General features: G+C 43.7%; 1 protein-coding gene across 1 annotated transcript; it reads right to left on the bottom strand.

Annotated features, from left to right (window-relative positions):
* Window positions 1-10,697: 10,697 nt before the first annotated feature.
* prrt1 (proline-rich transmembrane protein 1) lies at window positions 10,698-83,561 on the bottom strand. Its single transcript, XM_020531278.2, has 4 exons — window positions 83,400-83,561; window positions 19,501-19,793; window positions 17,252-17,431; window positions 10,698-11,592 (listed from the first exon to the last, which is right to left on the bottom strand). Exons 1-4 carry the CDS (start codon window positions 83,416-83,418, stop codon window positions 11,416-11,418), a joined length of 669 nt encoding a protein of 222 aa, XP_020386867.1. The 5' UTR covers window positions 83,419-83,561; the 3' UTR covers window positions 10,698-11,415.
* Between the last annotated feature and the right edge of the window lie 40,493 nt (window positions 83,562-124,054).

Genomic DNA, 124,054 nt, shown 5'->3' with positions numbered 1-124,054 from the left:
GGAGGGTAGTGAGTGTGTGTAAGGGGAAGGGTAGTGAGGTTGTGTGAAGGGATGGTAGTGAGTGTGTGTGTAAGGGGGGAGGTTTGTGAGTGTGTGTGGGGAGAGGATAGTGAGTTTGTGTGAGGCCGGGAGGGTAGTGAGTGTGTGAGGGGGAGGGGGGTAAGTGTGTGTAAGGGGGAGTGTAGTGAGTGTGTGGGGTGAGGGTAGTGAGTGTATGTGAGGTGGAGTGTAGTGAGTGTGTGTGAGGTGGGAAGGGTAGTGAGTGTATGTGAGGTGGGGAGGGTAGTGAGTGTGTGAGGGCAAAGTTAGTGTGTGTGAGGGGAAGGGTAGTAAGTGTGTGTTAGTGGAGTGTAGTGAGTGTGTGGGGGAGTGTAGTGAGTGTGTGTGAGGCAGGAGGATAGGGAGTGAGTGAGGGGGAGGGTAGTGAGTGTGTGAGCGGGAGATTAGTGAGTGTATGTGAGGGGGAGGGTAGTGAGTTTGTGTGAGGAGTCGGGTAGTGACAATGTGAGGGTGGAGGGTAGTGAGCGTGTGTGAGCCGGAGGATGATAAGTATGTGTGAGGCAGAGTGTAGTGAGTTTATGTGGGGGGAGAGGGTAGTGAGTATGTGTGACGGGGAGGGTAGTGAGTGTGTGTGAGGGGAAGGGTAGTGAGTGTGTGTGAGGGGGAGGGTAGTGAGTGTATATGAGGGGGAGGGTAGTGAGAATGTGAGGGTGGAGAGTGGTGAGTGTGTACGAGGGGGAGGATAATAAGTATGTGTGAGGCAGAGTGTAGTGAGTATATGTGGGGGGGAGGATAGTGAATATGTGTGAGGGGGAGGGTAGTGAATGTGTGTGAGGGGAAGAATAGTGAGTGTGTTTTGGGGGAGGGTAGTGAGTATGTGTGAGGGAGAGGGTAGTGAGAATGTGAGGGTGGAGGGTAGTGAGTGTGTATGATGGGGAGGATAATAAGTATGTGTGAGGGGGAGGGTAGTGAATGTGTGTGAGGAGGCGGGTAATGATTATGTGTGAGGGGGAAGGTAGTGAATGTGTGTGAGGGGACGTTAAGTGAGTGTGTGAGGGGAAGAGTAGTGAATGTGTGTGAGGGGGAGGGTAGTGAGTGTGTGTGAGGGGGAGGGTAGTGAGTGTATGTGAGGGGAAGAGTAGTGAGTGTCTGTGAGGGGGAGGGCAGTGAATATGTGTGAGGGGGAGGGTAGTGAGAGGAAGCGTAGTGAGTGTGTGTGAGGGGAAGGGTAGTGAGAGTGTGTGAGGGGGAGGGTTGTGAATATGTGTGAGGGGGAGGGTAGTGAGTGCGTGTGAGGGGGAGGGCAGTGAATATGTGTGAGGGGGAGGGTAGTGAGAGGAGGCGTAGTGAGTGTGTGTGAGGGGAAGGGTAGGAGAGTGTGTGAGGGGAATAGTGAGTGCATGTGAGGGGAAGAGTAGTTAGTGTATGTGAGCGGGAGGTTAGCGAGTGTGTGCAAGGGGAAAATTAGTGAGTGCAAGTGAGGGGGATGGTAGTGAGTGTGTGTGAGGAAGCGGGTAGTGAGAATGTGAGGGTGGAGGGTGGTGAGTGTGTGTGAGGGGAGGGTAGTGAGTGTGTGTGAGGGAGAGGGTCATGAGTGTGTGTGAAGGGAAGGGTAATGAATGTGTGTGAGGAGGAGCGTAGTGAGTGTGTGTGAGCGGGAGTGTGTAGTGATTGTGTGTGAGGGGAAGAGTAGTGAGTGCACGTAAGGGGAAGAGTAGTTAGTGTGTGTGAGTGGGAGGTTAGCGAATGTGTGTGAGGGGAAAATTAGTGAGTGTATGTGAGGGTGGAGGGTAGTGAGTGTGTGAGAGGGGGAGGATAGTAAGTATGTGTGAGGCAGAGTGTAGTGAGTGTATGTGGGGAGGAGGGTAGTGAGTGTGTGTGAGGAGGTGGGTAGTGAGTCTGTGTAGGGGAGGGTAGTAAATATGTGCGAGGGGAAGAATAGTGAGTGTGTGTGAGGGAGAGGGTAGTGAGTGTGTGGGTGTAAGTGGAGGGCACAGAGGTTGGATAAATCAATGCGGTCTGAATTCAAAACTCTGGTGACAGTTTCTCGTAAGTCCCTCAACTTAGCATCACTGAGCTGGATCTGCAACACATTGATGTGAGGAATGGAGCTGAGATTGGGTTTTGAGTTTCCTGATCTCTGCACATTTCAAATTGGATTCCCAATTCCTCCACTGCTGTGCTCCCGTTCTTCTTCAGCCTCGGATTTTCATTTCGGAAGCTGTTTTTGAGAAGGACCCAAGGTGAGTTATTACAGTGTATTTCTCATCGCATCCCATTCCCAATCACTTGGAGTCAGTCCCTCTCCCACTCCTGGCAGTAGTGAGGAACAGGAATCCTAGCCCGTCTTTGTGTCCCTCTCCAGAACAGGAGCTAGCATTCGAATCTGATTGTAATGTATCCTCCAGCATTAATTCAACAGATTGAGTGGCCCATAGTATGGCTGTGTGAGTATCACTAAGCTTCATGCTCTCATGGTAATCATCTCTTGGTAAAATACTGCTTTATGGTTCTGCTAACCTATTTTTAAAATTTTAAGTGAGTACATTTCTTAAAAAATACGATTAGGAATCATCTAAATGTTCCCATTCCCAAACATGCAGACTTTCCATACTGTTCCTCAAAGCCCGATGTCTGGAACCTGGAAATGAAACTAAAAGACACCTGATTCAGACCAAGAAATGCAACAAGATAGGGCATGGTGGATTTTCAGGTTGACCTGCAAAAGGACATAGGTGTAGAAACATTGGAGGACCAAACAAATAGGACATAGGAAACTGGGTTATTGCAAGGTAGAAACATGGCATTAGGAGTAGGAGGAGGCCATTCAGCCTCTTGAGCCTCTTGCATGATGCAATTGGATTAAAACTGATAACTTGATTCACCCACTGGGATAAGACCCAGCTTATAACTGGTCATAGTGATCTCATATTTGAAATTTCCCATTACCTCCAAGACTTGACAGATTTTTGAGGGAGACATTTCCAGATTTCCAGTACCCTCTCTCTGAAGAATTCCCAATGTAACATTAAACTTAACTAACTCTTTATCTGGACTCCCCTCAGCAAGGGGAATTAGTTTCTCTTGATCTCTCATATTCAACCCTCTAATCATCTTAAACACTTTAATCTTCAAAAGTCAGGGGAATACAAACCTAGTCTATGTAATTCATCGTTTTAACTTAACTTTGTGGCATTTTTAGTCTTCTATGTAACTACTACAGCATTATTGGCATACTCAGAGTGAATCTCCTGACAACAGTCAATTTGACTGCTTTAGGCATTGATAACCAATCAGGAGCGAAAAAGATTTTGAGCTGAATAGACAAAGCAAGTCCTGGTTTCGGACTCTCTGTGCAGGGTTGGTGGTGAGGCCTGTAAACTCCATCGGTTGGTGATAGTGAGATGGGGACAGCATTCCCACTTCTGGTTGTTATCCAGTGGGCCTTCTTGCAAAGTACCTACAGAGTAGTGCTATGCCTGACCATGAGACTCCAGGAGATAGATTGGACACGGTGGGTGGTTAGTGAGGTGATATTCCACTTTGTAAGGGGTAGATAACAAACTGGTGTTCCTTCCAAAGTTATACTTCCTCCTGAGCAGGAAAACAGAGAGGAAAGGAAGCTGGAGAGAAAAGTGATATCTTGTCGTTACTAACAACAATTGCATTTATAGAGCATCTTTGACCTGTAATTACATCACAAGACACTCTATCAGACAGTGCTGCTAATTTCTTTCTTCAAGAGCCAGGCGGTGGCTGATGGAACATTCCCAAATCCCATTTTGCAGAACCACAATATCTGGCATTGGCATAATAAACAGACAGCTGGGAAATCCTGGAAGCAAATCTCACGCAGAGGAGAGAGTATGGTAGGATCATACGCATTACATGTGGAGTCTGAGTCCTGAAAAGCATACATTGGGAAATCAGGCTGGTCTCATCGTGTCAGCACACAAGATTCTACACCAGCTGTACAAATCCACCTTCCAGATGAGATGTTAAACCAAGGCTCTATCTGTCTTCTCTTGGTGAGTGAGGATGATCAGACAGCCACCATTTTGGAAAGGAACAGAGGGATATTCCCTTGCTGTCCTGAGGCAAAGTCTATTCCTTAATAAACATTACCAAGAAAACAAATTGTCTATCCATTTTCATATTGCTGTTTGTGGGAGTTTACTGTGCAGACGTTGGCTGCTGTGTTTCCAACATTGCAACACTTCAAAAGTAAAGCTGCCTTTAAAGTACGTTGGGACAGCTCGAGGTCTCAAGGTGCTATACAAAATGCAAGTCTTCTTTCTAAGTCTTTCTTTTCAAAAAAGGAGGAAAATGAACCCTGGACCCTTTGATCCCCTGCCTAACATTTACAGTAGCACTTCTTTTTAACATATGGGATATGTCAGGTAGATGCATCAATAATATAAAGCTGGAAGGACAGGTAATATTGAGGAGGCAGGGAGACTGCAGAAGGATTCAGACAGGTTAAGAGAGTGGGCAAAGAAGGAATACAATGTGGGAAAGTGTGAGGTCATATGCTTTGGTAGGAGTAATAGAGGCATAGACTATTTTCTAAGTGGGAAAAAAGTTGAGAAATCTGAAGTGCGAAGTGCGAAGTGCAAAGGGACTTGGGAGTTTTAGTCCAGAATTCTCTTAAGGTAAACCTGCAGGTTGAATCGGTGGTTCAGAAGGTAAATGCAATGTTGGCATTTATTTCGAGAGGCTAAAACATAAAAATAGGGATGCACTTCTAGGCTTTATAAGGCTCTGGTCAGACCACGTTTAGAATAATGTGAGTAATTTTAGGCCCCATATCTCAGGAAGGATGTGCTGGCCCTGGAGCGGGTCCAGAGGTGATTCACGAGAATGATCCCGGGAATTAAGGCCTGAAAACATAAGGGACATTTGAGGACTCTGGTTCTATACTCAATGGAGTTTAGAAGGATAAGGGTGGGATCTAATTGAAACTTACAGAATACCGAAAGGCCTGGACAGAGTGGAATTTGGGAAGATATTTCCATTAGCAGGAGAGACTAGGACCCAAGGGCACAGTCTCAGAGAAAGGGAAGACCCTTTAGATCAGAGATAAGGATAAACTTCTTCAGCTGGAGAATGGTGAATTTATGGAATTCATTGCCTCAGAAGGCTGTGGAGGCCAGGTCATTGATTATATTTAAGACAGAGATAGATAGGTTCTTGATTATCATGGGGATTAAGGGTTACGGGGAGAAGGCAGGAGAATGGGGTTGAGAAACTTATCAGCCATGATCGAATGGCAGGGCAGACTCAATGGGCCAGATGGCCTAATTTCTGCTGCTATGTCTTATGAAATACAAGACAGGTGAATGAAGCTCAGACACAGACCAGCGCTGCGCTCTTTGAGTGGTAAAACAAGCTGACAGGGTTGCATGGGTCCTCCCTGTCCACATAACTCTTTCTATATCCCAAATCTTGCTCTTCATAGCTAAGCTAAGAAGTGAACTGAATAGGAGTCACACCAATAACCGCAATTTGAGTGTGAAGTAGAAATAGTATGGTGTTAGTTCTGAAAAAGAGCTACATTAGAGTTAAAAAGCTGACTTTGTTTCTCTCTCCTCAGAGATGTTCATTAATGTCCCTTAGTGGAGAACATTTTCCATCCATACTCTGTCTGGCCTGTATATGACCCAAACCTACAGCAATATGGTTAATGCTGAATTGCAGTTTGGAATGATGCAGTAAATTACTCTCAACTACTGGAGCAATACATGTACCATAGCACCTTCCCTCGAAAACTGGGCAACAAGTGACCAGTGATTCTCACAACAAAGAACAAAGGTGTGCAAAGTACCACAATTTTTTTTATAAAAAAGAAGGTGGAATTTTCAACAGGTCATGTTTATTACACTGAGACAAAAAAAACACTTTGAAAGCAATAATTTATTGCAAAGTTTCAAGAAAAGAATCCCTCACCGGTATTTTAGATGTCGCTGGGTTTTTTTGCCTACCAAGAGGAAGGGAAAGAATATGTTGACTGCAAGCTGACAATCTGTGGTAACCGGTGACTATTAACCCTTTGAGTACCTGGGAATGGATGGAACCTATGTTTATCACAGTAATCGAATGTATGTGTCTCACTGTCGGAGAATTAACCAGGTCAATAATTTGCTTTTTGCTAGGAAAGCAGCCATGTCCTGCTTCGTGTTTCCCATCAGGAGGTACATTCAGCATTCAAAGAGTTAAGGAGGACTTGACACTGACCTCAGCCCTTTAGCTTGTCATGTCAAACCACCCTGCCCCCTCAGCAAATAGCACAAACCCGCTGTGTACCCACTCACAGGATGAGGGCACCTGAAAGGCACTGTGCCAGCTCGACGTGCTTGATCATTTAGAGAAAGATAAAAATAAATATCATCAACAATAACAGAATGCCAAGAAATAAATACAGACAGATACCATCAAAAAAAGCTCAGGTCGAGGGACACAAAAACAGGAGGGATCAATAAAATAATTGATTAGTTCAGCCCTTTCTGCTGTTGATGTATCCTGGAATCATAGAATCCCTATAGTATGGAAGCAGGCCATTCAGCCCATCGAGTCCACTGTGATGCCCCAAAGAGCATCCCACTCAGACCCTGCCCCTTACCCTATCCCAGTGACCCTGGATTTCCCATGGCTAATTCACCTAGCCTGCACATCCCTTCACACTATGGGCAATTTAGCATGACCAATCTGCCTAGCCTGCACATATTTGGACTGTGGGAGAAAACGTGAGCAAACCCAGGCAGATGCGGGGAGAATGTGCAAGTTCTATACAGATAGTCACCTGAGTATTGAACTGAAATTGAACCCAAGTTCCCTGGTGCTGTGAGGTAGCAGTTGTACCACGGAGTCACCACACTGCCCCAATCCTTCTGGACATCACTTTCTGACTGACGGACCCGTTAACACATTCAGAGGCTTATCTGATGTCAAAACTCGCACTTCATATTGCAATATACAATTTCAGTACCACAGGAAGCCTTGACTGAAACCCTAATTTGTCCTAAATGATCTAATTGTATCTGTCAGGAGAAAAGAGGTGGGGGCGCAGTGGTGGTACTGAATACATTGGAACATAGAAACGTAGAACAAAGGAACAGGAGTCGGCCATTCAGCCCTTCGAGCCTGCTCCACGACTCAGTTCGATTATGGCTCATCATCCAACTCAGTCTCCCCACTTTCTCCCCACATCCTTTTGATCCCTTTAGCCCTAAGAATTATAACTTTCTCCTTCTTGAAAACATTCTATGTTTTAGCCTCAACCACTTTCTGTGGCAGAGAATTCCACAGACTCACTTTTGCCTTGGTGAAGAAGTTTCTCCATTTCAGTCCTAAGCGGCCTACCCAATAGCCCTAGAATATAAGTACATTTATAAGAAACGCACAGTAATGTGCAGAAGGACGCTATTTGACCCATTGGCTGTTCACCAGCTTGAAAGAAGAGCAATCCAGTTTGTCCCATTTCCCACTTTTCTCCCCCCTTCAGACCTGTAATGCTTCCAAGTATGGATCGAATTCCCTTATGAAGACTTCCACTGAACTGCCCTTCAGCTATTGGTAACAGTTTCAGAAGAGCAGGCAGAGTCTTTCCCATCATCCAATGGGAATGGGATGTAAATGCTCCCGTCCTCCCTCCTTCACCCCCCACCTCCACTTTCTGACGTGATCAAAGATACCTGTGTCACCGTGTCAGTCAGCAGTTCCCACGAGAAAATGAAATGAACTGGGGAGCAAACAATTATTGCCTTTGGGGGATGAGCAAGTGACCTGTAATTTCAACCCCACATTCCAGGATTGACCGGGAGTTTCCAGGAACTTTTTTTATTCATTCATGGGATGACAGCGTCACTGGCTAGGCTGGCATTTATTGCCCATCCCAGAGGGTAGTTAACAGCCAACCACATTGCTGTGGATCTGGAGTCACATGTAGTCCAGACCAGATAAGGATGGCAGTTTCCTTCCTTTAAAGACATTGTTTTCTGACAGTTGGCAATGGTTTCATGATCATTAGACACTTAATTCCAGATTTTTGAAAGTTAATCTGTGGGACTCTGCTTGAAGCTAAAATTCCTGAGGGAATTGTGATGGTATATCCCAGAGGGAAACAAAGAATGGTTAGAAAAACCCTGTAAAACTTGGAAGTAAACATTCAGTGAATGTCCTTTTTGAAGCATATAAAAAGATTCAGACCAGTGTATGTCACAAACACACTGTACTGGTTTCTCCTTCTGGGTAGCTGACTTCTCCACAAACACTTGCCTTTGTTTATTAGTTTATAAGATATTGCAGATAGCGATGGGGGATGAGGGGGATGTGTCGGGAGGGGATGGGAGCAGGTTGGAGAAAGTGACTGTGTGACTGATTGGAGGAGTTTGGAGGTGAGTGGTGAAACCTTCAGGAATATATCCTGCCAGAGTAGGAGATGGGGCTTTAATAGTGACACAGCACAGTGGTCTAGGACAGGTATTTTCCTATGCAGATACTCCATGTCGAGCTTTCTGGATGAAGGCTGTCTTTCTTCAAAATCCAAGATGCATCTGAGACTTATCAGAGGCCTTGCTCTCTGTTACAGTCAGCTGGTTTATTGCAGCGTCGGGTGGTGTTCCTGCTGGCTCTCCTGGTTGAATCATATCAAGACCAGGTTTGAGGCCTTGTGTAAAAAGAAAGCCTTGTACAAGTCGTACCATCCTAATCCAATTTTCTCAGGTTGATCACGTCTGTGTTCCAGCATCTGCTCTCCTTCCAGCACCCTCAGGATTTACACTCAGTCTATGCTTAACATTAAGCAGAAGGATTGTGAGCACCATGGAGACTGCAACACTGACAAAATGCTGGAACTGTACTGACAGGTAACGAGATACAAACATATAAACAAGGAGTGAAATAGGTTACTTTGTCCTTGGAGCCTGCTCCACCATTCAGTGAGATTGTGGCTGATCTGATTTTAACCTCAACTGTACATTTCTGCATATCCTGATAATCTTCCATTCCCTTGGTCATTAAGAATCTATCGACCTCCACCTTAAAAATATTTAAAGATTCTGCATCCACTGCCTTTTGAAGAAGGGAATTCCACACTCAGAACCTTCTGAGAAAAAAAACCTTTTTCCTTTCTCTATTTTAAATGGGCACCCCCTTGTTTTTAAACTATGACCCCTCGTTGTAGAGTCTCCCACAAGAGGAAGCATCTTTTCCACATCCACCTGGTCAAGTCCCCTCAGGATCTTCTATGTTTCAATCAAGTCAATGCTGACGCTTCTAAATTCCATGTTTAACTCTACAGTTTAAACATGTCATCTTTATTCTCCAAAATAACTGCTTTTCGTTTCACTTTATGTTGCACTGCGCTTTCTAAAGATGTTTAAAAAGCCAACTCTGACACATGACCTGCCCATGATTTGGCAAATTCTCTGGTCCAGCAAAGGCCTAGTACCAAGGCTGCAGGACTAGGAACCAACTGTACTCAGAAATAAACATAGGCCTTGGAAGGTTCAAAACAACTTGTGCCAATGTGTCCTACTGTGATGAAATGCTGTTCTCAGCACAAAGGTTCACAGGAATTTGGGCCTAAATGGCTAACATCTATTTTACATCACACTGAAATTCCCAGGGCCTCAGTTTGTGTGTTATATTCATGCCTGCATTGTCCATGAGAAGATTGGGGGGGCGTGGAGGGTGGTGGGGGGGGGGGGGGGGGGGGGGGGGGGGGGGGCGAGTTTCCTGCATTAACATCTGTTCTGCATGAGAACTAAAGACATACATCTTAAGTTTCTGAAGTGAGTTTGCTATAAGTTGACTTATGTCTTTATTTCTCCCCATCTGAAATCCACACTGTATTCTCAGGAATCCAAAGACATTTGGATGGCATCAGAATGAGAGATGTTCAAAATTGGAAGGTTTCCTTAACTAAGGTTTTTAAATGTTTGCCTAAAATGCATGAAGGGAGGTTTGATAGCTGCAAATTTTAATTTTTCACCCACAAGAGAGGAATTATGTTCAAGTTTCATTGGGGCCCAATTGTTTACACTGATTTCCTCCTACATCACATGCAAATTCTACTAATAATATTGTCTGAGATCTCTTGACGTAAATTGCTGACGGCAGGATTGGAATAAATTTTGACACTGCATGCTGGTTGGCATCAGCTGAGGGTCTGTTTTACCCCAATGATTCTGCTAACACCCGGGCAGCTTTTGTTCTGAAGTATTCATGAATGATTCCAAAGCACAACACTACCACCTGCTGTTGAGAGGAGAAACATTTCTGTACCTACACAGGAATTGTTTTTGTTTTGGATCACTGATTAAAACCATTGATTAATTATTATCTGCCAGCTGGGTATATTTCTGAGACAAATTTGTAACACAGCAGGGACTAGTATCAAAGTAAATTGCAGGGTCAGATTTGGCACACCAGTTTTAATTGTGAGCACTAGCACACAAAGGGCATACAGGGCTCACTAACTTCAATAGAGAGGGAAGTCAGGAAGAAAGATGTATTAACAAGCAACTAATCCAGTATAAAAGTACAAATATCACATTTTAAGCCGAAAGATGCAGAACACAGGTTTATTGGCTGGATGGTTGGTTTACGATGTAGAGTGATGCCAATAGTGTAGGCTCAATTTTCATACCAACAGAGGTTACCATGAAGCTGCCACCTTCTCAAGCTCACCCCCTTGCCCAAGGCATGATGACCCTGAAGTGAAACCGCCGCCAGCCATCTGTCTATAAAGAGAGAGTGGGGCTATGGAGAATTTATGAAGAACATGAGAAACAGGAGCTGGAAGAGGTGATTACAGTCCCTCAAGCTATTCAGGAAGATCATATTTGATTCACCCTCAAATTCTCAGTGCAAGCCCATTTATGAGATCCATTTATCCTTTTTACTCAATTTCAAGTTCATCAAATGAGGCCGAATCCCTGATTCCTTATCCACTGGTCAGTTTCCTTCCCCCTCCATCCACCTCCATTCTGCCCCCAGAAAGTGCCCAGAGGAAGGATCTATACAAGTTACTACCTGAGCCAGTCATTTTAAATGGACAGTATCTGCCTGTATTTAAACAAAACACATTTAACCAATTGCACAAAACATTCTCAGTCCCTTTATCGATGTAGAGAACCAATGGAGGTAAAATACAAGGCTACTATTTGGGCTGAAATGATTAACTGTTCATGGTGTCAAGTGGGTTTGGGTGGAGGCATAATGCCTGCAGACTAGAAGTGTAGTGGGAGCTGAAGACACTGAGAGGTGGGGTTGGAAGCAGGGCTGGGGGGTGGGGGTGTAGTTGGGACAGGATGGGGAGGAGGTGGGTTGTGAGGCTTTGTCGTGGAGTTTCTGTGTGGTGACACCTGAAGTGCGCAGAAGGCCTTGGACCCTGCTGAGCCTGTCCGTGGCTAGTTAAGGATCCCACTCATCATCATGGTGCTGGGCAGCAATGACGATGACCACTGTCAGGATGGCACAGAGGACCATAGAGGCAATGCCCACAGCGAGGCTGATGAAGGAGAAATTCCGGGCTTCGCGGGAGGCGATCTCCGCCGACACCATGTCCCCCCGTGCGATGGCAGCCCGTACCTGTTCACGGAGAGAGGCGTGGATGTTAGCCATTACTGAAATACGCCGCATAATAAAAAAAAGTACCTCTGTCATGATTGGAGCCAGAGGAATGCACTCACTCGGTTTGCCAACTCTGGTTAGAAATATTCCTGGAGGATTCACTACAGACTTTCCGTCAAGTCGTAGGGGTCCCCAGCCCAGAAGAAGGCCCTTCAGCCCATGCAGTGTATGCAGGTCAAAAGTAAGCACCTATCTATTCCAATCCCATTTTCCTGCGCTTGGCTTTGGCATTACAAGTGCCTACCTGAATACCTTTCATAATATTATGAGGCATTCCTCCTCTCTCACTCTTATAGACAGTAAGTTCCAGAATCCCACCAGTTTCTGGATGAAAATAATCTTCCTCACATCCTCTCGAAACTTCCTGCCCCTTACCTTAAATCTATGCACCTGGTCATTGATCCCTCCACCAAGAGGTAAAGCTCCTTCCTGTCTACCCTCATAATGTTAGGCATCTCAAAGTTGCCCCCTCTCAGCCTCTTCCTCTGACTCCCGCTGGCTCTTGTCTCTGGTCTTGTCTTCCCAATTGGAAAGGAAACAAACTTTTTTTCTAATGGCTTAACTGGATCATTTGTGACCAATGTGGAGTCTGATATTTTTGTAACTAAGAGGGAAAACTTTCAAAGAAATTGAAGATCAAGACCCAACAATTCCCTTTTAATTTCCCCACAGTGATTTTTCTCCCTCGGATTCTTTCCATGACTTGGAAATTAGCCTGCAATTCTTGGAGAGTCCAGATCAATCCTGGAGGCCAATTAACATCCTGGCACTCACTCGTGTCAGGAGCATTTCTCCCGAATTTATTTGCCTCCTGGTTTGGGCTGACCAATTCCACACACCCAAGTTTCTCAATGGGCTTTCCCAGAGCACGTCAGGATAAGTGAAGTGAAATGTACCAACCTGAGTAGGGTCAGGGAACTGATGGGTTCCAAAACTCGGGGTTGTCAAGCCAAAAAGTGGACATGAATACATCCAAGAGGGAATTCAGCAGAAATATCTTCATTAGTGAATTGTAAAAATTTGCTACCACACGGAATAGTTGAGGTGAATAACATGGATGCAATTAAGGCGAAGCTCAGTAAACAAATAAAGGACGAGGAAAGAGAAGGCTGAGATGCAATACTGTGGGATGCTTATGGACAGTACAGGTGTGTGGGCCAAATGGCCTGGTTTTGCTGCTAATTCTATTTCTATGTGAAAAATAGCCAATATTCCTCAGCCTATGCCACTCACTCATCTCTTATGGGCCTTTATTAATCTTCATTTTTTACTTGGGGTGTGGTAACTGTCTGGGAAATTTAATACTTTCCTCTCTTTCCATCCAATGAAAGGACAAAGTAGACTTGACGGCAAACTTCCCATTTGGGATCGACTTTGGATTCGGACCACGTAGATTTGAGGGCAAGTTGCCAATTTGGGATTGATTTTTGGAATTGAAAGCAGGGAAGTTAATGAAACTGGAAAACAAACTCTATTAGGGAGCTAGGGTTTGATAAAATAGCAGCCTTGCAATAAGCCTAAACTGATAGAGATCGATGAGTTAAGCCTCAATTAAAATATTAAATCCAGTCCTGCTTACTGTGGCTCAAAATCGAAAGATTTGGGTATGTGGAATTGCTCAGTCCAAACCTGCAGTAATCGCAAAAGAGGAAACAGAATGATGAGAACGTGGAAGGATTGGATTGTGAGGTCTGTGGGCAGGCTCATACTGGGAAAGAAATGGTTGCTAGGTGACTCGACTGCTGTTTTTAGGAGATTGGTTGACGATAAACCATGGGAAGCTCTGTCACCTTCTCTGTAACAATTGAACCAGAGGACATGACCTGCACTTGAAGGAGATAAAATCAAATCAAATCTGCAGAAACAATATTTGAGAAAGAGTCTGAGTGATCAATCTGTGGAATAGATCCTTCGGGAGATGATGGAAGCTGTCAAGCTTTGATTAGTTCATTCTCAAATTAAATAGGGGCTTTTCAAGAAATAACATTTGGCATTGCCATAATATAACCATTTGAAGCTATAAATATTGTTTAAATAAAAGGAGACAGGCACAAAAGTGGCTGTTAATTTTGAATATAAAAGTGCATTTTTATAACTGCGATTTCGGTGGCTGTTAAAATAACTCCAGAGAGGGCGGTATCCCATTACCAAGTCACCCTTTATTTACACATGGAAAGTCCTTGACACTGACCCAGCTCCCTCAGAGCCAGCTCTCGGAGTCACAGGATGTCTGACATTCCTGTTTTTATCTGTCAGCCAGGACAACCTGATGGGGGCTTTTGATCTGGTCCAATCAGGGAACTCTTATCCTATGAGGTCCACCTAGCTGACCTCATTACAATCACTACATCCCTCCCCCTCTGAGTCCGAGGACATAGGCTGGTTCTTTTTTCTTGAGCTTCTCCTGGGAAGTTTGAGGACCAGGTCTGCCTTGGATACGGGCGGTATGTAATGCACAGTAGCTCGCTTCTTGTGCCTGAAGTATCTTGGAAGAAAACTGTAGGCTGTTTCTTTAAGCCTGCCTTCAAAGTTTAGACTGCTCTTTCTGCTAGGCCATTGGACAGTGAATGGTATGGAGCTGTCCTTATATGTTGAATACCATTCGACTTTAGGAGGTACTCAAATTCCCAAACGATGGGCTGTTTTCTGTGATCAACATTTCCGGGAGTCTGTGTATGGCAAACGATGTGCTCAGTTTTTCTATTGTCATCCCCATGTTTGACAAATGAACTCTATGCATGTCCAACCAGTGGGCATCGACAACGACTAAGAACATTGAGCCCATGAAAAGACCTACATAGTTTACATGTAACCGAGTCAGGGTTTACCTGGCCATTCGCATGAAAATGGGTGAGCAGCTGGTGGTAATTTTGCCATTGTTGTCACTCTGGGCATTGCCCCAACAATGCAGCTTTGCCTGCATCTAATTCTGACCACCAGACACAAGTTCTCACCAACATCTTCATTTTGCAAACCCCTGGATGACTCTGATGGCGTTCAACCAGGTATCTGGTTGCGACCTTTGTTCAGGACAGTCACACTTGCTTCCCATAATAATACGCTGTCCTCCACAGTGATTTGATCTCTCCAGGTCCAAAAAGGTTTCAATTCTGATTGCGATCATCCTTTGATCTTCTCCATCACCACCAGATGTTGCAGTTTTGCCATGACTGGATCTTTCTAAGTCCAAGGTCTAATATTGTCAGCTGTGCCTGGAAGCATGTCCAGAAAATGTAAAACCTTTACAGACTCTTCCAGTGGTGGTACCACCAGTGGCTTATCTGCCAGCAGGAGGCAGCTCAATGCATTTACTTTTGCTACTTGGACTCCTGGACGGTGTTCCAACTTGTAATTATATGCACTTAATATTAGGGCCCACCACTGAATTGGACTGAAGCTATGGGCAGCACTGTCTTGTCTTCCTAATGTAGACCTAGCAGGAGTTTGTGGTCTGTTATTGTTACAAATTTACATCCATAAAAATATTGGTGGAACTTCCTGACTCCAAATATGACACCTGAACCTTCCTTCTCTATCTGGGCACATTTACGCTCTGCATTAGCCAAAGTCCTGGATGGATATGCTATTGGGCGTTCCTCTCCATTGGGCAACCTATGAGCTAATACTACCCAGACACCCATATGGGGAGGCATCGCATGTCAATATCAGATCTTGCTTGGGATCACATTGTGTCAACATTTGAGGATGATAGCTATTTCTTCACTTTCCTGAAAGCTGTGGCTTGGCTACACAACCATTTCCAAGGCTGACCCTTTTTTAAAGAGTTGATACAAAGGTGCCAGGATGGAGGGCAGGTTATGTATGAACTTTCTGTAATAATTCATCAGCCCAACAAAAGACCTAAGCTCTGGTACAGTCTTGGGAGCCAGGGCACCTTTGATCGCCCACACTTTATCTTCCAATAGGTGTAAACCGGTCTTGTCGACTCTGTAGCCCATACCAAATGGTCGCTCAGCATCTCATCAAGGATTAAACCAAAGTCACATGCCTCTGCCAGTCGCGTTAACCAAATCAAAAATCTCAATATGTATTCCCCTGGTTCTCAAATTGCCAAGTAAAACCAATAGTTTCTCAGTATTAGAGAAGGCTTGGAGTTGTAATATTCCTTAACTAAATCTGTCAACTCTTGAAAGGTTTTAGTACCTGGTGCCTAAGGGAAGGTACCTAATAGCAAAATAAGCTGCAGGTCCACAAGCTGTCAGGAGAATTATTCTTTGCTTTTCTTCTGCCCCAATGTCATATGCTTGGAAATAATAATGCATTCTTTCCACATACTGCGCCCAGTTATCGACAGCAGGATTGAACAAGTCAAGCTTCCCAAATAACAGCATGATGCCAGAAAAGCTTACCCCCAACTCCAAGACAACTGTTGCCAGCAAATTTCTTCAGGACGTGATTTTTTCTCTCATAGCCACTGAAATAACTCCACAGAGGCTGGTATCCTGTCACTAAGTCACCTTTTACTTACACGTGGAGAGTCCTTAACACTAATCGATCTCCCTCAGAGCCAGCTGTCAGAGTGAACAGGGTGTCTGACACTCCTGTTTATTATCTGCCAGCCAAGGCTCCCTAATTTAACCAGATTAAAAACCCCAATCAGGGAACTCATATTCTATGAGGTCCACTTCGCTGACCTCGTTACAATCACTATGGCTGTGATTATGCTGGTTCCAGCTCTACTAAGGCCTCGGCCCAGCTTTGGTTAAATCTGTGAATGTCTGTCCAGAGATCAGTTTGCCTTTCCAGCCATGTAACCCATGCCCATTGCTCGGACGGTGTGATTAAGCAAAGACTCTGGAACATGGAGCTAACCATCTGATTTTGGAGCTTTGAGTTAGATGATGACCTAACAGATCTGCTTGGATCATTTCAGTCCCTCTGGTAGTTTAGACTTTTCTGTCACAGTTTGATACAACTGAGTTGCTTGTCTGGCCATTTCAGAGGGAAGAGTCACATTGCTATGGGTCTGGAGTCACATGTAGACCAGACCAAGTTAAAACAGCAAGTATTCTTCTCACCCATTTCATGAACCAGATGGCCTTTCACTACAATTCAGTAGTTTCATGGTTGCCATTACTCATACTTGTTTTAGGGTCTAGTTTTTTTTTTAGTTACATTTACATTCCAACAGCTGCCAAAATGTGATTTGAATCTGTGTACTGAGAACATTAGCCTGAACCTCTGGGTTACTGGTACAGTAACATTAATACCAGAGCATTGCTCCCTCTATCAAGTTTTGCAGTGGCATTTTCAAGATGGTTATAATGCCTCGGCAAGGGGGAAACAGCTTGTTGTAAAGGCAAAGGATGTCTGAGGCAGCATTTACCACAAACCTGACAAATAACCTGAAGCAATGATTCATCCAGGGGTTATACTGCATGGTGATGTCTATGTGATGTTCCCATGAAATGAGATGCTGATGGTGAGATTCCCTACTTGAACAACACTCTAATGGGGAACCTGGCTCCTCACATTGGGACAATAAAGGCTAAAACCTTCAATCTAAAAAGCAGACCAGATTCTGCATTGCATGTTACATTTACAGATCACCAGCTGATGCTTACACATGGTCAGAGAGAAGTCAGAATGAACTCACCTGTACAGCTTTAAATATGGCAAAAATCCCAGTTGGCCAGAAACAGCACACTGTAGTCAACACTGCAATGGGTAAGTAATCGTGAGGGGGTCGTGGAGGGTTCACTATGGTGACGTTTGCTGGCATCTGCTGGCCACCTGACACGACTCCGTTGTTTCCTGGGAGATACAACCCCACATTCTGAGGAGAGGAGAAGCACGTTATCTAATTGTTCACATCACTCAGTCTGCTCCTGCAGGTAGAGGAAGAGTGAAGGCAGCCCTGAAATTCCTGGCCTCTCTCCCAGTGAGGAATCAGTGATCTGGATCAGGCCACAGAGACTGGAGATTGTCCAGGCCCCAATACTGAGATTACAGCCATTGGTCCCCTCCAGTACTGGCCCTACCAGAGCTATCAAGGTGATGATATCCAGTTTGCATGGGCAATCGCAAACAAAAGACACTATGGCAATATTTCTGGTGTCCATTCTAACCCCATGTTTGGAAAATTCACAATCAGTGGTCGCGCATTCCTAGTTTTCCCTTTCCCCCCACTTACACAAACCACCTCCACCCAAAGCCCAACTTTAGCTCTCCTTAATCCCAGCCTTTGGCAATAAATGCTGGCCCCGCAGTGAAGCCATATCCCCACAATGAGCAAACAGGGAAGATGTGAGCTAAGTGCTGTTGCTCTCTCCTGCTCTTCCCCCTCTGCCTTGTTAATCTCTCCTGTGAATATATCACCACAATATTCTAGTGGAACTTATAAAATCTAAATGGTAAGCATATCCAATTTCAGTGATATATTCTAACATTCCATCAGGTTCTTTGAACTGTTATTCCACATTGTCTATTTCCCCTACTCCCATTTGCTAAATTAAACACATATTTGGGATATATATTTTCTTAACCTGTGGAAATGCCACACATTAACCAGTGTTAAGTAGCATCCTCCTGTGCCATCAAAGATCAGTGTACAGACTGGTAAATCATCTGCTGTCTTACTGTATTATAAGATAGCGTTCAACTTGCTAATGACTTCTTAATGGTCACTTGTTAGGGGTAATAATCATGAATGGAAATTCAGACATGCATGTCTCCCAGTTTATCATGAGTGAAAGGGTGAACAAATCTCCAGCAGTTATATCCGCTGCTCTCAGTTTAAAGTGAAGAAGAGAGGTGTAGGAGGGAGAAATGGAGGAAGGAAGAAATAGATGAAGACATGGATGATATAAGGGATGGATGGAAGAAGGAAAGAAGGATGTGAAGATGGAATGGATGGAAGCATGGAGGAAGAAATCGATATAGTAATGGAGGAATAAAGGAATGGACAAACAGAGGGAAGAAGGAAGGAATGGATGAAAGAAGGGATGGATTAAAGAAGGAAGGAACGGATGAAGGAAGAAAGAAAGATTTTTGTTGCATCTTTCACAACCTCAGGATTTCAGGAGCAGATGATCTGTTTTTAAAAAAAATGATGGTTGAAGGATAATTATTGGCCAGGTCATCATAGCAAGTTTGCTCCTGCTCTTCTTCAATATAGTGACCATGCTATCTTTTCTGTTCACAGGAAAGGACATTCCATGCAAAACAGAGGTTAGGCAAATCTGTTCAATTAATCCTCACCTGTCAATCCAGCTAGGAGGGGAAAGGGAGGAGGTTGTCGCTGCAGGGGAGGTGCACGGGGTAGATCACCATGTAGCAACCTGATGCAAGAAGCCTGTCTGATACTCCTCTCCTTAAGCTTTTACAGTGCTTAATGCTGCAGCCAGCCTTACTGAAGTCAACATAGACCACAGGATGTAAGCTGGTGCACACTGGTCTCTATGATTTGCTATAATGCTGGGTTACTGGAAGAAATAAAGAAATACCCCCCAACTTGCAATTGATGGAATTCCAAGGGACTAGAAGTTTCCAATCCTCTGAATCTGCACCATAAACGCTCAATTTGACAGGAGAAACTGTATGCATCGAGGTGACACTGAAAGTTCATGCAACACAATGATTAATATCCACTTGGTGCTGGATTAAACCTTTATTAGTAGCAATCTCAACTTTGAGTTAAACTCAAACCTAGCTCTGTGTATTGCAAATCAGTCTCTGATTGCTTTCACTGTTGGCACTGTTTTCCAGCTGTAAGATATGAAGTCCATTCTAACCACATTGGTCCTACACAGGCAATATGTGGTGTCATTGCCACACACCAATGCCCTATCCCCAGGCCATTCCTCTTCGTTCCTGTGATAAGCTTTGTGCGAGCGTCTTACTCACATTTGTCATTGGATAAACCGGTACGTAGGCAGCACAGGGCTGGTACTGCATGGGGTAGCCTTGGTGACCGTACCCTGCTGACCCCATCGATCCTGCTGGATGGTTCGCGGGTACGGGGTATCCTTGCGATGTGCCATTGAACTGTGTCTCCTGGATGAAGCCTTCTGTGCCCAGTGTCATTGTGGAAGTGTGCATTGGCATGGAATAAGCTGGCGATGTGCTGTTTGTTGGGGCCTCCTGCACTGGGTAAGGCGGAGGTGACATGGGAGTTTGGTGTCCTCCATCCTGTAAGGCTTTAGGAGAGAACAAGGTTAGAGTTGAACAGCCTGGCTCTGGTGAAACTCTGCTGCTCAATGACATCACTCTTGCTTCAACTCCCTATTATCATTGGACAATGACACAGCAAAACAATTGCTCTTCTTGTTCACAATTCTTTCCTTTCCTCCCTTTGTCATGCCCCTGATTAGCTGGACCAGTGCTCCTCTCTCACCTTATCCATCTTGTGTGTTTGTTTAAACCTGTGGTGTTATTATCAGCCAGCAACAGAAGTTGCTGACTGAGGTATTCCCTACTCTGATACATGAGCAGCCAGTCTCACAGGCGTATAAAGACATTCAAGAACAAGGGGCAATATCAAGGAGGAGTCATATTTTAAAACAAAAAGTTATGATCTATAATCTCATGGTGTCCCAAAGTGTTTCACAGCCAATTAACAGCTTGTGTAATAAAGTGGCTCTCTTAACATTGGAAACAGCCAATGTGCACACAGCAAAAGGGGCACTCATCCATCCACTCACAAACAACATGTGACTCCTCATCCAGGAGACACAGTTGTTACAGTTCATAACCATCTTGCTGTTGTATTCTACGCCCTTACTAATAAAACCCAGGATACTGAATGTCCTCATGAACTCTCTCTCTAAACCTTACTGTCAATGACTTCTGCACAGATCACCCTCAGATCATCTCTACTTCTGTTCCCACTTTGGAATTGTACCCTTATGTCTCTCGGTGTTCTTCTGATCAGAATGAATCACTTCATATTTTTCTGCACTGAATTTCATCCACCAATTGTCTGTCTATTTCACCAGCCTGTCAATGTCCTTCGAGGCTGTCCTCCTCACAGTTAATGTTACCAAGCTTCGTGGGGTCAGGAGAAATTTCAGAGCTTTACAATAATCAAGTGCATCTGAGTGTAATCATACTTCCAACACAGCAGTTAAACTGCATTCCAACAGACATCAATATGAAATATGTGGTTCTGGGTGGGATGCTCTGAGGGTCGGTGTGGACTTGTTGGTCCGAAGGGCCTGTTTCCACACTGTAGGGATTCTATGATTCTATGACTCTATGAAATTGACCAATGCTTCTATTGATGCTGACTGAGGAACAAATGTTGATGAGGATACCAGGAAGAGCTCCAATATTCCTCTTTAAGTACAGGTTGTGGGAATTTAACAAGGGCACACAGGGTTTAGTGTCTCATCTAAAAGCAGCACCTTTAGCAACCCAGCTGTCCCTCACTACTGCACTAAGAACATCAAACCTGCAATCTCCTTCATTGGGAACTGAACCAACAACCTCAGGCACAGGATCTGCAGTTAGTAGCTGCAAATCCGAAATGTAGGAAAGGTCAACAGTGTTTTACCCTGGTAAAGCATTTCCCTGGCACAACAAATTAGTTCGTCTTTGATATTTGGTCTTCTCATTAGCTGGTGAAAGCTCTTCTTAAATAAAGCTTTGTTCCTGCCTTCAAAATAGATGGCTGGAGCTGAGAGAGAAAGGAAAGAATGTGTGCTTGTGCTATAATTCTCCTTCACTACCAAAAGTCCCAAAGGATTTGCATCCCGTAAAATACCCTCTGAAGGACACTCACTGCTACTACATGGGGAAAGATGGCAACCAATTTGTGTGCAGAATTACACATGGTAATATATTAAATGCTCAGTAGCCATGATAATTCCCGAGTTCAACATAAGCCAAACCTTTAAAGAGACAATAATGACCTTTACTTTGTTAAAATCCATTCTCGGAATGGAGCATGGCTGGTAAATTTACTGTCCCTCCCCAGTTACCCAGATAATATGAAACTGGACTGCCCTGAATCAATGTAGTCCATATGATGGAGGTCTTTTGTATTCTTTGTCACAATTTAATACAACAAGTAGGAGTTAGATACAAGCTAGGCCAGGTAAAGACTATAGATTTCTTCCCTGATAAATGACAAACCAATTATCTTCATGGGCTCTTTTGTTTGACCATTTTTTTTAAAAGATTGTGTCCAAATTGTTGCAATGTCTATGGTAGGGAGTTGGTTCTGGTGAGGGTCTTGGAATTATAGCTTACTGCCGGCCGGCCGACAGTGCCATGTACTGAACCAGACCAATACTTGAGAGGGGAAGTGTGGAAAATGGCTACTTACCAGTCGATGAGGTCTTAGATAGACCTGATGTGTTATGATGGAGAGAAAAAGAAAATTAAATGGAATTGGAATACTGAAAAAGCAACAAAATATGACTGGAAACAGGAATTGAAGAGAGATAGAGATAATCAGAAATGCCACTCTTGATTGTAACTCAAACTTGTAACTTGGGAATAGGGTGAGTTCAGGTCTTTGTTTTTTTTACTCTCTACACACTGCCTGGGTTTTATCCACTGAGCCTACAATGCAAGCACAAGAAAGATGTGTGATGGAAAGTTGCCTCTTTCCTTCCAAGCCAGTTAGGTGCAAATCGAGGCCAGCTCTGCATGTTTTTCTTTAACTGGGCAGCAACACTGTCTGTTAACTTGTGCCTTTATTCCTATGACACTAATGTCGTTTTCAGACTGGTAGTGCAGAAACTAAAGTCAAATAACATTGCTGAGCCCAGGGGAATAGGATTTTGTAGGATGCATTGGCTAAAATCTAAGGGTTAGAAATATATTCTGATTGAGGTCAGTTGAAAAGCAGCGAGGCTTAAAATACCACAGACGTCCTGAAAACCAATTCTGCATACTTGGAGCTGCACTGTCCTGTATTCACACAATGCTTTGACTGCTATTATTTTAAATATTATCTAGCTAGGCAAGTTTCATAAAACCACATGACTTCATTCAGGCAAGGAAGCTGATCTCCTGAATACCCCCCAAGTTGGCTTAGATTGGATGTTACAAGCCATGATGAAACAGTTTCTCTTCCTCACGCTGTCCTATTTAGCACTGAAACTGATCCAGGACTGTTGAAGTGAAAGAAAACTGTTGAAAGGAAACGTAAGATTACAATCTGTGCATTGGAAACTGTTGTTTCAGAGCCAGGAAGTAACAACACCAATGACAACTTGCATTTTACACAAGGCTCTGAACTTAATATAATGTCCAAAGCAGTTACACTGTGGCAATGATCAAAATTTGACACAAAGCTAATTAAAGAGAATTTTTATTCATTCACAGGATGTGGCCTCACTGGCTGGGCCCATCACTTGAGGAGGTGATAGTGAGCTGCTTTCTTGAACTGCTACAGTCCATTTGGTGTAGGTAGACCCACAATGCATTTAGGGAAGCATTGCCAGGATAGGTAAGTAAAAAACTGGTCAACAAGGTAGGTTTTAATGAGGTCTTGAAAGAATACAGTGAGATTAGATTAGCAGAGAGGTTTAGGGAGAGAATCCTGACGTACAGGGCTCAGGCAGCAGACAGAACCGCACCTAATGGTGGTCGTAGTGGAAAATCAGGAATGAGCGAGAGGCTAGAATCGGAGGAGACTGCTACCTTTGGTTGGGGGGAGGGATTCAGGGTTTTGAGGAGATTACAACGATAGGAGGGTCAGGGCTAGGGAGGAATTTGAACTTAAGAATGAGAATTTTAAAATGCAGGCAGCAATTAGCTCATCAGTGAATCATTACCTTTATTCCTATGACACTAATGTCCTTTGGGTTGGGTTGAATCTCTGGAGATATGAACATGAGACTTGGCATAGCCCTGACTCCACAACTACCATCATTGGCCAGCTGACATGTTTACTATTGTCGTTCCCCCAGCTTTCTATGTCCCATTGGAAAGCAAATAGACTGTTGATACCTATCTGGCAAATGGTTTTTATTCTTTTTATCCTCAAACTGTAATACTTTTTGCAACTAAATAAGTAAAATGATCAAAGGAAATGGAGGAAAACCCATCTATTTTTAATGATCCTGTGGTTCGTTTCTCAGGTTTGCACACAAGGAGTGTCCAGGAGATGAATTTTACTGGACTCCTGAACCCCAACACATGCATCCTAACTTAAGGGAAAGTCACCACAGCCCTACTGGACCATAGTGCTGCTCTCTCAGAGAGAGACAACTGGTGGTAGTTTAACCTGAGGGTCAGCATACATCAGGTGAGGGGAGAGGTTGAGAGCGTCCTTCAGGGTAACCTCTGCTGGTGATAGGAAATGAACCCACGCTGCTGGCATCACTCACCAGCCATCCATCCAACTGAGTTAGCCAACTGAAGTATAGAAGGCACACATATATATGCGTACACACAGGGCACACTAGTTACGAAATACCAATCATGTATAGTCACATAACAATCCTCAGCTCCACTTGTCAGGAAATAGTCAAACAGCATAACCAATGTGCAAAAGCTTATAGTTGACTGGTAACATTGCCAGAGAAACCTCCACGCTGTCCTATTGCCGGAGGAATGGTGGCCTAGGATGTTTTGTGAATGCCAGGCATCCATATACTCTAGCAGCAACAGAGTATTGGATGACACACACAGACACCTCGTGCAGTCACATTAGAAATGGGCATGCAACAGGCTTGGCTGGAATGGGACAGCAAGTACCAGCTCTACCAAGCTGTGGTTACACTCTTACCTACACAGTGCTGACAAAAACTCCACTGTGACTGATCCCACCCCTAGACGACCTCCAGGCCTCATTAAGAGCAGTAGCTCATCAAGAGTCGGACAGGGGTCAAGGGGGGAGGTTAAACCTCACTGAACCTTCAGATCAACTTAGCTTGCCTCTCAGGACCACTTAAAGTGTGTTCCTTGGAGGATAGACAAAACAACCGTTAGACAGATGTTATATCACAGAATTATTTCATTTCTTGAGGAGATCATTCAGGCCATCATGTCTGCACTGGCTCTCTGACTGAGCAATATGACTCAATGCCAATCTCTTGCTTTATCCCCATTACTCTTGATGTTGTTTCTATTTAAAAAATAATTTCATGCTGTTGTGAATGCCTCAGTTGAACCTGCCTCCACCATGTTTCCAGGCAGTGCATTCCATACCCTGACATTCTCACATCACACTTGCTTCTTTCGCAAAGTTACCTTATATCTGAGCCCACTCATTCCCGATCCTTGAATGAGAGGGCACAGTTTCTCCCGATCTGCTTTGTCCAGATCCCTTATGATGAAAACTTTTATTAAATCTTTGCCTCTTTTAGCCTTCTCCTTCCCAAGTTTAACAGTTCCAGCTTCTTCAATGTATCTTCGGAACTGAAATTTCTCAACCTTGGAGACATTTCTTGGAAAGATTTTCTGTACTCTCTCCAATGAATTCACATCCTTCCTGAAGGATGGTGCCCAGACCTACACACAATACTCTGGGTTTAACGAGTGCCTTATACATTTTCTAATCAGTCTGTTCAGCAATATTACTACCCAGCTCTGGAGCAGGTGGGACTTGAAACTAGGCCTCCTGGCTATGAGGTGAAGATGCTACTAATGTGCCAGAAGAGCCCTCTAACTTGTGTCTTATTCAGATTCAGCATAAACCTCTTGCATCGAGAGTCACAGTCAGAGAGTTTGAGTCATGGATTCATATAGCATTGATACAGGCCCTTTAACCCACCATGTCTATGCTGACCAACAAACTTCTCTAAACCCATTTACTTGCACTTAGTCCATAGCCTACAATGGCCTGGCATTTTAAATGCTCATTCAGATGCTTCCTAAATGTTACAAGAGTGCCTGCCTCCACCACCCTCTCAAGCAGTGCATTTCTTATTTTGAACGCCCCCGGATGAAGATCTCCTCTAAACCACTGACTCCACACCTTCAACTTATGCCTCATAGTTTTAGATACATCTGTCACAGGGAAAATGATCTCACAGTCAACCTATGTATGCCTCTCATAATTTTGTATACCTCAATCAGATCCCCCTCAGCCTTCTCCACTCTAGGGAAAACAAACACAGCCCAGTTTGTCTCTCCTCATAAATGAGAGTTTTCATCCCAAACAACATCCTGGTGAATGTCCTCTGCATACTCTCCAGTGCAATCACATCCTTCCAATAGACTGGCGACCAGAACAGTACATAGTATTCTATCTGCAGCCTAAACAGTGTTTTATAAAGTAAGACTTCCTTCCTCCTATATTCTATGCCTTGGCTAATGAAGGCAAGCGTCCTATATGCCTTCTTCACCACCATATTCACCTGTGCTGACACCTTCAGGGATCTATGGACTTGTGCACCAAGGTCCCTTTATTCCTCAATTCTCCCCAGGGACCTACCATTCATTGTGTAAATCCTTCCCTTATTGGACCTCTCCCAACGCATTACCTCGCGCTTATCATGATTAGTTTCTATCTGTCATTGCTCTGCCCAATTTACCAGCTGAACAATATCTGACTGTAGCCTGAGACCATTCTCCTTACTATCAACAACACCGCTAATTTACGTATTATTTGCAAACTTACTAATTATACCTTCTACCTTTCCATCCAAGTTTTTAATGTACATAACGAACAGTACCAATCCCTGTGATACACAGCTAGTCACAAGCTTCCAATTACAAAAACAACCATGCACTATCACCCTTTGTGTCATACTTGCAAGGAATTTTGGATCCACTTTGCTGACTTGCTTTAGACGCCATGTGATCTTACCTTTTGGACCAACCTTCCATGTACTCTGTGCCCTGATTAATGAGTTCTAAGATACTGTATGCTTTATTAACTGCCTGCTCCACCTGTCCTGCTACCTCTAGTGATTTATGCACTCAGGTGTCTGCTTTTGCACAGCCTCTGGGTTGCATGATTTATGTTGTATTTCTGGATATTTCTACCAAAGTGTATTATCTCACATTTCTCTGCATGGAACTTCATCTGCCAATTCTCTGCCCACTCCACAAACTTGTCAATGTTCCTTTGTAGTTTACTCTGTCTTCCTCACAGTTTATAATACTTCAAAATTACCCCTGCACAACAAGATCTAGATAATTAATATACATCAGGAAAAATGGATCCCAAAACTGGCCCCTCAGGACCTTCACTACAAATCTATGTCCAGAAAATTATCCATTCACCACTACACTGTTTCCTAGCCTTAAGCTAATTTTGTGTCCATGTTGCTGCTGTCCCATTCATTCCATGAGTTATAATATTCCTCACAAGTCTATTATGTGGCAGTGTATTGAATTTTCTTTTTGGAAGTTCAACTATTCAACTATAGAAGCCATCACAGTTCTGAAATTGACTTCAAGTTTTCAACTCCTTTGCTTCACAAAGAGAATTGCCAAGCAAGTCAGGCATGCAGCAATGGTACAGACTAACCTCATTTTTGACTTCATGCGTAACTTCTGTCCTTACTCACCTTAAATCTTTGCATCTGTATTTTCGTGAATGACTTTTTATATCAATACCTTTCAGTCACTGTTGGACATTAAACTAACTTTTTGTCTCATTTAAGCCATAACGCTGTGCTGTTGCTTATTTCTGAATTGAAGCTCTTGAGCTTGAAACACACCTAAGATCACCTTCCCAAAGGAAATTAAGAAGGCAAATGGAATAATGTCCTTCATTGCTAGAGGGATAGAGTTTAAAAACAGGGAGGTTATGCTGCAGCTGTATCGGCTGCTGGTGAGGCCACACCTGGAGTACTGCATTGCAGTTTTGGTCCCCTTACTTGAGAAAGGATGTACTGGCCCTGGAGGCGGAGCAGAGGAGGCTCAATAAGTTGATTCTGGAGTTGAGAGGGTGGCTTATGAGGAGAGATTGAGTAGACTGGCACTGTACTCATTCGAATTTAGAAGAATGAGGGAGAATCTTATAGAAACATATAAAATTACGAAGGGAATAGATAAGATAGAAGCAGAGAGATTGTTTCCACTGGAGGTGAAACCAGAACAAGGAGGCATAGAACTAGAACTAGGAGGCAGAGCCTCAAAACAGGGGGGACCAGATTTCGGACTGAGTTGAGGAGGGACTTCTTCACCCAAAGGGTTGTGAGTCTGTGGAATTCCCTGCCCAGTGAAGCAATTGAGGCTTCGTCATTGAATGTTTTTAAGGCAAAGATAGATAGATTTTTGAACAGTAAAGGAATTAAGAATTATGGTGAGTGGGTGGGTAAGTGGAGCTGAGTCCATGAAAAGATCAGTCATGGCCGAGCAGGCTTGATGGGCCAGATGGCTTACTCCTGCTCCTATTCCTTACGTTCTAATGTTCTTAAATGGGATGACCAACAAATGCTATCAGTGACAATCATTTTCCATGCAAGAATTATAATAAAGGACAGCAAAAGAGAAACATACAGACAACGACAGACAGTCAGACAGTGATGCCCAAAAATGTAAAGGAGATAGGTGGTACATATTGACTTGCAAATTCAAGTGGAGATACAAATGGAGCAGGATGGCTAGAGACATGTTTGTACAAATGTACTTCGGAGTTAAACAGAAATACACCCACATGGGCATGTTTGAATGCATAGTGAGATGATTAAATGTATCATTAAGAGAAAGGGAATCTGCAAGCTAATAAATTATTATTACAAATCATGGTCTTTATTTGCACACAGAAAGTTTTCAAAAAGATAAATAGGAAAAAAGCATAAAATGCTGGAAATATTCAACAGGTCTGGTGACATGTGAGGAGAAAGAAACAGAGTTAATATTTCTGATCAATGGCCCCATCATCAGAAGAATAGAGGAAAAGACCAGAGAAAATAGCCAAACCAGAAATGGAAATAAAATAAAACAGGGAATAAAATTGTTGAAGTCAAGGTTGGGTCCAGAAATTTGCAGAATGCCACTTTGGGAGATGAAGTGCTGTTCCTTCAGGGAACGCTGCAGGAGGGTGAGGACAGAAAGGTCAGAGATGGAGCAAGGTGGAAAATTAAAACTATAAGTGACAGGGAGCTCAGGATCATTTTTTAGACTGAATGGAGGTGTTTAAAAGCTAGTCTGGGTATAACATCCAGTTCTGGGACCGCACATTCAAAAAGAGAATGCATGAAAGATACACGGGAGTGGTTGAGAGAATGAAGAATTTCTTTTATATGAAGATAGATCGGAGAAGAGCGCTTTTGTTGGAAGTGAGCAGGTTGGGAGAGGATCTGATCGAGGTATTCAAAATTATGAAGGCTTTGGACAGAGTAAACAGGGAGAAACTGTCCCCATTCATGAAAGGATCCAGAATGAGAGGGCGCAGATTTAAAGCGATTTGGAGATAAAGGAAGCAAAAGTGACATGAAGGAAATCCTTTCTATACAAAGAGTGGCTAAGATCTGGAATGCGCTGCCTAACAGTACGATGGAGGCAGGTTCAATTGAAACAATCAAAAAGGATTTTGACTGTTATCAAAAAAGGTGCAACGTTCAGGGAGAAGGTGGGAGAACGATATTTAGGGAACTGTTTGAATATCAACAGCCATGCTCGGCTGACTAGCCTTCTTCTGCGATGTAACAATTTTGCGGCCCTGCTGGCTGCGTGGTGGCTCAGTGGTTAACACTGCTGCTTCACAGCGCTAGGAACAGCGGTTCGATTCCAATTTCAGTGTGAAGTTTACACATCTTCCCCGTGTCTGCGCGGGTTTCCTCCGTGTGCAGCGCTTTCCTCCCACAGTCCAAAGATGTCCAAAGTTAGATGGATTGGCAATGCTAAATTGCCCCGTGCTGTAAAGGCTAGGTGGATTAGCCATGGGAAATGGAAAGTTACAGGGTAGGCGGTGGGTCTGGGTGGGATGTTCTTCAGAGGGTCGGTGTAGACTCGATGGGCCGAATGGTCTGCTTCCGCATTGTAGGGATTCCATGAAACCCTCCCAATGTCGAGGACATATTATGATCAGCAAATTCAGTCCATTAAATTAAACAAAAGCACAACAGTTCATTCGTTTCTGGTTGAGGGATGAATCTTAGTAAAGCAGGAAAACACGCTACTCTTTCTGCATGGGGCTTATCATCTTACCCTTTACACACTTTCTCTCGAGGCACTGACATGCCGATTTCGCTTATTGCAAGCCCACGCTAATAAAGTACCTCGAATATACCACATTCTGGCTTCGAGCTCAAAGCACAACAAACAGAGCCAGCTGATTCCTCATCCACGCTGGGTTGGGGTATGGCTGGACCAGATACTCCTTCACCACCAACCATGCTCACCTTTGTGATGGTTTAAACAAAAAAAAAATGACATGATCCAGCCCCTCGAAGTTTAGTACGACAACCCTCTTTCCACCGAAATTCTGCACTCCAAATCTTACATGTTAATTTTCGGCACTCTACGCCTCATCGTATTCCAGACCCAACTCCCTCGTTTTCCCATTACTGACATCATTTCCAGATCTAACATCCTAATTTTTCCACTCTACATGTCAGCATATTTCAAACTTCACTCCCCAACATTCCCACTCCACACTTCCTAATATTCCTGCTGTGCACCTCAAAATATTCCAAATCTAACTTCCCACATTCCACTCTGCATTTCCTTCCGGCTGTCTTCCACAATATGACAAAACGCACAGCCCCATTGAGCAGATCACCGCGGGACGTCTTGATGTTGTCACTTTAAATTTGTCACACGTTGAAAAGGCCTGACAATAATTGGAAAGCCGTACTGGAAGAGGATTTTGCTTCAATGTGACATACTTCTCCTTGGAGAGGCTTTCAGGCCAGGATGAACCACTTCAGAGTAAGTGGGTGTGAAATCAGTCTGTCTGCCTCTTGGCCCTGATTGCTGGTGTGATTTTAATTACACCACCCTTCCAGACGGAGCTACAGTCATTTGAATCTGACGGGCGTGAGCAAAATATGATTTCAAGCTGCACAAGTCAAGCAGAAAGGAAACTCATGCTAAATAATAATTACTGGCGAAAATTAACCTGGCACCTTTGGAAGTGAACAACTCCGCGCAACTCGGACCTATTAAAATGTTGGTTCCCATTCTATCTTTAATTCGTTTTTTTTTCTTCAAAAATCTTTTCATGGGATGTACGCGTCACCTGCTAGAACAGTATTTGTTGTTTGAATTGTCTTTGAGAAAGGGGTGATAAGCTAGTTTCTTAAGTATGCTCTCTGTTATTGGGGAAGTCCAGGATTATGATCCAGTGACGTTGAGGAATAATGATAAAGTTCCAAGTCAGGCTGGTTTGTGCCTTAGTTAACTCCAAAGAATCTGCTGCCCTTGACCTTTTAGATGGTCATGGTTTTGGGTTTGGAAGGTGTTGTTGAAGGAGTTTTGGTGAGTCATTGCAGTACACATTGTGAATAATATGCACTGCCACTACAGTATGTAGCTGGTGAATATTTTAAGTGGTTAAGGGCCTGTCAGTCATGTGACCTGTCTTGTTCTGGAGGCTGCCAAGCATCTTAAGTCACACTGGGCTGCATTTATCCAGAGAAGTGTATTCCATCACACTCCTCGCAGATGGTTTTGAAGAGTCAAGAGGTGAGCTACTGACCCTGTATTTGTGTGGCTCATCTATTTTTGTTTCTGCTAATTTTTGCCCTCAGGGTGTTGATGGTTGGGGATTCAACCATGGCAAATGCTATTAAATGTCAAAGGGAGATGGTTGAATTCTGTCTTGGAGATGGTCACGGTCAGGCATTTGTGCGGCATGAATGACACTTGTCACTTATGAACCCATGCCTGTATGTTGTCCAGAAAATGTGGAGTTTGCACATTCTCCCAGTGTCTGCGTGGGTTTCCTCTGGGTGCTCTGGTTTCCTCCCACAGTCCAAAGATGTGATGCTAGGTGGATTGGCCATGCTAAATTGCCCATAGTGTTCAGGGATGTGTAGATTAGGTGAGTTATAGCAGGGTGGGTCTGGGTGGGATGCTTTGGAGTTCGGTGTGGACTTGTTGGGCCGAAGGACCTGTTTCCACACTGTACGGATTCTATATTTTTAAAAAAATTGTACAATATACAGAAATAGACTGTTTCAGTACCTGAGAGTTTGTGAATGCTACAGAGCACTGTCAACCATCAGTGAACATCACCACTTCTGCCTTTATGGCGGAAGGACAGGCATTGATGTAATAGTTGAAGAAGGTGGGGCCTGAGATATTTCAGCAAGACATTGTACCCCAAGCAATCCTCACTATAGCACGAACTTCACACAATGAGGTGTTGACAGAGTTTGTTGTAATGATTAATGCTTTGCAGTGTAACAGGAAATATATCGAAGGTTCCAGCTATCGATACGAAGTTCCCCTGGATAACAAAAACAAAGTTGCTGGAAAAGCTCAGCAGGTCTGGCAGCATCTGTGAAGGAGAAGACAGAGTTAACGTTTCGGGTCCGGTGACCCTTCATCAGAACTGCTAACAGCGGATAACAGGGGCTTGGATTTTCCAATGGTCATGTAGTCACTTCTGACATGTAGATGGGAGTTGTGGATCCCTACAGAATCCCCAGTGTAGCAGCTTCTGAAGGAATTCTCCAGGAAATTGAAGATTCCACTGGGCAATTCCCCTCTGCCTGGAACCTTCTGACAGTATCCATGCGGAGGGCAAAGTGGGTGGCACCATGGCTCGGTGGGTAGCACTGTTGTCTCACCATGCCAGGGATCCGGCTTCGATTCCAGCCTCGGGCAACTGTCTACGTGGAGTGTGCACGACCCCCGCCCCCATGTCTGCGTGGGTTTCCTCCCACAGTCCAAAAAATGGTCAGGTTAGATGGATTGGTCATGGTAAATGCAGGTTACGGGGATAGAACGGGTGGGTGAGTCTGGGTGGGATGCTGTTTGGAGGGTCGGTGCAGACTCAATGGGCCGAATGGCCTCTTTCTGCTCCGTAGGGAGTCCATGATTTAAATTGGCGAATTCAGATGGGTCCACAACAAAGTAATTAGCTACTCAAGTAAACTTAGACTGTTAAATGGCTAGTCTAACGCCCGAGTAACTATTCAATTGACCCCAACCAATCAAACGTACTCCAACTATACTTTGTCCAGACCCCGACCCACACCTCCTCTTTACCTGGACTCTACACCGGGACCTGAAAGCCTCTGACAGTCTCCCCTTACCATGGGACCTGTGACCTCTGACACCCTACCCCACATGCCCCCTTTCAGAACCCGACACTCCCACTGTCGTGTGGTCTAACATCCTACCCCTGCAACATGACCTGTCAACACCCCTGCACCTCTGGGATCTGACTTTCCTCCCACTGTCTCTGAAGCCGGATCAAGTGGCACCCCTCCCTAATTCCGGTACCCAAATTTCCCTTCCGCTAGAGTTGACAAGCTCCACTACAGCCTCAAAGGGTTGCACAAAACTTGGATGAATTGTAAACTGTGAGGAGGACAGTTCAAAAGGACATTGACAGATGGAGTGGGCAGATGAAGCTCAATGAGGAGAAGTGTGTGATGCATTTTGGTTCAAAGTTATGAAGAGATAGTGCAAAATAAAGTGTATTATTGCAAAGGGTGTCCAGGAGCAGAGCAACATAGGTGTACATGTGCATTAGTCATTAAAGGTTGCAGGCCAGATAGAGAGATCTGTTAATAAAACGCAGCAATCTCAGCTTTATTATTAGAGGCATATAGTACATGAGCTGAGAGGTTATGCTGAACATATGTAAGACACTTGTTAGTTCTCACCTGAAGTATTGTGTGCAGTTCTGGGCACCACACTTTAGGATGAATGTGAATGCATTGGAGACAGTGCAGAAGAGGTTTACAAAAATGGTTTCAAGGAAAGATTGGTGAAGTTAGGATTGTTTTCCTTGGTGAGAAGGAGCTGAGGATGGATTTGATAGAAGTTTTCAAAGTCACGAGAGATCTGGACAGAATAGATAGAGTGAAACTGTTTCTGCTCGTAAAAGGATTGTGAACCAGAGATCACAGATGTAGTGTTTCACAGGAGTAAGTACAAGGCAGGAAGGAACTTCTTCACACAGTGTAAGTGTGGTGGAGGCAGGTTCAATTGAAGCATTCAAGAGGGCATTAGACGATTCTTTCAATAGAAACAATGAGATAAGAGTTTGGCATTAAATTAAAATGCTTAGAGAGGCAGTGGAAGCATAATGGGCCAAACAGCCTCCTCAGCACAGTAACAATTCTGTGATTCTTAAGTGCAGGAAAACAACTTTGATTCATTGTAGTTGAGTATATCTGCAGAACACTTCATACCGAAAGCAATCCGGAAGAAAAGAAGCATCCAAGTTATCTCTAGGCTCTCTTTCAGCATCAGTGGAGACAGTTACTGAGGAATATACCAGAGAAAAGTGTTGCAGCTCGAATAGAAACTCCCCAAAATGGAAACATTGTACTGACAGCAACGTGAGAAATAGATTCAATTAGGAAAATAGTCGAGAAAAGAGGGCATCTGATCCAGAAACTAATTGAACAATTAAGCAGGTTTCTGAGGTTTCATTTCCATTTATTGCTATTTATTGCACTCAATTTGTGATCTTAAAGATTATGCACACTTCAGTTGATGGTGGCAGAAATCATTTGAAAGATGTTTATTTTATTATGCTATTTTAATAAGAAAGAAACCATTTGCATTGTATACTGCGTAGCTTAATAACATGAATTTCTAACCTTTCTTGTTACATGTTCAAAGGGTCTCAGACACTGAATTACACATCTGCCCCCACCTGCCATTTCCTAATATCATGGATAATCCAGTCACAGAAGAAGATCAAAGTCAGCATGAGGTAACAAATGCAGAGGTGACAGTGATTTTTTTACTTGCTAGCCATTATAGATATTGACCAATTTTCATCTCCTCTTAACCTGCTCACCAACCTATTTGAAAGGTTTATTCTGGAAGCAGTTTCCCACTCTTCTGAAGGACTGAAACCAAAGCATTCAATCGGGTTGAATAAATTAAGCTCTTCACAGTAGTGAAAGACATTGTACTGGACTGCAGAGAGAGTCATTCCATAAAAAAAACTACGCATGCGAGTCAATCTGCCACAGTGAGAGCACCCACTGGGTTATCTGAACCATGTGTAATGGGAACAGGAGATTGACAAGACTGAAGGCCTGTGACCAGCTGCTTCCACTGCTTTTTGTCATTTATATGAATCATTTGGATGTGAACATGAGAGGTATGGTTAGTAAGTGTGCAGATGACACCAAAATTGGTGATGTAGTGCACAGCCAAGAAGGTTACCTCAGAGTACAACAGGACCTTGGTCAGATGGGCTGGTGGGTTGAAGAGTGGCAGATGGTGTTTAATTTGGATAAATGTGAGGTGCTGCATTTTGGAAAGGCAAATGAGGGCAGGACTTATACTCTTATTGGCAAGGTCCTGGGGAGTGTTGCTGAACAAAGAGACCTTGAAGTGCAGATTCATAGATCCTTGAAAGTAGAGTCACAGGTGGACAGGATAATGAAGAAGGCGTTTGGTATGCTTGCATTGAGTACAAGAGTTGGGAGATCATGTTGTGGCCGTACAGGACATTGATTAGGCCACTTTTGGAATACGGTATTCAGTTCTGGTCTCCGTTATAGGAAGGATGCTGTGAAACTTGAAAGGGTTCAGAAAAGATTTACGAGGTTGTAGGCAGGGTTGGAGGGTTTGAGCTACAGGGAGAGGCTGAATAGACTGGGCGGCTTTTTCCCTGGAGCATCAGAGGCTGAGACGTGACCTTATAGACGTTTAGAAAATCATAAAAGACATAGATAGGGTGAATAACCAAGGTCTTTTCTCCCGGGTAGCAGAGTCCAAAACTAGAGTGTATAGGTTTAAGGTGAGAGGAAAAAGATTTGAAAGACACCTAAGGGGCAACATTTTCACACAGAGGGTGGTGCATGTGTGGAATGAGCTGTCAGAGGGAATGGTGGAGGCTGGTACAATTACACAATTAATGGGTACATGAATAGGAAGGGTTTAGAGGGATATGGGCCGAATGCTGACAAATGGGACTAGATTAATTTAGGATCTCTGATTGGCATGGATGAGTTGGACCAAATGGTCTATTTCCATGCTCTATGACTCTATATGTGTTGTTTTTCACCGGTTCTCTTCAATGTCAATGCAGAAATAATGATCAAAGATGATTTTGAAGCCTCAGCATCTTGCATTAAGACTGCGCTGGAAGTAAGGAACTAAAGCAATGCTTCGAATTGCAAGTGACAACGCATAAGAGGGAGGATTATAAGTGCTATTCAATAGACGAGTAACAGAAGGCATCAACATTGACAAAACCAAAGTCTTGCATGTCTCAAAATCGCCAAAAAATATTCATATATTCATAGAAGGATAAGAACTAGAATAAATGCAAGAATTCAAGTATTTAAGGACAATATCTGCAGATGGAAGATGTAACAAAGAAAAAGAACAAGGATAACAGTGGGAAGGGCCATATCTAGTAAGAAGAGACAGTTCGTAACTCGAAAACTGAATGTAAACCACAAGAGGAGTCTTGTAAATATTTTGATTTGGAGTGTCATTTTGTATGGATGTGAAGCTTGGACTTTATAGAAAGACGAGAACAACTTGCTGACTGGCCTTGAAGTTGTGGGTTTGGAAGAGAATGGCAAGGATCATCTGGACAGGAATAGTAACAAGTATTGAGGGGAGAGAGTAAATAAAGAAATTTGCTGAATGCCATAATTAGGACTAGACAGTGAGTCTGGGTAGGGCACATGTTCAGAGGAAACAGACTAGTAACTGACATATGGAGGAAGGATTTCAAGAAAAAATGGGAAAGAACAGGGAAGAGAATGTCAATCTGGTTAGCTTGGAAATTGAAAGAAGTTACTGGCAAATGAAAAGATAATGGTAAAAGATAATGAGACTTGGAAAGATAATTTTCAACCAAGGACTTGACTTTGTTCAGATCACACATGGTGATAATGATGATTCAGGACCATTTAGAAGCTCTGTTCCCGTGATGTGTCTTTCCTGAATAGAAAGCCCACAACTCCATGGATCTTCTCTCATTGAAGCCAGAGGCTAACTTTGTTCAATTCCCCCATTATGCCTTTTTGTAAGGCCACTGGGTATGGAACTAGAATAATACTAGAGATTTCAGCGAGGTCTAAGTCAGAACACTGTCCAATTTCTACATGACCCAGCAATTTTGAACTCAACTTATAAAAAATAACTTTCATTAATCTTTTCCATGACCTCATGACTTTCTAAAGTCCTTTACATTCAATTGAGCACTTTTAGAGTTTAGTCACTACTGTAATGGTGACGGACCATTTTGCACTACAAGCTCCCACCATTAGCAATGTGTATGGCAGTACATTTGGATAAGGGTAATGCTTGCTCATGCCAAAGACCTGCACATGGGTCTTTTAACGTGGAAAGGCAATTGTGCTGCAGCTGTCAAATAGTCCCAGCTGACAAGAAAACTCTCCCACACTTAACTTCTGAATGATTGATTATCAACCTGTTTAAGCATGTAAAGATACATCTTCCAAGGCCATCAACTTGAACTCTGTAAGGACATTAACATTGCACTGAAAGAACTCCTTGCAATGTCACAGTTAGCAGATAATCTATTTTGAGGTTAACTTGTGTTAAATATTAGACAGGGCATCAAAGAGAATTCCTATCACTTCTCTGAATTAGTATCACAGAATCATATGCATTTACCTGAGTGGGCAGACAGGGCCACAGTTTAAAGTCTCATTCAAGAGATCTTGCATCCTCAGTACTAAGAGTATTAGTCCAGATAGTATGCTCGAGTCTCTGCAGAGAGATTTGCACTAAAGACCTTCTGATTCTGAGTTGACAGTACTACTGACTGAGCACCTAGCCTGCCATATAATGCAGTATCCTGTTTGCTTTATTGCTTAATGCCTCACAAGCTCTCCAAATGGCAAGCTATGGTGTAGCCTTAAAGTGCACATATCTTCAATGTCACCACTGCCAGTTTATGACGAGTGGATCAGAGTGACATGTTTCATGACACAACAAATATTTTTGATGGTTCTGTCATTTAAATTTGGCAGTGGTCTTTCAGCAGAGCAGTACATGGTGGCCATTAAGTCTGAAAACTCCCCAAAGGATATGACAAACAAATTGACCATTTTTCAAAGGCAATAATTTCTGCAGGTGGCAGAAAAAGCATTTGTATCTGTGATATCCCATGCAGATTTCTGTTTGTAGTTTTTTTTCTAAAGATAAATCAATTTCCTTATATAGTGCTTTTTTTTAACATTCACCACCCACTAAAACATTTGGGAAAATCACCCATTATAGAACCTATTTAACTTTCACCCTGAAAACCAGGCAGTTTGATATTGGGTATGAGATCTTGCCTTTCAAGGTTACATTGTGAGTGGGGAAAACCAGGAATCCATCCCTTGTGAATGTGCCTCTAGGCAAAGCCCTTGAGCCAGCAATACAAATCACAAACTCAAACACCAAGGGCTCATTTTAATGATCAAACGGTCATATCTATAATTCAGTAGGCCCTGCTGCTTTGGAAAAACTCCCCTAAAGATTCTGAACACTATTCTGTTTTATGAGGGGAGATGGTGGTGTAGTCAGTCTGTCTTTAGACTCACAATCCAACCCAATTGAAGCCCTTGGGTAGATGGGCTCAAATCCCAGCACAGTGTTCAAATCTGAACAAAAAACTTCTCTCTGTAATAGTGACCATGAAGTTATTGTCAATGGTTGTAAAAACCCATCCCATACTGTCCTTACCAATGTTAGTCTGACTCCAAAACCATGCCAACATGGTTGACTTCTAACTGCCCTCTAAAGGACCCAGCAAGCCACTCTGTTCAAGGGTATTTAGGGATGGTCTACAAATGCTGTCCTTGTCTCATCCCAATTCAGAATAAAGGGAATTTTTTTTTAAAAAAGCGTAGCCTTTGAATGACATTAGAATCTTGCTCCTCTGTCCTACTCCTGCATATTATCTACAATATAATACATAAAAAAAACACACCCACACACACTTCCTGTCAATGTACCTCTATTGTAAATTGCTGTTTATTATAAATGGGAACGGCCTTTGTAAACTTGTCCCTCTGGTGGGAGTGTGAATTAAGCACAATACCTTTACATAATCTCTTATTACAGATGGGAGCATATAATAACATAAGAAGACAGAACGCATCAGTGAATTATGCCTGTACACTGTGGTCCAATTATCGCACACTTTCTAATAACATAGGAACAGGATGAGGCCATTCAGTCCCTTGAGTCTGCACCAACATTGAACGAGATCATGGCTGATGTGTGGTCTAACTTCACATCACTTCCTTTGCTTGATATCCCTCAGTATGTGGTGGGTGACCATTCTGCTGCAATCTCAAAGCAATGGAAAGGTACCACCAGTGCTGCCTTCATAAGATCCAAATCCATTCACATGAAAGGCAAGTCAATGGCAGCATCCTCTCCCAGAGCAACATCAAGGTACTTATCACAAAAAAAACAGGGTTTCTGGAATAAGAGGTATGTGGTTCACATGTCCGACCCCAGGCTCCTGAAGCAACTGCACCAACTTGGAACTTTGTGATAGCAGGAGACTCACAGGAGGACAGGGGCAATGCTTGAGATCCCTGAAGTGGAACCAAATCTCGAGGGACTGCCTTTGGTGAATGAAAGTCTATCAGTCTCAGATTTAAAATTAACAATTGGTCAAACATCGACTGACGGTTGCTGAAGAGAATCCTTCACTTCTACCACCTTCACAATGTGGACGTGTTTCCCTAATTTCACTCCTGGAAGATTCAGTTCTGGTTTCGGGCTACCTCCCTCGTCCTGGATTTATTAACTGTTCCTAACTGAACTCATAATTGAGGGGTTCTGGGTTAATGCTAGTGGAATTTAACTTCAATTGACTAATTTAAGAATCTGCATCATGACCAAAGAAAGATACAGCCTGAGTGTGAGTTATGTTGGGCATTTTTTGGAGGGATTTTCCCCTAGTGAGTTTTCTCACCTTACCAAACCTGCCTTATTGATTAAGTACCTTAACCCTATTGCATCTCTCACATCCAATTTCTGACCATCTTACCACGCACCATTCTTGGAACAACTCGCCATCTAATGGCTATCTCAGATTTCACTGGCATCTCTTGTGCCCGTGTTACCTTTATCTTTCATCATGCGCCCAGACAAACCTGTCAGTCTGCGGCTGCCCTAGACAGTTACTGACATTTGCCCCAGGCATGGCAGACTGGGAGAAATCAGTAGCACATAGTCTGGGCAGGGGCGTGGAGGTCCTGCTGGATGGGGTGGAGTATAGATGGGATATCGTCCTCCCCAGGGCCAGCATTGGGAGGCTCCAACACCAACCCATGCCCAGCCTGGTCTGAGATTGCTACCCAGATTAAAGCAGCCTCAGCCATTTGGAGGAATGTCCAGCACTGTAAGAAGGTCAATTACCTTCTCCACTCCATCAGTCTAAGTGGCACTATCTTCCTGGTCAGGGAATGAGTGTAGGGGCAGCATGGTGGCTCAATGGTTAGCACTGCCACCTCACAGCACCAGGGACCTGGGCTTGATTCCATCTTCGGGTGACTGTCTGTGTGGAGTTTGCACGTTCTCCCGTTGTCTGCATGGGTTTCTGCCGGGTGCTCCAGTTTCCTCCCACAGTCCAAAGATGTGCAGGTTAGGTGGATTGTCATGATAAATTGTCCCATAGTGTCCAGGGATGTGTAAGTTAGGTGGATTAGCCATGGGAATTGCCGGTTTACAGAGAGAGGGTAGGGAGATGGGTGTGGGTGGGATGGTCTTCAGAGGGGTGGCATGGACTTGTTGGGCCGAATGGCCTGTTTCCACACTGTAAGGATCCTATGAAGATATGATTCTCTCCAATACCTCACACTCACTCAATCTCTGTAGCTGTGCTCACCTCCCACCAAGTCTCATGCTCTACCACTCTCACTATTGCCTGCAACATCTACCTTCACTCACTGTCACCTGTCCTGAACTCCAATGCCGCTAATAGTACATGCCCTTTGTGCTGTATCATGGCTCACTCCAGAGTACCTCACCACCTGCACCAACAGTAACAGCTGTGCCACCCATTTTAATCTTCCTAATACCTGCCTCTCTCTCAAACCAATAGGAAAACAGTTAACAGTAGGTCAGAAGAAGTCAAGGAAAGTGATGTGCTGCTCATCATTTGGTTCTCACCCTCTGTGACCACCCTGAACAGGGCCTGGCTTGGTTTCCAAGGCTGACTTTGACCCACTGTTACCTGGGGGCCCCTTAGTAAAGGCTATTTCCCTTGGCCTGACTCAGTCTTGCTTACAACTGTCACAAGTTTCCTGGCTCTGCATTAAGCATGCAGTAGTACAAGCCTCTTAACTTTGACTGGGACCAGAGGGAAGCAAAACACTAAGAGGCAAGTCTAGACAAGGCAGGGATGCTGTGAGTTTTGCGGGAGGCTCAGACTGAGTCAGTGTTGTAACAGTGAATGAAGAGCCCAGAGATACAGCCTGCTCCAGTCCCTTAGCTGGGTTTGTGCCCCTGAGCACAAAGTGTGCATTACAATGAGAGTTATTGGGGCAGCCTGAGGTGCAGAAACATCCTGTAAGTGGATAGGAGATGTGCCAGGAGGGTTCTTAGAGGTTGGCAAATGTCAGATGCCAATATCTGTGGATGTGACATACGTGTAGCCGGTGCCCATGAAGCATGCCCTGAGATGTTGGTGCCCGGTTTCCAACAGAGAGGTCAATTGGAGCAAGTGGTGAACTGAATCTGCCAGGTTTGATTTCGTTGCTGAGTTTTTCCAGCTTCAAGCTTGTTTGGCAAATTTGGAGAGATGGGAGACCACATATTAATAACGTGAGTCATACCATTAACAAGACATTTAGCAAGTGCTAATTACCACCAATTGACAACGCTGCCTAGCGAGAATCTCACCAGGCCACTTGTGAAAAACATAAATAACAGTGTAAGATATAACACAGTGTGGAGTTGGAGGAACACAGTAGGCCAGGCAGCATCAGAGGAGCAGGAAAGTTGCTGTTTCGGATCGGGACCCTTCTTCAGAAATTGGGGTTTGGGGAAGGGAGCTCAGAAATAAAGAGAGAGAAGAGGGCTGGGGCCGGTGAAGGTAGGTGGGATGGTGATAGGTGAGTGCAGGTAGGCAGTGATGGGGATTGGTCAGTGAGGTGGGAGGAGTGGATAGGTGAGAGAGAAGATGGACAGGTTGTGTCAGGTCAACGAGGCAGCGATGAGGGGGAGGGTTGATCATGGGATGATGCCGGAGGGTGGGAAGATTTTGAAACTGGTAAAATCCACATTTAGGCCATTGGGCTATGGGCTCCTGAGGCGGAATATAAGGTGCTGCTCCTTTAGTTTCCGAATGGTGTCATTGTGACACTGGAGGAGACCCAGGATGGACATGTCACCCGGGGACTGGGAGTGGTAGTTGAAATGGTTCGCAGCCGGAAGTTGTCGTTCGTTGCGAACAGAGCGCAGGTGCTCTACAAAGTGGTCTCCGAGCCTCTGTTGGGTCTCACCGATGTAGAGGTGGCCACATCGGGAGCAGCGGATGCAATAGACCAACTTGACGGAAGTGCAGGTGAACGTCTGTCTGATGTGGAAGGTTTGTTTTGAGCCTTGAATGGAGGTGAGGGGGGAGGTGTAGGGGCAGGTGTAGCAGTTCCTGAGGTTGCAGGGAAAGGTGCTGAGGTTGGTGGGGTTAGCAGGGAGTGTAGAGTGGATGAGGGAGTCGCGGAGGGAATGGTCCCTACGAAAGGCATGTAGGGGTGGGGAGCGAAATATATCTTTGGTCGTGGGGTCGGATTGTAGGTGGCAGAAGTGGTGGAGAATGATATGTTGGCTACGGAGGTTAGTGGAGTGAAATGTGAGGACAAGGGGGATTCTGTCTTTGTTTTTGTTGGGGGGAGGGGATGTGACGGCAGAGGTGCAGGAAACACAAGAGATGCGGTTGAGAGTATTGTTGACCACTGAAGAGGGGAGCTTGTGGTCCTTGAAATAAAAGGGCATCTGGAACGCCCCATCTTGGGAGCAGAAGCGGTGGAGGCAGAGGAACTGGGAGTAGGGGATTGCATTCTTGCAGGAAGGTGGGTGAGAGGAAGTGTAGTCTAGATAGCGGTGGGAGTCAGTGGGCTTGAAATATATGTTGGTTTCAAGGCGATCACCAGAGATGGAGACAGAGAGGTACAGGAAGTAGAGGTAAGTATCAGAGATGGTTCAGGTTGAGTTTGGGGTGAAAGGTGTTAGCAAAGTTGATGACTTGTTCAAACTTCTCGTGGGAGCACAAGGCAGCACCCATACAGTCATCAATGTAGTGGAGGAAGAGGTGGGGGATAGTGCCAGTGTAGCAGTGAAAGAGGGACTGTTCCACATATTCTACAAAGAGGCAGGCATAGCTTGGGCCCTTGTGGGTTCCCATGGCCACACCCTTAATCTGTAGGTAGTGGGTAACAATGTAAGGTTGCTCCTCATGCTGCACTTGTTACCCAAGGCTGTCACACATCCTTCCATAGCCCACCTCTTTCAGATCTTGTTAAGCTTGTCTCAGTGATGGTGGCCTTGAAACTCTTATAGATTATCGTAAAAATCCATCCGGTTCTCTAACGTCCTTTAGGGAAAGAAGTTTGCCATCCTCACCCACTGTACCAGCAACAAAAACAAAAACAGAAGTGGCTGGAAAAACTCAGCAGGTCTGGCAGCATCTGTGACAACAGCACTATGGCAGCCTCTCAAATGCCCTCTGATGGTAATTAGTGATGGCCAGGAATACTCACCCACAACTCATGAAAGAAGAAAAATAAAACTGCTGAGCAGGACATCAGGAAGAACACTCTGCTCATCTTTGAACCCTCTATGTCCACCTAAAATGTCAGATAGGATCCTAGTTTAAAATTACATGTAAAAAATTGGCATCCCTGATACTCCCTCAGTACTGAAGTGTCAGCTTAGCTCTGAGTTAATATTCTAGTGGTATTCTGCATTGCATTTTGAAAGGGGTAAATTATTGGGGTAACCCAGACATCTTTTATCCTTTTGGGCTTAGAGCACGTGGGCATTGCTAGCTAATTGAGAATTTACTGCCCTCGAGAAGGTGATGGTGAGTCGCCTCTGAAAGGCACTGCAGCTGAAAGGCAAATAATTTGGAGAATGTAAATGGCCTGATTAGTAAGTTTATGAATGACACAAGGATTCTGGAAACTGTGGATAGTGAGGAGGATTGCCAAAGGATACAGAAGGATTTAGATAGGCTGGAGACTTGATCGGAGAAATGGCAGATGGAGTTTGAGCTGGAAAAATGCAAGGTGATGCATTTTGGATCATGTAATGCAGGAGGAAAGTATACAGTAAATATCAGAACTCTTAGCAGCATCAATATACAGAGGGATCTAGGCATACAGGTCCATAGTTCCCTGAAAGTGGTACCATAAGGTGGTTAAGAAGGCATATGGCATGTTTGCCTTCATTCGTCAGGGCATACAGTATAAAAATTGGCAAGTCATGTTGCAGCTGTTTACGAAATTTAGTTAGGCCACATTTGGAATATTGCGTACAGTTCTCATCATCACACCACCTGAATGATGTGGAGGATTTAGAGAAGGTACAGAAATGGTTTACCAGGATATTGCCTGGTTTGGAGGGTGTTAGCTATGAGGAGAGATTGGACAAACTTCGTTTGTTTTCACCTGGACGTCGAAGGATGAGGGGCGACCTGAAAGAAGTTTACAAAATTATGAGAGGCAATGGATAGCATGGACAGTCAGAGTCTGTCTTCCAGGGTAGAAATATAAATTACTGGGTGACATAGGTTGAAGGGGGAAAGTTTAAAGGAGATGTGAGAAGCAGTTTTTCACAAGAGGGTGGTAAGTGCCTGGGATGCACTGTGTGGTGGAGGTGGATACAATAGCAATATTTAAGAGGCATCTTGACAGTTATATGAAAAGGCAGGGAATGGACAGATACTGACCGCATAGAGGCAAAAGGTTTTCAGTTTAGACAGGGATAATGTGTCAGCACAGTCTTAGTGGCCAAAGGGCCTGTTCCTGTTCTGTACTGTCCTTTGCTCAATTGTTGAACTGGAATGTAGCTGCTCAAAGACTAATTTTCAGTAAGCTTTCTGATGTTTATGTAGTTTAATCAAGAGCACAAACTAATTATGTTTAGAGTTGTAAATGTCAACATGTCCCACTGTGGCAACAGTTTGAGAGCACTCTAAAGCTGATCCCACTGTCCAGCTATCTTGACATAATCCTGCATCAATCTCAAATTCAAATATTTATCCAACTCTCCATCAGCAGATATAATGGCCTGTCCCTCAATTATTCCCAATAGCAAACTGCTTCAATAATCCTCTGATTAAAGAAATATATCTGAGCTGCTCTCCTCATAACCTTAAAAATAATGCCAAATTGATTGATATTTCATTACAGAAATGCAGAATTGTTATAGTACAAAAAGAGGCCATTTGGCCTATCCTGCCCATACTGCCTCTCCAATCACCATTCTGACTTAACACCATTCTCCTGCCTTTTTCCCATACCCTTTCGCATTGTTCCTGTTCAAATAACCATCCATTTGCCCTCTTGAATGCCTCAAATAAATCTGCTGTCACCATACTTGCAGGCAATGTATTCCAGTCCAAAATGGCTCATGTGAAAAAGCTTTTCACCTCAAAAAATTAAAGGATCTTGCTTCATTCAGTTGAGCAACGCACTTTATAACTAAACTAGAAACTTCATTGTAATGCTTCCAATCCTTATCTACTCTAAATCAGTCTAGTCCAAATATCTCACAAAAGTGTGGTCCAAAAACTGAATTGGAGCAAGCAGGAGGTTAATTATGTCAACAAGCCTCAACATACAGAATTCTGAAGTGTCATTCACTATCAACGAAGCAGCTCTCCAGCATCAAAGACAAAGGTCTTTCCGTCTCGTTCCAGTGATCTGTAACTAATTCAGTGTCTTGTTGCCATGGTTTTTTCCAGGTTATCTGTAAAGAGTATTCCTGTATGTACAAACAGTTAGCTTCACAATAAGAGACAGCACATAATCTTCTATTCATCTGTCTATTGTCGCCCCAACAAGGCGGCAGTAGATCACACTCCCACCTCAGCAATCAGAACCTCACGATACTAATCAGATTAGACAGAAAGATGGAGTCTGAGAACAACATTGAAACTCCAGGCAATTCCACGTTCACTCATAAACTCACACTGGGTGCATTCCTTCCTCCAATAACTTCCATTATACCCCCCATCCCTCACTCCATTACTCCCCATTCCTCATTCCATCACCCCCTTCCTCACTCCATTACCCCCTTCCTCACTTTATTATTCCCCCATTTCTCACTCCATTACGACCCCATTCCTCACTCCATTACCCCTCCAATCCTCACTCCATTACCACCCATTCCTCACTCCATTACCCCTCCAATCTTCACTCCATTACCCCCATTCCTCACTCCATTACGCACATTCCTCACGCCATTATCACCCATTCCTCACTCCATTACCCCCATTCCTCACTTCATTACCCCTCCAATCCTCACTTCATTACCCCCATCTCTCACTCCATTACCCCTCCAATCCTTACTCCATTACCCCCATTCCTCACTCCATTACCACCCATTCCTAACTTCATTACCCCTCCAATCGTCACTCCATTAGCCCTCCAATCCTCACTCTATTATTCCCATTCCTCACTCCATTACCCCTACTCCTCACTCCATTAGCTCCATTCCTCACTCCAATAACACACCATTCCTCACACCATTACCTCATTCTTCCCTCTATTACCCCATTCCTAACTTCATTACCCCCATTCCTAACTCCATTACAACCCAAACCTCACTCTAATATGCTCACCCCCACCCCCATTCCTCATGCTAATGCCCCGATCCTCACTCCGATGTCACTTATTCCCAGCCTGCTGCCAAAATCTGGTATCAATGCGCACCACCCTAGCTCTCTGTTTTGGAGAAAGCAGAAGAAAGAAGAGCACTCTCTTTAACCCAAGCTTGGGAAAGCTCAGTCTTGCGAATTAATGAAAGACATTTTTTCCCCAGCTCCTGCACTGACTCTGATGCAAATAAGCTGAATTATACAGCAAAAAAAACCCATTGAAAATCTTCACAATAGACTGCGTAGTAAGATGTGTTTTAAGCCAGCCTTAATCAATCTGAATGGGGGAAAGAAATCGACTTCTGAACACAGATGATGAGAAGGGAGGGAGCATTGGGGTTAGGGTTGGCATAAGGGGCTAGTTTGTGGATAATTGTACAACTGTCGAATCTAATGTGGAAGGAAGTATTAATATGTTGGTGATGTTGTTTGTCACCGTACACAGGAGGCTCACTCTGTTAATCCTCACTTTATTCTATTGTCAAACAGCTTCAATTGCATATTCCAGAACCACTATTTACTTTGGAGACAAATCCTTTGATTTATTTTGTAATGACACTGATATATTCAGCCTATACCAGTTAAACAGAGGGCAAGGCCTTGTCTATCAACCAGGTATCTGTGGCGAGGCAGTACACAATAAGGACACTTGAGCGCATGAGACAGATGTCTCTGACAGGGTCTTTGTTTAGTAACTGTAGATGTGAATGTGTTGAAAGCCATTGTCTGTGAGGCTGGGTAAGATTGTTTGTCTTTTCCTCTTGGACCCAGTTTCAAATCTGGGTAGATGGTGTGAAAAACTCCTAATGTGTAGCCCATCCTGCAAACACGATGATTACGGAGAATAAAGGGAACTCAGGGTCAGTGTGAGCCTGGTATTCTGGGCAATCCAAGATGGAGGATGGGAAAAAATTGTGGCTGTAAGAGCTGCTCCTTTTTTCAGGTATTTTCCGTGTTGGAGCTCATTTCCTCGAATTCTAAGAGCAGTAATTACTGTTTCATAACCTGTTGCATTGTTTTGGATCTTTGGAAAAAAAAAGATCAAAATAATGGCACTTTAAAAAGGTGGAAGGGAGACAAAGGTTGTGACCGCCTGGGAAGTGAGTCAAATGGAGGAAGACACCTACACTGCTGTCTGACCCAGCAGCAAATCTTCACAGCTGCTGCCTTTGCTGTTTAGTTTCAAGTTTCTCTGGACATTGGATGAAATGAGGTGCCAGAGGTAGTGGTGGAAGCTGCTACAATTACAGCATTTAAAAGGCGCCTGTATGGGTGCATGAATAGTAAGGGTTTAGAGAGATACAGGCCAAATGCTGGTAAATGGGGTCTAGATTTATTTAGGATATCTGGTCAACATGGATGAGTTGTACTAAAGGGTCTGTTTCCGTGTTGTATATCTCCATAACTCTCTGACTTGTCTGCAATTCTACTGCTGCAAGTCCCAATATTGTCCGAATTAAACCCCACCTCCTCAAGCCCAGTCCATACAGTCCGTGCACACGATCAAACATTTCTGCAGTGTTAATGTGTGGCTCGATGAGCAGCATTCCTCTCTAAGACTCAAGCTCAATTGTCTCATGTTCTGTGGCTTGGGCCCAAAACCAAGGCTGGCTTTTTCAAATCGGTAACAAGGAAGCTCTGCATTGCCTGAGGTGCTGCCTATCGAATTAGACATTAAACAAAGATAAAACAAAGAACTGCAGATGCTGAAGATCTGAATCAAGAACAGAAATTGCTGGAGGAACTCAGCAGGTCTGGCAGCATCTGTGGACAGAAAGAAGAGTCAACGTTTCAGTCACCCTTCCTCAAGAACCCTATGCGTGTTGAACAAGGGCCACTGGACTTGAAACGTTAACTCTGCTTTCTTTCCACAGATGCGGCCAGACCTGCTGAGTTTCTCCAGCCGTTTCTGTTGTTGCATTAAACCAAGACCGATCTGCCTTCAGCTGGATGAAAAGGTTCTACAGTAGGTGCAGGAAAGGCCTGTCCAGCCATTTAATAACATTGAGGCTGATTGGATTATGGCCTTAACTCCGGCTTTCCCCTGAAAGGTTTGAAGAAGAATAGGCAGTTTCCACCTGCCGTCCCGATAAACAGCTCTCTGCCAAGCAATGTTATTGAAATCAATGTCTTGTGTCACATCGCTACTTTGTACAAATCGGCTGCCTCATTTCAGCCAGTACCATAGAGACATCACTTCAAAAGTCTCATTCTGAGGAAGGGTCACTGGACCCAAAACGTTAACTCTGATTTCTCTCCACTGATGCTGCCAGACCTGCTGAGCTTTTGCAGCAATTTCTGTTTTCGTTTCTGATTTCCAGCATCCACAGTTCTTTGGTTTTTCACGTCAAAAGGACTTCAATGATTGGAAATACCTTTGTGGCCTCCAGAGCCCTTGAAAGCTACTCTATAAATCTAAGATCTATCTCTGTCTCTCGGACAATTGGCACCTGTCTGAGATTGACAATTTTAGTCCCAATTAGTGCCAAATTCAGGTCAGATTTATGCTGGGAATCTGCACTGATCAGGAACTGGGTCAAGGCTGCTCAAATACATTTTGCACAGGGCTTCTACAGAGATTAAAAGAAAAATACTCTGGATGCTAGGAATGTGGAATAAAAAGACAGAATGCTGGAGAAACGTAGAAGCTCTGGCAACAATCTGTGAACAGAGAGCAAGAGTCCAAACAGGCTCTTCTTCAGAAATGCACAGATGTAGAAACATAACGGCTTTTTATACCAGTACAAGGGGATGGGGAAGAGCAAAGGTGAAAATTCGGAATCGGGTAGAGGGAGAAGAGGTTAAACAGTAAAGATGTCATAGAACAAAAGGCAACGATAATGGCATTGTTAGTAGCAAAGGAACAAAGCATTTGTTCAGGTTGAGGATGAATGGCAGACTAATGAACAGCTGTGCCTGGAAGCAGAACCATGAAAAACATGATTAAGACCAACACATGGCAAAATAACGGAATCAAACCGTGGGGAGAGCACACGGTGTGAAATTATTCAATGAAATGTTGTGACTAAAATCTCCTTCCTGGGAGAAGACCAGGAGTTCGAGGAAAAAGCAAAGAATGTTACCAGCAAAGACTGTGAAAAGTCAGGGATGAGCAGCCCGCTAATCCCAAACCACAGGGGTCCACTGCTTCTGTTTCTCTGTTCTACAGAACAGCTTCAGAATCTGTAAAGCATTCTCATCCATCACAGTTTGCATATTTCCTTTTGTCTGAGTAAATAATGCATCCAATCTAAACTGCCACTTCATAATAAATTTAATACATATCATAAGGTCAGAAGTGGGGATGTTCACTAATGATTGCACAATGTTTGGTACCATTCACAAATCCTTAAATACTGAAGCAGTCCATGTGTAAATGCCATTAGACCAGGACAATATCCAGGCTTAGGCTGACAAATGGCACGTAAAATTCATGCCACACAAATGCCAGGCAATGACTATCTCCAATAAGAGACAATGTAAACACTGTCCCTTGACTTTCAATGAATATCCCACTTTCAACATCTTGGTGATCAGAAACTTAACTGGACTTAGCACATAAATACATTGGCTACAAGAGCAGGTCAGAGGCAAGGAAAACTGCAGCTTAACTCACCTTCAGACTCACCAAAGCCTGTCCACCATCTACAAGGCACAAATCAGGAGTGTGATGGAATACTCCCCACTTGCCTGGATGGGTACAGCTCCAACAACACTCAAGAAGCGTGACACCATTCAGGACAAAGCAGCCCGCTTGATTGGCACTACATCCACAAACATCCACTCCCTCCACTACCGACGCTTAGTAGCAGCAGTATGTACTGCAGAAATTCGTGAAAGATCCTCAGAAAGAACCTTCCAAACCCACAACCACAGCCATCCACAAGGACAAGGTTAGCAGATACATGGGAACACCACCAACTGCACATTCGCCTCCCAGCCATTCACCATCCTGATCTGGAAATATATCAGCGTTCCTTCACTGTTGACAGTTCAAAAACCTGGAATTCCCTCCCTAAGGACATTGTGTGTCTACCTACAGCTCACCATCACCTTCTCAAGGAAACTAGAGATGGGAGATAAATATCGGCCCAGCCAGTGATGCGTCCATCCCTCTAGAGAATAAAATAAAATCTAAAATTTCCTTCTGCATGGTCGACTGCCAATATTAGATAAGTGTGATCCTGGGTCTCTGAAATCAGACAGCAGTGGGTTTCTGGATTTTCTTTCAGACGGTTGTCCTGTGGCCCAGTGGGACATTGTTTGTCCTGTTTGTCAGATCCTTGATTTTTGTGCAAGTATATTTGTACTGAGTTCTACTCCAAGTTCCCACAACCTTTGCAGACTCTTACTCCACCACTCCGAGCCCCTAACCCATAAGCTCAGCTCCTACCCTACTCCTATCTGAGAGGGCTCTCAGCAGCCCCAGCACTCCCAACCCCAACTCCCACATCTTAACAACATTGCACATGCAACTGAGGCCTGCCCATTACCAATTACCCAATCTCTGATCACATGATGCAACATTTGCTGAAGTATTTTCCCAAGAGTTGATCATCCAGATGAACTGCCCAGCTGAAGATACTGTGCTATTCCCTAAGCTTGTATTGAGCTTCTCAGAAACGCTGCAGCAGGCTGATGAGATAAATATGAACATGAGTGCGGAGTGATAAATTAAAATGGCAAGGTTACTGCCTGAGTCCACTAAGTGGTCACCAAATCTGCTTTTGTACTCCCTAGTGCAGAGAAGACCATAATGTGAATACAGTAGACTAGATTGAACAAATAGTCATTTGGTAGTACGGAATTTGAGGATCATTGAAATAAAAGCACAGTTTGCCACAGCTTTTCGTCAGGATATTTTTCAAGAATACCAATGTAAAAGGTTTAAACTGTTTGAAATGGTATAAAATATCTGTGCTCATTGGTTGGCAAATGGAGTCTAATTGTTGCCATGGAGAATGAACCAGTTATATGATAGCTGACAGTTAACTCCCAAGTTTAAGCTTAAGCCTCACAGGTTAACTGTTATTGGTCCAGACATTACCTTGCGGAATGAACAACAAAATGCCTGTCACCTATTTTGCTGAGTTGAGGTGCAGTGTGTGTGCAACGATTGGGGTCCTGTGTACTAACAAATATGACTTCTTGAACACACAAGTATGCCACCACACGTGACCAACTAACAGGCTTAAATTGGTTGTCAGCATATCCTTAACATACTCAAGATTATTTAGCAGATGCTATCCAATTGCATAATCACATCTAAGTTTAAGTTCAAGCGTTACATGGTATGGTCCAGAAAAATGCCAGCTCTACCTCATATTTCCCTGGAAGTGTATGGTATCTCAAATACTTGGGTAAGAGATAAAGGTAGCTATTTCATGCTGCTGTTTTACAGAAGCAACATGAGTTGTGTTTGCTGTTAAGTCAAAAAGCATTCTGCCCATTACACAAATGAATAATGTGGCATATGATAGTGTGATGCTTGGCATGCAGATTATACATCTCTAACACTGGAAGATTGAATCAAAACACATTTCCCTCCAGGCATTTCAACAAGCAAGATACTGACTATATGAACAAGCCAATGCTTGTACAATTCTAAGCGCAAACACGATGTTCAACATTAGATGTGATTTTGCAGTTGGACAACTGTTGATAAATAATACACTGTGTGCTAAGAATTATGCTGACAACCATTTAAGATTGTCAGTCAGGCTCACTGTGAGGCACACTTGCTTGTATATTAATACTCAATGTCCTATTCTCTGCAGGCAGAAGGGACGCACACACACATTGCACCAGTTTCAATTGAAGTTGGTGACAGCTAATTTCTTGTTCTTTCCTCAGGGCAATGTCTCGATGAATCAGTCAACCTGCCTGGTTTAAGCTTGGCAGCTAACTATCAATCATCATTTAACTGGTGCATTTACATGGTGATACCTCTGTCATTCAGAGTCTACTTGCCAACCAATCAGCATGCTCTTCTCATGCATATAAGCATGTTGTTCCCCTTTCTTGTGAAATATCCTGACTAGTGCAAGATGAAAATTTTTGACAAGGTATACTTATTTTCAGGAATAAAAACAGAAGTTGCTGGAAAAGCTCAGCAGGTCTGGCAGCATCTGGTTCTGAGGAAGGGTCACTGGACCCCCATAACTTTAACTCTGAGTTCTTTCTTCACAGATGCTGCCAGACCAGCTGAGCTTTTCCAGCAACTTCTGTTTTTGTTCTTGATTTACAGCATCTGCAGTTCTTTCGGTTTTTATATATATATTTTCAGCAAGATTGAAAGAAGTAAAGTAAATCATGGTTTCACCTGGAAGGAGTATTTGGGACTTTGGACAATGAAGAGCAAGGAGGCAAATGATGTTACATCTCCTTCACTTGCACAGGAAGGTGCTCTGGAATGGGGGTACAGAAAGTGTTGGGGATGATTGAGGAGCTGTCCAGACTCAATCTGAGGTCTTCCTGCTGAAGGTAAATGAGGATCCGTTCAGTTATCGGACCCTCCCAGTGTCTAAAATACATGTAAATATTAGTATTGTATATATAAACGAGGTCTTTGGTTTATTTTGGATAGAGTCAGTCCGATGTTTTGTTTATTTACGTGATATGCCACTGTAAAGAACCGAATTGCATTTGTGACAATGTATATATACAAAGAGATTTTTTTATGAATAAAGTATATTTTTGAAATTAAAAAAAGTGAGGGTTGTCCAGATTCCATAACATTCTCCCACTTTCTCTTTCTCTGTCTCAACAGGTCTGAAACTCCAACCATCCACAACAGGAGTTGTGACATATTTTCCTCTCCTACCATTCAGATTGACTGTGGACCAATATATTGTTTCTTTATTATAACCATTACCACTCCCTTTGCCTTTTGTTTGAAGACGTCTTTGCCATTGAATCTTTCACATCTCTACTCTGTCCTAGATCTACCTGTAGTTCTGAGGAAGTCATATTCGATTTGAAACATTGATCCTGTTGCTCCATCCACAGATGCTGCAAAACCTATGAAGTCTTTGCAGTGCTTTCTGATTTTCTTGCCTACAGAAGATTATTTGTCCCAGCATTAGTTAGGATTGAAACCAAAGTCCCATTGTTAACAAACAGACAGTGTGCAAATCACATTGAACCATACAGTTTTCCCTATACAAGACTTTGATCATTGCTTTATCTGTTCTGTTGTCTTCATATGGTTCTGCTGTTAATTGCCAGTGTCAGCTCTGACTCAGTTTGTCACACTCAATGCTCTTGAGTCACAAGTTTCTGAGTTCGGATCCCAATTCGGGATCTGCGTACCAAAGCTAGCACTCACCCTTCACTGCAGTGCCAAGGGAGAATTGCACTGGTGTTGCCTTTCAGATGCTGAACTGCAGACTCTAACCACATGTTAAGCTGCATGTAAAAAATCCTGTGGTTCTCATTTAGGAGAGTTCTTCTGGGTGCCGTAGCCAATCTTTATCCTTCAAACAACATCATAGAAATGAATAACATCACAGAAATGGATAACCCAGTCAATGTTACACTGCTGTTTGTGGAACTTGCTGTGTGCACATTGGATCTCTGATTTCCTCCATTACAACATGAGGTGTAGTTCATTGGTTGTAAAGTGCTTTGAGATGTCCAGTGGTCATGAAAAGTGCTATCACAAATGCAAGACTTTCTTTTCTTTTCTCCTGAAACACAATCTGTGGGACCTGATGCCCCTTTTCCTGCTCTCTTGGTTATATTTTCTTAATCTTCTTTTGTAACAACTTCAATTCTAATCAAGCAGAGGCTTTTTCAGATGAAATCCTGGAGCTGGAAACTGGTGCTATTTCACAATTCTGTGCTTTTCTGCTAACACCCAGCTGATGCTTGCGTTCTGTATGCCGGCTGTATAATTTGTATCTTTCAGTTGAATAGTATAATTAACAGCCCACCCTGCGTGCTATCCATTTTAACCCATCGAAGAATCCAGAGGCAATTTTGTTCTTAAAGGAAAGTGCCAGAACAAGATTGCAGTGTTTTGTTTGCTCATGTCTGGGAGAATTTGAAGTCAGAATCTCCAATGGGCATTTACAACATAATTTCAAACCAGCTTCAGATTGATATCACCTACAGTAAACTGACATGGTACAGTACAAACTTACACTGCTGGGAATGAATGTCACCTATTCACTGAGTCTGGTCATTAATTACTTGGCAGACAAGCCAGGGCTTCCACCAACCACTACCTGCCTGATGTTTTTACAGCAGAAAACCGGGTGGACTATAGAGAGCAAGCTCAGAGCCCAATTTGGCACTGACAACACTTGGCACTTCAGCCTCTCCTGCCAAAGCCATCAATTCACAAAACCATTTGTGATCCTTATAAGAGCTGCGGTGTCTCTCCCTAGTGGCAACAGTGGTTTTGATAGACCAAATATTACATCAATATATCACATAAGAACCAGGAGCAGGAGTAGGCCATTCAGCCCCTCAAGCCTGCTCTGTCATTCAATACGATCATGGCTGATCTCATCTCAGCCTCAACTTCACTTTCCTGTTCAATCTCCATAACCCTTCAACACAAAATTCCAATTAAACATTTTTCTATCTCTTCATTAAATTTGCTCAATGCCTCAGCATACATTGCACTCTAAGGTAGTGAATTCCAAAGATTCATGACACTTTGAGAGCAATAATTTCTCCTCTTCTGTTTTAAATCCACCTCCTTAGCCTAAAATTATGACCTCTCATTCTAGACTGCCCCATATGAGGAAATATCCTCTCTACATCTATTTTGTCAATCCCCTTTAGCATCTTACTTACCTCAATTGGATTTCCTCTTATTCTTCTAAACGCCAGAAAGTAAAGGTCAAAACTGTTCAATCTCACTTCCTAAGACAAGCCCTTATCTCTGAGATCAATCTAATGAACCTGCTTTTGCCTTCTTTGTTTCATTAATAGAGACATAAACCACAAAAACAAGGAGGCTTTGCTAAGGATTTAGGTCTGGATTCTCACATCATGTTAACAGATGAGTTGAAAGACTGTTTTACAATCTGGTTTGATATTTCCTCCTGCTGAACAACCTGCATGTTAAGTAAAATGAAGTGGGTGGGGTTTGAGCAGAATATCTCCCTACACCCTCACCCACGGCAGCTAGATACTGCCCTGGAGCAATATGTGCCACAAATGTAATACTGGAAAAGGAGGCAGGCAAGATTTTACTGAGCATGATGAAGAGGTTCATCTATCTTCAACATCAACATGCAATCCATTGGCACTATTTATGATCTTCTGCATCATCAGCCAATGAATGCCTGGCCAGTCAGCCGATAGCTGCGGCACCTGAAGTCAGGGTAATCTTCTCCTGTGGCAACTGTCAATTAAGGCTGATATGTCCTACTAACCTTGAGCTGTCTGGCTTAGAGACGCCAGAGATCTGCCCTCACACCTCTAATAATGGTCCAAGCAGGAATACATAGAAATATTGAAAACATAGAAGGTAGGAGCAGGAGAGGCTAATTGACTCCTCAAGCTTCATCCTCCATTCGGTATGATCACTCTCCCTCCCATATTCCTTCATCTCTTTAGCCACAAAAACTGTATGTACCGCCTTCTTGAAAACACATAATGATTTGGCCTTCATAATGTTGTGAATTCCACAGGCTCACTCACCTGAAATTATGAAGCCTGCTTCTGCACATCCCCATCTTTGGGAACATCCTTCCTGCATCAAACTTGCCTGTTAGAATTTTACAGGGTTCCTTGAAATCTCCCCTCCCATTCTTCTAAACTCCAGTCAGTACAATCCGAACAAACTCAATCTCTCCCCTTATTTCATCCCCAGAAGAAATTTAGTAAACCTTCTCTGCATTCCGTCTACAGCAAGAACATCCTTCCTCAGAGAAGGAGGCCAAAACTGCACACAATATTCCAGGTGTGGCCTCACCAATGCCCTGTATAATTGCAGCATGATATTGTTGTTCTTGTACTCGAATCCTTGCCCCATTGAAGCCAGCATACAATTTGCCTTCTTCACCGCATGCCGCATCTGCACGCTTACTGTCAGTGACTGATACATGAGGCGAACTTCCCCTCTCTCAATTTACAGCCATTCAAATAATAATCTGTCTAGCTATTCTTGCTACCAGAGTGGATAACCTCATAGTTATCCATATTATACTGCTTTGGCCATGCATTTGTCCACTCACTCAGCCTGTCCAAATCACACTGCAACATCTCTACATCTTCTCCACGGCTCTCCCTTCCACCCAATTTTCTATCCTCTGCAAATTTTGCGATAATACATGTAGTTGCCTCATACATTGTAAGTAGCTGGAGTCCTAGTAGTGATCACTGCAGTACCCCTCTAGTCACTGCCTGCCATTCAGAAAAACAACCATTTATTCCGATTCTTTGTCTCCTGTCCACTAACCAATTTTCTATCCATCTCAATGCACTACCAACAATCCCATGTGCTTTAATTTGACACATTCATCTCTTATGTGGGACTTAATTGAAAGCGCTCTTGAAAACCAAATAAACCACATCCATACGTACATGATGCTGGGCTGTTTAGGACAGACTGCTTGAGACACCAGCCAAGACTAATGATGTGATAGCCTTTATCACAAGAGGGCTCGAATATAGGAGCAAAGAAGTCTTGCTTCAAATGTATAGAATATTCAGAGCAATGCACCTGGAGTACCGTGTGCAGTTGTGGTCCCATTGTCTGAGGAGGATATAATTGGCACACAGGGAGTAATGCACAGGTTCCAGATGATTCCTGGGATTGTGAGACTGTCCATGGATACTGGGTCTTCATTCTCTTAAGTTTAGCAAGTACTCTCACTGAGGTGCAACAGGAAGCAAGTGTGTCATTTAAAATAGAAACATAGAAGGTAGGTGCAGGAATAGGCCATTCGATCCCTCGAGCCTGCTTCACCATTCATTATGATTATGGCTGATTCATGAGCTGAATACTGCCCTCCCTCCATATCCCTAGGTCCCTTTAGCCCCAAGTGCTATATTGACCTCCTTTCTGAAAGCACATAATGTTTGGGCCTTATCTGCTTTCTGTGGCAGTGAATTCCATAAGTTCACCACTCTCTGGATAAAGAAATTTCTCCACATCTAATCATCTATTGTTTATCTATATCCTATGGCATTGCAGGTTCAAACTCATGAGCAAGTGGACTCTTCACTTTGAGCACAGTGTAAGAAAGGGTTAAATTATGACTAGAAGGGAAGGTAGTAAGCTGTTTCTGTGCCACATTGATTTAGAAAGTGGGAAATGGAAATCCAAGATATTATCAGATTGTTGATGACTGACAGCACAGCCTACTTCCATTACAAGTGCCAATAATGGAATTTATAATGTGAAAATCCACCATATAAAAGAGTTGGTAATATTATTCTACAGACAGCAAAATGTAGGTAAGCATGGGAGATTTATGTATAATGAAAGATAGCTGTGACATTAAAAATGAATTAATTGAGTTTGAGTTACATCTAACTCACACATTAGCCTATTCATCAGAGCTAATGAAGAGTCATACAGACTCGAAACATTAGCTTCCTCTCTCTCCATGGATGCTGCCTGAGCCGGTGTGATTGCCAGCATTTTTTTGTTTTCAGTACAGATTCCAGCATCTGCTGTATTTTGCTCCTTAGCCTATCTACTGGCTTATTGTGAGCTAAGGATAGGGTCCATGTCTCTACTGAATAAATGGACATACTCAATCTCTACTCTTTCATACGTTCAGTTCAGAAAAATTAAAAGATGGTTTGGACTGTGATGCACTTTCTTCTTTGCTAAGCATGTTCTAAATCTCACAAACCCAACTATGCTTTCCATTTTAATTCACTCATGAGATGTAGGTATTGCAGTTTGGGCAAGTATTCATTGTCCAGTCATTGTTAGGTGAGTAGCACTGCTACCTCTAATTCAGCAATTATAGGTTCAAGACCTGAAGCTTGACGACAAAATCTAAGCCAACACATCCAATGCAGTACTGAAGAAATGCCACACCATCAGAGGAATTGCGTTTTGGATCACTGTTTTGGCTGCCATGTTCCCTTATATTACTACTGTAACTGTGTTGCACAGAAACAAGCTTTGGTACACGTCAACATCACTAAAGGCATAGAATAAATGCAAGCCTTTCTTTCCTTTATTTCCTGCAAGGGGTTCTTGTCATTGTTTGACAGCACAGCTTCATGCAACAGATCAGGATCTCTGGGCACTGGGGGTATTCAACAGGCAAAATGAAAACGATTTTTCAAAGTGAGCTGACCTCTCATAATGTAATTAAAAATGGCAAAACTTAAAAGGTCACAAAGTAATTTCGAGACAACAAGGTGCAGGGCTGGATGAACACAGCAGGCCAAGCAGCATCATAGGAGCAGAGAGGCATTTCATTTGGATAAAATACATAGCAGCCAGATTCATTAAAAGAGTAATTGGAATTGAAGTCAACTGCTTAATATTTATGAAATCTAACATTGTTATTGCCCAGGCATTAATGTTTCAAAGATTATCAAGTACCTTGTGTAAACTGAACTTCTATGAAATAAAGTTAAAAATAGGAGTCGCTTACTAAATTGACGACAACCACCTGAAGATACAGCATTACAGAATCTGTCAGTCGATGATTTGTTGTTTAATTTTTATTCATTAACCATAATTGGGAAATGACCCTCCAAAACCAGCTTATAGCTACTTACTGCTTTCAGAATTGCATATTAAAGTGACACAGTTACTTAAAATGTAATATAATAAGTTCCCAACCACTACCCTTTTGTCTGTCTTTTTATTCTTGGTTCTCTCTTTCTCCATCATTATTTCTTCTCTTTTCCATTCATTCCTCTCTAATCTTTCACAAAATGAATCCTTTCATGTCCACTGCTTCAATTTACCTGTACCTACATCTCCAGTCCTTTTGCATTTCATTCTCCATTTCCACTCCTTCAGAATCTCTCTCCCTCCATCTCTAATCATTCAGTGTTTATCTCTCTATTGCTAATCTATTAATGTCACAATCTCCCTATCTTCAGTATCTCTCTCCCTTTATCTCCAATCTCTTATTGTATCTGTACCTCCATTGCCAATTCTCCAACGTGGCTATCTGTCCATCTCTAATCCTACGTGATGGTTATTGCTCCATTTTGAACCTTTCATTGCAACCACTAAATTAACATGATTGTCTGATTTTGAAGAGATTGTTGTAGATGTGTCGGTGTATATCTAAGTAAAAAGAAATGCTGAGGCCTCCCTCACTAACATTTCGCTGTTTCTGTGTAAACACCATGGCAGCAGATCAAGTTTATTTATATGGCAACAGTGTCCTGCCCTGTTTAGCATCGGGGTTACTTGATCTGTAATGGCAAGCGCAAGAGGGCTCCTTGTACAGTCAGAACCAATCTGTAGAGTCTCATGCTGAGTTAATAAAAAGTTACAACTGAAGCACATTTTACAGCAACACAAATTTTTGGGATGGATTCCAGGAGAAATGGTTTCACAGATGTCTCAAGTTGTGAGGTAAGCCACACAATGACACTGGGTTATCATTTTTCATAGGCAAGGTGGCAAGAGTAACATGGTTTAATGCAATAAAGTCCATTAACATCTATCTATATAATAATCCTATATGTATTAATCAGCAGCCTATGTTTATAGTTGCCAGAAAACATTCTACAGAAAGTAACGATAAATTGCTTAAATGACACTGATACCTACTGACACCTGAGACCAAAATTGCTCTACGTTACATTGAATATGTCAGAGAATTATAGATTAAGCTTTTCCATTTTATTAGCTTGTAAGGCACTTCTCCCAACCATGGTTTGCTACAGTTTTAAAGGCCTGTTTCCAACAGGATGGCCAACAGAAGTAAGAATCCTATCACTTCCCTCCTGAAGTAATTCAAATGACCCTGCCTCTGGAAAATAACTTTGGGTCATCAGTCGGAATCTGCCTCACTGATGGAACCTGACAAAGGAACCAGCCTGAGTTTCTTTCCCTCTGTATCCATCTGTAATTCACAGAACCACTGAAACATTACAGCACAGAGAGAGGCTATTTCAGCCCAATGTGTCTGCATCAGTTCTTTATAGGGAACTCAACCACCTTCTCCCTATAATCCTGCACATTTTCCCAAATCAGATAACAATCCAATTCCTTCTCGAATACTCATAAATGAAGGCTTTTGCATGATGCATGCATTTCCTTTAAGTTGATTCCATGGATGGCAGGACTGATGTACGAGGAGTGATTGAGTCAGTTGGGATTGTATTCACTGGAGTTTAGAAGAATGAGGGAGGAACTCTTAGAAACCTATAACTTTCTAACATGACTAGACAGGATAGATACAGGAAGAATATTCCTCATGGTGGTGGATTCCAGAACCAGAGATCATAGTTTAAGTATAAGGGGTAAACTTTTTTGGATTGAGATGAGGATAAATTTCTTCACCCAGAGAGTGTTGAGCCTGTGGAATTCATTACCACAGAAAGTGGTTGAGGCCAAAATATTCTGTGTATTCAAGGAAGTGGATAAAGCTCTTGTTGCAAAAGGGATCAAGGAACATAGGGGATGGGTGAGATTAGGGAATTGAGCTTGATGATCAGTCGTGATCATATTGAATGGCAGAACTGGCTTGAGAGGTTGAATGTCCTACTCCTGCTCCTATCCTCTATGTTTCTTTGTCAAGCGTAACTTTTTCCCTGCCATCTTGCTTCAAACATTCTCGTCTGTATTCCTTAAACTTGCAAGTTCCATTCTTAATCACTCTTTCTGATTCTTCATCCTTCGCAGTTTTTCTGAGTTCAATTAACTCCCAATCTACACATCTGGCTACCTGAGATATTTGAATATGGGATCTTCTCATTCCTTGCTACTCCGCTCCATTCCTCCGTCATGGAAGCTTAAACACCTTTCCTCTGCTTCCCATACCATGACCTACTCTATCCTGCTGTCTCTCAGTGTTCCCACATTCTAGCTCAATCCTTTCCCAGTTGAACTGCTATATCATGAATGCACTGGAACAATACTGGATTACTGAACAGTAAGAGGAGTTGGAAATTAAGGTGACACTTTTTCAGGATTTTTCCATTACTAAAAATCCTTAAAATTCCAACTAATCATGCTGCTTCAACAAGGCTGCCTTTGTGGTAGGTAGAGGGCAGTCAAGGGGTGACACGGTGATGCTGTCACCAAGAATTCGAGTGGAATAATTATACAGCTCTGATCTCAACCAGTTTCATTGTGCCAAACATGTGTGGGACCATCTGAAGTCTCCCTGCGCAGTGATACATCTAAGGCAACATGAGAAACATCATCTTATTTTTTGGGGCACTTGATTTTTGTGATGTATCATCAATGATTTGGATTTGAAAGTAAGGGGTGTGACTAAGACATTTGCAGCAGACATGGAAATTGACTGAGGGTGAGGAGAGGATGAGGTAAAAAATCTATAAACTACACAGTAAACAACAAAGGACTAGTTGCAGGGTGTTGGGGGAGGGGAAAGGGTGGCCCATGCAATTTAATCCAGTGAAGTGCAGGGTAATGCGTTTGTGGAAGTCAAAGAAAGCGAGGGAATACACAGCAACTGGTAAATTCCCGTGAATCAAACAGCAACCTTGGTTTGCAAGTCAACTGCGGAGGTAGAAGGACAGAGAGTTAAGGTGATCAAGAAGAGATACTTTCCTTTATTGACTGAAACCCCTGAGTATAAAAACAGGGAAGTTACGCTAGAAATATATAAAACCTAACTTAGACCACAGCTGGAATACTGGGTACAGTTCTAGTTACCACGTTATATCTGATACATGGTTGCACAAGCGAGGGGACAGAAAAGATTCACAAGGACATTGGTAGAGATGGAGTTTTTAGCCAGGAAGTAATAGTTGGACAGAGGAGGATGAGGGCAGATGTAAATTGAGAGCTATAAAAGTCAAAGTAAAACAGCCATAATCCCAGTTTCTTATCAGAGAGAGACAACTTGTGGTGGTTAAGCTGGAGGGTCAGCACGCCTCAGGTGAGGGGCAAGGTTGAGAAGGTAGGACCTCAGCCAAGTCCTCAACCTCAGCTGTTGATATCACTCTGCATTGCAAACCAGCCATTCAGCCAACTGAGATAACTGGTCCTCATCCATAAAATAGAATGAGCAGGAAGGAAACAATGAGATCAATAATCAGGTGGCATGGATTTAAAGTGACTGGATTAGAGAGAAGTTGAGAATTGTTTTCAGTCTGATGGTGGTGATGATCAGGAACTCATTATCTGAAAGTATAGCAGAAGCAAAAACCTCTCTGCACTTAAAACAATTATCAATATGCACTTGAGGTGGTGTGGACCATAGCAGGATACCCAAAAGCTGAAAGAATGGATTAGACTGGATAGGTCTTTTTTCAGCCAGCACCAACATGATGGGCCAAATGGCTTTCTTCAGTGCTGCAAATCTTTCTAGGTTTTTCAATTTCTATGCCTGGATGGAGAATGGGAGTGATGAAGTAGGTGCCTTGTGCATCTTGACAATCAATAATCATACCATTTACAAATGCTGGACAAAAGTTGCACTGGGATGTGGGGTCTCTGATAGACTCCTCTCAAAATTCCAAACTTTGGTTAAGGAGAGAGATGGCAGAATTGCACAAGTAATCGTGCTAGATGTATAAGAACATACTTGAGGTATAGTTACTTGTACCGTGCATAAAAATACTATATTTAGACTAAAATTATGTCACAAAAACAACACCTAAAGCTCCCCAGCCATTCTTATTGGGCAACCCAGTTTTAATGACTGAGGAAAGAGGTTATTGCATGGATAAATAAAGTAACCTCCTACATTAAAGAGGATTTGTAAAATGATGGAAAAATAACATTTCAAATGTTTAATAACAATAACTTTCCTGAGGAATAAAGGTATCTTGTGGTGATATTTGTGCTTCATCTTGACCAATGGTGTATTGCTTCAGTAAGTGTGTGGCTGTGTTTCAGTGACAGGTAACACAAAGCTATGGAGCAACTGGGGTGAACATCAAAAACCGTGTGCCAGGTCCTGAACTATTGACCAACGATTCTGTGGGTGAACAACTAACACAGCAGGTTTTTGTTTTGACTTTAACTGTATTTAAAATACCCTGTATAGCTACTGAGTCCCAAGCGCATGAGGAAGCCTTTCAGCCCCTCAAGCCTGCTCCACCATTCCTTCAGATCATGTTTGGTTATATTTTAACAACTGAATAAATGGAAGATGCCTACATCCACCACATCTCTCCCTTTCACAGCCTTGCCATTTCTGACAGTATTCTCAGTCAGCAGAATTTTATGCAATTCCTCGGAACATTTCCAAATGGGAACTGGAGACCATCTGGCAACAGTCATCCACCCGCTGTGACATTCACAGTGAAAAGCCGAGATCATCAACTTAAAGGCTCAGTTTTCTTTTTAACTACAAGTCTCAAAACTGTGTTCTTGAAATGCAACTGATTTGCTTCAGAGCTGCGATAATTTCTTTTAAGTTATTTTGCCAAGATGGGTCTTCGTAATACAACTTATCCCGAAACTCGTTGTGACCGTGATATTCAAGTGTCACATTTTGGAATGGTCAGAGTCCAAATGGCCATCTCCCATGCCATCATTGACCTTCACGCTATGCTCATCTATGTTCAGAACCTACAGGGCAGAGATGGGCAATGTGAGCACACAAACTATGCATTCCTTAAACTGACCTTCAAAATTATGGCTCTGCTTGTAATCATAAGAGTGAAGAAGAGATTTCTCCACTGATTGCCTGAGCCACCAGCCGACCCAATACAGCTGAAACGACAAGGTCAACATGTGCCAATCAGACAGCAGCAACCCATGAGACCATAAGGAATAGGAACAGGAGTAGACCATTCAGCCCTTCAAGCTTGCACCACTATTCAATAGAAACAGTGCCAATCTGACACTCCTCACATCCACTTTCCTGTCATTTCCCAATAACCCTTGATTCCTCTAATCATCAAGAATCTATCTCAGCCTTACATAGATGCAAGATCTCTTCCCGCACAGCTTTCTGAGGCAAGGCATTCCAAGGACTCATGACTCTCAGTGAGAAGAAATTCCTGCTCATCTCAGTCTTGAATTACCCTTACCCATCAGCTTATGCCACAGTGCATCAGATGAAAAGAAAAGACGTGCATGTCTTCCATGGCCTCTGAATCTAGAGCAATTTACAGCCGGTTTTTAAATGCAATCACAGTTGTATTGCAGGAAACACAGCTACCACAAATGGAGAGAGACAGAAAGACCAATTATTGAATATATGTTAATGCCTAAACAATCCACTTTCATTGCTGTTGGTTGTGGGATTAGTATTAACCAGGACATTGAGAGAAATCCTGTTTTCTTCATAGAATCACTACAGTTTGGAAACAGGCTATTCAGCTCATCAAGGCCACACCAACCCTCTGAAGAGTATCCCACCCAGATCCCACACCCCCAACCCCATAAAGCTGTATTTCCCATGGCTAATCCACCTAGCCTATACATCTCTAGACACTATGTGCAATTTAGCATGGCCAATCCACCTAATTCACCCATCTTTGGACTGTGGGAAGAAACAAGAGCACTCAGAGGAAACATACACAGACATGGGGAGAATGTGCAAACTCCACACCGTTGCCTGATGGTGGATTCAAACCTGCTGTGAGACAGCAATGCTAATCACTGAGCCACTGTGCCACCCCATTCCTGTCTCAAATCAAACTTTTGGATAAGATGTCACAGGATACATTAACAGAAACAGCCTAGACTATGCTGGTGGTTTGATTTTATTCTTTCACAAGACTTGGGAATCATGGGTAGCATTATCAGTGAGGACAGCATTTGTTGGCCATCCTTAATTGCCCTCGCAAAGATAGTGATAATATTGTCCCTTGCACTGCTGGGTCAAGGGATGTTGCTATGAAGGGAGTTGGAGAATTTTGACCCAGCAACACTGAAGGAACAGTGATAAATTTCCAAGTCAGAATGGTGTGTGGCTTGGTGATAGTGGTGTTCCCATGTACCTGATGTCTCCTGTTTATATAGGGTTTATGGCTGGTAGGGGTTAAGTTTTGCTTAGGTGTTGCTTGGAGTTCAGTTGTGGTACAGACCATCCACTTGCTTTCTGAAAAAAAACATTTTGCAAGGTCTAGTGAGACAAGGGAAACACTAATCAGTCATTATCCTGAAAAGAACCAAAAGAACTGCAGATGCTGTAAATCAGGAACAAAAACAAAGTTGCTGGAAAAGCTCAGCGGGTCTGGCAGCATCTGTGGAGGAGAAAACAGAGTTAACAGAGTTAGGTATCTGGCCTATTACGGTGTGTGTCATCAGCAAACTTGTAAATGGGTTTCATTTGGAATTTGGCTACATAGTCATGGGTGTACAGGGAGTACAGAAGGGGGCTGAGGGCATATCTTTGGGGGGCTCCAGAGGAAGGGTCACCGGACCCGAAACGTTAACTCCGTTTTCTCCTCCACAGATGCTGCCAGACCTGCTGAGCTTTTCCATCAACTTTGTTTTTATTATCCTGAAAGCCTCGTTATCCTCAATGATTCCTGAACAAACTACATCTTCAAAGATCCCAATAACAACTGTAGGGAAGGAGCTGTTCCTGAACCTGCTGGTGCATGTGCTCAGGTTTCTGTATCTTCTGCCTGACAGAAGCGATAGTAGGAGATCATTACCAGGGTGCGATGGGTTATTGATGATGTTGGCAGCCTTTCCATGGCAGCGAGCTACATAAATGGAGTCCACGGATGGAAGGTTGGCTTCTGTGATGGTCTGGGCGGCACACACAGCCTTCTGTAGCTTCTTACGGTCCTGGGCTGAGCAGTTGCCATACCAGGCCTTTCTGCACCCAGAGTTTCAATGGTGCATATGTAGAACTTGGTGAGGGTCCTTATGGAAATGCCAAATTTCCTGAGCCATCTGAGGAAGAAGAGGCATTATTATGCCTTCTTGGCCATTGCATCTATATGGGAAATCCAGGATATGTTGTCAGTTATTGTCACGCTGAGGAATTTGACATTCTCCACCCTCTCAACCTCAGTTCCATTGATGTAGATGGGGGTGTGTTCTCCTCCTTTCTTTCTGAAGCCAATGATCAGTTCTTTAGTTTTGGTGACGTTGAGAGAGAGGTTGTTCTCATTGCATCATGGCAGCAAGCCCTCTAGCTCCCTTCTGTATTTTGACTCGTCATTGTTAGGTATTTGGCCCATTACGGTGTGTGTCATCAGCGAACTTGTAGATGGGTTTCATTTGGAATTTGGCTACACAGTCATGGGTGTACAGGGAGTACAGTAGGGGGCTGAGGGCATATCTTTGGGGGGCTCCAGTATTGAGTGTTATTGTGAAGGAGGTGCGGTTGTCTATCTGCACTAATTGTGGTCTGTGGGTCAGAAAGCTGAGGATCCAGTTGCAGAGGGCGGAGCCAATACCAAAGTACAGAGTTTTGAGATCAGTCAGGAGGGCATAATAACATTGAAGGCAGAGCTGTAGTCAATGGGCAAAAGTCTGATGGAGGTGTCTTTGATATCCAGATGTTCCAGGGACAAGTGCAGGGCAAGAGATATGGCACCCACTGTGGACCTGTTAGATCAATAGGCAAATTGTAGAGAATCAAGGCTGGTTGGGAGATTGGAGTTGATGTAGGCCAAGACCATCCTCTCAAAGCACTTCATGATTATTGAGGTCAGAGCCACTGGGTGGTAGTCATTAGGTCCTGGGATGAAGGTGGCCTTCTTGGTGCAGGTGGAGACTTTGGTTTGTAGGAGGGAAAGTTTGAAAATGTCAGTGAATACCTGCGCCAGTTGGTCTGCACAGGATCTGACTGCTCAGCTGAGGACACCATCCGGGCCTGTCGTTTTCCTTGGGTTGACTCCCGGGAAAACCGATCTGACGTTTGCAGCAATGAGGCAGGGAACAGGTCTGTCTGGGGCAGTCGGGGCAGGCGACACTGCGCCACTGGTATTCTGCTCAACCGAGCATAGAAAGCACTGAGCACATCAGGGAGGGATGTGTCTTTGCCGCTATCTTGCCCTGCTTCATTTTGTATCCTGTAATGTCATTTAGGCCTTGCCACAGGTGTCAGGTGTCCGTATGGTTGGTTTGGGCCTCTAATATGGTTCGGTACTGCCTCTTAGCATCCCTGAAGGCTTTGCAGAGATCATATCTGGATTTCTTGTATTGGTCCGGATCATTTGATTCGAATGCTGCAGATCTGGTCTTCAATACGGAGTGGATTTCTTGATTCACCCAAGGGTTATGGTTGGGGAATACTCCGATTGGCATTTTATATATGCAGCCCTCCACACATTTCCTAATGAGGTTGTGACAGTGGTGGCGTAATCATCTAGGTTTTCTGCTGAAAACTTGAACACGGTCCAGCCCACCGATTCCAAGTAATCCCAGAGATGGTCTTCCACAGCCTCGGACCAGCGCTGTATTTCCTTTTGTGAAGGATCATCCCGTTTCAGCTTCTGCTTGTAAGCTGAGAGGAGGAACACAGCACTATGATCTAATCTTCCGAAGTGTGAGCAGGGGATGGAATGGCAGACATCTTTGATGGTTGTGTAGCAGTGGTCCAGAACATTCGGTCCCCTGGTGGGGCAGGAGATGTGTTGGTGGTACTTTGGCAGCACTCTCTTGTGGTCGGCTTCATTGAAGTTGCTGGCCACAAAGAATAGGCCCTCGTGGAATTTTGTCTCTGGAGAGTCTCTGGCTTTCTTCACATCTTCACGAGGAGGTATGTAAACTGCTGTCAGGATGGCGGGAGTGAACTCTTGTAGTAGGTAGTAGGGACGGCCTTTTAGTGTAAGGTATTCTAGGTCAAGGTAGCAATGGCTTGCCAGGCTTGCTACATCCAAGCACCAGGAAGTTTTGTTCAGGAAGCAGATCCCACTGCCCTTTACCGTTACCCGAGGGCACCGTGCGGTCCATGCAATGTATAGAGAATCCGCCAACGTGTAGGGCACAGTTGGGAATGGCAGGGGCGAGCTAAATGTCCATGAAACAGAGCACACAAAAGTCTCTCTGTTCCCTCTGGAAGGTAAGTCAAGATCTGAGTTCATCCATTTTGTTTTCGATAGCCTGAGCGTTTGCAAGGAGTATGTTGTGGAGGGGGTGGTCTTGAAACTGCGTTGTTTCAACCTCACCTTCAGGACCGCACATTTTCACAGTTTCCTTGCAGGTTTCCTGCAACCGGTTGGTTCTGGGACCCGGTGGTGCAAGTCTGCTGCTCCTGCATGTGAGTGAGTTGGATCCTGTTGGGCTGGGCCTTCCCCAGGGCCGGAGGTGGCGAGGGTGTAGATTGGGCCTGGGCTGGCCTGGTCTCCTCGGGGAAGGGTCACGGTGGTGGACTTTTCGTAGTCCCGGGCTTAGGCGGAGCGAGACTTCTTCTCCTATAACTGACTGACTCGGGCCTGATCTGGCCGGGCCTCCACAGGGTCTGGAAGTTGGGGGATCGGGGGCCAGGCCTATTCCAATTGGGCTACCTCAAGATTGTGCAACTGCCAGTCTCGGGTTGGTCGGACCTCCACTGGATCACGTAGCTGTTGGGGCCAATCCCATTCCGGGTCAGGGTCAGGTCAGTGTCCTCGTGGATCCAGCGGGAAGCCAGTAGACCTGTCCTGGGTCTGCAAGTCCAGCACATTTTTCCCTCCCCCTGCACCTTGAACTTGTGACCCTTAGTAATTGACTCCTCCACCCTGGGAAAGAGCCTCAGACTTTTGCTCTTTCCATGCCATTCACAATCTTATAAACTTCTCTCAGGTCGCCCCTCAACCTCCTGTGTTCCAATGAAAACAAACTCAGTCAATCCAACATTTCTTCATAGCTAAACTCCCCCCATACCAGGCCACATCCTTTGCTGTGCCCTCTCCAAAGCATCCACATCCTTCTAGTAATGTAGTGACCAGACCGGTACACAAAATTCCAAAAGTGTGGCCTAACTAAAGTTCTGTAAAGCTGCAGCATAACCTGTCTATCCTCATACTCACTGCCCCTTTGAATGAAGGCAAGCATGCTATAAGCCTTTTTTACTACCTTATCTAATTGTGCTGCCATCTTCAGTGATCTGTGGACCTGCACACCCAGATCCCTCTACAGATCAGTACTCCTAAGGGTCTTGCCATTCACTGTATAATCCCCACCTTTACTTGACCCTCCAAAAGGCATCTCCTCACAGGTGTTTGGATTAAACTCCATTTGCCATTTTTCCACCTATGTCTCCAACTGATCTATATCCTGCTGTCTCCTCTGATAATCCTCCTCAGTTTCCTCAATTCCACCAATCTTTGTATTGTCCACAAACTTACTAATTAGACTTGGCAGCAATACCTAAATGCCATAAATAAATGAAAGAAACACATGATATTTTCTATTGTCTCCTTTATTAAGAATTTCATTTTTTATTTCTACCACTGATGTAAAAGTGTCTGGTCAATAATCTCCTGGACATGTTCTATCCCACTTCTTAATTAAAGGGATTAAATAGATATATCTATCAGCCCCCAGGCACTTCCTCCTTTCTAACAAACTATTTAATATTAAATATGTGTAGTGATGTCTCTGCTATCTCTCCCCAAATTTCTTTGAAGTTTGGCGATCCTCTTTGTTTATTTCATTGAACAACTTTTCCTTTTAAAATATGCTTGTTTCAACATTCATGTCAGCATTCGGTCTCTCCAGAAATTACCAAATAATTATTTAGTATTTCAGCCATCTCTGTTTCAAAGTCGTTTCTAAGTACATTGTTACAAAGATAAGTGATCCAATTATTACTTTTTAAAGATTGTGTGGATCAATACAAATATGTCTTGAACTTTTAAACAAAGAGCACGTTGCTTAGGAAAAGGCACTGGGTACAGCATCAGCAATGTTGCATCTGCAAGCTGCGAGCAATGGGGATGGAATCATATAGTCTGGAGAACTGTCAGAGAGACTTCTCAAGGCTCATTTTGAAAGTGAGATAAGATATTTAACCTTGGTGAGTGAGAATTTGACATGCTTGAAATGCAATAGCCTATTGCCTTCTTCCTTTGCAAATCCTCTCAGCAAAGTATGTGAGATAAAAACCCACTAAAAGCCATCTTTACCACTCGGGAAGAGTTCCTGAAAATGATTTTTCTTGGAATCTAACTGACTGCCTGAAGAAAACAAAATTCAACTGCTACAACTTTTCCAGGAAGTCACATCAGTACTTTTGTACAGAAAAGCTTTGGAATTAGAATGCCTTTCTCAGCAATCTATAATCGAATTACATCAGTCTTCTTTGCAATCTTGTTTTTTTTTGTGAGCTTAACTATTAATTAATCAAAGTGCTTTAAATTTAACACTCATCAGAGTTTTCACTGGAAACAACATCCAAGACACCAATTCTGACAACAGATTTGGAGAAATTGAAAGTAAAAACAGAAAAGGAAGAAGAAAAATTGAACGGGTGGATAACTTTGCCATCTGGACTGAGAGAGGATTGTAGAAATCCAGGGAAGAAGCAACGCAATGGAAATGGCCTCTCTAAGGCAATGTTGAAAATGAATGAACTTTATCATTACCTGTATTAATGTCCTGTCAAATGCTTAACAGTCCTATTCCCATCATAACCGTCCTATTTTTTATTGATGTGTCTGCAAAGTATTTTACTGTTATATTTACGTTTCTTGATAATTGAATTTCACAGTTCCTCTTTGCCTCCTTAATTGTTTCTTTGAGTTATGTCCTGACCTCTGCTGTCTATTTAATTAGTGTCTATGTTCTGCCAACCATCAGTTGTTACCTCATGTCTTTGTTCAACCATATGCATTTCCTTTGCTCTTTGCTTCTGGCAGAATATACTTTAGCTGCACCTTCATCTGAGAAGGCAAGTGCATCTTGGATGAATGTGTTAACCAAATACATGGCACCTCCAACAGAACAGCACTCCCACTGTATTGTACCGCGAGCATCAGCCTCTATTATAGCTTGCAACTTTCAGAAGTGAGACTTACACTTTCAATTTTTCAACACAAAGACAAGAACTTCTTCAATGCCCCCATACCTGACATTATGGTGCATGGGCTAAGCTACAATTAATAAATAGAACGGGAAAGTGCAATTGTGCTTTGTTTCTGATTTAAAAGTTGGACTTATCTTGCTGCCTTTTATTCCCTGGAGTTTACCTGCTCCTGTGCTCGTGTTTAATATTAGCTTCACCAATCTTTTCAAATGAAAATCAATCTGACTTCCCAGTCTCACCATCAATCTGCTGTCCGAACTTCACCAGCGTGTATTCAGACTGATTCATCGGTGGATTCATTACTGGGGATACTGCTGAGCTGTGTTAAACTGGAGCGTCTTTTTCTCTCCTTCTCCACCATATCCCTTTGGGAGTTAAAACCAATGCTTTGCTCTCGAACCCAAATCCCATCAATGCACAGAATAACAACAAAAGGTTGGTTGATCACTCTGCTCACTAGAATAGTAACAATTGAAACATGTATGAAATACCACCTCTGTTGCTGTGTTTACACGCCTTTAATTCATCCCACAGTGACTGCAATGGGAGCTGAGCTGGTGGTTACCAATCAGTGAGAAATATGAACCTGTGAAGATGAAATAGTTGAGTCTGGTTCTATGTAGGTTTGTGTTATATGTATGGATGATGTCAGAACAAAGTAATAAATAATTTAAATCAGAATATTATTGGAAAACGAATGTTTGATGCAGTCAAGGGAAATCAGAAAAGTGCATTATTTGTAGGAAGTGATGGTGAAAGAAAATGAGAGACTGAGATTAAAAAAAACAATGGGGAGAAGAAGGAACATGAAACAACAGAGGAGAAAGGAAGGATCAGAGTGAATGTTTTGGGTTTTGTTGCCAGTTAAGGCCCTAAATTTCCCTAGGGATTGTCCACGCCCTGCACCTTTATGTGCAAAATATAGTGAAAACTGGGAATATTTTCCCCCAAAAGATAGCAGACATGGCATATTAGGACTGAGGGACATAGACAAAGCTGTCAAATCTAACACTGGTGGATGTTTGTGATGTGGGCGTGCATGGAGCAAGGACAGGTAAGTGGGAGTGGTGATACAGAGCAGCCATAATCCATGGGAATGGGAGAAAAGTGTTAGAGGGGCTGAATGGCTCCTTTCTGTTCTCATGCTTTCAGTTTTATAGAACTTTGGCTCAAAGGAGCCTCAAGAAGTTTTTTTAAGTTGTGTTGGCTTAGCATTACAACAAAAAAAACCTTCAAAAGTTTGTTTCCTTGTAGGATGTGAGCATCAAACTGAGAGACTTGCTGGGCCATTTCAAAGGGTAGTTGAGACTGAAGTACAATGGTGCAGGTCTGGAGTCACGTGTAAACCAGACTAGATAAGGAGAATAGATTTCCTTACCTAAATAACAGTAGTAACCCGAATGTGGCCAACATTACTAACACTAGCTGACATTTCCATATTTTGCAAGTCAAATTGAAATTCTACCAGCTGTCATGGTGGGATTTGAACTCTTGTACTCAGAGAATTGGCCTGGGCCTCTAGATGCTATCTAGATGCTAATCCAGTGATGTTACCATTTGGCACAGTCTCCCTCTGGATTCTGCAGGCAGCTGAGTAATTTTAATATGTTTCATTCATTGTGTTGGTACGACCAGCACTTATTGCCCATCCACATCCTCTTGCTGGTGGTGAGCTGCCTTTTTAACCCACGGCACAGCAGTTTGTTCTGCAGCTTGAGAGACCATTGCAAAGGCTGGTTATGTGACCACCACAGTGCCCTGGGTCTGGAATCATATACACGATAACACTGGCTAATTTTCCTTGCCAAAGGACATCAGTGAAACAGGCAGATTTTTATAATAATCTGGCATTTTGATTGTCATGATTGCTGAGTCTAGATTCTTATTTAAGATTTTAGCTCATTCATTGAATTTAGATTCTGTGATAGTGGGATTTGAACTGAAGCCCCCAAAACATTAGCTTATGCCTCTTGACGTCTCGTCCTTTAATATAACTCCTTTCCTGCCATCAGCTTCACTACCGCAATACTCGTGTTTATTTCAGCTTCGCAGTATCTTTCAAAATAATAATTCAGTTCCCCAGCTGTTTAATGATACACAAAAGAGTTGCATCGTTTTGAAATGGGAACATTGAACATTGCAAAACGAGTGAAGCAGGTTGACAGGATCATTACCTTCTTTGAATGCATGAATCACAGAAGGTTAGGAAGCAGGACTAGCAAATGATGAGGAAGGCTAATAGAACATTCTTGTTTATTGTGAGATGAATTGAATGCAACAACAGGGAGATTACGGTTCGGTTAAACAGGCCATTGATCAAATCATTTCCGAAGTACTTTATTTTGTTCACTCATGGGATCCCTGGATTAGATCAGCATGATTAGCAAGGTCAAATCACATGGAATCCAGGGAGACCTAGCCATTTGGATATAAAATTGGCTTGAAGGTAGGAGACAGAGCGGTGGTGGAGGGTTGTTTTTTAGACTGGAGGCCTGTGACCAGCAGTGTGCCGCAAGGTTTGGTGCTAGGTCCACTGCTTTTTGTCATCTATATAAATTGTTTGGATGTGAACATAGAAGGAATGATTAGTAACTTTGCAGATGACACCAAAATTGGTTGTGTAGTGCTCAGTGAAGTCATTTATTGCAGAGTACAACAGGACCTTGATCAGATGGATCAATGGGGCTGAGGAGTGGCAGCTGGACTTTAATTTAGATAAATGTGAGATGCTGCATTTTGGTAAGGCAAATCAAGGCAGGACTTATACACTTAATGGTAGGGTCCTGGTGAGTGTTGCTGAACAAACAGACCTTGGACTGCAGGCTCACAGTCCCTTGAAGGTGCAGTCACAAGTAGGCAGCATAGTGAATAAGGCATTTGGTATGCTTGCCTTATTGGTCAGTGCATTGAATATAGGAGTTCAGAGGTCATGTTGCAGCTGTACAGGGCATTGGTTAGGCCACTTTTGGAATACTGCATTCGGTTCTGGTTTCCCTGCCATAGGAAGGATGTTGTTAAACTTGAAAGGATTCAGAAAAGATTTACAAGGATGTTGCTGTGGGGAGAGGCTGAATAGACTGGGGCTATTTTCCCTGGAGCAACAGAGGTTGAGGGGTGACCTTATAGAGATTTACAAAATCATGAGGGGAATGGTTAGGGTGAATAGCCAAGGGATTTTCTCCAGGGTGCTCGAGTCCAAAATTAGAGGGCATAGGTTTAAGGTGAGAGGGGAAAGATATAAAAGGGACTTAATATTGTCACACAGAGGGTGGTGCGCCTATGGAATGAGCTGCCAGAGGAAGTGATGGGGTCTGGTAAAACTACAACATTTAAAAGGCATCTGGATGGGTACACAAATAGGAAAGCTTTAGAGGGATATGGGCCAAATGCTGGCAAATGGGACTAGATTAATTTAGGATATCTGGTCTGGTCAGCATGAGTTGGACTGAAGGGTCTGTTTCAGTGCTGTATAGTTCTATGACTCTATGTATTGCCTATCCTTAATTGTCTTGGACAAGGTGGTCGTGAGCTGTCTTCTTGAACCACTGCAGTCCTTGGGGTATAGGGACACTCTCAGTGAGGTTCAGAGAAGTGTAGGCAGGTATGTGGGGGAATCAGATTAACCATGACTTTATTGAAAGAGCAGGCTTTTGAAGTTGTGTGGCCTACTCTTGCTCCGATTTCACGTTCATTGACCTCCTCTGTAGTGCCTTAACTGCATTCCCAAATCATTTGAGTTTTCAGCAATCAACAGCATGAGACAGGATTGATGGCTACAACAATTTGTGTTCAAATGTAGCTTTTAACAGAGCAAAATTTCCCTAATCAATTTGTAGGAATATTGTCAGTCAAAATTTGATTTAACGCCACAAAAGGGGGTATTAGGGTGAAGGGCAAAAACATGGTCAAAGAGGTAGTTTTTACGGAGCATCTTAAAGAAGGAGAGACAGAGATAGAGAGAGACACGGGGGGGTCAGGTAGACAATGTCAGAATGTAAGGCTGAAGCAGTTGAAAATACAGCTGTCGTTGGTGGAGCAATTAGGGATAAACAAAAAGTCAGAAATGGAGAGGCGCAGAGATCTGAGAAGGCTGAGGTTTTATTTGCCAGCTTTGTTCTGATGAAGCTGAAACTCACAAATAGTCTTTTAGAGGGGCTTGAAGCCAGGCTTGTCAGCAGTCATAGAGCTTTACAGCATGGAAACAGACCCTTTGGTCCAACCAGTCCATGCCGACCAAAATCGCAAACTAAACTAGTCCCGCCTGCCTGCTCCTGGCTTCTATCCCTTTGAACCTTTCTATTCATGTACTTACCCAAATGTCTTTTAAACATTGTAACTGTACCTACATCTGCCACTTCCTCTGGAAGTTTATTCCACACACAAACCACTCTCTGTGTAAAAAAGTTACTCCTTGTGTCCTTTTTAAATCTTTCTCATCTCACCTTAAAAATACGCTCCCTAGTGTTGGGGGCATAGGAAAAAGACACCTACCATTTAACTTATCTACGCCCCATGTGATTTTAAAAACCTCTATAAGGTCATCCCTTAACTTCATATGTTCTATGTATCCCGCCTCCCCCTATAACTCAAAACTTCCATTCTTAACAACATCCTGATAAATCTTTTCTGAACCCTTTCCAGCTTGAAAATATCTTGCCTATAACAGGGCCACCAGAAGTGGACACAGTATTCGAGAAGAGGCCTCATCAACATCTTATAATACCTCAACATGACTTCTCAACTCATATGCTCAAAGGTCTGAGCAATGAGGCAAGCATGCTAAATGCTTTCTTAACTACCCTGTCTACAAGTGCTGCAAACTTCAAAGAATTTTGTACCTGAGCCCCTAGGTCTTTGTGTTCTACAACACCATCCACGGCCCTACTTTTAATTGTATAAGTCCTGTCCTCATTTGTTTCACCAAAATGCAATACCTTTCATTTATCCAAGTTAAACTGCACCTGACACACCTTAGACCATTGATCCAAGATCTCTTTGTAATCTTAGATAACCTTCAGCACTGTCCTCAAAATAAAGTTGGCAAGATTGTACAAATTGAGTTCCCATTTGTGGTCGGTCAGCCTGCTGGTTCCAAATATATCCAATCACCTCCGACTAGCATTTTTGGAGTAACATTATAAGTTCATCATTTGTGAGTTTGCCGCATAAAACATGTGGTTTGTTCAAGTAGCTTTCCACAGGGAAACAGAGAAAATTGGAGCAGGAGTAAGTATCTCAGCCCTTCAAACTTTCTCCACCATTCAATATGATCATGGTCGATCATTCTGCTCAGTAACAGTACTCTGTTCATGCTTTCCCGCTCTACCATTTGATCCTTTTAGCCCTAACTATAGCTATCTCCTTCTTGAGAACATTCAACATTTTGGCTTCAACCAATTTCTGTGGCAGGGAATTCCACAGGCTCATCACTCTCTTGATGAAGAAATTTCTCCTCATCTCAGTCCTATATGGCCTTCTCCACATCTTTGGACTGTGCCCCCAAAATGGATTGATCATTACATTTCCCTATTGACACATGTTTCTTGCTCCCGTTTATGTATCTTTTAAATACATTTCCTCTCTGATCTGATCCAATTGCCACAGCTTCGCTTGGAGCAGCCTCTACACAGAGACATTAATGTTTTGGACCAAGAGTTACCATTTCTCAGTCTCAAATTGCCAACTCCTGTTTGCAAAGGCACAATAACCTCGCACTGTCTATTGATGAGAAGACAAAACCATCTAACAAGGATTAATTCTAGAATTGGATGGACTCCAATCCATGCTCTGGAATCTAACAAGGTCAGAAGTCACATGACACCAGGTTATAGTCCAACAGGTTTATTTGAAATCACAAGATTTCGGAGTGTGGCTCCTTTGTCAGGAGAAGTGATTGCAAATAAACCTGTTGGATATAACCTGACTTCTGACCTTGTCCACCCCACTCCAACACCTGCACCTCCACATCATAGAATCTGAAACACATAGACGGTTGAATTCAGGAGTGAACGCACACCCAATCTTGAATTTATAAAATCCAGTAGAGAAAGCAATGTTCTTGAATCTAGCACAAAGTAACCACAGAATCCCACAATCCATCAGCCATTTGGGTACATTTCCATTTGTAATGAGGGGATAAACTGCTGCTGCGCATCTGCTGTCTGCTGTAGAAATTCCTCAATATTTATCCTCATTGACATCAGTAGAAATGGAAAACAGGTGATTTTAATAATGAATAGTCCCCTCATAATACCAGGTGTATGACGCAGCGAGGAATTGAAAACCCACCCATAATAATCAGTTTGCTATAACTTGCAAACAGTAACTAATAATCCAGCACATGCGAGAATCATGGATTTCTACAATCTAGCATGTTCAGGAATCACAATTCCCAAACTCTCCACAAAACCATTGAAATTTTCATTGTGGAAGGACAGCATTTGGCTCTTAGTGACCATGTTAGATCTTTGTTGTGAAATGTATTTCAACTTTTCTCCTCATAGTCCTGTGTCTTCTGCTGATCACATGTAACAACAGGCTTTTCATGCATATATACAGAAACTTATACAATACAACCAGGTTCACAGCAAACACACAGATCCAGACTCTGTATTTTCAGATATCAGGATTACAGGAACCTGTTCAAAATTACTCTAATAGCAAGAGATGGTGCATAATCATCTCAGGTTTCCACACCGTAAAAATGTTTACTTAATACTAGGTTCAGCATTCTTCCACTTAAAAGGAACAGAATTCTCTCAGGACTCCTGAAAAACATGAGGTAAATGTTTGAGATAAGCTGAACATACACTAGTTCATTTCCAATATTGAACAGTTAGGCTTTTGAGAGCTCCAAAGCTTTTCACTGTGGATTCTGGATTTACTTAGGGTATGCTTTCGCATTCATGCATCTACCACCTAATAAATTCCACCGCCACAAAGGGAACATGGTGCTATCATCCAGAACAGATTTAATTTAATGGACTGTGGTAACATTCCTCAGCAAAACTGAGGCTCCATGGCTGCTTTCCATTCTGACAAAGTGCCTCAAAATCTATAACTAACAGTTTCAAATGCAACAAGAACTCAAATACCTCAAAATGGTACAGTTGGTGAAATGCACACCACAAGGTCTGCAGATACAGTGTGGTCAAGGTTCACCTTGGATGATAATGAAAAATGAATTGTATTACAATAACTACAGTATCTAATGCAGCATATTGTCCTAAGGTACTTCACAGGAGCTATTAGGGAATAAATGCTCATATTGAGAAACAGAATGGAAGATTAGGACAGGTGGTCAAATCTTGGTTAAAAAGATTGATTTTTAGAAGTGTCTTAAAGGTGGAATGAGAGGTAAAGAGAGGGAGAATTTGAAGAAAGTTCAAAGCTTAGGGCCCAAGCATCTGAAGGCACAACAGAGGCAAAGAAAATTGGAGATGCTCAAGGGGACAATTTGGAGGAATTTCCAAGGAATGGCAAGTTGGAGCAGGTCAACATACAAGGGAGGCCCAACTTCTGATTCACTGGGAGCAAAATGCAAAACGTTCACATCTAAAAATAAGGCAGGAGCAGCTGAGTTAACTGTGCCAGACTTTCAGTCTCCACATTTTCAGACAGGAAAAGGATAAGAGAGAGAGACCTCATAGAAACAAAAGACAACACATGGTACGGTAAGAGGAGAAAAGAAGGCTGAGTTCTCAATGAGTAACCAGGCAGAATGCAAGAGGAAGGACAGTCACTGGTTGAAGCACACATCGTGTGGCAATCTAAAAACTCCAGAAGATTTGGCCTACTCAGCGTGGGAAGAGAATTTATCAGAATAGACCTTACTGCTGTTAGTTCAGGAATTCTCTGAAGACAGAAGATGGGATTTGGTGAAATGGGGAGTCATTAACCCATTAGAAGCTGTGAGTATTGGAACTATTTCCTATAAAGACCGCAATTCCATGGAGAGTGTTATGTAATGTACAGTATATATACAATGTGATATTACAGACCATGTTAAGGCATTAATGAGGATTTTTTTTCTACAGGTTACAAAATTGCTTGCGACAGGATAATGTTTAGACAATGTTGTTTTCAGTCTTTTGTTACAGTCAAAGTCTTAAAACACGAAATTCTATCATGTAATTTCTTTAGGTCAATCAAGAATATCAGCATTTTTTAAAAAGGTGTCAGGCTCCATCAATTGCGGTGAAATTCTTGGCAATGTGCAGCTGCATTGTCTGTGATATATGCGTTAAAAATGGCAAGTATTTTAAGAGTAATCCCAAACCCCTAGATCAGCACAAACCACCTGAGAAGACTGAGAGGAGAGGGTACCTCTTTATGAAACTATCCCTTTGGTGTTGTGGGTGCTTAAAGGCTGATAGGTCCCACTGCAGGATAATACATACCAACAGTGGTCACCTTGATCACAGTTAACAGCACTGCCTTCTACATACTATGAAAGTCAGAAGGGAAGTGATGCCGGCGGAGGGGGTTTGGGTGAATTCCACAATAAATCCATTGCCTCCATGGTTTAGTTTCCTATTTTGATACAAAATACTGACTGATTTGTGGTGCACTGTGGTACGAGTTTTATCAATCAATAGCCAGGTAAAAGAAACACTCTTCTTACACCTACTACATCATTTAAGAAACATCTGGACAGGCACATGGATGGGATAGGTGTGAAGGGATATGCATCAAATGCAGGCAAATGGGGCAAGATTAATTGTGAAAACTGGGCTGCATGGACAGGTTGAGCCGAAGGACCTGTTTCCAATGCTGTAAACCTCTGTGACTCTATGACCTGACTTGTTGTAAGTGAACCCAGTTCTTTGAAGGGCACTGTTCAGTGCCAAATAGCAAATCTGGGAAAATGTAAGTCATTGTCACTTGCACAAATGTAGATTATTTTAAAAAGGAAAGGCATTTTTAAGATGGAAATTATGTTTTACCAGTTTGTTTGAGTTCTTGATCAGGTAACAGAAAAGGTTGATGAGAGTAATGCATTGATGTAGTTTATATGTGTTCCCAAAAAGCATTTTATAAATTGGCACAGAGTAGGCTTGTCAGCACAATTAAAGTCCAGCATATAAAAGGGATAATGGTGGTATAGATATGACAATGGCTAACTGACGGGAAACAGAGACTAGTGATGAATGAGTGTCTTTCAGGCTTGGGGAGATTATGGTGAAGTTCCACAAGGGGTCTGCATCAGGACCACTGCTTTTCTTGGTATACGTTCATGATCTAGACTAGGTTGTAACAATTTGCATTTATATAGCATTTTTAACATCATACAATTTCCCAAGATGCTTCACAAGAGCATTCCAAAATATGGCATCTTCATTTGAAGGTCAGAGGAGGGGGTGAAGCAGTTCCACTATAACTTATTGTCTCTGTGGCTGGAATTGCAAATTTTGGGACAAAGTATTGAATAATTTATGGTGTTTTATCAGCTTTGACCACAAGTTATCTGTGTCAATTTAATTTCATCTAGCATACAGAAGATAGATATATCCATATCACAACTGGTTAGCTGCATCTAAATTAAGGCATCACCTGAAGGTTTGAACCTGTTCGAATCCTTTTAACCTAAGGCCCCAGTGAGGAATTTATCTGATCAGATCTACCAACTCCACAGACAATGTCATTCTTTTGAAGTTACTAGAGAGTAACTTTGGCCATTTGAGATTCCTGCCAGGGGAGTTAAGTTAAATTTGTTCTGGCTTGTTTGACCTATTACACCATCCAGCACCCTACTGATAACAAACAAATACAGAAAATAGAAACAGAGGACATTCAGTCCTTTGAGCCTGCTCTGCCACCCATTATGACCAGTGGCTCGGTAGTTAGCTCTGCTGTCTCACAGTGCTAGGGACCCTCGTTCAATTCTACCCTCAGGTGACTAGCTGTGTGGAGTTTGCATGTGCGCCCCATGTCTGTGGTTTCCTCCCACAGTTCAAAGATGTGCAAGTTACGTGGATTGGCCATGGGAAATACAGGGATGGGTAGGGGGTGGGATGCTCTTCATAAGGTTGGTCTGAACTCCGTGAGCTGAATGGCCTGCTTCCACACTGTAGGATCATGGCCAATCATCCAACTCAATGCCCTGTTCCTGCTTTTTCCTTTAGCCCCAAGAGCTTTTTCCAACTTCATGAAATCATACAATGTTTTTGCCCTCCATATTGGCAAACCCATCAGGCTCACCACCGTCTGGGTAAGGAACTTCCTCCTCATCTCACTTGTAAATGTATCCTTAGACTGTGACTCCTGGTCTGGACTTCCCTGCCATTGGGAACATCCTTCCTGCATCTACCCTGCCTAGTCCTGTTAGACCACATCTATTGGACATTTTTCCCTTACTGTGGTGAACACAGTGGGAACCCCTTCTTGCGTGGCTGGCTGCTGTGCGTCCCAAGACAATCCTGTTGCTGGAGGACACATTGGATTTGAACAACTGAGGAGGGTCCTGGTTGTCAGAAGAGGCAGCTGGAACTGAGCATTGCACGAAGTGTGATTCAAAGAACCCGCAACAAAAGCAGATTGTAAATGCTCGCTCCCTTTTGAAAACAGGGCAGACGAGCAGAGGAAAATCAGAGCAGGAAGCAGACAGCGGGCTTGAGGCAGTGCACTGTACGTTTCAGAAAGCTGTTCCCGTTTGAGTGACGCTCCCTGGGCACCAACAACAAACTATTCAGGTCGCCCTTGTCACAAGGTTTATTCCCCTTAATTTAATTGTCAACGTCTCCGTGAAGGGATAAATTCGATTTCTTTTTTTTTCCATTTTTCTCCCCCTCAGCGTCAACATCAATGCCTCTCCCTCTCCAGCAAATTACAAAGAGAGAGAGGAAGGGCGAGCAATTTCAGAGCTCGGCGGTTTTAATTACAGTGTTCAAACATGCAAAATATAGACTGGGGACATACAGTGACATAATGTCACGCTGCAAAAAAAAATCAAACGGCTGCACTCACAACCTACCGGAAGTCAAAGAAAGATTTTTTTTCTTCTTCAGAGCTTACTATTTAACAAAATGAAAATTACATTTGTTTGTGTATAAAAATGATTCAGAAGCTAATAATGTCACAGACCATCCCAGACCACTTGAACTGATAAGAGAACCTGATATAATTATAGAACGTGGTAAGTTTTCTTTTTTGCATGAAACAGAATCGAGCACCGCTGGTATCCTCTTGTGAGGAGCCCATGTATTAGGAATCTACAATTAGTCACATGACTGCTGAAGTGTTAGTCAGCGACCTTACAATTATGTATCATTTTGAATGTTCCCGCCTTCACCCCCTCCTGCCAGAGTCTTCCTTACATCCCACCCCAATCCCCCCCACCACCCAGCACAAGCACACCCACACCCACACACACCCCCCAGAAAAAAACAAAAAAACACAAACTGCAAGTGGTCCTGAGGACAAAAAACGGAGTTCCCTGAACGGTGGCAGAAGATCATTGCATCTGATTGCGCCATCAGTCTTACTGTCATTCCCGAATTTGAAAGCGGTTATGAAATCATGAGTGGGATTGATGCAGCTGGGATATGAGGCAAACTTTATCCCCATTAACCACCCTCAACCCACCCCCCCCCCCCCCCCCCCCCCACGCCCCCACCAAACCCCCATTCCCCAGAAGTGTTGATCTCGTTTTAATATCGCCTCAAGCATTCAGCTAATTCCTATATCTGCTTGGCAAGTGCAGCAATTCAATATGAAACAGTACGGGTGCGGGGCGAAGATAGAGACAGAAAAAGGCTGCTGCAGTTCTGAGCTCTTTCAAAACCTTCCCATTCTCAGGAAACAAAACAACAACAATAAAAATAAATAATAATAAGGGCCCGGTGCCTCAGAACGTTGCTGTGCAATTATCAAACGGGAGTTGAAACATCTCACTGTATCTCACCAGCAACCTCGCTTTACAATACCTTGTTTTTCTGTCGACATCTTATTGCGGGTGAATACAGACACTGCTTCCAACAAGAGGTGACCCAGATGTTGTCTGATTCGACGGAGAAATAAAAAAACATTAAACTGCCGCTTTCTCTAAAAATCAGCTGTGCCGGGTCTCAGAACAGAAGGGAATTATAATAACAGGGATGGTGAGAGAAGGGGGCGGGAGGCATCACTCTTAAAGCTAAACTGTCTCTCTACTCAGTTAGACATCCCCTGCAACCCTCTGTTCTGAGAGAGAGTTATATATCCTGAGGGGTTAAGAAAAGCCAGTCGGCAGCAGTGTTGTAAAGCCGTATACATTTTCGATCTATAGATCATAATTGAAGTGATGCGGTCAGGGTTCAGATTTGACATTTTTCATTAAGTCGCTTTACCTCGGACTTACCCCTAAATTATAATCATACCAGAGAGAATTAAAACAAACAAAAAGTGAAAGAACTGCGGACGATGTAAATCAGAAACAAAAACAGAAATTGCTGGAAAAGCATTTTATTTATTTTGACAGGGCTTGAATATAAAATCAGGGATGTACTACTGAGGCTTTATAAGGCTCTGGTCAGGCCACATTTGAAGTATTGTGCGCAGTTTTGGACCCCATATCTCAGGAAGGATGTACTGGCCCTGAAGTGGGTTCAGAGGAGGTTCACGAGAATGGTCCCAGGAATGGAAAGATTAACATATGAGGAACATTTGAGGACTGTGGGACTATACTCATTGGAGTTTAGAAGGATGAGGGAGGACCTAATTGAAACTTACAGAATACTGAATGGCTTGGACAAATTGGATGTTGGGAAGATGCTTCCATTGGTAGGAGAGTCTAGGACCCAAGGGCACAGCCTTAGTGTAAAGGGAAGGCGTTTTAGAACAGAGATAAGGTGAAACTTCTTCAGACAGAGAGTGGCGAATCTATGGAATTCACTGCCACAGAAGGCTGTGGAGGCCAGGTCATTGAGTACATTTAAGACTGAGATAGATAGGTTCTTGATTATCATGGGGATCAAGGGTTACGGGGAGAAAGCAGGAGAATGGGGTTGAGAACTCCCTGGACTGACCTATCCCCTTCCTAACTCCCCACCTACACTCACCTTTCCTGGCCCCATCCCCGCCTCTTCGACCTGTTTGTTTCCTCTCCACCTATCCTCTCCTCTATCCCTCTTCTATCTGCCTCCCACTCCCTCCCTATTTATTTCAAAACCCCCTTCCCCTCCCCCTTTTCTGATGAAGGGTCTAGGCCCGAAACGTCAGCCTCTCTGCTCCTATGATGCTGCTTGGCCTGCTGTGTTCATCCAGCCCTGCACCTTGTTGTCTCGGATTCTCCAGCATCTGCAGTTCCTACTATCTCTGAGAAACTTATCAGCCATGATTGAATGGCGGAGCAGACTCGATGGGCTGAATGGCCTAATTTATGCCCGTATGTCTTATGGTCTTATAGCATCTGTGGAGAGAAAGCAGAGCTAACCTTTTCCAGAACTGATGGCAGCCAAGGAAAAGTTGATGGGGTGGGGGGAGGGGTGGAGGGGAGAGTAAATGAATGGTGGAGATGGAGCCCAAAGAGAGAGAGAAGGACAGCTGGACAGACAAAGGAGTGGATAATGATCAGCCTGGGAGAATGAATGGCTGCTAACGGGGACTGTTAGTGGCTAACCATGGGTTGTGTGTAATAGCAGACCATGTGATAACAAGCTCTGATGTGTGTGTGTGTGTTGCGGGGGGGGGGGGGGGGAAGGTGGGTAAGGCACTCAAGCCTTAAAATTGTTGAACTCAATATTGAATCCAGAAGGTTATAGAGTTCCAAAGCAGAAATTGAAGTGCTGTTCCTCCATCTTGTGCTGAGCTTCACTAGAACACTGCAGCAAGCCCGAGACAGAAATGTTGGCCAGGGAACAGGGTGGTGCATTAAAGTGGCAGGCAACTGGAAGCTCAGGGTCTTTTTTGCAAACAGAAAGTAGATGTTCCACAAAGTAGTCATCCAGTCTATGTTTTGTCTCCCCAATGTAGAGGAGAGAATATTTTGAGCAGCAAATGCAGTAGACTAGATTGTGTGAAGTGCAGGTAAGCGCTGCTTCACCTGGATTGCATGTTTGGGCCCTTGGATACTGAGGAAGTAAACAGATAGGTGATACACCTTCTGCAGTTGCAGGGGAAGGTGCCATGGGGGTGTTGGGAGTGAAGAACAAGTGGACCAGGGTGTTCCAAACAGAACAGTCCTTGCGGAAGACTGACACAGGAGAGGAGGGGAATATGTGTCTGGTAATGGCATCCCACTAGAGGTGGGAGAAATGGTGGCTAATGATCTTATGGATGTGGACACTGGTGGGACGGTAGGTAAGGACAAGGGGAACCCTGTCACTGTTGTCGCTGGGGAGAGAGAGGGGTGAGAGCCAAATTGCGATAGATGGGTCAGGCCAGATTGAGGGCCCTGTCAACAACAGTGCTGGGAAATCCTTGGTTGGGGAAGAAGGTGGACATTGCAGAGGTGGAAGTTGGCAACATCAGAACAGATGCAACAGAGACAGAGGAACTGGGAGAATGGAATAGAGTCTTTACGGGAAGCTGGGTATGAAAATGTTTATTCAAGGTAACTGTGGGAGTCAGTTGGTTTGTAGTAGATATTGGTGGCCAGACTATCCCCAGAAATGGAAACGTGGAAGATTTAAAACAAAGATTGGAGTATGCATGGAAGAAATAATGTAAGCCTCGTTAATTGTGACAGACACTTGGCAGCTTGGTGGGAGGAGATTACATCCCATTTATTAAACTTGACATTTAATCTCATTGAGGTTACAGATCTCCGTTGTCTGGGCCACATTGATGGTGAATGGTGTCAGGGTCTTCACTGAATCCATTATCCCGAGGTTTGCTTGGATGATATTGGATATATACTGTTTTATGCCTTCAGCTATTTCTTGATATCATTTGGAGTGAATCGAATTGGCTGAAGACTGGTATCAGTGATGCTGGGGACCACTGGAGGAGGCAGAGATGGATCATCCACTCAGCACTTCTGCTTGAAGATTGTTGTGAAAGCTTCAGCCTTGTCTTTTGCAGTGATGTGTTGGGGCTATTTGTGGAGCCTCCTCCTCCAGTGAGTTGCTTAACTGTCCACCACCATTCACAACTGGGTGTGGCAGCACTGCAGAGCTTAGATCTTGAGTGGCTAGATCTGTTCAAAGTCTATGTGGCACGATGATAGTGCCACACAATGGAGGTTATTTTCAATGTAAAGGTGTGACTTCATCTCCACAAGGACTATGCGGTGGTCACTCTTATCAATGCTGTCATGGACAATTGCATCTGCAGTTGGCAGGTTGGTAAGGATGAGGTCAAGTATGTTTTACCCTCTTGTTGGTTCCCTCACCACTTGCTACAGACCCAGTCTATTGGCTATGTTGGTTCAGACGCAACCAGCTTGATCAGTAGTGCTGCTTCCGAGCAAGTCTTGGTGGTGGATATTGAAATCTTCCACCCAGAGTACATTCAGTGCTTCCTCCAAGTGTTAATTAACAGGGAGGAGTACCGATTCATCATCTGAAGTATGGTGGCTGCAGAAAGTGTAATCAGCAGGAGGTCACCTTTCCCATATTTGATCTGAGGTCATGAGACTTCATTGGGATCTAGAGTCAATGTTGAGGACTCCCAGGGCCCTAACTGAATCCCTCTATGTTGCTATTCCTGCTGGGTCTGTCCTGCCAGTGGTACAGGACATAGCTGGGGATGGTGTGAATGGATCATTGTCTGTCAGGCATGATTCAATTAGTATAACTATTCAAGTTACATGAGAACTGTTTGACTATTCTGTGAAACAGTTGTCTCCATTTTGACCATAGTACCAGATGTTGGTAAGGAGAGATTTGTGGGATCAATGGGACTGCCTATGTTGTTGTCACTTCTGCTACCTGGGCTGATGGTATGGTGGTCTGTTCAGTCTCATTCTTGTCTTTAGACTTTGTAATGGTTTGATACGACTGATTGGTTTGCTGAGTCATTACAGAAGGCCGTCAAGAGTCAGCCACATTGTTATGGGTCTGGAGTCACATGTGGGCCAGACCAGACAAGGATGGCACTTTTCCTTCCCTAAAGGACATTAATGACCCAAATGGGTCTTAAAAACAATTGACCATGATTAAATGGTCATTATTAAGCTTGAGTGGCAGAACCAAATTGAGTGCAAGTGAGCAGGCTATTGCTGTGTAAGTGCTGCTGGATAGCACCATTGATAAGCCCTTCCACAGGGCTGTGAAGGAGCAGATATTAGCTGTTCAGCCCATTTCAGATCATAATCTCTGACCTCCATTACTTTGTCAGCAACTATCGGTGATGGTTCTGTTCTTCCCATTCAGTGCTCCTCTCATCAACTCTTGTTTCTTTCCTGAATCCATTAACACCACAGAATCATAGCATTACTGCATGGCAGAAAGAGGCCATTTGGCCCATCGTGCCTGCACCAGCTCTATTACCTCGGGCCAATCTCGCGCCTTTCCCCCATATTCCTGCACGCCATTACTATCCACATAGTCACCCAATTCCCTCTTGAATCACTCAGTTTAACTTCCATCCACCACATTTCCAGACAGTGCATTCCAAGCAGTGCGCATTCAAATACAGCAAGATCTGGACAATATCCAGGCTTGGGCTGACAAGTGGCAAGTAACATTCATGTCACATGAATGCCAGGCAATAACTACATCCAATAAGCCTGACCTCTGCCTCTTCACATTCAAAGGCGTTACCATCACTGAGTCCCCCTCTAGCAACATCCTTGGGGCTACCATTGACCAGAAACTTAATTGGACTCATCACATAAACACAGTGGCTACAAGAACAGGTCAGAAACTAGGAATACTGCGGCAAGTAACTCACCTCCTGACTCCTCAAAGCCTGTCGACTGTCCACAAGGCACAAGACACGAAGTGTGACGGAATACTCCCTACTTGCCTGGATGAGTGCAGCCACAACAACACTCAAGAAACTTAACACCATCCAGGATAAAGCAGCCCACTTATTGGCACTACATCCATAAGCACCCACTCCCTCCACAACCAACGCAGATACATGAGAACACCACCAACTTCAAGATCACCTCCAAGCCACTCACCAACTTGACTTTGAAATATATTGCTGTTCCTTCACTGTCACTGGGTCAAAATGCTGGAAATTCATCCCCAAGGAAATTGTGGGTCTACCAACAGCACATGGACTTCAGCGGTTCATGAAGACAGCTCAACACCACCTTCTGAAGGGCAGCTAGGGATGGGGAATAAATGCTGGTCCAGGCAGCAATATCCATGTGCCACAAGTGAATATAAATATTTAAAAGACCTTAATTACTTGTTGTGTGAAGAATCTTTTTCTCACGTCATCTTTGCTTCTTTTGCATGTCACTGTAATTTATGTCCTCTCACCCTTGTTTCTTCTTTAATTGGAATCAGCTTCACCTCTACATTGTCTAGCTCACTCATGATTTTAAAAATCTCGATCAGAATTCCTCTCAACCTTTCCTTCTCCAGGCAGGACGCATCCAACTTCTTCAATCTTCACCAATTTGCCTTGCACCATCATTCTTGTTAATTAGTCTAGCCTGCTTTCCACCACAGACCTCCCCTTTTGTCCTCTCCCCAGCATCCCCCTCCCCACAAGCTTCTTCTCACCTCAAAGGCTGTTGCATCTCCACCACTTTCCAGTTGGGATCATTTGTCGTGCTGAAAGTTTAACTTCGTTTCTCTCCTTGCAGAGATTTCCTCACCTGCTGGTCATTCTATTTTTGTTTTTCAGCTACTGAGCTACTCCATGTCCAGATCTCACTGTAATTTTTTTTTTGCTGCAAGTCTTTCATTCAATCCAATATTAGCTGCAATCAAAAACAGAAATTATTGGAAAATCTCAGCGCGTCTGGCAACATCTGTGGAGAGAAATCAGAGTAAATGGGTCCTGAAGAAGGGTCACCAGAACTGAAACATTAACTCTGACTTTTCTCTACAGATACTGCCAGACCTGCTGAGATTTCCCTGCAATTTCAGTTTTTGTTTCAGATTGCCAACATCTGTAGTTCTTTTGGTTTTTTGATTAGTTGCAATTATTTGTTTGGTGTCTAAACACCTTCTTCAATTATCTTGGAGGAAGATTGTGAAGGACTGATTGTCAATTGCATCGCCCTGAATTCTAATGAAGAGATTCAATCTAACACTGATTTGTATGGTGCACATTGGAAGCAAACAGGAAATGTTGATGTGAGGTATATACAATGGGGTGACTTGTAAATCAGAGTGACTCTGTACATAGTGAAACAGAGGCCTCTATTACGGCTTATAAAACAAGATGCAACATGCATAATACATCCAGCACTGTGCGATATTAACAATGCCACCATTACATGATGCAATTGAAATTAACTTGGTTTATTTAACAGGGAGAGTTTTAGCTGCCAAGCAAGGGTACATGTTTGAGAGGAGTGGTTAGACCCTGAAAAGTGACATAGTGTTGAAAACCGAGGTCAGAGGTTAGGGCTGACCAATCAGTTTACCTGCTTTCTCTGAGCAGGACATACCTGAGCAATTTTCCGTATTGTCAGGTAGATGCCAGTGTTGCGGCTGGACTGGAACAGCTTGGCCAGGGAGCAGTAACTTCTGGACCACAAGTCTCCAATACCGTTGCCTGAATATTGTCAGGGCCCATAGCCTTTGTGGGATCCAGTGCCTCCAACCATTTCTTGATATTGTGTGGAGTGAAATGAGTTGGCGGAAGACTGGTAGCTGTGATGCTGGGGGCCATTGGAGGATGCCAAGATGGATCATCCACTCGGCACTTCTGGCTGAAGATTACTGCGAATGCTTCATCCTTACCTTTTACAGTGATGTGCTGGGGTCCCCTGTTGTTGAGATTGGGGAATGTTGTGGTACCTTGTTAATTGTCCAGCACCATTCACGACTGATAGTGGCAGACCCGCAGAGTTTAGATCTGATCTCTTACCCCTGGGAGCACGTGGCTCTGTCCATCTCTTGCTGCCTTCAATGGTTGGCGTGCAGGTACCACCTGATTTGTGGACAGTCCGGTCCTGCCAATGGAAAGCCTTCACAGGAACATGTGAGTGAGGAACTAGAGAAGACCATTCAGCGCCTCAAGCCTACTCTGCCACTGAATAAGGTCATGGCTGACCTGGTTGTGGTGTCATCTCCACTGTTCCACTCCCCGATACCCTTCATTCCTTTGTCAATCACCTTGTCTATCCACCTTGGACCCTCCCTCCTCTTTAAATACAGCCTCAGCACACACTCTCACATTTCTGACAGTGTGACAGACCCACTCAACCTCCCAGCCTGAGGAAAGTATACAGCTCTCCCTGTTGCTCACAGCCTCCAGCCTGACCTCTGGGGGAAGATCAGAAAATGGGGGAGGGGAGTTGCAAATGTCTCCCCTGACATTTCCCTGCCATTTCATGGTTTCCACAGGCCTTCATGTGAAAGGTCCCCTGAGTGATTCTGAGATCAGTTTCAGGAATCCCGCCTTCTTAGATGTGAGATCAACATTGATGGCATTGTCTACGATAGGTTGTCTTCCTTTTCATGGGGCACTGGCATCAGTTCTGGGACAGGAGGGATCTATACCGCTGGGATGGACTCCACCTGAACAGGGCCGGCTCCAGTGTTCTGGCGAAAAGGATAAATAGGGTGGTTAATAGGACTTTAAACTAGTAAGTAGGGGGGAAGGGAAAAGTGAGTGTAGAGGGAGAATAACAATTAATGTAAGGCAAAGCAGCAGGTTAGCAGGTGACGAGGAAGCTTCAACTCCATTGAAAATTAGGAAAAAAGTTAAAGGGAAGGAGAACTCAAGAGCTGTTAGTAATGGAGGTAATAGGACCCAAAAAGAAGGTGCAAAAACTGGCATAAGGGCACTTTATCTGAATGCTCAGAGCATTCGAAACAAGGTGGATGAGTTGACGCCGCAAATCATGGCAAATGGGTATGATTTAGTGGCCATTACAGAGACATGGTTACAGGATGGTCATGACTGGGAGTTAAATATCCAGGGGTATCAAACTGTTCAGAAGGACAGACAGGAAGGCAAGGGAGGTGGTGTTGCTCTGATTTTTAAGGATGATATCAGGGCAGTAGTGAGAGATGATATAGGTTCTACTGAACAAAACATTGAATCCATTTGGGTGGAAATTAGGAATAGCTGGGAGAAGAAGTCACTGATAGGTGTGGTCTATAGGCCACCAAATAATGACATCGTGGTGGGGCAGGCAATAAACATAGAAATAGCTAATGCATGTAAAAATGGTACAGCAATTATCATGGGGGATTTTAATCTACATATCGATTGGTCAAACCAGGTCGGTCATGGCAGCCTCGAGGAGGGGTTCATAGAATGCATCCGCGATAATTTCCTTGAACAATATGTAATGGAACCTACGAGGGAGCAAGCTATCCTAGATCTAATCCTGTGTAATGAGACTGGAATAATTAATGATCTCACAGTTAGGGATCCTCTTGGAAGAAGCAATCACAGTATGATCGAATTTAAAATACAGATGGAACGTGAGAAGGTTAAATCCAGTACCTATGTCCTGTGCTTAAACAAAGGAGGCTATGTAGGAACGAGGGAGGAGTTAGCTAAGGTAGAATGGGAGCAAAAACTTTATGGTGGGTCAATTGAGGAACAGTGGAGGACTTTCAAAACGATTTTTCACAGTGCTCAGCAGAAGTATATTCCAGTGATAAGGAAGAACTGTAGGAAAAGAGAGAGCCAGCCATGGATGTCTAAGGAAATAAAGGAAAGTATCAGATTGAAAAAAAAACACATACAGAAAAGAAAAGAGTAGTGGGAAACTAGTAGACTGGGAAATCTTTAAAGGCTAACAGAAAGCCACAAAAAAGTTATGAAGAAAAGTAAGATAGATTATGAGAGTAAACTAGCTCAGAATATAAAAACAGCCAGCAAAAGTTTCTATAAATATGTAAATCGTAAAAGAGTGGTGAAGGTAAACTTTGGTCCTTTAGAGGGTGAGAAGGCCAATTTAATGACTGGGAATGAGGAAATAGCCACGACATTAAACAATTATTTTGTGTCGGTCTTCACAGTGGAAGACACAAATAACATGCTGAAAACTAATGGCAAGAAGGTTATAGCAGGCGAGGACCTAGAAACTATCATTATCACTAAGGAGGCAGTGCTGGGCAAGCTAATGGGGCTAAAGATAGGCAAGTCTCCTGGCCCTGATGAAATGCATCCCAGGGTACTAAAAGAGGTGATGGGGGAAATAGCAAATGCACTAGTAATTATTGACCAAAATTCACTGGACTCTGGGGTGGTTCCCGCAGATTGGAAAACAGCCAATGTGGCGCCACTGTTTAAAAAAGGAAGTAGACAAAAAGCAGGTAACTATAGGCCAGTTAGCTTAACTTTGGTAGTAGGGAAAATGCTTGAATCTATCATTAAGGAAGAAATAGCAAGACATCTGGATATAAATTGTCCCATTGGGAACACCCAGCATGGGTTCTTGAAGGGTAGGTCATGTTTAACTAATTTGGTGGAATTCTTTGAGGACACTACTTGCATGGTGGACAATGGGGAACCTGTGGATGTGGTGTATCTGGATTTCCAGAAGGCATTTGACAAGGTGCCACACCAAAGGCTGCTACATAAGATAAAGTTGCACAGTATTACAGGTAATGTATTGGCATGGAAAGAGGATTGGTTGACCAGTAGAAAGCAAAGAATAGGGGTAAATGGGTGTTTTCCTGGTTGGCGGTCAATGGCTAGTGGTGTGCCTCAGGGATCAGTGTTGGGACCGCAATTGTTTACAATTTACGTAGATGATTTGGAGTTGGGGACTAAGTGTGGTGTGTCAAAATTTGCAGATGACACTAAGGTGAGTGGTAGAGCAAAGTGTGCAGAAGACACTGAAAGTCTGCAGAGGGATATAGATAGTCTAAGTGAGTGGGCAAAGGTCTGGCAGATGGATTACAATGTTGATAAGTGTGAAAGTCTGCAGAGGGATATAGATAGTCTAAGTGAGTGGGCAAAGGTCTGGCAGATGGATTACAATGTTGATAAGTGTGAGGTCATCCATTTTGGTAGGAATAACAGAAAAATAGACTATGTTTTAAATGGTAAAAAATTGTAGCACGCTGCTGTGCAGAGGGAATTGGGTGTCCTTGTGCATGAATCGCTAAAAGTAGGATTGCAGGTGCGGCAGGTAATTAAAAAGGCAAATGGAATTTTGTCTGCCATTGCTGGAGGGATGGAGTTTAAAAACAGGGAGGCTATGCTGCAGCTTTACAGGGTCCTGGTGAGGCCACACCTGGAGTACTGTGTGCAGTTTTGGTCTCCTTACTTGAGAAGAGATATACTAGCACTGGAGGGGGTGCAGACGAGATTCACTCGGTTGAATCCAGAGTTGAGAGGGTTGGATTATGAGGAGAGACTGAGTAGACTGGGATTATACTCATTGGAATTCAGAAGAATGAGGGGAGATCTTGTAGAAACATATAAGATTATGAAGGGAATAGATAAGGTGGAGGCAGGGAGGTTGTTTCCGCTAGCAGATGAAACTAGGACTAGAGGGCATCGCCTCAAAATAAGGGGAAGCAGATGTAGGACTGAGGTCAGGAGGAACTTCTTCACCCAAAGGTTTGTGAATCTGTGGAATTCCCTGCCCAGTGAAGCGGTTGAAGCTACCTCGCTGAATGTTTTTAAGGCAAGGCTAGATAAATTTTTAAACCGTAAAGGAATTAAGGGTTATTGTGAGTGGGCGGGTGAGTGGAGCTGGGTCTCAAAAAGATCAGCCATGATCTTATTAAATGGCGGGGCAGGCTCGAGGGGCCAGATAGCCTACATGTGCTCCTAGTTCTTATGATCTTATGTTCTTATAGTTCTGACACCTAGGAGCAGGATGTGAATGCTGAGGTAAGGGACCACTGACTGAGAAGACAGTCTTGTATGTGACCCCACCTCCCCCAACCCCACCATGTGCATGGGACTCCTGTCTTAATATTAGACTCAATGATCCTATTTATTACAGATTAGGTTCCAATAACAGGCATTATTGCTCACACTGCAATTTATAATGTTGTGGTGAAGCTTGCAAAACCCAGCAACAGCACATTCTATTGTAGCTTACAATAGTGGAGCTTATAAATGCAGGTGGAACGGTAAGAAAACAAATGAAAATTATACAAGCAGAAACACACATACTGAAGGTTGGGAAAGTACATCTTCAAATATTGCAACTTTGAAATGACATTTAACAAACAGGCACAACAGTGCTCCCTGCAGGTTTTAACTGGAATTTCATCCAATTTATTTAGGGGAGATGCATGTTGCTGGTTGGGTCCTCATTTATTGCCCGTTCCTAGTTGCCCTTGAGAATGTGGTATTGAGCTGCCTTCTTGAAATCCTGCAATCCATGTGCTGTGGGTTGACCACAATGCTCTTAGGGAGGAATTCCAGGATTTTGACCCAGTGACATTGAAAGGGCAGCGATATATTTCCATATCAGGATGGTGAGTGGCTTGGAAGGGAATTTACAGTTGGTGGTATTCCCTTTTTTCTGCTGCCTTTGTCTTTCTAGATGGAAGTGGCCATGGGTTTGGAAAGTGCTGTCTGAGATTCTTCAGCAAAATTCTGCAGTGCACACTACTGTCACTGAGCATCAGTGGTGGGTGGCATGATTACCTGTGGATTTGGTACCAACCAATTCAACTGCTGCAAAATTTATCCAGTGTTGTTCGAGCTGCTCCCATCCAGGCAGGTGGGGAATATTCCATCATACTCCTGACTTGTGCCTTGTCGATGGTGGACAGGATTCAGGGAGTCAGGAGGTGAGTAACTCTCCGCAGTATTCCTAGTCTCTGTCCCTTTCCTGTCAGCATTGTATGTATATGGTTGGTCCAGTGGAGTTTCCGGTCAACGGTAAACACCACCCCCCCCACCCCTCCATCCCCGGATGTTGGTAGTGGAGGATTCAGTGATGGTACCGTTGAATGTCAGAGTGTGTTAGTTAGATTCTATCTTATTGGAGATGGTCATTGCCTGACACTTCAGTTGTTCTATGTGTTTTTAAAACAGATAAACCCTGTTCACTGCACATTATTTCTCAGACAGTGCCAACTGTTTCTGTCACAATTAAATGTATGAGGCAGAACAGCATTTAGAGAAATGAACCTCATCGGTCAGTGATGTATGAGCCTTCCACTAGCCTCCACTGTAATGATGAGACTACCTGGTCAGCGAGCTTTAAAGTTTTAAAAGACTCAGTATTTTGCAGACGAGTGAGTTTTTACAGGGACCTTGCTCCAAGTTGACTGGCTTGCGATGATTTGCGATGATTCCACAGCTCAGGGTGGAGTGTCGCTGGTGGGTACAATTCAGAGAAGTAGGTGAGATACACACTGCACTTTGCAGGAAAAAGAAACCCTGGTGTGAATGAATGCTAGATTTTACACTAAAGGCTGGCAATGTTTCTTATATTTACATATTGGATGAATGATGAATGAAAGCTGCCAATATCTATGGCAGAATTTTGATGTTAAGCTTTGGGTTCAGCTTTGATGTTCCAGTTATTCATTCAGGCCTGTGAAAAAGCTGGAAGGGTATTGAAAGAATTCAGAAAGGGTGGGTGTTGAAATCCTTTTACTAGACACATCACCTGCTGGTTATCAACAAATACATTTTCACTCCTGTTGTTACTTTATTTCTGTCTGTGTGCTGCGCATTATGACCTCTTGTGCTCCAACTCTGTTCAATGATCCATTTCTCTCAGTATTTTTACTTTGTTCTGCTTTACCAATTCTCTCCCCCCAGTGTCTCTGTCTCTCTATTGTGACACTGTTTTGGTTCTCTCTGTGTAACGTTGTCTGTCTCTTTCTCATTCTCTGTCAATGGGTCTCCATTTGACCCCCACAGTGACTCTGTTCCTTAATCTCTATTTTACTTTCATTTTCTCTCAATGCCTCTTTCTCTCTGTCAGTGCCTCTGTCTATTTACTTGTCTCTTTGTTGATGTGTTTCAGTCTGTGACTGTTGGGTTTTCCAGTATCTCTATGCATGTCTCTCTCTGATCGAATCTCTATTTGTATCCTTCCCTCCGTCACTGTCAGTCTCTCAGAGGGTGATGAATCTTTGGAATTCTCTATTCCAGAGGGCTGTGGTAGCTCAGTCATTGAGCAGGTTCAAGAGGGAAAACAACAGGTTTCTGGAGACTAATGACATCAAGGGATATGGAGGTACTGCAGGGATTACGATATTGCGATGATCAATAGTGATCGAGTTGAACAGCAGGGCAGGCTCAATGGGTTGAATGGCCTACTCCATTCCTATGTTTCCTGTGTGTCCCTCAGTCACTGTGCCTCTCTCTCTGTGTCTCTAGTTCAGGCTTTCAATGATGCTGTGTCTTCCTCAGTATTTCATTGTGCGTTATTTTCTGTATTTGTCTGCATAACTTCTCTCTCACTCTCTTCCCCTGTGTCTCTATAATTCTGTGTCTGTTTTCATGTTTCTATGACAGTCATACTCTGTTTGTTTCTTTCAGTGACTGCGTATGCCTATCTGTGTGAGTCTGTCTGTTTCAGTGTCTCTCACAGCCTTTGTTAAGTCTGTTTCTGTGTGTATGTGCATCTCAGAAATTCTCTTTCTATCCGTTTCTCTCTCCTCCCTCTCTCCCTCTTCACCTCTTTGACAGTGGCTGATCTTTATAAATGAGAGTCACTGTGGAGCTGAGCCTTCACATTGATCTATTGAGGGTTATGACTGAACCAAGAGTTGATGGTAACAGTGTTGGCAAAAAAAAAGACAGGAAGCATGTCCCCAGCCTCAGGTATTGGTGATGCTTCTCTGATTTGTTCTCTATGAGTTATTTTTCCAAGATCTATCACCCAGTGAAAGACAGCAAATCAGCAGGAATCCTAGGGGTGGAGGGGTGAAGAGAGGGATTTTGGGTGGGGGTGCGGGGTTTTAGGCCCTGGGCATCTGCAATAAGACATGAGTCCTGAGGGATAAAGACATAAACGAGAGTTTTAGTCAATGGACAGTGTTGGAGGCAGGTGTAGTGTGGTGGTCAAGTCAGTGATTTTGGTGATCGTGAAAATGTTTAGTCTGAACCTCTGAGTGAGATTAAGTAGGACACTGTGGCTGCGACAAAAAATGGGGAGAAGGTTTAGTTTTACCTGTGATAGAGTGAAGTTTGCAAAACTAACCAAAGGTAGTGACTTGGATTTTTTTTGTTGTTTAGCAAAAAGAAGGTTTAGATTTGTGATGATACTGCCACTTTAAAAAGATTATTTTGTCCTTGGGTTTTTTGAGGAGAGGTTGTAAAGGCAGAGGCCCCAAAGAGTCTAGGGAGTAATGGTTTAACAATGGGAGGGGAGTGGCCTGTTCTCCCAGTTCAGGTTTTTTATAGATTTTATAGCTGTAGCAGTCACAAGACGTTTTGAGTACCAGAAGTTTTGCAAGCTTCAGTAAAGGAACTCTGACTGACTTTCCCTGAAATCTCTCTGGATGCTGTTCCCTCCTGCCTGTAAGAATCTGTGTTTGAATTTACCTTTTTGCCAAGGGGTGTGTTTATGTTACTATATTCAAATGGTTAATTAGATAAGTTGCTGTATTGGGTCGGTTGGGTTTTCCATTGTTACATTACTCTAAATTCTGCTTTCTTTATTTGTGTTTCAACTGTGGCATTTAAATAAGTCATGTGTGGCTTAAAGCCAAGTGGTTTGACCAATTGCATCCCACCTGGAACACCTACTTCACATCCACGTTTAAAATAAGAAAAAGTTAGGGTCTAGGCCACCTTCTTAAAATATTTCGAGGGGGTTCTGGCCTAGTCCACAATAGATTGGGGGCTCATCTGGGATGATTCCATAATTCCAATTTGTGTTTAGGGTTGTTGGACTCAAAGACATCGAGTGGTAGGTGTTAGTGTCTTTTGTTTCAGGTGTTGAATTCAGTCAGTTTAAACAGTGCTTTGTGTGGTAATGGCTCTTTCCATCACTAATAGTTTTCTGGGGGTGGGGGGGGAAGAAGTGACTTCAGGAGTTTTACAAAAAGTGAGCAAGGCAAAGCTGTTGGAGTTGGCAGACAAGCTGGAGTTGGGGTTGCCACTGTGTGTGAGAAAAAGGAGAGGTAATTACAGCAACAGCTCGACATTTAAATTTGCTGGAAAAGCTATCGGAATCTTTGGAAATGGCTAGGATTCAATTTCAGATGGAGCAGCTTGAACATGAAAAGGAGATAAAAGTTTGAAGTACGGTTAAAAGCAGAGGAATGAGAAAAGTAAAGAATCATTCTGGCAGAACAGAAAGGTAAATTCAAACAGAGATTCCTACAGGCAGGAGGGAACAACATCCAGAGAGACATTTCAGAGAAAGTCAGTCAGGAATCCTTTACTGAAGCTTGCAACCCTCCTGGTACTCAAACATCTTGTCACTGCTACAGCTATAAAATCTATAAAAAACCTGAACTGGGAGAACAGGCCACTCCCTTCCCATTGTTAAACTTTTACTCCCTAGACTCTTTGGGGCCTCTGCGTTTACAACCTCTCTTCAAAAAAACCCAAGGACAAAATAACCTTTTTAAGGTGGCAGCATCATCACAGACTGTCCAATAGTGTGTGTTGGACAGGCACCGCACTAACCTCCAGATCCAACATATCATCCTCCGACATTCCGCCACCTACAATCAGCCCCCATCACCAAAAAGATATTTCTGTCTCCCCAACCCTGTCCGTTTTCTACAGGGACCACTCATTCTGCGACTCCCTCTTCAGCTCTACACTCTCCACCAACTTCTTCACCACTCCCGGTACCTTTGCTTGCAACCACAAGAGGTGCAACACCTACCCCTACACCGCCCCTCTCCCGTCCGTCCAAGGCCCCAAACAAACCTTCCAGATGCTGCAGAGATTCACCTGCACTTCATCCAACCTTATCTATTGTATCCGTTGCTCCCGATGTGGTCTCCTTCATATCAGGGAGACCAAACCCACTCTGCACACAATAACTAACCTGAACTTCAGTTTCCATCTAGTTCAATCCCCCCTCCCACCCACCTGATGACATGTCCATTCTTGGCCTCCTCCACAGTCAGAGTGAGGCCAAACGTAAACTGGGGGAATAACACCTCCACTCTGAGAAAGGGTCACCAGACCCGAAATGTTAATTCTGTTTTTTTCTTCACAGATGCTGCCAGACCTGCTGAGCTTTTCTAGCAACTTTGTTTTTACACCTGATATTTCAACCTTGGGAGCTTACAGCCCAATGGCCTCAACATTGACCTCACCAGCTTCAAACTTCCTCCACCCCCAGCCTTATCCCATGTCCAGCCCTCCCCCTCCTGATCTGACCTAACCTGTCCATCTTCCTACTCACCTATCCGCTCCACCCTTCCCACTGACCAACCACAATAACCTCCTACTGGCATCCACCTATTACCATCCCTCCTACCCTTCCCCCAGCCCCACCATTCTCCCTCTATTTATTTCTAGGCCTCCCCTCCCCTCCCCAGTCCTGACGAAGGTTTTGGCCCGAAACATTGATTTCCTGCTCCTCAGATGCTCTCTGACCTGCTGTGATTTTTCAGCTTCACATTTGTTTTCTCAAGCAGCTTTGCAGCTGTAGTGTGGAGTTGAGAGAGGTGCTGGTGAAGTGGAATCTGCTGTCTTCATTGTTCACCAGGAACCATATTTATGGTTTCAAATGGTATTGGGATAGATCAGCAAGTGGATGAGGAAATTAAGGCTAAAGATAGATCTCTGGGGAAATTCCCAATTTAACAGATTCCAGGTTTGTTTACTTTCCACCACTTAACACTCTCATTCAACAGCTAAAACAGAAGTTGCTGGAAAAGCTCAGCAGGTTTGGCAGCATCTGTGAAGAAAAAACCAGAGTTAACATTTAAGGTCCGGTGACCCTTCCTCAGAACTGTTCTTTCGTAACAGAAACGTTCTGATTTTTTTCCTTCACAGATGCTGCCAGACCTGCTGAGCTTTTCCAGCAACTTCTGTTTTTGTTCCTGATTTACAGAATCCGCAGTTCTTTCGGTTTCTATTTACGCTCCCATTATTCTTACCAACAGATTGCATATTTTTAAAGGACGAATGAGTGTTCAGTCCAAACTCTAACAGATAATTTCCAGTTAGTTTCCCCCTCTCCACTTCCTGTCGTAGTTCAGTGCTGTCCCAGTTGTTGAATAATCGCTGCAATATTCCCACCTGCTGGCGGGACGCGGTACTGCGGGCAATAAATCCTCCCAGACGCAGCGCTGGTGGTACAGGACCGCCACCTTCTGGCCATAAACGGAACCGCGGCCTAAAAATCCCATCCAATTGGCAGCGCAGTCACAAAATCAAAACATTGGAAATCCGAAATCCAAAAAAGAATGCTGCAAATACTCAGCGGAGAGAGAACTAAATTAGCTTTTCAAGTCTGTGGAATTTTACCAGAAATGGGAAAAGGTCAAAAATGTTACATATTCCACGCTTGTAGAGATGCAGGGCAATGTCTGGTGGAGGGTAAAGAACAAGGGGCAAGGTTGAAGGAAAATAGGACGAAGGCGACAGACTAAATGGCAAAGTGGTGTTGATACAAGATAGAAGGACATGGTAATGAGACGTTGTAAAGGTGCATTTAAAGGAGATGTAGGTATGAATCACAGAATCAACACCAAAACACATCATTCTGAAAGCAAAATAGTGTCAGCAGTTACGAAGTAAGATTGTTAATCGCGATGTTTAGCCTGGAAAATTGCAAATCGAAAGATGAGGTCTTGCTCGAGCTGTTGTAGGTCTTTATCAGAGGACTGGGGGAGGTGTTGGACGAGTGGTATTATCGGTGGACTGTTAATGCAGAGACCCAGGTAATGTTCTGGGGACCCTGGTGCAAATCCTGCCATGGCAGATGGTGGAGTTTGAATGCAATAATTTTTTTTTAAAACTCTGTGGAACTTAAAAGTCTAATGATGACTGTAAATCCTGTCATGCCCTTTAAGGAAGGAAACTGCCATCCTCGTCTGGCATACATGAGACTCCAAGTATGGTAGACTCTGAACAATTAGAGATTGGCAATAAATGCTGGCCAAACTAGTGACGCCCTCGTCCAGTGAATGAATTTATATATATAGTTAAGGGTTATAACAAAATAAAGAATTTGGAGTGCAATTGGGACATTTAAAAGAACAAGTGACTGGGAGTTTAGGATCATGTCTGTTCCGAAGAAGGATGACTGGACCTGAATCATTAACTCTGATTTATCTCTACAGATGCTGCCAGACTTGCTGAGTTTTTCCAGCAATTTCTGTTTCTGTTGTTTTTATGCCTGCAGACTGAATAGAGATGACTCGAAAAATTGACTCTGCTTTCTCCCCACAGATATTGCCAGAATCAGCTGCGTTTCATCAGCAATTTCTGTTTTTGTTTCAGATCCCCAGTTCTTTGTTTTATATGAGAGATGTTGTTTATTTGACAATCTGCCTTTCAAAGAGCTACATCATAATCAGCGGTGGCAGTACACTGCTTGAAAGAAGTTCAATAAATCTGTGGTGAGGATGTGGAGGGTGGAGGACGGACAATAGCACGACCAACTGCCCGTGGTTCGTAGTGCAAGAGAAAAATAAACCGGTGGAGTACCGACATCAGCCAGCAGGTGGTGGTGTTACTCCATCACTAACAGTTTGCGCATCACCCCGCCTTGAAACACTGCCACCTGCCGGCGGGGCTAATAGTTGCCACCGAGAAGACGGAGAAATACCTGGCCATTATTCTGTTCTGCGCTGTCCTGTGATTCTGTAAAAATGTGTTCACCCCATAGATCAACCAGGAACCGGATGAGCACTCCCCTTGGTATTGGATGAAGGTTGCTTGAGAATCAAGTGTGTTATAAGAAGGGAGATCAAGTTTGGATCACACACACAGTATTTAAGACAGATGAATTCATGTACATTCCATCACAAGCCAATCACTAGATTCCCATTCCGATTAATACGTTTCCAGCCTTACCCAGTTATTGAGGTACTGCCTGACAAACCCAGACATTAAACCCCTGGACAGCCCATTCGCTGCTTGTTCAGACCGTACCTGACAACACGCAGAAGATCCTCCCCGGGAATGAACCAGGAACAAAATGATTGATTGATTGATTGACTGTCAGGTGTACTGAAATACAATTAATAGCTTTGTTTACGTGTGGTACAGGCTGATCACAGCAAGCAAGGGATGTATGGATCAAAAAGACATAGAGGATCACAGGTTACATTGCACAGGGCGTGCGCTAGGCAAGATCCAATGTTAGCAAGATCAATCATTATATGAGGCTAGAGACTCCATTCATCAGTCTGATAATGGCTGGGAAAAAGCTTTTCCTGATCCTGCTAGTGCATGTGATCAGCCTTCTGTATCTTCTAGCTGACAGAAGAGGTTGTAGGAGATCATTACCAGGGTGTGATGGGTCTTTGATGGTGTTGGCTGCTTTTCTGCGGCTGCAAGCCGTGTAAATAGAGTTCATGGATGGAAGGTTGGCTTCTGTGATGGTCTGGGCTGTGCACACCATCTAGTTTCTTATAGTACTGGGCAGAACAGTTGCCGTACCAGGCCATTATGCACCCAGACAAAATGCTTTTCGTGGTGCACCTGTTGAAGTTGGTGAGGGATCTTATGGACTTGCTGAATTTCCTAAGCTGCCTGAGGAAGAAGAGGTGTCGTTGTGTTTTCTTGACCATTACATCTATGTGGGAAGTCCAGGACAGGCTGTTGGTTATCGTCACTCCAAGGAATTTGACACACTCCACCCTCTCAACCCCAGTTCCATTGATGTAGATGGGGGCGTGTTCTTTTCCTTTCTTTCTGCCGTCAATGATCAGTTCTTTAGTTTTGCCGACCTGGAGGGACAGATTGTTTTCATTGCACCATGTCACCAAGCTCTCTATCTCCCTTCTGTAGTTTGACTCGTCATTGTTAGATGTCCATCCCACTACCGTGGTGTCATCAGCGAACTTGTAGGTGGCGTTCATTTGGAATTTGGCAACACAGTCATAGGTGTACAGGGAGTACAGTAGGGGGCTGAGGACACACCCTTGGGGGGTTCCAGTGTTGAGTGTTATTGTGGAGGAGATGCAGTTACCTATCCTCATTGATTGTGGTCTGTGGGTCAGAAAACTAAGGATCCAGTTGCGGAGGGCAGAGACCAACTTAACAGAGTTTTGAGATTAGTCTGGAGGGAATAGTGGTGTTGAAGGTGAAACTGTAATCAACGAGCAGGACTCTGATGTAGGTGTCTTTGATATTCAGGTGTTCCAGGGATGAGTGCAGGGCTAGAGATATGGCAGCCACTGTGGACCTGTTATGTTGGTAGGCAAAATGTAGGGGATCAAGGCAGGCTGGGAGACTGGAGTTGATGTGGGCCATGACAAGCCTCTCAAAGCACTTCATGACTATTGAGGTCAGAGCAACTGGGCGGTAGTCATTAAGGCTTATTGCATGTGCTTTCTTAGGTTCAGGGATGAAGGTGGGCTTCTTGAAGCAGGTGGGGACTTCAGTTTGTAGGAGGGAGAGGTTGAAGATGTCAGTGAATACCTCTGCCATTTGATCTTGCACAGGATGTGAGTGCTTGGCCGGAGACACTATCCGGGCCTGTCGCTTTCCTTGGGTTGACTCCCAGGAAAACTGATCTGATGTCTGCAGTGGTGAGGGAGGGAACAGAATACTATCTGGGGCTGTTGGGGAAGGCATCCCCACGCTGGTGATATTCTGCTCAAACCGAGCATAGAAAGCATTGAGCGCGTCGGTGGTGGTGGGGTGGGGGGAGGGATGTGTCATTGTTTGTTATCTTACACTGTTTCATTTTGTATCCCATAATGATGTCTAGGCCTTGCCACAGGTGGTGTGATTCTGTCTGGTAGGTTTGGTTCTCTAACATAGTCTGGATATAAATGGGGAGCTTGTGGGTGTTAAGATTATAAGACCAACTATAATCATAGAATTGGTTCAAACGCAGTCTCAAACAAACTGACTGTGACAATGATGATGGTGGTGGATTTAAAGGACAGCTCAGTGGTGCTGTGTAACGTTTCAGCCTGTGGGTCCCACCAACTGAGACATGATAAAGAAAGTCTGGGGAAAGATGTAGCATTTTGTGTAGAGGTTCATCCTGAGCAGCTCTCCAATGCAGGAGTCTGTACTCTACGGTCTATTCCCCAGGACACACACTGAGACAAACATTGACTGCACCTGAAGGACCATCAACTCGGTGAAAGATCCTCTTTGGCCTGCCAGGAACTTATTGGTCTTCCAGAGCAAGGAGTTGACCCTGACCGAGTGTTGCAGACTGGCCCATTCCAATGTCCAGGACTACATGCTGAGGGATGCACTAAAGCTTGGGGCAGCTGCTGCTAAGGCACAGTGAGGAACGACCATTCTCTGGGGTCTTCCTGTTGAAGGTAAATAGGGGTCTGTTCAGTTATCAGACCCTCCCAATGTCTCAAATACATGAAAATACAGTATTGTATGTATAAGAGAAGTCTTTGGTTTGTTTGTTTGGACAGAGTCAAACTCCAATATTTGTTTGTTTCCTCGACAAGCTACTGTCAAAGAACCAAACTGCATTTGTGACTGTATTTTTTATTATGGATAAAGTATATTTTTGAAATATTAGAGAACAACACAGCCCATTCCTGGGGAAGGGTCACAAATGAACGGCAACAATGAAACTGGGGGCAATTTGAATCAGGAAGAACAAAAACAACAACTGTTCTGAGGAAGGGTCACCGGACCTGAAACGTCAACTCTTTTTTCTTCACAGATGCTGCCAGACCGGCTGAGCTTTTCCAGCAACTTCTGTTTTTGTTCCTGATTTACAGCATCTGCAGTTCTATCAGTTGAATCAGGAAGTGCTGAGTGCGAATGTAGATTCCAGGCAGCTGGTCCAGTGTTTGACAGAAGAGGCAATTTGTCCCATTTGTCTGGATTTCTTCACTGATCCAGTATCACTGGATTGCAAACACAACTTCTGTTGCTCTTGTATCACCCAGGGTTGGGAAAAGCAGGAGAGAAACTTCTGCCCAGAATGTAGACAGGGGCTTTCCAGAAAGAAACCTCAGGGTAAATTGGGCCTTAGCGAATCTGGCCAAGAAAGTTCTAACATTAAGTCTGAATTGGCAAGAAAAGGAAGGTGATGTTCACTGTGAGGAACATCAGGAAGAACGGAAGCTGCTTGTGAAACTGACGAGAAATTGATTTGCCCAATTTTTTAGAGATTTCCAGGACCACAGAGAGCACCGCTTCATCCCAACTAAAGAAGCTGTTGGAACCTACAAAGTAAAAGGAAACAGATATCATCCTTGATTATTTCATCATATTTTCATAGCCAAACATTTTTATTTACTTATTTTCTCTCCCAATCCCAGGATCAGGCGAAATCTTCCTTAGATTCTCTCACAGAGAAGAAATCAACGGCTCTAAAAATGGAATGTCAGCAGAAACAGAAGATAACGAGTTCCTGTGATTTCTGAAAATTTATTCAATTTTTCTTGCTCTGTTGTAGAAACATATTATTCTTGGGTTTTTTTTCAATTTATTGCCAGAAATCACCATTTATTGCCAAAAATCACAGCACAAGCATATAGTCCAACAGGTTTATTTGAAAACACAAGCTTTTGGAGTCTCGCTTGATCTTCAGATGTTAGTGAGAGAGGAGGCATCAGACACAGCATTTATAAGCAAAAGATCAAAGTGTCATACAACTGATGCAAATGTATTGAACAAACCTAAGATGGCTGTTAACTCTTTAATCAGTTAGAAAGCAGATGCAGGTTTCAATTCGTTAATATGCAAATCCCAGAATTTCTTTCATTTCACTTCCCTGAGATGACTAAAGATTTCATCAGTATGCAAGAGGTGACAACTCAGACAATGCATTTTAGGTGTGAGGCCTTGTTTTGAAACTGTGTTTTAACTTGGAATCAGACCGGTTTTATTTCCAAAGCAGGAATTTATAAAATGTCACATTAGCTGACTGTCTACAACGTGAGAGTGTGTGTGTGTGTGTGTGTGTGTGTGCGTGTGTGTGTGTGTGCGCACGCGCGCTTGAGAGAACACCAACACACACACACACACACACACACACACACACGTCTATGGGGTGAATTTGCATTTGCAGATTTGTATTTGCAGATACATTCTATTTTGTTCAAAAATTAAACAATTTGTAGACACAGCCAGTCAATGGGGCATTTTATAAATAAAACCACTCTGACTCCAGGTTAAAATATAGACAGATTCGAAACAAGGCCTCACACTACTGGGCCTGAGGAGGGGAAAGGCCCAAGTCAACAGTTGATGTCATGTCAAACTTTCACGTACTCTATTTAAAACATGATCAAAATCTTCTGATAATTCCAAACTGGCATTTTAAATTTGTATTGTCTTAAAGAAAAGCTTTTCCAGAGTTTAAGACCACCTTCAAAACAGCAAAACGGACAAAACTTTTATCATTCAAATTGGACATTTTCCAAAAAGGTCTGTATACATTTTGAGAACAAGCAATACAATTTCATCACCACATCTTTTCCATAGCAGTTTAGAAAAATACTTTTTAAACGTTCCAATGAAGGAAGATTTGAACATCTTAAACCATGATGCTTTTGGGCTACTCTTTGTTTTAGTACTAGTTTCAGTGGAATCTAAGGGATGTTCTTATTGTTACAATCTTGGGAACTCTCTGTGAATACAATCCAATTTTCACAGATGTCTTCTCTGATTTCCTGGGGAAAGAGACTTGTTGATCTGTTCCCTAACTGTGCCTGAAGGGTCCGATTCCTTCATCCACCCCTTCCGGCTCCTGTGTAACATTACACATCAGCTTTCTCTCATTACATAGGGATGGAACTGTGAGTGAAACACTCAATTACATTCCCTAGGTTATCTGCCTTGTCTTGCAAGACAACAGTCCCAACAACAATAGAAGGTGCATGGAGAGCGGAAGAAATATAGAGACAACATGCAATAAGTTTCTCAAGGTATAGAATTCAATGCTTTAATCTCAAGGCTGTAAAGTCCTTAAACGGCATAAACACAGAGAGATGTGGTCAGACCGGCAGACAGCACAGGGAGATGGGAAATGAAATTCAAAACTGTGAAATGTCAGGGGATTGGATCCCTGCTAATGGAGATAGATGGTTTCCTAACTCTCGTGGAGGTCTAGGTGGGACAATCCGCTGTTATTATGGAATTTTGATCAAAATACAAACAAGAGCAGAATAACAATTGCAAAAAAAAATAAAATAACTTCAGTTCTGACAACTGGGTCACTGGGTTCATATTTAATCTCTTACCAAGTGCTGCCAGAGCTGCTGTTTCTTCAGCACTCTCTTCTTGTTTTCAGGAAAAAAAATGTTCTATTACAGAACAATTGAAAGAGGCTGATTGCCGAGATTGGCTATGGGCTTCATAAATGAAAAATGTCGTTAGTTGAAGATTGACTTTCATCTTCGTTATTCTGCATTCCCTCTGTCCACCCCTTTCCTCAATTCAGACACAGATGCATGTGAACACCTGCCCATTTACCTCCTCCCTTCCCACTAACCAAGGGCCCAAACATACCTTCGAGGTGAAACAACACTTCACCTGCACTTTCCAGAATCTAGGCTAGTGCATTCGCTGCTCATAATGTGATCTCCTCTACACTGGGGAAATGAAGCATAGATTGGGTGACTGCTTCACAGAACATCTGCATTCTACTCAAAAAAAAAGACCCTGAGCTACCTGTTGCCTGCCACTTTAACACACCACTCTGTTCCTTGGCCAACACCTCTGTCTCTGGGTTGCTGCAGTGTTCCACTGAAGCTCAACGCAAGCTGGAAGAACAACACCTCATTTTCCACTTGGGAATCCTGCAGCCCTCTGGACTCAATATTGAGTTCAATAATTTTAGGGCCTTAACTCTCCCATGCCCGAGTCCCCTACCCCACACACCAGGCCTTGTTATCACATGCCATTACACACTAACTAATGTTAGTCACTAACAGCAACCATTAACAATTATTCACCCTCCTCTCCAGATCGTTATCAATTCCTTTGTCTATCCAACTACTCTTGTCTCTATTTGGGCTCAATCCTATTGTTTACTCCCTATCCCATCCCCCTCCCTATGTTCTGCATATAAACTGATATTTTCCCAGCTACCAACAGCTCTGAAGAAGGGTCACCAGATGTGAAATATTAACTCTGATTTTTTTCTTCACAGATGCTGCCAGACCTTCTGAACTTTTCCAACAACTTCTGAGAGATAGTGGGAACTGCCGATGCTGGAGTCTGAGATAACAAGGTGTGGAGCTGGAGAAACACAGCAGGCCAGGCAGCATCAGCGGAGCAGGGAAGCTGACGTTTCGGGTCTGGACCCTTCTTCAGAAATGGGGAAGGGGCTCTGAAATAAATAGAGAGGGGGGCGGCTTATGCTTATAAAAACAAAGACAGAATCCCCCTCGTCCTTAAGTATCAGCCCATTAACCTTTGGATTCAACGTATCATTCTCCGCCACTTCTGCCACCTGCAATCTGACCCCACTATGAAGGATATATTTCTCTCCCCACCCTTATCTACCTTCCAGAGGGATCACTCTCTCTGCAACTCCCTCATCCTCCCCAATAGCCCCACCACCCCCAGCACCTTTCCCTGCAACCGCAGGAGGTGCTACATCTGCCCCTACACCTCCTCCCTCACCTCCATCCCAGGACCCAAGAAAACATTCCACATTAAACAGATGTTCACGTGCACATCTGCTAATGTGGTCTATTCTATCTGCTGTTCCCAATGTGGCCTCCTCTACATCGGGGAGATCAAGCGGAGGCTTGAAGACAGCTTTATGCAGCACCTACACTCGGTTCATGACAAAAGACAACATTTACCAGCTGCAAGCCACTTCAACTCCCCCTCCCACTCCCATGTCCATCCTGGGCCTCCTCCAGTGTCATAACGATGCCACCCGAAAACTGGAGGAACAGCACCTCATATTTCGCCTTGGAACCCTACAACCCAATTGTCTGAATGTGGACTTTACGAGCTTCAAAATCTCCCCACCCCCAAATTCATCCCAAGACCAGAAACCCCTCTCATCCCCGCTTCCTTGACCTGTCCGTCTTCTGTCCCACCTATCCGTTCCTCCAACCTCACTGACCAACCCCCATCCCCACTTCCTACCTACACTCACCTCTACTAGATTCATCCTCGCCTCCTTGACCTGTCTGTCTTCCCTCCCATCCATCCGCCCCTCCCTCCTCACTGACCAACCCCCATCCCAACTTCCTACCTATACTCACCTTCGCTAGCTTCATCCCTGCCTCCATGACCTGTCGTCTTCACTCCACCCATCTGCTCCATTATCCACCTTCTATCACTGCACCCCCTCTATTTATTTCAGCGCCCCCTTCCCCTCCCCCATTTCTGAAGAAGGGTCCAGACCCGAAACGTCAGCTTTCCTGCTCCTCTGATGCTCCCTGGCCTGCTGTGTTCCTCCAGCTCCAGCAACTTCTGTTTTTGTTTCATATATATCTCTATACGGTTGCCAATGGCAGGTGGAATACCCATAATGCCATAGTCCTGGAAACCACTCTATCTGCAGTCGCGGTCTGGTCTTCCAACCAATGGGAGTGAATGAGGGGCGAGACTGGAGGACCCAGCGGAGGCGCGAGCGAGAACTTCAGCAGAACTTCCAACTTTAGTCCATCCTGTCTCCATTAATTAAGACAAGGGATATTAGATTTTTCAAACAGCTTGAGCGAATTCTCCTGTCTATACATTCTCGTTTAACTGTATTCCTGAATTCTGTTATAACACTGTTAATACAATAAAGATGTCCCGAGGTAAATCAGGCAATTGAGGTTGTTGTTTGGCTCGCCGAGCTGGTTTCTTGTTTCGTAGACGTTTCGTCACCATGCTTGGTAACATCCTCAGTACAGCCTCCGATGAAGCGTCGGGTTTTTTTTTCCCGAAATAGTAGGAACTGCAGATGCTGGAGAATCCGAGACAACAAGGTGCAGAGCTGGATGAACACAGCAGGCCAAGCAGCATCATAGGAGCAAAAAGGCTGACGTTTCGGGCCTGGACCCTTCATTTTCCCGCCTGGTTTTTAAACTCTGGGGTCCGTTGAGATGGGTGGCCTCACTTCCGGGTTTCCTTCGTAGTGGAATGTATGTTAAAAAACCAGGCGGGAAAACACACCGACGCTTCATCGGAGGCTGCACTGAGGATGTTGCCAAGCATGGTGACGAAACGTCTGCGAAACAAGAAACCAGCTCGGCGAGCCAAACAACAACCTCAACACCCACAACCCGAGCTACAAATCCACTCCAAAACCTTAGAAATCAGGCCGTTTCAAGAAGAAACATTTGACACCTCATCAAATATGTCAATTTCCAGTGCAACCAGTGGGGCTTTGAGGAAGGGTTACCGGACCCTATGCGTTAACTCTGATTTCTTTTCTTCACAGATACTGCTGACCTTCTCACACCTTCTGTTTTATCTACCAATAGAGTCCCGGCTTCTGCCAGCAGTTGGTAGTGTTGCTCCATCAATGACAGCTTGCGCATCCCCCAGCACCACCGCCACCTGCCGGCGGGTCTGACAGTTGTCACCGAATAGACAGAGATCATCGGGCCCTTGTTCTGTTTGAAACTGTACAGCAACCTACCGTCTCACCCTGACAGTGGAAGTGAGTCAACCTTGTCTGCGAGGAACTGCCAATGATGATGATGCTGTTCTATGATACGGCGAAAATTGTGATCACCCAACAGATCAACCAGGAATCTGGTGAACGCTACCTTTTTTTAAAATTCAAAAATATACTTTATTCATAAAAAAAAGCTTTATATATAAACAGAAACACAAACACAGTTCGGTCTGTACAGTAGCATATCAACGAAACAAATAAACATCGTCAATGTTGAATCAGAGATAGTAGGAACTGCAGATGCTGGAGAATCCGAGACAACAAGGTGCAGGGCTGGATGAACACAGCAGGCCAAGCAGCATCATAGAAGCAGAGAGGCTCAACATCGTCAATGTGGTTTCTGACTCTCAACCGCTGACCTCTGACTCTGACCGTAATCCCATGGTCAGGTCATTGTAGGATCAGGGAGGCCCTGAGACCACCACCCCCCTTCATCAGATCTGGATCTGAACCAGAGCAGATTCCCAGAAACTGGTTTACATAAAATGTTTCAAAGTAGGGATAAAGTTTCTCAGTTAATTTATTTGCAGTGAAGGTGGAGATGGGACTTGGTGTCCGCATTGTAAAATGAAACTGTCCCAGATTCACAGCTGAGATGAACTCCCACCTTCCTGAGGATCTGACCCACAGGGAGAGGGGGTTGAGGAGAGGAGCTTATATTAAACTGATCCCAATCCTGCTGAATCCACTCCCTGGGATCAGACTGACCACTCTCTTCCTCTCCATAGACTCTGAGGCTGCTCCCGGACTCCAGCCACGATTTCATGTCACCTCCACCTCCCAATAATGTTTCCCCGATGTGAATCCCTCTGATCCCAATACACAGGAATGGTCTGTAAACCTCTTCTTGGTGTCAGGGAGACTCCTCCGGGTCCAGGCCCATCTCACACTCTTCAGATCCGCAGACACCTCTAGTTGGAGATTCACTGTTTCCGCATCCAGGGTCACAGAGACTGGGAAAAAAAACAGAGAATTAGAGTGTGTGTGTGTGTGCGTGTATGTGTGTGTGTGTCAGTGGGGATATGGGATGTGTTTGGGTTTGTGTAGTAATCGAGAAGCCAAAGTGAACACTGGTCTCATAAAAGAAAAAAAAACCTGCTGAAGCTGGAGATCTAAAAGGAGAAAATGTGCTGAAGAAACTCAGCACATCTGGCGGCATCTTTGAGAAAAAACACAGAGATAATGTTTTCAGTCCAGTAACCCTTCATCAGAACTGATGACAGCTGGGTAATGGTGGTATTTATGCTGATGATAGGGGGTTGGTGGGGTGGAGAGTGAGGGGAAGGAGATGGAGTGAGTCAAATAAATGGATACTGTTCCAGAAAGAGAAAGGGAGTACCAGAGAAAGGGATTACTGATGATAATCCATGAGAGAGGGAAATGCTGAATGGGTACAAACAGGAAATGTGAACAGGTGAAAATGGGTTGGCTGTGCTGAGAATAACCCACAGAGAACAGGACCGAGGGATGTGGGGGTGAGGAACAAGCATGGAGGAAATGGCTGAGCAACTGAATACATACTTTGGTTCTGTATTCACAAATAGGAAACTTTTTTTTATTCATTCATGGGATGAGGGTGTCGCTGGCTAGGCAGTATTTATTGCCCATGCCTAGTTGCCCAGAGGGCAGTCAACCACATTGCTGTGGGTCTGGAGTCACATGTAGGCCAGACCAGGTAAGGATGGCAGTTTTCTTCCCTAAAGGACATTAGCGAACCAGATGGGTTTTTCCAACAATTGACAATGGATTCACAGTCATCATTAGATTCTTAATTCGAGATATTTATTGAATTTAAATTCCACCATCTGTCGTGGCGGGATTCAAACCTGGATCCCCAGAACATTATCTGGGTCTCTGGATTAACAGTGCAGCGATAATACAACTCAGAAATCAGATACCAGAAATGTGGCAGAATACAAGATTTAGTGAGAGGGAAGAATTAAGGGAGATGAATATTAGTAGAGAAGTGGAACTGGGAAAATTGATGGGATTTAAGGCAGTTAGATCCCCAGGGCCTGATTATCTACATCCCAGAGTATTTAAGAAAGTGGCTGTAGAAATAATGGATGCATTGGTGGTCATCTTCCAGGATTCGATAGACTCTGGAACAGTCCCTGCCGATTGGAGGGTGGATAATGTCACACCAATATTTAAAAAAGGAGGTAAATAGAAAACAGGGAATTATAGACCAGTAAGTCTAACATTGGTAGTGGGGGAAATTCTTGAAACCATTAACAAGGACTTTATAGCGGAGCATTTAGAGAGCAGTGGCATAATCAGACAGATTCAGCATGGATTTATGAAGGGGAAATCATGCTTGACAAATCTGCTGGAATTCTATGAAGATATAACTGGTAGAGCTGACAAGGGGGGAGCCAGTCGATGTGGTATATTTGGACTTTCAGAAACTGTTTGACAAAGCCCCACATAAGAGATTATTATGCAAGAATAAAGCTCATGGGATTGGGCTAAGTGTATTGAGATCAATAGAAAACTGTTTGGCATAGAGGAAACAAATAGTAGGAATTAATGGGTCTTTTTCAAATTGGCAGGCAGTAACTAGTGGTTTCCACAGGAATCAGTGCTGGGACCCCAGCTATTCACGATATATATTAATTATTTGGATGAGAGAACAAAATGTAACATCTCAAAGTTTGCAGATGATACCAATTTGGGTGGGAGGGTGAACTGTGACGAGGATGCAGAGATCCTTCAGCATCATCTCAACAGGTTGAGTGAGTGGGCAAATCAATGGCAGATGTAGTATAATTTGGAAAAATGTGAGGTTATTCACTTTGGAAGCAAAAACAAGAAATAAGATTAAAACCTGAATGGCTGTAAATTGGGAGAGGGGAGTGTGCAGCAGGACCTAGGTGGCCTTGTGCACCAGTCGCTGAAGGTAAGCATGCAGGTGCAGCAGGCGGTAAAGAAGGCAAATGCTATGTTGCCCTTCATTGCAAGAGGTTTTGAGTACAGGAACAGGGTCGTGTTGTTGCAATTATACAGGGCCTTGGTGAGGCCATAGCGAGAATGTTGTGTGTAGTTTTGGTCTCTTTTTCTGAGGAAGGATGCTCTTGCTCTCAAGGGAATGCAGTGAAGGTTTACCAGGCTGATTGCAGGGATGGTGGGACTGACGTATGAGGAGAGAGACTGATGTATGAAGTAAGAGATCATTCTGAGACTGGTACAGCTGGGAAAAGGAGCAAGTCGAAAACTCAGGACATTTATTTCAATGCAAGAGGCCTAACAGGTAAGGCAGATGAACTCAGGGCATGATTCGGAACATGGGAATGAGATATAATAACAACTAAAGAGATATGGCTCAGAGACTGACAGGACTGGCAGCTTAATGTTCCGGGTATAGATGCTTTCGGAAGGATGGGAGCAGTGCGCGGAACAAGAAAGGAGGGGGAGTAGCATTTTTGTTGAGGGATAACATTACAGCTGTACTTAGGGAGGACATTCCTGGGAATACATCCAGGCAAGTTATTTGGGTGGAACTGAGGAATAAGAAAGGGATGATCACCTTGTTGGGATTGTACTATAGAAACCCCAATAGTCAGTGGGAAATTGAGAAACAAATTTGGAAGGAGATCTCAGTTATCTGTAAGAATAATAGGGTGGTTATAGTAAGGATTTTAACTTTCTAAACATAGACTGGGACTGCCATAGTTTTAAGGGAGGAATTTGTTAAGTGTGTAGAAGAAAATTTTCTGATTCACTATGTAGATCTACCTATGAGACAAGGTGCAAATCTCATAGAAGCCCTACAGTGTGGAATCAGGCCATTTGGTCCAACAAGCCCACACCGCCCCTCTGAAGAGCATCCCAAACAGACCCATTTCCCCTACCCTGCATTTCCCATGTCTAACCCACGTAACCTAAACATCCCTGGGCACTATAGGCAATTTACCATGGCCAATTCACCTACCCTGGACATCTTTAGACTGTGGGAGGAAACCAGAACACCTGGAGAAAACCAACACAGACACAGGGAGAATGTGCAAACTCCACACAGACAGTCACCCAAGGCTGGAACCTGCATCCCTGGTGTTGTGAGGCAGCAGTGCTAATTACTGAGCCACCTTGCCACCCCAATGGCAATGGTGGGATTGTCCAAATCTTGACCTACTCTTGGGAAATAAGACAGGGCAGGTGACTGAGGCGTTAGCAAGTGGTGGGGGGCATTATGAGGCCAGTGACCATAATTCTATTAGTTTTAAAATAATGATGGAAAAGGATAGACTGGGTCTAAACCTTAAAGTTCTAAGTTGGAGGAGAGCCAATTTTGACAGTGTTAGGCAAAAAAATTCAAAAGTTGATTGTGGGCAGATGTTTACATGGAAAGGGATGGCAAGTTCCCCTCCAACGCACACACCATCCTGACTTGGGAATATATCACCATTCCTTCACTGTTGCTAGGTCAAAGTTTTAGAAAATCCCTCCCTAATGCAATTATGGCTCTAGCTACTGCACATGGATTGTGGCAGTTCAAGAAGAAAGCTCACCACCACCTTCTCCAGGGGCAAATATGGGCCCTGCCAGCAATGCACCTGTTTAACGAGTGAATAAAAGCAATCAGGAAGAAGACACTATAATATCTGAATATTTCTCTTACAAATGATTTTAATGGAGTGTGGTAAGTTGATCTTTATCTGGCATGATGCACTGAAACGTCAAACTCTCTGTTGAATATTGTCCTAATTAAGATGTAAGTAAGTCTATGTTTTTAAAGTAAAGAGTAGAATCTTACAGGGTTCTGAGTGATGTGGGGTCTGGGGAAAATTGTGGCAAAATAAGAGGAGGAGTCCAGTGAGGACCTACTTTACATTTGGATCCACATGCTCCACCTTGTCTATTTTTTGATGGGAGGCATGGTGAGATTTTTGCTGGGCAGTGGTGAGTTGCAGAGTGATAGGGATAACCTATTGATGGCAAGGCTCGCTTCATTAATATTCAGCTTCAGATCTTACCAAACTCACCAAAAACACAAGATGTTGGGAAAAACTAACATGGAAAGCAGGACTGAGTATAATTGTGAGGACCTTAGCAGATCTGCAGGGTCGGGTGGAGGGATGCAGTGAAGGAGGTAGTGAAGGGTGTTGTCCGCAGCCAGGAGCAACCTTATCTCAAGTGGTGCGGTGGTTTGGGGGAGGGGGGGTGGAGCTGCCGGGGCAGTGTCTGACATTCCCAGTCATGATCATCTCATATACTAGCAGTTGGGTGAGAAAGGAAGACAGGGGTAGACACATGCATTTGATGAGGACTTGGTGAAGTGTGCAGCCTGTAGGGCTGATGGGACGGGCAGATGGAAAGAAATGTGGTTGTTTGGAAGCTCACCAGTACATTCAGGCTGAGACTGGAAGCCACTGCACCGTGAAGCAAATGAAGTGTGTGTAATGGGGAGGAAATTGGCTGCGAGCACACTGGAAATGGAAGGGTGAGTGATGTGACCTGTGAGGGAGGGGGCTGCATCCATCTCTGTTCAGAGGGCCGTTAAAGGGGAAGAGCATTGGTCACAAGACCCATGCACTGTGCAGGATGTAGGCATACAGGTTGCATGCTCCTGGGCCATCCCACTGCATTGACCTTGTCTGTGTTGCACCACTCTGACATAGCCATTGCTGGGCAACTCAGTCAGATGACTGGGCAGCCCACAGAAGCAACTGAACAGCTGAGATGTTGAATGCAGCATGCCAAAGGTGTTCGTGTGACCCAATGCTATGTGGATGCATTGCTCCCCCTGCTTTCAGATGGTGCAGTATATTCTCAGTGCAGCCCGCCATCCAGTGAGTCTCGTTAGTGTCCATGAAGTGAGGTTGGATCGTGTAGCAATGCACTTCAACCTTACACAGGGAAACTAACTACAACCTGAAGAGTCACAAAACAAACATTTACACAGCAGTTGGGAATCTTTTAAAAGACATTATCACCTATGCCACAAAAGTGCACTCAAAATATTTTCTTCTTCCTCTCCATCCCATCATGTTTTAGGCTACTCGCTGGTCCCACAACTGGGTGGTGGGAGTCTGTTTGGCAGTTTTGGTGGTGCCAGGTGGGCTAAGGGCCTTCTTGCCAGTGGCAGGTTGACCTCCTCCCGGCCTAAATTTCTAAAAGTCAGACAGGTGCAGGATGTGTAGAAGTGGAGGACCTGTCCCCTCTCCAGTGTCCTGGCTATGAATGCCAAGCAGCCTGTGTGTAGTCCCCCTCCAATTGGGTGCCCCCTGGCACTGCCCTGTCTCCTCATGAGGGTGAGCACATGGATTTGGGTAAGGTTTCTTCCTCCCTCTGTCGCCATGCCTTCAGTCCTGAGGACTACTGTCTGAGAAAATGGAGTGCAGATTTGCACGCTCCCAGTAGCCCCTGAGGGTGCTGGGCTGTCTCTCCATGGCAGATGACAATCTGTCTATGGAGGCAGACAGTCAGACGACTCATTGATGTAGCTTGTTGGTTTCCCCTCTACCCCGCTGTATGGCTTTGCTCTAGCTTGCTGTGCACTGAATTTTCCTGTGATAACAGAAAGGTAAGCAATAAGGAAGATAAAAATGGGTGGAACGGATGTTAATTCTGGTGCATGTAGAGTAAAGAGTTGAGGAGCTCAAAGGAAGTGAGGCACAGAGACCGTGCAAGATTAGTGATGTGTGAGGATGGGTGGGGGAGGGTGTAATGAGAGTGACTGAAAGTATTGCAGGCATTAGTGAGAGAGTCAGAGCATGACCCTTGGTGAGAGATGATGAACGGACAGAGGAAGATTGAGTGTGAGGTAGCAGAGTGCAGAGTATGGCACTTACCCTGGCAGGGTGGAGAAGTCATTGACCTGCTTTCTGCATTATAGGACACTTCAAAACACCCATGAGATATCACTGACCTCCAATCCCACTGGTATCGTCTGGTGGATTGGTCTCCTCTGCTGAGGACTTTTCTTCCTTGAACCACCCCATCCAGCAGGTCCTCCAGATTCTTGTTGGTGAATAACAGTGCCAGCTTCTCCTTCTCCGCCATGATGTGACTCTGTGATGGACTAAGGGATCTGCTCTCAGACACAACAGTGGTGGGGAGGCAGCAGCAGGCACGGAGTGGCCGAGGTGAGGAATTTCTCTGGATTTCTCTGTCAGCTGAATTTAGTGCTCCATCAGCGAAATGGTGGAAATGGTACTGACAGGATTTCCACTGGTGTCCCACCCAAGCTGTAGCCAATTCTGGGCCCGCACTATCGGAAGGATGCCAAGGCTGAAGGGATGGTGCAAGGGGAGGAGATTTCCCAGAATGGGACCAGGTCTTCAGCTCTGTGCAGTGACTCCCAAAGTGAGGATTGAGAGAATCCTGGTGCATTGTAAGGGAGAGGTGAGGAAGAGCTGGACAATATGTTTCAGCTTGTGTTTTCCACAAAGTCAAATACAACTTGGGTATCCAAGCCTGGGGCTGCTTTGGGACTGAAGGATATGAAGGAGAGCAGCAGGCTGCCAGTCACTCCCAGGACAAAATCCCCCACCCCCTCCCATCGTCTCTCTATCCATCCCTGACTCCCAACCAACCTTCCCTCTCATCGCCCAGCTTCAGGGATTCCCTGTCGCTGCTCTAATGCTGTTTATTCCTCATTCTGCTCTGGGACGTGTCTCTGCCTCACAGAGTGGGTGGGGCCAGGAGCAACCAATTACAAGAATTCCTTGAGGATTGCAGTGAACGCCCACAGGAAGTGTAGAGTCAGACAGATATACAGTGCAGAAACAGACCCTTTGGTCCATCTCTTCCATGCCGACCAGATATCCTAAATAAATCTAATCCCGTTTACAAGCATTTGGCCCACATTCCTCAAAACCCTTCCTATTCAGATAACCATCTAGAAGCCATTTAAATGTTCCAAATGTACCAACCTCCACAACCACCTCTGGCAGCTCATTCCGTACACCAACACCCTCTTTCCATAGTTGGAAGGGGGCACAAAGATTTGCCCCTTATGTCCCTTTTAAATCTTTCCACTCTCACCTTAAACCTATGTCCTCTCATTTTGGACTCCCTCAACTCAGGGAAAAAACCATGGCTATTTATTCTGTCCCTGCTCCTCATGATTGAAGGCTGAAGACTTCTCAGCCTCCAACGCTCCAGAGAAAATAGCCCCAGCCTATTCAGTTTCTCTCTGTAGCTCAAACCCTCCAACCCTGGCAACATCCTTGTATATCTTTTCTGAACACTTTCAAGTTTCACAGCATTCTTCCTACAGCAGGGAGACCAGAACTGCTCGCAGTTTTCCAAACATGACCTAACCAATGTCTTGTACAGCTGCAACATGACCTCCCAACTCCTATACTCAATGCATTTACCAATAAAAGCAAGTTTACCAACTACCTTTATCACTATCATATCTGCCTGTGACTCCACTTTCAAGGAACAATGAGCCTGCACTGCAAGGACTCTTTGTTCAGCAATATCTCCCAGGACCTTACCATTAATTGTGTAAGCCCTGCCCTGATTTGCCTTTCCAAAATGCAGGACTTCACATTTATCTAAATTAAACTCCATCTGCCACTCCTTGCCCCATTTGATCAAGAGCCCATTGTACTCAGTGATAACTTTCTTTGCTGTCCACTACACCTCCAATTTACGTGTCATCTGCAAACTTCCGAAGCATATCTCCTACGTTCACATCCAAATCATTTATATAAATGACAAAAATCAGTAGACCCAACACCAATCCTTCTGGCACAGCACTGATCAGTCTGAAAATAAACACTCCACCACCACCCTCTGTCTTCTACCTTTGGGTTCTATATTCAAATGGCTAGTTCTCCCACTATTCCACGTGATCTAAACTTGCTAACCAATTTACCATGAGGAACCTTCTCAAATGCCTTACTGAAGCACATATAGATTTCATCCACCACTCTGTCTTCATCAATCCTCTTTGTTACATCTTCAAAAAACTCAATCAAGTTCGTGAGACACAATTTCCCATGCACAAAGCCATGTTGACTATACCTAATAAGTGCTTGCCTTTCCAAATGCATGTAAATCCTGTCCCTCAGGATTCCCTCCAACAACTTTCTCACCACTGATGTCAAGCTCACCAGTCTATAGTTCCTGAAATTTCCTTACCACCTTTCTTAAATAATGGCACAACATTAGCCAACCTCCAGTTTTCTGGCACCTCACCTGTGGCTCACCTGTTTACAAATATCTCAGCAAGGGGTCCAGCAATATCTTCTCACACCTCATCAGGTCCTGGGGGTTTATCTACTTTTCTGTGTTTTAAGACATCAAGCACCTCCTCTTCTATAATACTGACATCTTTCAAGATGTCACTATTTATTTCCCCACATTCTACATCTTCCCTGTCCTTCTCCACAGAAAACACTGATGCAAAATACTCGTTTAGTATCTCCCCATCTCCTACAGTTCCACATTGTTCTCACTGAGGCAGCTGTAGCAATATTCCATTGGTTGTAAACTTAGAGAAAAAGCTTGTAAAAGTCTGGAATAATATAAAAGCAGTGGATTTTGAAATTTTCTTCTTTGCACAAATAGGTGACTTGAATTTGAACAATTTGCAGAAAACTGCACTTCACAATAGGATGACCCATTTTGTTGTGCTGAAAACACACAGCACCACTCCCCAACACACTGCCCTCCTCACACACATACATCTCCCTACTCAACCATCCCCATGTATATGCATGCATGCTCCCTGCAGTCATAAAACATGTTGTCACCTCCCTGCAAACACACTGCTTATAACAGACCACACACACACAAACACACATTCCCCCCCACACAAATCCCCTCCCAAGTACATACACAGGCACCCACAACACACTGTCATACATATTCCCCCCAACACACCCATCCCCCGACTCACTCACAGATCACCGACAGGCACACATACATTGCCCCCACAAACAATTACCCTCCCCACCAATGATTCAGGCAAACATTCCCCAACAAACACATGTCCCCCCCCCCCCCCCCACTGATATATTCCCCCCACAGCGCTCACATAGACGCATACTGAGGGACTGGCTCCAATTCTCTGTTTTTACACCCAGTCTCTGTGACCCTGGACATGGAAACCGTGAACTCACACCTTGAGGTCCCTGACGATCTGAAGAGCTTGTAATGGACCACAACCCAGAGGAGTCTTCCTGAAACAGAGAAGAGGTTTACACTGTTCCTATGCCCTGGGATCAGAGGGATTCACATCAGGGAGACATTATTTCGAGGTGGAGGTGGCATAGAATCATTTCTGGAATTTGGGAGAAGCCTCAGAGTCTGCGGAGAGGAAGAGATGGGTCAGTGTGATCCCGGAGAATGGATTTTAGACCACTGGCAGGTAGGGTATCAGCTTTATATAAATATCTCTCCTCCACCCCATCTCCCAATTGGAAAGATCCTCTGGAAGTTAGGAGTTTATCTTAATTATGAATCTGGGACAGTTTCACTTTACAACGCGGACACCAAGTCCGATCTCCACACCTTCACTGGGAATAAATTCACTGGGAAAGTTTATTCTTTCTTTAAAACATCTTATTTAAACCAATTTCTGAGAATCTGCTCTGGTCTGGATCTGGATCTGAGAAAGGAGCAGGACCTCAAGGGCACAGCATTTCAGACCTCACAGTGACCTGACCACAGTATATTTTTTATTCACTCATGGGACATGGGCTTCACTGGCTGACCAGCATTTATTGGCAATCTCTAACTGCACTTGACCTGAGAGGCTTGCTCAGCCATTTCAAAGGGCAGTTGTCACATGTAGGCCAGATAAGGTGAGGATGGCTTATTTCATTCCCTGAAGGACATTAGTGAGCCAGATGGCAATTGTTTCATGATTATCAGGATCTTCTTAATTCCAGACTTTTTAAAAAAAGAATTAAAATTCTACCATCTGTCATGGTGGAATTCAAACCTGATCCCCTGAACATTTGCTGAACTTTTGGATTAATAGTCTACTGATGATATTATGAAGCCATTACCAACCCCTCCCCCCATATCAAGGTCTTATTAAGGTGTTAGGTTCAGGGCCAGAAGACTGGGGTTGGGGATCAGAAAACAATATTGACAGCAGGCTGTCATTAAATCTGTCAGTTAACCAAAAGATCGTATTTTGTAAAATCCTCAACAAGTTGTAAATAAATTCTATGCAAATACAAATTTCAAAGAATTAACAATGAAATCAGTTGTGTCTCTTTCCTTCATTTATTCCCTGCTTCAGTCAAACCCACCCACACTCCCCAAGCCCCATCATCAACCTTTTCACCTGTTTCCCAGTCTGGGGTTGCGATTTCTCTGTGTTTACATTTCTCACTCTGCACCCGGATCATGAAATCCTGAGGGGGATATCCAAACACTGAAGGGTGACAACGCTGTATTTACATTGCTTGATCTATTGAGCTCCTTGTATTATCTGTTGGAGAAATGCAGAAAGTCTTATATCAATATGATGGAAAATAAGAGGTGAGTCCCAAATCCTTTTTAATTTAAAAAAGGCTTCATTCCCAGTGGGATTGCATGCATTGTATTCCTGTTGAAAGATCCCAATAAAATAAAAGGAGTTGAAAAAGGAGACACTGACCTTTGTCTAGTGAAAAGGTTAAAACTTTCTTGCATGTTTCTGATCAGTTGAACAGAATCTGGACCTGGGTCCTGTCAGTATAAAGGGCCAGGAGCTACAGGGAATTTGAAGCATTAAAGCCTCAGAGTCAAAAACAGTGACTTGAAAGAGAACTGGAAATAAAAATGGAGGAACATAGTGAGGGCCCTGAGATTAAACGTGATCCACTGGGAGTTCTATTTAAAGAGAAATAATTCAATCCTGTCCAATACAAGCTAAGAGGTCTTTGACAGATCAACGGGTCCCCAACACATTGTAGTAGAAAGACTTCAAATAGTAACCCTTTGCCCACAAATTGGGATGTATCTAATTTCTGGTCATATTTAACAAATTTTCCATTTTTGAATTTGGATGGTGGCACCTACGAATTGTTACACCTCACTGGGGTAGTGCTGGAGATCAAGCCCTGCTATTCCAGCAGTCTATAGCACAATAAAACATTGGAGCAGATGCAGACCATTCATCCAATCAAGCCTGCTTCCCCATTCAATAAAATCATAGCTAACCTGGTAATCCTCAAATCCACATTTATGCCTTTTCCAATAACCCTTGATTCCCTTCCTGATTAAAAATCTGTCAATATCAATTGAATAGACTGAAAGATACAGCCACGACAGCCCTCTATGGTAAAGAATTCCACAGTCAGTGCCCTCTGAGAGAAGAAATTCTGTAACATCTCTTTTTCAAATGTGCAACCTCTTATTCTGAGATTATGCCTTGTGCTCAGAAAAAGACAGGTACAAATATAAAAACAGAGAGGAAATCTTTCTTCAAATATTTGAGAAAGAAAAGAATTAACAACACAAATGTTATCCTATAGAATGAGTTTTGGGAATTAGCAATGGATGATAAAGCGATGGCAGAAAAATTGAATAGATATTTTGGTTTGGTCTTCACTGGAGACGTAGACCAAATCAAACAAATCCTTTCAAATTGGAGCTGCTAATGGAATAACTCCACAAGAGGCTTGTAACCCATCAAAGAGTCACCCTTTATTTACATGCGCATAGTTTTTGACACTAACCCAGCTTCCTCAGACCCAACTCTCAGAGCGAATATCTGTGGGCCAAGGCTCCTCGATTTGACCAGATTAACAGCCCCCACGAGGGAACTCATTTTCTATGAGGTCTACCTGGCTGACCTTATCACAATCACTGCATGCCTCCCACTCTAAGTCCAGGGATGTAGGCCTGTGCTTTTTCTTGCAGCATCTCCTGGGGTGTTTTCGCACCGATTCTGGTTCCTCTGATACACCCTCAGGTACAGGCAGTGTGTACTAGGCATTAGCCCTTCTCTTGTGCCCAGACTATCTCGGAAGA

This window comes from Rhincodon typus, chromosome 35, assembly GCF_021869965.1.
Source record: "Rhincodon typus isolate 14 chromosome 35, sRhiTyp1.1, whole genome shotgun sequence".
In the NCBI taxonomy this organism is placed as follows: domain Eukaryota; kingdom Metazoa; phylum Chordata; class Chondrichthyes; order Orectolobiformes; family Rhincodontidae; genus Rhincodon; species Rhincodon typus.
Note: the sequence above shows the minus strand (reverse complement) of the source record. Positions and strands in the feature narration are given on the sequence as shown.

Bases quoted from the DNA above. Each gene is read 5' to 3' on its own strand.
- prrt1 (XM_020531278.2), bottom strand. The intron at 17,432-19,500 runs GTGAGTAAGACG...TCCTCTCCTCAG, and splicing joins CGGTTTATCCAATGACAAAT to AATGTGGGGTTGTATCTCCC. The intron at 11,593-17,251 runs GTGAGTTCATTC...CTCCGTGAACAG, and splicing joins CCATATTTAAAGCTGTACAG to GTACGGGCTGCCATCGCACG.